At 45.4% G+C, this 144179-nt stretch overlaps 1 protein-coding gene and 1 pseudogene across 1 annotated transcript; one reads left to right on the forward strand and one right to left on the reverse strand.

Moving 5' to 3' along the window:
* Positions 1-532: 532 nt before the first annotated feature.
* On the reverse strand, positions 533-80201 carry RCAN3 (RCAN family member 3). Its single transcript, XM_063954289.1, has 5 exons — positions 80034-80201; positions 73036-73278; positions 50370-50543; positions 14244-14415; positions 533-13768 (listed from the first exon to the last, which is right to left on the reverse strand). The coding sequence occupies exons 2-5, from the start codon at positions 73234-73236 to the stop codon at positions 13608-13610; spliced, it is 708 nt and encodes a 235-aa protein (XP_063810359.1). The 5' UTR covers positions 73237-73278; positions 80034-80201; the 3' UTR covers positions 533-13607.
* LOC135051495 (5S ribosomal RNA) lies at positions 27984-28102 on the forward strand (annotated as a pseudogene).
* Positions 80202-144179: the final 63978 nt, after the last annotated feature.

The following is a 144179-nucleotide window of genomic DNA, read 5'->3' on the forward strand; positions in this document are numbered from 1 at the left end:
CTGAAAAAGTCATAAAGTGCCCATGGCTCCTGCAGAACCGTTTGTACCCCATGATACTGAAGTGGACCCCAGCATCCTCTACGGACTAGGAGAAAAGGATTTACCGGTAGGTATTAAAATCCTGTTTTTACCCATGACCACAACGAGTGATGTGTGCAGACTGCCTATTGCACACCTTATATACCCACCAAGCCAGTGCACGACACGTGATGTACTTTCATGGGCTACACGTTGCCGACATCAAATGTAGGAGGTGGTCATAATAATGTGACTCTACTGTGTATATAGCAATGCTGGGTACAGTATGAGTTGCTTAAATGACTTTCAAGAACACAATACATGGAAAATAGATACAAGTGCACTGACAGGCATAGAAGAATAGGACATGGTTTATCCAGTGCTATTTAATATGCAGTTTGAGCAGGTATGAGTGTGGCTGACGTATAATTAGATAAAGAACTTAGGTTGTATTTAACAGTTTTAAGTACAACAACTCTTTCTTTCTCTTATAAAATAGAGACAACGACAAGAATTAGGACACTGGATAGACTTTATTGTAGACAAGTACACATTGCAACAAAATGAACAATGAACATGTACTATTCGGTTACATTTTTATTGGGATGCCAAAAACTTTTGGATATACAAAATGTTGGCATTGCTGAAAGTTTATTTGACACTTACAAAAAGCATACGGTTGAGCACTAGTGATTTACAGTATTAAAACTTTGATTCCAAAATTAAAGGAAAATATAATTTCAGCTTGGGAGGGGGAAAATAAAATAAAAACCTTCTGTTATTCATATATAATACCTTGTCATTCCACCTGGCTATTTTATGGTAACTTGGATGCTTAAAATGCATAGTCTATACATTATAAAATACAGTTTTGACAACAAATTGTGGTGCAAATATAGGGAGGATCAAAACTACAACATTTTGGGAGACACATAAAATTCAAAATCCAAGTTTCTTTAAAACAAGCTTTAAATAAGTGCAGAAGGCTTTGTAAAATCTCTATATACGACTATATATATTACTGTCGGTGGGGGAGGGGGGAGGGGGGGATAATAATTATAGTTTGGTCTCAAAACCAATACTGTAATTAAAAGGCATAGGATCTTGAGGGGATGGAAAGATGTCAAAGTAAATCACAAATGAAATTGCTTTCCACTTTCTTTTTTGGAAGAGTAAACAATAATAATAATAAATAATAATAATAATGATTTGTTCTTCTCACCTTAAGAATTTTTTTTAACTTAGGGGCATTTACTATCAGTCGGGTTCACAACGCTGCCACCAATTGGCGGCTTTGACTGATTTCAGAGAGCAATAATGATTAATGATAAATCAGCCTTGTTTAGCATTAATTACTATTGTCTTTTGAAATCCAATTGTCAAAGCCGCAAATCATGGGCAGATAGTAACTCTACCCCCTTAATCTTTTGTGACACTGCATACCTATCTTTAAACAAATGCAGCTGTTTTCACACATAAGGGCACAGATCTTCTGCCAATATGGTAGTACCTGCACGGGTGTAAAAGTCTGTTCTGATCAATGAGAGGAGTTGGGTGGACCTGCTGCGTTCCTGCACTATTTAGTTGACAAATGAACCTAAGTTTGCTGGGTGGGATCAGTTAAATGTGCAGACAGTGGTAGCGAAGGAGTATATAAATAGGTGCACAGGGCTTGAAGTATTTAGCTAGACAGTGATGCTGGAAACTCAACTTTTACACTATAATGTCAATAAAACACATTTTGCATTCTCCAGTTACACTTTTGTAGCACAGCAATTTTAGACGCACTTCAATAGAATACAAATCAGAAAACCAACAAAAGTGACACATGTAATAAAATTAGTTCTGATGTCCTCTTGCTCGTGGTAGATTTATTATACACCAAACCGTGCATTATGAGAAAAAGCAAGCTTGACCTTGTAGGGACATTCTTACTGCGCCATATACATTTTCCAGAGGCTCTAGATACCATCCGATGTATGAGCGTCTAAAAGACCAGGAAGTAGGGACAGAGGTAATGAGAGCCCACATTTTAGCTAAAGGATCCCAGTAAAGGTAGTACCAGTGTTAATTCCCAATGAACCTGCACAAGTTACAGTTAATAAGTTGAAGGAAACAAAGAATATATGGGACATTCAATTTGTTGTGGGGTTTACCCAGTGGCTAAATTTCAACCCTGAGCTATTGAAACAGGTGTCCCTACCCCACGCACCAAGCCCCAGTGGGTGCACTGCGTATTTTCTCTTGCAATTTTAGTAGCTGCAAGGAAAAATCTGCGTTAAATGCATGCTGTGGGGCTTAACCTGGAATTTATGGGTCACCACACGTTAGCAGTGGGGAAATGACCTAATAATCAAACCGTTCAAGGCCCGTGAGACTCTGCTGCTAGTGTGGGGCGTCTTTTTTGCTAAAAATGCATCATAGTGGCAACGCGATGCAGCTAGGATGCACCAGGTGACTGTGGATTAATTTGATATGTGACACTTGTATACCTGTGCGCGTCTGAGTCTTTGAATCTCCTTATCTATACAAAAAAGTGCTACAAAGTAGCAGCTGCAGCTTTTTTCGAGTATAAATTATGTTGTGCTTCGTATACCAACTCAGATACACACAACAAACAAATGTCGCATGTCAAATTAATCAGCACCCTCTCCTAGGTGCATTTATTGCATTGTATTATCAGCAACAAAAAAAAAAAAAGAAAGGCCCATGCTGGCGGAACTGCACGGGACCTGGCAGCTCACTTGCACCAGGCACCTCATGCTGAATATTGAGGCTAGATGTAGGAGGACACAACTGTATATGTAATGCAGGCAGGTTCCTCCTCCCTTATCACCAGTGATCCACTACATTGTCTCTTTATCCTCTTCAGTAACTCTGACTGCTTGCCCATACTCTCTGTACAGGAAAATGGGAGAACTAAATGACTGCCACCCATGACTCCTTCTAGCTTCAGCAAGTTGTCCTACCTATGATCATACTACAGTTATTGGTCCTAGTCAGGGTGCAATATTTAGGTTTGGTACTTATGCTGCGGCATGTTGTTGTATATTGGCCCTCATTCCGAGTTGATCGGTCGCAAGGCGAATTTAGCAGAGTTACACACGCTTAGTCTACGCCTACTGGGAGTGTATCTTAGCATCTTAAAAGTGCGAACGAAGTTTACGCAATATTGCGAACAAAAAAAACTTAGCAGTTTTAGAGTAGCTCCAGACTTACTCTGCCTGTGCGATCAGTTCAGTGCTTGTCGTTCCTGGTTTGACGTCACAAACACTCCCAGCGTTCGCCCAGACACTCCCCCGTTTCTCCGGCCACTCCTGCGTTTTTTCCGGAAACGGTAGCGTTTTCAGCCACACGCCCATAAAACGCCGTGTTTCCGCCCAGTAACACCCATTTCCTGTCAATCACACTACGTTCGCCGGTGCGAACAAAAAGCCGTGAGTAAAAATACTTTCTTCATAGCAGAATTACTTAGCGCAGTCGCAGTGCGAACATTGCGCATGCGCTCTAAGCTGATTTTCACTGCGATGCGAAAAAAAAGAACGAGCGAACGACTCGGAATGAGGGCCCTTGTGCATATGCTCTGATAGCATGTTACTGTAAAATGCTGTCTATGTTTACTTTGTGGCGCCTTATAGATAAAAGTCAATTATACTCTGGTGGGCAAGAAGAGCAGTGGAAGACTTTCCTGAACAGGTAAATAGTACTCCTTTTAAGAGTTCATCATACTGACAGTTTAATACTATTAACAGCAATTCAAGTCTGAACCCTGCCTACTCCTGTTCCCATAATACTTAGCATAATCATTCTTTCTTAGTCTGACGCAATCCAAATGGTAAAACTGGTAATCACTATGGGAGCACTTATCGGTAGCAATCCTACCGGCACACTTCTTTCCAGACAGGGCTATTAACTTTTTTTGTCATATTGGTGCAATATATTTAGTTCTGTATTACAGGGGAACTACTACCACAATGGTGTAAATACAAGTGACGGTATGCACTGGTACCTACTGTATGCCCATTCATGTACTTGTAGTTCTAAAAATCCCAGCATACACAAACACTTATGTACTCTCTGTGCATGCTTATACTTGCAGGGCCAGATGCACTTGCATTCAATTTTAATGGTTTCGCCCTAACAATAAATGGTGAGGGATATCAGGAGGGGTCCAGTGCTACTCAACAATGGACCAGTACTCTTAATGTGCCGGTAAACCATTTAGTGGGCTGGTGGGCCCCTAAAGGACCAGGCCTTCTGGCGAGATTGCTAGGGAATATAAAGGATTTTACATTGGATAGTTTGTGTTATAAGCCTCCAAACTGCAGGATGCTGAACCCCAATATTTGGACCTGAAAACAGAATAGATTTGCTAACACAAGAAACCAACCCATAGTAAATTAACCTCTTAATGATGCAGTCCCAAAATTTGCATAGTTGTTTGCATCTACAGAGATGACTTAAAGAAACTTCAAAAGTATTAATAAACCAAAAAGTGATCACTGAATTCACTAAATTGAGTTCACTAAACTTATTAATATGTGGTGATGAATGTGAAAATATACACCATAAAAACAAAAATCTGTTTCATAGCACATTGGATATACACCATTATGAATTTATCAAACAGCCAAAATCAATGGAAATTTGCTTTATAGCAGCCACTTTCAAGCCCAACATGCCACAAAAAGCCATCCTAGAGACAATGACCAATACATATTAAAGAAATGCTACTTACAATACCATCAAACAAAAGCAAAAATCACAGCTTTTCCCTTCAACACGGCAGAAGGTTTGGAGGGTTTTGAACCGGCAACTTGAGGTGTAACCATGCAAACCGCTACATAATAAGTCCAGTGATAGGTGGGTAATGTACAGCAGATATGAACCCAGACAAAATCCACTCCTGAAAAGCTGCTTGATAAATTTACCCCATAGACTACTATGTTTTGTACACGGACATAACAAAAATATGTAAATGAGAATATAGGAATTTAACGCCTACCGGTAATTCATTTTCTCGTAGTCCGTAGGGGATAGTGGGAAACGTAGTTACCCGATCTATACCCCCATGGTATACCGGTAGGTATTAAATTCCTATTTTCTCTAACGTCCTAGGGAATACTGGGAAACGTAGTTATCATGGGGGTATAGATCGGGTCCATTGGAGCCTGGCACTTTAAGAAATCATTAGTGTGCTGGCTCCTCCACTCTATGCCCCTCCTGCAGACTCAGTTTAAGAAAACTGTGCCAGAGGAGACGGACATACTTTGAGAGAAGGATATAACATATACAGCGGTGACGTAACGAACCAACATACAATATCAACAAAAGGTAGCAGTGCTACCCAAAACGAAGGATAGCAACACTAACAAAACAAGGAACAGGGATAGCAACAGCTACGAGAAAAGGAATTAACGGTAGGTATTAAATTCCTATTTTCTCTAACGTCCTAGGGTATACTGGGAAACGTAGTTACCATGGGGAAGTCCCAAAGCTCCCAGAACGGGTGGTAGAGTACTGAGACCCCTGTAAAACCGAGCGACCAACTAAAGGTCCTCAGTAGTCAACTTGTAGAATTTGACAAAAAAAGTGTTCAAACCCGCCCAAGTAGCAGCTCAGCACAACTGCAAGGCCGAGACGCCACGGGCAACCGCCCAATAAGAACCCACTGACCTAGAGGAGTGAGCCTGAATAGAACTCGGCAGCGGCAATGCTGTTGAAGAATAGGCCTGTTAAATAGTCAACCTGAGCCTACGAGCAATGGACCGCTTAGAAGCAGGACATCCTCATAAAGGACAAAGAGGGAGTCAGACTTCCTATGACGAGCCGTGCTCTTGACGTAAATCTTCAAAGCCCGAACCACATCCAAGGACTTTGGAGCAACTGTTGTGTCCGACATCACAGGAACCACTATCGGTTGATTAATGTGAAAAGCCGAAACCACCTTCGGCAAAAACTGTGGGCGAGTCCTGAGCTCCGCCCTATCCTCATGAAATAACAAATAAGGGCTCTTACAGGCTAAGGGCCCCAATTCAGACACACGCCTCACAGAGGCCAATGCCAGCAACATCTTCCAAGTAAGATATTTCAAGCCCACCCTGTGAAGAAGTTCAAACCAGTCTGACAGGAGAAAGGTCAGCACCACAACGAGATCCCACAGGGCCGTGGGAGGAACAAAGGGCGGTTGAATGCGAAGAACGCCCTTCAAGAATGCCAGTACTTCAGGAAGTACAGCCAGCTGTTTCTGAAAGAAGATGGAGAGAGCAGATATCTGAACCTTGATGGAGCCTAACCGTAGGCCCAAATCCACACTTGCTTGCAGGAAAAGCAGAAAGCGGCCCAGTCGAAATTCCACAGCAGAATAACCTCTACCTTTACACCGAGAAATATTTCTACCAGATACGATGTAATGCTTAGACGTGACCACCTTACGGGCCTGTACCATAGTTGAAATAACCCTGGAGGGAAGACCCTTTCTGCCTAGAATCTCCCTCTCAACTTCCAAGCCGTCAAACGTAACCATGGTAAGTCTGGAAAGACGAACGGACCTTGCTGAAGAAGATCCTTGAGAAGAGGTAGAGGCCAGGGCTCTTCGAGTGACTTGGTCAGGAGGTCCGCATACCAGGCTCAGCGAGGCCAAACCGGGAAATTAGAATTACCTGAATGTTTTCACCTTTTAAGTCTTTTTAGAAATCTGGGAATGAGAGGAATCGGAGGAAACAGATACACGAACTGGCAAGTCTGCGGTGCCGTCAGAGCGTCCACCGCTGCAGCCTGCGGATCCCTCGTCCTGGAACAGTAGCGATGCAGCTTCTTATTGAGACGAGAAGCCATCATGTCTATGTGTGGACAGCCCCAACGGTGAACTAGCTGTTGAAACCCCTGAGGGTGAAGGCCCCATTCCCCCAGATGGAGGACGTGCCTGCTGAGGAGTGAAGGCCCCATTCCCCCAGATGGAGGACGTGCCTGCTGAGGAAGTCTGCTTCCCAGTTGTCTACTCCCGGAATGAACACAGTCGAAATGACCCTTACGTTGGCTTCCACCCAGAGGAGTATCCTTGACACTGGCATTGTGGCCCTGAAACAGAGGAGGGAGTACATGAAATTCCAACCGGTAACACTGGGAAACGAGGTCCCTCTCCCAAGGATCCCGGCAGGTATTTTCCCATACCTGGGCAAAATATTGTAGTTGAGCACCCACCTGAAAGTCCCCCTGCAGCTAGGGCCAAGCGTCACACGGAGGTCTTAATGGAGGAGGATCTGGAGGCCTGGTCCAGAGTCCCAGCAGCTGCAGGTTTTCAAGATGTCCCTCTAGTACCTCTGGTTGCATCCGAGCGCCTCTGGCCCTGCCCCTAAACCTTGCCACACGAAAGGACTGTAGAGAGGGGCCGGGGTAGGGACGTCTAGTCGGAGTCACAGCAGATGGCAGTTAAGTAGACTTACCTGCCGTTGCTTTAGAAATCCACTTGTTTAGTTTGTCCCCAAACAAGGAATCCCCTGTAAAAGGAAGATTTACCACTCCTTACTTGGAATCATCATCCGCTCCATTGTCACAGTCACAGAGCTATGCAAGCCGAGACTGCCATAGCCTTGGAACGAGCATTAAGGAGGCCTATCTCCTTGAGCGCCTCACTCATGTTGCAGTAACGTCAGGATATCCTCCTCAGACATGGTGTGAAACCCTTCAAATTATATTACCAGACTACTTAGCCATGGCGGGCCTCTGTGCGATGCCCACAGCTGTGTAAATGGATTCGAGTGTGATCTCAATTTTACGGCCAGCTGAGTCTTTCAGGGTGACAGGTAATATACAATGTAACATGACAGCCTGGACACTGAGGTGTCCACAATCGGAGGGTTTTCGCATACCTTCCTATCGTCAGGGAAAACGGGAAGTAATGCAGTAACCGCTTTGGGGTTTAAAAATGTAATTTAAAAAAAAATGTTTTTTTATAGGATTAACCCATACTTCCTGAAAAAGTGTGTTCAATTCCCTGGAGACAGGAAAAGTGGCCATAGATTTGTTTTTACATTCACCTCAGCCCGCAGCTGAGTGACCGCCGTGCCCTCATGCCGCCATTTCCACCGGGGACCCGCTAACCAGGACCCCCGGTGCCTGTACTCACCGCATCACATCTGTTTGGGGTGGCGGCATGCTACCGGCGTGTGCACACACCCTGGGGGTATGTGAAACAGCGCCTCAGGAGCTTAATGCCCTGTCAGCGGGGATACAAACCATTAATTGTATAAGAAGTTGTTTCGTCCCCCCCCCCCCCCCCCCCCCTCCTAAGTCCCACGATGCAGGCAGACTGGTGCCAGCCAGTGCTGCCTGAAAATAACAAAGTAAAATACATTTCTGAAGAAGACTCTCTGGAGCTCCAGAGGAATGCACCCGGCTCCTTGGGCACAGTTTTCTAAACAGAGTCTGCAGGAGGGGTATAGAGGGCAGGAGCCAGCTCACACTAATGATTTCTTAAAGTGCCAAGCTCCAATGGACCCGATCTATACCCCCATGGTAACTACGTTTCCCAGTATCCCCTAGGACGATCGAGAAAATAGGAATTTAATACCTACCAGTAAGTCCGTAGGGGATACTGGACAACGTATTTACCATGGGGGTTAGATCGGGTAACTAAGTTTCCCAGTATCCCCTAGGACGTTAGAGAAAGGCCTTACAAAAAGGACAGCTAGATTGACAGTCAGACATTATGTCAGTAACTTGTAATGGACAGTGTCAAAAATAAATAATAAAGCCCTAACCGACAGTTTGAAAAGACTGTATAGCTTTGAAAAGCATTACAGTAGACGTACAAACACTTCCTGCAGTAAAATATGGTGCCATTTTAATATAAACACTAATGCCTGCTCACTTCAGTGGAAACCATAATCTGTTCCCACAGGTTTTTATTTTTCTACTTTCACAGATAATTTACCACATACGGATGTGTCACTATAGAATAGATCCTGTTCACCTCTCGGCTGAATGCAACTTGCCCCAGCACTAGATTCAGGGGTGCCTAATTCATGTTTGTACTCCATGGCTGATGTTCGCGCAAGTGAACGATCAGCAGACTACACATGTGCTGCAAACGCACTGTGCATGCATCAAGAGGTCGCTGCGATCACAATGAGGATTCATGGGAGAGTGATTGACAGGATGTGACCATTTGGAGGTGGTAACAAGGAGTGGTAGCAAAAATGCAAACGTGTCATTACCATTTTCAGGGCCTCTATCTGCCATCAGCAGCGGGCTCATATGTACAAAAACATGGTTCCTGCATCGCTACCTCCATGTCCAGTCTGCATATTGGTTGTGTGTATGCACATTTTTGCATATTGGCTGTGTGTACGCAAATTCTGAATGAGTTTGCAATAGCTCCCATGGGCGTCTCTTTCCATTCCTGGTCGGCAGCTTCAATTATTAATAAGAGCAGCTGCGAAACTGAGAAAATGGCACATGCTAAAGCATGTGCGTACAAATAGGAATTAGGCCCAGGGTCAAGTATGGATGGTCAGAGGCTGTGGGAGGTTGAATGAGAGTGCAGTCAGCAGCCACCTCTAGAACTTCAGGGCCCAATGTAGAGGTTTTAAATCTGCACATGCCTCCCAATGGTTACCGCCAGGGACACAGATTGGAAGTGCAGGGAGAGCCATGCAGTTCTGACAGGCGTTCATGGGCAGTGACTGAGAGGTGGTTTACATTAACAGGTTCGATCTACTGACACATTTTGTGTCTAGCGTTAAGAATCTTAAATGCATGGTAAAATTAAAGGGTGTTGTGAACCTTTACATGCATAGGACACTATGATGCAGGATGCTATGAGACTTTAATGCTTACGTTCTCACCGCTCCTCACTTACCTATTCTCTCACTCCATTTATTGTCAGCAAGACATCCACTTGCTTGTGTTCTTTCCAGTGTGCCAATCTATTCCTTCTTTCCATTTCCTCCCTTTTAATCTCACCATCATCTGAGTCTATTTCCTATCCACCAATTACCTGGGGGTTTGTTTTTTTTCGCCACTCCGGTGATTGCCTATTCAAAATTCTGTTTTCTTTTATCTCCTTACCTTTGGTTGCTTTTACTTACTTCCTACCTAACTCACTGGCATATGCTGGAGATATGCCTGATGATAAACGCTTGTGTAATCTGATTGATCGGCTCATTATCTGACCTGCAAATTGGGACACTGATCCAATAGACTATCTTATGTTCTTTGCGACCCCTCCCAAAAAGTGATGCACCATACTCAGTTGTGGCACCCAGGCAGGAATGTTTTTGAAAACTGGTGATGAGGAGAAACATTAAAAAAGAAAGAATTAAAAAAAAAAAAAAGAGTAAACACCATACTATAATTAATAAACAAAAAAGGTACTAAAATCTGGTTCCACCTTCTAGTTTTCATTACTGTGCAAAGTATAACCAAGACATAACATAACATACAACACAGTGATACTACAGTCTAATGTGAGTAACCAGCATGAATCTGTTACAAAGGGAATGCATTAACTGTTCCTTTAGAACATCCCCATAGGGGCTTTAGGACCACCATATAATAAGGGTAAGAAACCCATTCTAATGGCTTTCCATCAATAGAGTGATTTTCTATAGAACTGCAAATATAGATTGTCGCTATATAAAACTAGAAAATATATTTCTATTTGACTACTCACAGTAATTTAAAAACAGACCATTTCTATTCAAACAGTATATGCAAAAAGGTCAAGCTCTAGCATTAAGTGTCAACTGTAAATTGAATTTATAAGAAAACTATAGCACCCAATATTAAAGAGTATTTTGAAATATTCTCCAAACAAACAGTAACATTTCCATATAAGGAACAGAACAGATCAGGACATAAATTTGATGTGTTGCTTTCAGAATTTGGAGAAGTAGTTTTTCCCTGTACTTTGTTTCCTCTGGTTCAGAAATACTGTAAGAATGGACTTATAAAATACGCTTTAGTTCTGCAATTTGTCATTTCATTCATCTCACACAAACCCTTTATTTACTCACTGTATAGTGAAATTAAGCAAATAGTGATTTTTACTACCGCCACATCTGTACTTAACAGTCCACTTAATACAAGACATTTTTAACATTCAGCAAATATAGCATATTTATAAAATCTAACACACAGTTACACCATTGGCATTTGCTAATACTTATATAATGCTGAAAAAAAAAAATTAAGTGTATTTTTTTTTTTTTTTACCTACATCAGTCTATAAAATACATTCACAGTTATGGGAAAGGTTTGCCAAATTATTTCTTTCCATTTATGCACCTCTTTTACAATATACCACACATCTCAGATAACCAACATATTGGGTACAATCAGCAGCTAAACAACAAGTCAGACAGAATTTTAAAACTTTGGAATTTACATGTTAACAAACAACAGATTTACTTACCAGGGGTGTGGCGTTACACAGTCTGGAAGCCCCCGAAGCCTCAGACAGTGTCACACTACCACCACTTGTCTCTGTCAGAGAGAGAACATTTTTGCCATTTCACTCTACTGTGAACTTCCTATTCATGAAAATGGAAGGCTCGCATAGAAGAGGAATGACCGTTCCTATTGCCTCCCTGACATGCTCAATCCTAAAGCAGTGTAGCCAAGGCGGTATCCGGTCTCTAGGTCGACATGCATAAGGTCGACATGACAAAAGGTCGACATGAGTTTTTCAATTTTTTTAACTATCATACTTTATGATCCACGTGGACTACAATTGGAAATGGTAACCTGTGCTGAGCGCAGCAGTAGTGGAGCGAGGCACCTTGCCCGAAGCATGGCGAGCGAAGCTTCAGGTGCTCATCGATAATAAACTTTGTAGCAGTACGCAATGTCAAAATGCAGCAACAAAAGCAAATAAGGTGTTAGCATGCATAAAACAGGGAATGGAGATAAGGGATGAGAGTGTAATCCTGCCACTGTATAAATCATTGGTGCGGCCACACCTGGAATATTGTGTACAGTTCTGGGTACCTCACTATAAAAAAAAAGATATCTTGGAACTCGAAAGGGTTCAGAGGTTAGCCACCAAACTGGTTAAGGGGTTAGAGGCATTGAATTATGAGGAAAGATTTAAAAGGTTAGATATGTTTACACTGGAAAAGAGGCGATTGAGAGGGGACCGTATCAATATTTATAAATATATAAAGGGACAATACAAGGATTTATCAAACGATTTGTTTATCAAAAAACTCGCTATATAGGACACCCCCTGAGGTTAGAAGAAAAAAAAAAAAATTCATACACAACGGAGAAAAGTGTTCTTCACAGTAAGAGCTGTAAGGATATGGAATTCTCTGCCAGAGAAGGTAGTATTGGTGGATTCAATCAATAAGTTTAAAAATGGATTAGATAGATTCCTAGCTGAAAAAAATATCCAAGGATACAGCATTTAATTATTATAAAATTATAATACAGGTTGAACTCGATGGACATTTGTCTTTTTTCAACCTCAACAACTATGTTACTAATTGGGGTTCCCGGTCACTGGGGGTCACTCAGAGTTGTTCGCTCGTTGCCGATTTTCGCAACGGAGCGATTAAGGCAAAAATGCGCATGCGCATGGTTCGCAGTGCGCATGCGGTTAGTATTTTAACACAAAACTTAGTAGATTTACTCACGCCCGAACGAAGATTTTTCATCGTTGAAGTGATCGTAGTGTGATTGACAGGAAGTGGGTGTTTCTGGGCGGAAACTGGCCGTTTTCTGGGAGTGTGCGGAAAAACGCAGGCGTGCCAGGGAAAAACGCGGGAGTTTCTGGAGAAACGGGGGAGTGGCTGGCCGAACGCTGGGCGTGTGTGTGACGTCAAACCAGGAACGAAACTGACTGAACTGATCGCTATTTGTGATTAAGTCTCGAGCTACTCAGAAACTGCTAAGAATTTTCTATTCGGAATTCTGCTAATCTTTCGTTCGCAATTCTGCTAAGCTAAGATACACTCCCAGAGGGCGGCGGCTTAGCATGTGCAATGCTGCTAAAAGCAGCTAGCGAGCGAACAACTCGGAATCACCCCCACTGTACGAAGAAAAAAAAAATTAACCTCATGTCGACCTTTTATCATGTCGACCTATTTCAGGTGTCAACCTAGACACTTTCGACCTAAGTATGGTCAACCCTATGATCCACACCCGCCAGAGCAACACTGCAAGTATCAGGTGACATGTGGGAACAGGGGGACACCATGCTCAAGGTAAGTAAATAATCCTTATTTAAATGTAACAATCGTGTGCTCCATCCAGAACTAGGTTTCATTTTGTGTAATTCTTGTTTAAGTGACAACAACATTCTTGTCCCTATAAAACAGTGCTATGGGAGACAATACATTTTACTGCAGTCAACCATTTTGGTTTTAGCAAAATGGTTAAAACAGTTGATACACTGTAGAACATACATAATAGCAAATAAAATATATATATAACACACAAAAATAAATACAGCATTTATACCACTTCTCATAATAGGACCTAGATTGTCTTTAGCTATATACATAAAGTGAATAGTACAATCTACATTTCCCTTTAAAGATATGTTTTCTGGTTTTCTTTTCTTTTTAAAGATAAAAGCATCAAAACTAGTTTATAATGGCAGAGGAATGCGCAGGGCACTTAGTCTGAACGATCTTTTGTTTTGGTCTTTTTACATCATCCTCTTCTTCTTCATTTTCACTCTCACATACGTGAACCACCACACTAGGAGTGGACTCTGTCCCTGCATGGAGTTCATACTTCTCCCCTAAGAGCAAACAAAAGCAGTTAGTACAGGAATAGGTATCTGACCTCACTAGCAATATCGCTAGAATGAGCTGCATGCAGGTTCGACGGGCAATGTCGCTGATGACCCGTGGGAGTGTGCATCGTCAGCAACAGTGGGTACACACTGGACGATTTTAACAATTTGTCGTTCTGATCCATCGGAATCAGGTAAATTGTTTTTTTTTTTTTAAATATCATCTTTCAAGTACAAATGAAGCAGAATACACAATCATCAAGAGAGATATTATAGAACTATTATTGTATTAATTTCTATTGGAAAATAAACAGAATTGACAAGATTGCATGCCTATGGAAGAATATATATTGTGGTAAGGCTGGGTTGAACTAGGTCCACAAAATATGAATATATTACTTTATTATTTATTTTGCTTCTATGAGGTATATTATATACCTATTTAATATTACAGTCTATCATTTTATTATACACAACGTACCTGGGCCAAGTTTTGAAACCGCACACAGCAGATCATAGTTGAGAACCGGTGTTGGGTCTTCACTTTGTTTCCATCCTACAGGTGGAGATGCTGGAGGAGAGATTAGGAACTGCTTTGTAGGCTGGGGAGGCAACAGAAAGGATTTTTCTCCTTCCTCATTAGACATTTGAACCTGGAGAAAGAATTAGAATCATTTAGGAAAAATAAACAAACAAGGAACTACCTCATCATTAGCATAGCATCTCTCAAGCAAGTACTTAATAAAAGGCACTTAAAAAAACCCAAAAACGATAAAGAGTCTTTTATTTTAATGAAAGCTTCAACTGTCCGTCACCATTCTCTTCTTCTCCTAAATATATTTTCATAAATAAACTAAATTACAGAAACATATTAAAACCCAATTCTTCACAGGGCAATAAACTATCAGCATAAATAATTAAGGAATAAATACACTTTGACTTTTTCTCTGTATTCCTCCATTAGCCGTTACACAGATGTTGTAAGTTACCCGACAGCATGAATCGGAATAAGTCGCTGGGTTGATAAAATGCCATCCAGTATTAAGTGGCTATGAAACTCAAAGCATACAGTATGTCCTAATAAGAGTGGAGATCTGTTTTGGTGGATTGATTACAAAAGCTATTATAGGATTCTTGTATTTGGTATTAATGCAGTTGTAGTCATTACTCACTGATAAAAGTTTAAAAGATCCACAGGTGAAGCTAATTATTTCACTGTTTGTGGTCCTAAGGATAGAGTTTGAAAACCAATAGGTTATAGGATTCCTACATTTGATGGAGTAGAACAGTCAAATATATATATATATATATATATATATATATATATATATATATATATATATATATATATATATATTATTCAGTTTGAATCTTGGTCCATTAACAATGCACTGAAGTACTGATGGGTGTTACAAAATATGACATTGGGGGTCATTCTGACCTGATACGATCACTTACACTGACATGCAGGGGGACGCCCAGCACAGGGCTAGTCCGCCCCGCATGTCAGACAGCCCCCCCACAAGTATAAAAGCATCGCACAGCGGCGATGCTTTTGTACTTGAAGAGTAACTCTCGGCCAGCGCAGCTCCTGTGGCTGGCCGGGAGTTACTCATCGCTGCCCTGGGGTCGCATCGGCTGCGTGTGATGTCACACAGCTGCTGCGGCCTGCCCCCAGCACGGTCCGGCCACACCTGCATTGGGCGGACCGCGCCCACAAAACGCAGCTGTGCCGCCCCCTTCCGCCCAGCGACTGCCTCTGCCTGTCAATCAGGCAGAGGCGATCGCTAGGCAATGACAGCCGTCGGCTGTCAGCCATGCGCAGTTCTGACCTGATCGCTGCGCTGCGAGGAACTACAGCGAGCGATCAGATCAGAATGACCCCCCATGTTGGCTACAGAAGGAACAGGAGGAATATGGATGAGTTCCCCAACCAGTACATCTTCTCAAGTAAAATCCAGGCGTTTGTGAAATAATCCCTAATTTGTATACTATTGAAATAATGCAAGCTTCATGTTGGAGAAGTTTACTAGCAAAAGGTGACTATTGACACAATTTGACTGAATTATAAATATGGTCTTGCTGCTCTGCCCTAATACAGATCTGTGGCTACATATCGCTCTTGGTACACATTAGACAACTGGTTGCAGACTATAGGTTGACAGTCAATAGGTCAGCACTCAAAAGGTCGACAGGTTCAAAAGTTCAACACGTTTCCCCCCCCCCCCAACTTTTGCTTAAATTTACTATCCATGTCACCATCTATTACCTGTTGTAACCTTACCTGAAGCGTGGCGGGTGAAGCGAGCCCGCAATGGTACACATTTCTTTATACTAATTTGGGTCATATGTGGTTAACCATAGAAAATGACACAAAAAAACAGACAAACAAACTTGTGTTGACCTTTTTTGTGTCGACCATGCTCATGTCTATTTTTGTAGCAGTCGACCATTTTTCAGGTCTACCTTTTGTACCTGTCGACATGGTCAATCTATTAATCCATATAGTGTGACGATATTGTTTGATATATCGTTCCGATGCAGATCAGAAACGATATATCGGGCACAGTCTGTGTGTACCCCCAGTTGCATGCTCTCGTGGGTCGCTTGCCACGTCATTCTGTCAGGCATGCTGCACACTCGACGGGACAAACCTGGAAACGACAGGATGCATGAAAATGCGGTCATGTGCGATAGTTTAGTGTATGGGACAACTGATACAGTTACATTGGTGGGAACCAAGTCTTTGTGTGTATTAAGTAGTCAAGGATTTTAACTATGGGCTGCAGGAGTGCAGACACCCCCCACGTAAAATCCGCCACTCAGCTCAGTGTTAGTGAAGCCAGATGCAGTCCATGACGTGTTTCCTCCCTCCAAGTCTGCCACTTCCTGCCTTTTACGCAGCCCAATCCGGCTTCTATGTGCTTCAGTCAATGCAGACCGTAGAAGCTGGGGATTCGCGCATGCGACATCTGCACTGGTTCCGGCACCTCCCGGGGCTCCATGCTTCCTCCCCTCTCTGGGCGGCAGCCCCCCTACTTAAACCCCACTTCCTACTCAAGTAGGAAGTAGATACTTTATTCAATAAAAGGTCAAGTATGAACACATTTTAGAATACATATAAATGCCTACAAAAAGGTAAGAAATGTTCTTCCATAGTGAAGGGAATTTCTATCTGTAATGCAATAATTAATTTTAGAAATATTTATCCTCAATTATTGCATTGCATTCTGTCAATGTTCGACTGAAAAGTATACACTACTCAAACCCCTTTGTTTTGCCAGAACGCCAGATTATTCTTCTTTGTAGTCAATAGCAAAATACCTTTATTGATTAAAACATGTTAGGAAATGAATGCAGTAAATTTATTAGACTATAACATTTACTAGCTGTAGCATTGTTTGTTTTGTGCTCTTATAAATAAGAATTTACTTACCGATAATTCTATTTCTCGGAGTCCGTAGTGGATGCTGGGGTTCCTGAAAGGACCATGGGGAATAGCGGCTCCGCAGGAGACAGGGCACAAAAAGTAAAGCTTTAGGATCAGGTGGTGTGCACTGGCTCCTCCCCCTATGACCCTCCTCCAAGCCTCAGTTAGGTACTGTGCCCGGACGAGCGTACACAATAAGGAAGGATTTATGAATCCCGGGTAAGACTCATACCAGCCACACCAATCACACTGTACAACCTGTGATCTGAACCCAGTTAACAGTATGATAACAGCGGAGCCTCTGAAAAGATGGCTCACAACAATAATAACCCGATTTTTGTAACTATGTACAAGTAATGCAGTTAATCCGCACTTGGGATGGGCGCCCAGCATCCACTACGGACTCCGAGAAATAGAATTATCGGTAAGTAAATTCTTATTTTCTCTATCGTCCTAGTGGATGCTGGGGTTCCTGAAAGGACCATGGGGATTATACCAAAGCTCCCAAACGGGCGGGAGAGTGCGGATGACTCTGCAGCACCGAATGAGAGAACTCCAGGTCCTCCTTAGCCAGGGTATCAAATTTGTAGGATTTTACAAACGTGTTTGCCCCTGACTAAATAGCCGCTCGGCAAAGTTTTAAAGCCGAGACCCCTCGGGCAGCCGCCCAAGATGAGCCCACCTTCCTTGTGGAATGGGCATTTACATATTTTGGCTGTGGCAGGCCTGCCACAGAATGTGCAAGCTGAATTGTATTACACATCCAACTAGCAAAAGTCTGCTTAAAAGCAAGAGCACCCAGTTTGTTGGGTGCATACAGGATAACAGCAAGTCAGTTTTCCTGACTCCAGCCGTCCTGGAACCTATATTTTCAGGGCCCTGACCACATCTAGCAACTTGGAGTCCTCCAAGCCCCTAGTAGGCGCACGACACCACAATAAGCTGGTTCAGGTGAAACACTGACACCACCTTAGGGAGAGAACTGGGGACGAGTCCGCAGCTCTGCCCTGTCCGAATGGACAAACAGATATGGGCTTTTTTGAGAAAAAAACCACCAAATTGACACTCGCCTGGTCCAGGCCAGGTCCAAGAGCATGTTCACTTTTCATGTGAGATGCTTCAAATCCACAGATTTGACTGGTTTTAAACCAATGTGTTTTGAGGAATCCCAGAACTACGTTGAGATCCCACAGTGCCACTGGAGGCACAAAAGGGGGTTGTATATGCAATACTCCCTTGACAAACTTCTGGACTTCAGTAACTGAAGCCAATTCTTTCTGGAAGAAAAATCGACAGGGCCGAAATTTGAACCTTAATGGACCCCAATTTGAGGCCCATAGACACTCCTGTTTGCAGGAAATGCAGGAATCGACCGAGTTGAAATTTCTTCGTGGGGCCTTCCTGGCCTCACACCACGCAACATATTTTCGCCACATGTGGTGATAATGTTGTGCGGTCACCTCCTTTCTGGCTTTGACCAGGGTAGGAATGACCTCTTCCTGAATGCCTTTTCCCTTAGGATCCGGCGTTCCACTGCCATGCCGTCAAACGCAGCTGCGGTAAGTCTTGGAACAGACATGGTACTTGCTGGAACAAGTCCCTTCTTAGCGGCAAAGGCCATAAGTCCTCTGTGAGCATCTCTTGAAGTTCCGGGTACCAAGTCCTTCTTGGCCAATCCGGAGCCATGAGTATAGTTCTTACTCCTCTACGTCTTATAATTTTCAGTACCTTAGGTATGAAAAGCAGAGGATGGAACACATACACCGACTGGTACACCCACGGTGTTACCAGACCGTCCACAGCTATTGCCTGAGGGTCTCTTAACCTGGCGCAATACCTGTCCCGTTTTTTGTTCAGACGGGACGCCATCATGTCCACCTTTGGTAATTCCCAACGGTTTACAATTATGTGGAAAACTTCCCCATGAAGTTCCCACTCTGCCGGGTGGAGGTCGTGCCTACTGAGGTAGTCTGCTTCCCAGTTTCCATTCCCGGAATGAAACACTGCTGACAGTGCTATCACATGATTTTCCGCCCAGCGAAAAGTCCTTGCAGTTTTTGCCACTGCCCTCCTGCTTCTTGTGCCGCCCTGTCTATTTACGTGGGCGACTGCCGTGATGTTTTATCCCACTGGATCAATACCGGCTGAGCTTGAAGCAGAGGTCTTGCTAAGCTTAGAGCATTATAAATTTACCCTTAGCTATATTTATGTGGAGAAAAATCTCCAGACTTGATCACACTCCCTGGAAATTTTTTCCTTGTGTGACTGCTCCCCAGCCTCTCGGGCTGGCCTCCGTGGTCACCAACATCCAAAACTGAATGCCGAATCTGCGGCCCTCTAGAAGATGAGCACTCTGTAACCACCACAGGAGAGAGACACCCTTGTCCTTGGATATAGGGTTATCCGCTGATGCATCTGAAGATGCGATCCGGACCATTTGTCCAGCAGATCCCACTGAAAAGTTCTTGCATGAAATCTGCCGACTGGAATTGCTTCGAAGGAAGTCACCATTTTTTTTTTTTTTTTTTTTTTTTTTTACCATGGCCCTTGTGCAATGATGCACTGATTTTAGGAGGTTCCTGACTAGCTCGGATAACTCCCTGGCTTTCTCTTCCGGGAGAAACACCTTTTTCTGGACTGTGTCCAGAATCATCCCTAAGCACAGGAGACTTGTTGTCGGGATCAGCTGCGATTTTGGAATATTTAGAATCCACCCCTGCTGTTGTAACAGTATCCGAGATAGTGCTACTCCGACCTCCAACTGTTCCCTGGACTTTGCCCTTATCAGGAGATCGTCCAAGTAAGGGATAATTAAGACGCCTTTTCTTCGAAGAAGAACCATCATTTCGGCCATTACCTTGGTAAAGACCCGGGGTGCCGTAGACAATCCAAACGGCAGCGTCTGAAACGGATAGTGACAGTTCTGTACCACGAACCTGAGGTACCCTTAGTGATAAGGGCAAATTTGGGACATGGATCCCGGTTCGTTATCACTGCTCTGAGTGACTCCATCTTGATTTGAACCTTTGTAAGTGTTCAAATTTTTTTAGATTTAGAATAAGTCTCACCTAGCCTTCTGGCTTCAGTACCACAATATAGTGTGGAATAATACCCCTTTTCTTGTTGTAGAAGGGGTAATTTAATTATCACCTGCTGGGAATACAGCTCGTGAATTTTTTTCCATACTGCCTCCTTGTCGGAGGGAGACCTTGGTAAAGCAGACTTCAGGAGCCTGCGCAGGGGAAACGTCTCGACATTCCAAACTGTACCCCTGGGATACTACTTGTAGGATCCAGGGGTCCTGTACGGTCTCAGCGTCATGCTGAGAGCTTGTCAGAAGCGGTGGAACGCTTCTGTTCCTGGGAATGGGCTGCCTGCTGCAGTCTTCTTCCCTTTCCTCTATCCCTGGGCAGATATGACTCTTATAGGGACGAAAGGACTGAAGCTGAAAAGACGGTGTCTTTTTCTGCAGAGATGTGACTTAGGGTAAAAACGGTGGATTTTCCAGCAGTTGCCGTGGCCACCAGGTCCGATGGACCGACCCCAAATAACTCCTTTTCCTTTATACGGCACTACACCTTTGTGCCGTTTGGAATCTGCATCACCTGACCACTGTCGTGTCCATAAACATCTTCTGGCAGATATGGACATCGCACTTACTCTTGATGCCAGAGTGCAAATATCCCTCTGTGCATCTCGCATATATAGAAATACATCCTTTAAATGCTCTATAGTCAATAAAATACTGTCCCTGTCAAGGGTATCAATATTTTTAGTCAGGGAATCCGACCAAGCCACCCCAGCTCTGCACATCCAGGCTGAGGCGATCGCTGGTCGCAGTATAACACCAGTATGTGTGTATATACTTTTTATGATATTTTTCCAGCCTCCTGTCAGCTGGCTCCTTGAGGACGGCCCTATCTATAGACGGTACCGCCACTTGTTCTGATAAGCGTGTGAGCGCCTTATCCACCCTAAGGGGTGTTTCCCAACGCGCCCTAACTTCTGGCGGGAAAGGGTATACCGCCCATATTTTCTATCGGGGGGAACCCACGCATCATCACACACTTCATTTAATTTATCTGATTCAGGAAAAACTACGGTAGTTTTTTCACATCCCACATAATACCCTCTTTTGTGGTACTTGTAGTATCAGAAATATGTAACACCTCCTTCATTGCCCTTAACGTGTGGCCCTAATAAGGAATACGTTTGTTTATTCACCATCGACACTGGATTCAGTGTCCCTGTCTGTGTCTACCGACTAAAGTAAACGGGCGTTTTAAAAACCCCTGACGGTGTTTTTGAGACGTCTGGACCGGTACTAATTGTTTGTCGGCCGTCTCATGTCGTCAACCGACCTTGGCGCGTGTTGACATTATCACGTAATTAATCAAAGATAAGACAGCGCTGACTGAAATGAATTGTAAAATTAAAATATATTTAATAAATCTTTAAAAAACATATATCAAAAATTATTAATATCTCACTGCTTTGATACATTCATAGTCACCATGCATGGATTGTGATTTGTAGGTTGCTTATTGGAATGTCCCTGTAGGATCCGCACATTTCAAATGTCCCTTATCCTGGGGTTGTAGCACAGTCCCCTGGCCGAATTTTAAGTTGAAGACAACGCTGGAGGATTATCTGTCCCAGTGATATAAGCAGTACAACGGGGAAGTCCTCACCAGTATTGCGTAGCCGTCTTTCGGGTTCGGTCCTTGTTCGTGGATTTAGGGTGTAAATAGCGCTATTTTCCAGTGTCCATAGGGTACCAGTCCCTGCTGTTTTATCAAAGACCTTTGATAAAACAGCAGGGAGCTGTGAAACGCGTCAGGTGTTAGCCTAAATCATGGGTCTTCAACCTGTGGCCCTCCAGCTGCTGCGGAACTACACATCCCACTATGCCCTGCCACAGTTTTGCTATTAAGGCATGGTAAAACTGAGGCAGGGCATGCTGGGATGTGTAGTTCCGCAGCAGCTGGAGGGCCACAGGTTGAAGACCTATGGCCTAAATCACCTGCATTGGATATTTTTCTACACTTGCTCCGCCTCCTCACCAACATCGTCCTCATAAATGTCGACACACACGTACCGACACACAGCACACACACAGGGAATGCTCTGATAGAGGACAGGACCTACTAGCCCTTTGGAGAGACAGAGGGAGAGTTTGCCAGCACACACCAAAAACGCTATAATTATATAGGGACAACCTTATATAAGTGTTTTCCCTTATAGCATCTTTTTTATATATTTCTAACGCCAAATTAGTGCCCCCCCTCTCTGTTTTAACCCTGTTTCTGTAGTGCAGTGCAGGGGAGAGCCTGGGAGCCTTCCCTCCAGCCTTTCTGTGAGGGAAAATGGCGCTGTGTGCTGAGGAGATAGGCCCCGCCCCTTTTTCGGCGGCCTCGTCTCCCGCTCTTAACGGATTCTGGCAGGGGTTAAATATCTCCATATAGCCCCCGGAGGCTATATGTGAGGTATTTTTAGCCAAAAAAGGTTTTCATTTGCCTCCCAGGGCGCCCCCCTCCCAGCGCCCTGCACCCTCAGTGACTGCCGTGTGAAGTGTGCTGAGAGGAAAATGGCGCACAGCTGCAGTGCTGTGCGCTACCTTAAGAAGACTGAGGAGTCTTCTGCCGCCGATTCTGGACCTCTTCTCGTTTCAGCATCTGCAAGGGGGCCGGCGGCGAGGCTCCGGTGACCATCCAGGCTGTACCTGTGATCGTCCCTCTGGAGCTAATGTCCAGTAGCCAAGAAGCCAATCCATCCTGCACGCAGGTGAGTTCACTTCTTCTCCCCTAAGTCCCTCGTTGCAGTGATCCTGTTGCCAGCAGGACTCACTGTAAAATAAAAAACCTAAGCTAAACTTTTCTAAGCAGCTCTTTAGGAGAGCCACCTAGATTGCACCCTTCTCGGCCGGGCACAAAAATCTAACTGAGGCTTGGAGGAGGGTCATAGGGGGAGGAGCCAGTGCACACCACCTGATCCTAAAGCTTTACTTTTTGTGCCCTGTCTCCTGCGGAGCCGCTATTCCCCATGGTCCTTTCAGGAACCCCAGCATCCACTAGGACGATAGAGAAAAGTAATCTACAAGATCAACCTTTATATACAGTATCACCATATTTTGTAAAACTGTAAAATTCACTGGAGAATAGACTGGTGTGTACAAAGGGTCTAATTCAGATCTGATTGCAGCAGCAAATTTGTTAGCAAATGGGCAAAACCATGTGCACTGTAGAGGGGGGACAGATATAACATGTGCAGAGTTATTGGGATCCCGACGTTTGGGATTACGGCAGTCAGAATACAGACAGCGGCATCCCGACGCGCAGAACCCAGCCCCCTGCTAGGTAACCATTCTAATTCTCCTCATATACCCTTAACCCTCCCTACCCGCAGCTTGACCCTAACCTTGCCTGCTTAGTGCCTAACCCTAACTCCCTGCAGCCTATCCCTTACGCATCCCCTCCCCCCAAAAAAACACCATCTCTCTAGTGCTTAAACCAAACCTCTGCCCACCGCAGGTCAATATCCATCCAAAATCCCAAATCAGCACACAATACGCCAGCCCGTCCCTACAACTCCATCTTCTTACACAACTTTCACCCTTTGTATCATCTCATTTCCTTCTTTCTATATCCCTGACGAAGCTGCCTGTTAGTGCAGTGAAACACGCGTGTAGGGTACAGCGTGCCCGCGTGTAGTTTACACATGATGTTATAAAACAAAATGTATATTTATTTGTAGGGAAATGGCTGTTACTAGTGAAGCTGTATGTGGCTGCTTACAATTGAGAAGAGGATATGAAGCATGATAAACTGTAACAAATGTATCTAATGCCACCTGCTGATAGCTGCTGATTCTAACAACATGTACTTAAAATTAGGATACTTATCATCAGAGTCTGCAACAAATGTTTCAAGTTTTATATGCTGACAGCAGTTGATGTTGTGAGCTGTTGGCAGCAGAACTTCTAATACTTTAAGCACAGCAGCCGAGGTCCTAGATAGTATATAGTGACATTAGCTGAGTCCTGTTGATGGGAATAATCCTATTGAATGGGAGACAGGCGACCCCATATATAGGACGATATAGCTACTACCATATATATCAGCTACAATATTTGCGATACATTGTATGTGTGTTAAAATGACACAGTTAAGTATTCCCAGAAATCAAGGGATAGTGAAAAGTTATAACACTTACACATTACACTGTAATGCACTACATTATAGCAAATAACGTGGCAAACATCTGAAACTATAAGGTGGCCACATGTTTTAATAGATTAATTTATTCACCATTACTGGGAAGGTATAATAAATGTGGGACTTATAAAGTCTATTAATGGAATACCAGCAAGGGATATGATATGTGAGATTGATATATAATTTTAAAAGGAGTATGGTCTTCTAGAAACGTTACAGCTTTACATCTCTAAATAAAACATCTTAATAGAGAAGTGATCTAAGCGGGTCTGATAGAACAAAATACAGACTACCGCATGAGGTTGGAAATATATGTGGTGGATATTAGAAATAGGGACTGCTATATCCCTTAATGATCCATACCATAGTTTGGACTGCTATATCCCCTAAATAAAATCCCCTCTCACTTTATTTTCCTCTACACATACCCTTGTAAAATCTGTGGTGGATATTAGAAATAGGGACTGCTATATCCCTTAATGATCCATACCATAATTGGGACTGCCGTATCCCCTAAATCAAACCCCTTCTATTCTTCTCTACACATACCCTTGAAAAATCTGTATCTGTGTACTAACATAGACAGTGAGTGCAAATTAATACTTACCTTCCCGGAGAATAATTTGGAGATAGAGATATTCATCTTGCAGCTGATTCCGGCCCAGCATCGCAATATTGAGATGTAGTAGTATTAATTGACTATATATAATTTTTATATTCGTTCATTGGTAGTCAATCTGCATCTATATAATCTGGTGATATTTATAGTCCCTAAATTGGGATTTATCCCCAGAAGATTTTCCTGAATAAATAGACATTATAGATAGCCGGTTAACAATATTAAAGTAACAGCCATCGCATTGTAAGAATTATATTGTCAATGGATCAGATAATGGCAATATTTAAATAGATACAATAATCCCACGAATATTACACGTATCAAATACACGCGGACACGCCTTTTAAATTCTTTTCTTCACAATTTCCTATCTTATAGGTGTCACATATATGTTAGTTTGTCTGATTTTAACTCTTATGTTTCACTGTTGTCTGGGTAATAATTTATAATTTAATAAAGGTTAAGTTTTAAGATAAAGTCAACTTTTTTTCTAGTGCGTCAACCATACAGTTCCCTCTTATTTTTCCTCTCAACCTGATCGCTTATACACTGTAATTGACAGCACCCCCTTACCATATTAAGCATTGTCTGATATAAAGGGAAAAGGGGTTCAAACAAGTGATGATGTGATGATGGTTCACATACATTCACAATATTGTTAATATATATTGAGTGTGCAGATACCCAACTCTTTTATATATCTAGGGACATGCCCTATTCCGCTCTATTTCAACACTTCCATCTACTGATCTTTTTCTTTTTTTTTTTACTTACATTTTTATTTGCTTCTTAAAATATATCTTTTAATTTATCTTCAGTTTTATATTTATTTTGAATTTTATAAATTTTCTTTTTCTATATATATTTGCGTTACCTTATTCCACTTCATTATAATACACATATCACTGCATATTGGTACATCCACATTTTTATGGCAGCCCTGACTGTGTATGGTTAAAGAAATCCACAAAACATGACCTGTTGGTACCCGAGGACTGGAGTTTGGATACTTGCACTATACTATAACAATTCTCACTCATAATTACTGGATTGAAAACATGTTGCATGATTTGAAAGATCTAGATTATTGCTGTTGGTGGGGTATGGCAAAGCAACATACTTCCAAAGATCCATCCTGCCTTGATTCAAAAGGTTCAGGCTGGTGGTAAAGAATTCTTAACCAAAAGATATAAATCCGCACAGGATATAACAATTATGAAAACGGGTTTCACCACCCAGCCTCATTCTTTTTTCCCCCTTTTCAGCCACAGCATTCCCCACATACTTTCCAGTTAGTAGGGATGTGGTGAAGGCTTCTAATAATATTGATGCATCTATACTATTTATGATTTTGCTTGATTAAAACTGTTATCAATATATGATTATATTTACAAGGGTGGACAAAGAGGAATCTGTATGCAAGGGTCAGATGAAATTATGTAATCAATCTCAGAATTTATAATACTGGGTTATATACTGAATTACATCATTTTTTGACATTTATATATTACTTTACCTCTTACTTTTTGTTTCAAATTATCTCCAGTGACATACATTGCTTGTGGTAATTTTGTTAGGGATTTTCAGCACCTGAATTACATAGGATTGTCAAATATCGTTTTACTTCCAATAATTGTATTGATTTAAATTATCTCCAGTGACCTACATTGCCTGTGGTAATTTTGTTTATAATTAGGGATTTTCAACACCTGAATTACATAGGATTGTCAAATATTGTTTTGCTTCCAACAATTGTAACTATCACTGGCCTCTTTTCTGGTATTACTATTTATTATTTTTATTTTTTATCAAAATGTTGCTTTCATTCTGACAGTCTGATTTTTGACTACTCAAAACCTCAGAGGTAAAAGAATTACCGTATATACTCGAGTATAAGTCGACCCGAATATAAGCCGAGATACCTAATTTTACCACAAAAAACTGGGAAAAATTACTGACTCGAGTATAAGCCTAGGGTGGGAAATGTACGGTGCCAGGGGTTTTCATGCTCAGGGTGTCATGCTCGTTGCCAGGGGTTTCATGCGGTAGGTGTTATGCTTGTTGCCAGGGGGTAATGCTTGCTGCTAGGGTTGTGCCCCCAGTGCCACATATACCCCCAGTAACAGATATCCCCCCACAGTGCCAGATAAAAACATGCCGCCGTTGCTTTGCCCCCAGTAGTTATGCCCCTTCTTTGCCCCCAGTAGTTGTGCCCCCTCTTTCATTGCCCCCAGTAGTTATGCCCTCTCTTTCTTTGCCCCCAGTAGTTGTGCCCCCTTTCATTGCCCCCAGTTGTGCCCCCTTTCATTGCCCCCAGTAGTTGTGCCCCCTTTCATTGCCCCCAGTAGTTGTGCCTCCTTCTTTCTTTGCCCCCTGTTGCAGTGCCCCCTTCTTTCTTTGCCCCCTGTTGCAGTGCCCCCTTCTTTCTTTGCCCCCTGTTGCAGTGCCCCCTTCTTTCTTTGCCCCCTGTTGCAGTGCCCCCGTCGCCGCTTACAAACACACAAAAAAACAATACTTACCACTGCCCCGCTCCTGCTTCCCGACCGCTTCTTCTGCTGCTGCGCTGCGCTGCTCCGCTCCGTCCGTCCGTCCGCTCGCTCCATCCGTCCGCCCGCTCCGTCCGGCCGCCGCTCTGTCCGGCCGCCCGCTCCCCGGCACCCGATCATCTCTATGGGAGAGACGTCATGACGTCTCTCCCATAGCAACGCGCACAGACACTAGAGGTCAATAATGACCTCTAGTGTCTGTCCTGGAGCCGGCTGCAGCGGACGCCCACACAGCCCACGGCGTCTGCTGCAGCCATTGACTCGAGTATAAGCCGAGGGGGGCTTTTTCAGCATAGAAAAATGTGCTGAAAAAGTCGGCTTATACTCGAGTATATACGGTATATATATTTTCTGTTATTCACATCCTGGGTCCCAATACAATCGGAAAACAGTGCGCCTAGAAGATAAATCTACCTACGGTCAGACCGCACTGAGTATGCCCAAACTCGTCTGATCTTGGAAGCCAAGCACTGCAGGGCCTGGTCAGTACCTGGATAGGAAACTACCAGGGAATACTAGGTACCGTAGGTATTTTATTCTGCAATATTTAATACAATCCTGGGATCCACGACAGGAACTTGATCACAGGTTCCTGGCACCAATTGATTACATTAGACCTGAGGGAGTGACCTCATTCTATGTATTCCTATTATAGAGGACATAAGTGTAAGATATCATTATTTTGAATGAGGGACCACTTATTTTCGCTCATGCCGCCCACATTTTAGTACATCAGTACTTGTGAATTTTGATGTTCCTTGAATATGGACGCTTGCTCTCGCTTCTCTCTCTTAAGTATACACTAATAAAAGTTATGTTTTAATAAATTCATCATTACAAATTTTCAAGTGTGCCCTGGAAAAGGCCTATAGTTGCTTTTTTGTCCTTTCTTTAAAGGACCATACATGTTTCTTTGGTGGTAAAGAATACAAGAAATGTTTTTTTTTGTTAGCACAAATTAGGCCCTTTAACACCAAATGAGCCTAATTTAAATGCCACAGCCTACCTGAGTACTGTTGCTACCCATATATAGCCCTTATTCTGCTAGAAGTAACCATTAGATTATGAATAGACTTTTTATTCCATTTATTTACTTAGTTATTTATACAGTGCACACATTTTGCAGTGTTTTTTAGAGAATGTTCATTCACATTAGTCCCTGCCAACTGGAACAACCTACATCCCCTACCACATGTACACAGGTTTAATTTTTTATTAGGAGTCAATTAACCCACCAGTACGTTTTTGAATTATGGGAGATAAGCCATGCAAATTCAAGGATAACATACAAACCACACACCAATAGGGTTCTGTTTGGAATCAAATCCATGACCTCAGTGCTGTGAAGTTACAAAAGGTAACATTGAATGACTAAATAATCTCTGTATAGCGCTGCATAATATTATATATAAATTACTATTAACAAGTTAAATATATACTGTAGTCTAACAATCTTCTAATGGCTACTTGAAGCAGGATAATGCGCCATGTCACAAAGCACACATCAGCTCAAACTGGTTCCACGAACATGGCAAAGTTCAGTGTACTACAATGGCCTCCAGTCATTAGACCTCAATCCAATAGAACACCTTCAGGTGGTGGAATAGGAGATGCGCAGCATGAATGTCCACCTGAAAAATCTGCAGCAACTGTGTGATACCGCCATGTGACCACAGACCAGAATCACTAATAAATGTTTCCAGCACCTTGCTGAATCCGTGACACAAGAAAAAAAAAAAGGGAGTTAGGTTAGACTTATCTTTGTTAACTCGCTTTCTTGAGGTTCATAGGGTCCACAGGGAGATAATGGGGTGTAAGTGGTGGTAAAGGGCCGGGCACCAAACTCAGGCTATTCAGTTTTGACAAAAAAAGCCCAAGGCAGGAGCAGGATAGGAGAGAAGGAAGATGTGGAACACACACACACACACACACACACACACACACACACACACATACACCCTGTGTAACCTATGGACCTCGAAGAAAGAGTTAACAAAAAAGGTAAGTCTACCATAGCTCTACTTTTCTTCTTCCGGTTTCACAGGGCTCCACAGGGATACAATAAGTATGTCCCAAAGCAGTTGTTCGAGAGGGGACGCTCCTGAGCGGATAGGAGAATCCAGCGTCCAAATGAAGCATCCTATGAGGCGAATGTATCAAAGGCATAGAACCTGAAGACCACGTGGCCGCCATGCAGAGTTGTTCAAAAGACACGCCACTGCGGGCTACCCATGAAGGTCCCACAGAGCGAATAGAATGAGCAGAGACTGTAGCCGGCACAGGGAGACCAGCCTGCGTGATTCTGGCCAGAATCCGTTTGTCAGCAGAACAACCCGCCTGTGGAAGCTGTAGAGAACAAAAGAGGTAATCCAATTTCCGTAGGGAACTGGTAAGATCCACGTAGATCTGGAGAGCACGGACCACATCCAGGGAGGCCTCCCCCGCCATGAGCTCCGGGGAGACGAAGGCAGATACCAGGCCCGGCGCTACCCGGTCAGCAAAGGGATACAGAGCAGGTAGGCGCCAGGCTGGACTGGCGCGCTCCCTGCTCTGCATCCCTGTGCTGCGCCCGGCCCCCTGCTGCTGCTGGCTGCTGTGCCTGTCACACCATTTGACAGGCAGCAGCGCCGGCAGCTTGAAGCTTCCCCCTACCCCCCTGCAGTGTCCGTCTGTGTCCTGGACGGAAAGGAGGCGGGGCTACATGGTGCCGAAGGGCAGCACTACATGACGCAGAGGGGCGGAGCTACACGGAACCAGGCTGCAGAAGGAGGACAGAAACTGCTGCAGATCCAGCCAGCCAAATGGTACAGTTGTGCACATAGGTTTACATACCCTAGCAGAATTTGTGATTTTCTGGCCATTTGTCAGAGAATATGAATGATAACTCACAAACTTTTCTTTCACTTATGGTTAGTGGTTGGGTGAAGCCATTTATTGTCAAACAACTGTGTTTACTCTTTTTAAATCATAATGACAACAGAAACTACCCAAATAACCCTGATCAAAAGTTTACATACCCCAGTTCTTAATACCGTGTATTGCCCCCTTTAACATCAATGACAGCTTGAAGTCTTTTGTGGTAGTTGTGGATGAGGCTCTTTATTTTCTCAGATGGTAACGCTGCCCATTCTTCTTGGCAAAAAGCCTCCAGTTCCTGTAAATTCTTGGGCCGCCTTGCATGAACTGCACTTTTGAGATCTCCCCAGAGTGGCTCAATGATATTGAGGTCAGGAGACTGAAATGGCCACTCCAGAACCTTCACTTTATTCTGCTGTAGCCAATGACAGGTCGACTTGGCCTTGTGTTTTGGATCATTGTCATGTTGGAACGTCCAAGTACGTCCCATGCGCAGCTTCCGAGCTGATGAGTGCAAATTTTTCTCCAGTATTTTCTGATACAGGTTGAGTATCCCTTATCCAAAATGCTTGGGACCAGAGGTATTTTGGATATCGGATTTTTCCGTATTTTGGAATAATTGCATACCATAATGAGATATCATGGTGATAGGACCTAAATCTAAGCACAGAATGCATTTTTGTTACATATACACCTTATACACATAGCCGGAAGGTAATTTTAGCCAATATTTTTTGTAACTTTGTGCATTGAACAAAGTGTGTGTACATTCACACAATTAATTTATGTTTCATATACACCTTATACACCCAGCCTGAAGGTCATTTAATACAATAGTTTTAATAACTGTATTAAACAAAGTTTGTGTACATTGAGCCATCAAAAAACAAAGGTTTCACTATCTCACTCTCACTCAAAAAAGTCCGTATTTCGGAATATTCCGTATTTCGAAATATTTGGATATGGGATACTCAACCTGTAACATGCTGCATTCATCTTGCCATCAATTTTGACCAAAGTTTCCAGTGCCTTTATAGCTCACACATCCCCAAAACATCAGCGATCCACCTCCGTGTTTCACAGTAGGAATGGTGTACCTTTCATCATAGGCCTTGTTGACTCCTCTCCAAATGTAACGTTTATGGTTGTGGCCAAAAAGTTCAATTTTGGTCTCATCACTCCAAATGACTTTGTTCCAGAAGTTTTGAGGCTGGTCTCTGTGCTGTTTGGAGTATTGTAATTGGGATGCTTTGTGGCATTTGCGTAGTAATGGCTTTCTTCTGGCGACTCGACCATGCAGCCCATTTTTCTTCAAATGCTTCCATATTGTGCATCTTGAAACAACCACACCACTTTTTTTTCCAGAGTCCTGTATTTCAGCTGAAGTTATTTGTGGATTTTTCTTTGCATCCCGAACAATTTTCCTGGCAGTTGTGGCTGAAATTTTTGTTGGTCTACCTGACCATGATTTGGTTTCCACAGAATCCCTCATTTTCCACTTCTTAATTAGAGTTTGAACACTGCTGATTGGCATTCTCAATTGCTTGGATATCTTTTTATATCCCTTTCCTGTTTTATACAGTTCAATTACCTTTTCCCACAGATCCTTTGACAATTCTTTTACTTTCCCCATGACTCAGAATCCAGACACGTCAGTGCAGCACTGGATGAAAGATGCAAGGGTCTTTCAGGAGTCCAGAAACTCACTGACCTTTTATACACACACACTGATTACAAGCAAACAGATCACAGGTGAGGATGGTTACCTTTAGTAGCCAATCAAATCCGTTTGTGTCAACTTGTGTGCATGTTATCAGGCCAAAATCTCCAGGGTATGTAAACTTTTGATCAGGGTCATTTGGGTAGTTTGTTGTCATTATGATTTAAAAAGAGTAAACACAGTTGTTTGACAATAAATGGCTTCACCCAACCACTAACCATGAGTGAAAGAAAAGTTTGTGAGTGATCATTCATATTCTCTGACAAATGGCCAGAAAAATCAAATTCTGCTAGGGCATGTAAACTTATGAGCACAACTGTATGTTGAAGGAGAGTGAGTGAGAAAGCGTGTGTGTGTGTGTGTGTGTGTGTGTGTGTATCTATCTATCTACAGTGTGTGTGTATGCGTGTGTGTGTGTGTGTGTGTGTGTGTGTGTGTGTGTGTGTGTGAGGTGGGGCATAATTTGTAAAAAAAATGGCACCTGAGTGCATTATATATAACCGGCGCTACTACAGGGGCTATTATGCGTATAACCTGCGCTACTACAGTGGCTATTATGCGTATAACCGGCGCCACTACTGGGGACGTGTATAAACAGCACTATTATGTGCAGGGTAATGTGGAATAAGATTGTGCTACTGTGTAGCGTAATTTGAAATGGGGATACTATTGTGTGGCCTCGTCCCTTCCTTGTGAGACCACACCCCTTTTTTGCAGCACACGGTCCCTTTGTAAAATATGGGAGGGCACAAATTTATAGTTTGCAGGGGGGGCGCTGAACACCCTAGCACCGGCCCTGGCCGATACCACGGTTTCCTTGTTAAGGTGGAAACGGGATACTACCTTGGTATGGTAACCAGTCTGAGTTCAGAACAGCCCTGTCCCAATGAAAAATCAGAAAAGGAAAGCGCCCCCAAATCAGAAACACTTCGGGCAGATGCAATAGTCAGAAGGAACAGAGTCTTCGCTGTTAGCCACTTGAGATCCACTGATTCCAGGGGTTCAAACGGAGGCTCCTGAAGTGCTTAGAGAACCCCTGACAAATCCCCCGAAGCCACTGGTAGGACAAAAGGCAGGTTGAACACGGAAGGCACCCAGAAGAAAGGTGCGGAAATCCAGCAGTGGACCGATTCTGCACTGAAATCATATGGAAAGAGCAGAGACATACACTTTCAGGGAGGCCTGACGGAGTCCTAGGCTGAAGAAAGTCAAGGATTCAGGTAACGCTAAAAAACAGAAGTTCATAGCATCTGGCAGCGCACCACTGGAACTATGTATGCCACACCCGGTAAAAGATATGGGCAGAGGCTGGCTTCTGCGCTCTGAGCATGGCCTGAACTACAGAGCGAGAGAAAGCTTTGGACCTTAGGATGTAGGACTCAAGAGCCATGCCATCAAACACAGACGGGCCGGGTCCGGGTGGAGACAGGGATCCTGAGACAACAAGTCTGGTCGTAGCAAGAGTGGAAAGGGAGTGTCTATGGAGAGACTGTGGAGATCTGAGAACCAATGGCGCCTGGACCAGGCTGGGTCTACCAACAGGACGATGCCTCTTTCTTGCTTGAACTTCCAAAGAACTTGCGGAATAAGGGAGACTGGAGGGAAGATGTCCATCTCAGGGCGTCCATGCAGGCTGCTTCGGGATCTCTTGTCCTGGACCCGTACACGGGAACCTTGTGGTTGGGTCGTGAGGCCATGAAGTCCATGTCCGGTGGGCCCCATTTGTCCACCAGAAGCTGGAAGATCTCTGGGTGTAAAGACTGGAGTGTACGTCGTGAGGGCTGAGGAAGTCTGCCTCTCAGTTGAGGACCCCTGGGATGAACCCCGCCAATATGGCTGGGAGATGGCATTCGACCCATCTCAGAATATGAGCCACTTCCTGCATTGCCAACCGACAGAGTGCCCCCATGATGGTTGAGGTAGGCCACAGCAGTGGCGTTGTCAGACTGGATCTGGACTGGTCTGCCCCAAAGCAGGTGCTACGCTAGAGTGAGAGCTCTGTAGACAGCTCGTAACTCCAGAACGTTGATTGGTAAGCAACTTTCTGCGGGAGTTCAACAACCCTGAAAGGAGTTCAGTCACTGCGCACCATCCACGGAAACTGGCATCCGTGTTCAGAAGTACCCAATCTGGAACCTGGAATGGTCGGACCTTGTCCAACAGGGCCGTCTGAAGCCACCAAGTTAGACAGTCGTACCTTCGAAGAGAGAACCATTGTCTGGGACCTGATCAGCTGTGGGTGTCCATCTCACTTGGACAGGATCAGGTGCTGCAGGGGCCTGGAGTGGAATTGGGCGTACTCCACCATGTCGAAGGTGGACACCATGGATCCTAGCACTTCCATGGCCAAGAGGATGGACGCTCTGCAGCTGTGCAGCAATTTGCGCCCCGTTGCTGTAATGCTGACATTTTGTCTGCAGGTAGGAACAGCCTCTGGACTTGAGACTGTAGGAGGGCTCCCAGATTTAACATCCGTTGTGAAGGGGTGAGGGATGAATTTTTCCAGTTGATTAGATAGCTGTGTTGTTGCAGAAAGGCAATAGTCAGCTGGAGAGGTTGGCGCAGAACCTCCGGAGAGTGTGCGAGAATTGGGATCCGGATTGAAAGTCGACAGTAACTAGGTCGACAATGTCTAGGTCGACCACTATTGGTCGACAGTAACTAGGTCGACAGGGTCTTTAGGTCGACATGTTCTAGGTCGACATGAGTTTTTCACAATTTTTTTCTTTTTTTGAACCTTTTCATACTTAACGATCCACGTGGACTACGATTGGAACGGTAATCTGTGCCGAGCGAAGCGGTAGAGGAGCGAAGGCACCATGCCCGAAGCATGGTGAGCGAAGCAAGCCATGCGAGGGTACGCGGTGCACTAATTGGGGTTCCCGGTCACTCTACGAACAAAACGACACCAAAATAACATTAAAAACTCATGTCGACCTTTTGACCTGTCGACCAAGAACATGTCGACCTAAAGACCCTGTCGACCTAGACACCCTGTCGACCTAGTTACTGTTGACCAATAGTGGTCGACCTAGACATTGTCGACCTAGTTACTGTCGACTTTCAATACCACACCCGCGAGAATTACCAGGTCGTCCATGTAAGGGAGTATTCTGACTCCCTGACGACGTAGCTGTGCTGCCATACTGGCCATTATCTTGGTAAAGACCCTGGGAGTAGTAGAAAGACCAAAAGGGTAGTGACAGAAATTGGAAATGTTTTTGAAGGATAGCAAAATGCAGGAATTGCTGGTGAGAGGGTGCTATAGGGACATGCAGATAAGCATCCATGTGCAGGGACACCATAAAGTCCCCAGGCTCCATAGCTAGGACAACAAAGTGGAGGGGTTTTATACAAAACCTGGGTTCCCTGACAAACTTGTTGAGAGATTTGAGAATGAGTATAGGTTGATGAGACCCACTGAGTTTCTGAACCGTACAGTACAGTAGAAACCAGTCCTGCATTATGACCAAGGGACTGGCACCATCACTCCTGATTGCAGAAAGGACTGAATTACCTTCTGGAGAGAGAGAGCATTGCGTGGGTCTGATGGGGGACTGTGCAAAAGAATCGTTGAGGGGGGTTGTCTCCAGAATGAGACAGAGTACCTGTGAGAGACCATATCTTGTACCCATGCATGTGTGGTGGTCTGGCCCTTCAAGCTGAAGGCTTGTCATCAGTCTTAGTAGTTGGACATCTTGCAGCCCAGTCCTGCTACTGTCTGGGTTTGGGGGCCTTTGTGGAAGTCAATTGTCTAGGGAAGGACTGACCTTAAGCTTTACCTTGTGGACGAAAGGAACGAAAGGTGGATGTCCGAGCCTATGGGGTAGAGGCAGAGGGCAGGAAAGCAGTCTTGGCGGCTGCCAGTGTAGCCACAATTTTGTCTAACTCCACCCCAAACAGTGTAAGGTAAGAATTACAAGGCCTTCTTGAAATCCAGGACCGCTTTCCACGAGCGGCGTCAGATGATGTGGCGGGCGACCATTGAGGTATCAGATGCACAGGAAACCAGCATCCAGAACTGCTTCCCCTAGTAAGAGGCAGTCTCTCTGATATGAAAGAGGTGAGACAGATACTCCTGTGAAACGTCTAAGGGAAGACCTTCCTCCAGAGCCTCTACCCAGCTCATAATGGCCTTTGCCACCCAAGCAGTAGCCATGGTAAGTCTAGTAATAGCACCTGTAAGGGAATAAACAGACTTGAGAAAAGCTTCAATGCACCTATCGATGGTCTCCTTTAAGGAAGAAAGGAAAAGAGTTTCATGAGAATCCACCGCTGGGGGAGTCTCCCACTTAGTACAATCAGCTGCTGGAACAGGGTAGAATTAAGCTAGTCGCTTAGGGAGCGGAAACTTTTAACCAGAAATATTCAAAGCTACACGCAGGAGCTCCATAAGATGCTCAGACTGAGGAAATTCAGCTTTAACTACCTTTTGGCGCTTTAATAGCGGAGACTTTGACTCAGGAGCAGACTCCTCCTCTATTTGAAGGATAGATTTGACAGCTTTTAAAAGTGCAGATATGCCCAATGTAGACTTATGCTCCTCCCTTCCTGAGGGGGACTCTATGAGAGAGACATTAGCCTCCTCTTCCTCACCAGATGATGCGTCTGAATCTGAAAGCTGCGTAGACTGAGTAGAGGTCACAGCCTTAGTAGCCTTAGTGAGTAACGGCTTATCGCCCTGTAACATCTGTTGTAAGCAGTGGAGGTATGTGCCAGGTTCTGTACAGAGGTAGAGAGCACGAGCATCTAAGAGGAAGGCATGGCTGGGACTGGTATAGCAGGATGTACTTGCTGAGGAAATCCCATAGGGGGAGCAACCGCAGGATTTGCAAGTTGGTAAGCTATCAGACATAGTAATTCTGAAAAGGAAGCCCAGGGGGGTCCTGCAAAAGGGTCTGGAGACGCTGTCTGGTTAGGTGGGATATAGCACGATGCACATAAAACATCCTGTACAATGTCCTTAGAGGATAAACCTGCATGGGATCAACAGAGGTGCATCAGCCTCTTTGCGACCCTTGCCTTTGCAAGACATAGTTGCAAGAGTAGAAGAGAACACAATATGGCACTAGGCAGTGTGCAACAATAACTGTACTGTGACCAGTTTCCCAAGCCCCGATAGCTGTGAAGTATTTAGAAACCCTTAAACATCTGTTCTATAGAGTAAAGGGGGGAGGAAAAAAGGGAAAGGTAGATACTGATAGTAGAAAAAAAAAAACAGACAACAGGGCTAGCACAAGTCACAGACAATGCAGAATACAATCAAAAACACTGCAATGAGCACTAAATCAACTACACAGCCGCAGTGGCTGGTACGATATAGAGCTGTATAACCTGGCTCCTTGGAGAGGTATACAGGGAGACTTGACCCAGCATTCCCGGAGTCCTGTAGCTGCAACTGAAAATGGCTGCCGTGGCTGATGGGGACCCGCCTTACCCGAGTGCCGGTGCAGGCTTGCAGTGCTGGGGTCCCCCGTAAAAGCTGTGCTAGCGGCGCTCCCTGCTGCAAGTACCTGGCCTAGGCCAGAGTTTTGGTGCCGGCAGGGGGTGATGGAGCAGCAGAGCTGGCATCCAGAGGCCTGCCTAGCACTGCTCTGTTCAGACAAAAATAAATAAAATAAAAGCATAAAAAAGCTTGGGACTGCTTAGAAGCAGCCCCCCTGTTAAACGGTCCATGCGGCTCTTGCCGGCACCAAAGCAAAACTGAGGAGCCTGAGCTGTGGGCGGGGTATACGGGGAAGTACCGGACCATCTTGGGATACTGAAAAGCTTAACTGTTTGGTGCCCGGTCCTTTACCACCACCTACACCCCATTGTCTCCCTGTGGAGCCCTATGGAACCCGAAGAATAAAATACAAGATTTTCCGTAGACAAAAGGGAGGGTCTTACCCAGTATTAGAAAGATGAACCTTATATAGTAGCCACTGAGTGTGTATATATCACCAGGCACAGATCCAAGCCCCCCATCTCATAGATTTGGTGAAAGTTGTAGAAAATCATGCAGAATGTATGTGAACTATTTTCAAACGGCTATTTCCTAAATGTCCCACAGCAATATATGACTGACATTGCCAATTAGGTGTGACGACTTTAATTACCACTCTTTAGTAAAGAGAAAATGAGAAATCTAAATATTTGCATACAAAAAGCAAAAAAAAATAATATATATATAAATGAAGCAAGGTCTTCTACAAATATATGAGGCATGTGAGCAACATCCCAGCATGCTTAGGGTAAGGTAGGACATGCTGGACAAACCTGTTTAAGCAAAATTATGGCTAATAAAGTCATTGATGACTATAGTTGGGTGTGATTTGCAGCAGACAGCTCAATTTACTGCAATTTGAGAGTCCATATTTCAAGAAATGGCGATGATGAACTGTAAAGATATCATTGCATCAGCAGGTCATCAATCACACCCAAAAATTGGGACAGCCATGCATAACTTTGAAGTTTAAAGAAATTATAGGAGAGCAACTGCATATCAGCTGATTGCAATATACTCACCTGGAGTGAAAACAGTCACTTCCTGTGTGGAAGTCTCTCCTTGCATATACTTACAGTGGTACTTCGTGGCAATATTCTACAATTACACACAAACAAACACAGTGATACACCATTCTATACTGATGTCACATTGTACTAAAAATTAAGATTTTTTTTATTTATTTTTTAAAGTTACAGTACATCTGGGCCAGCAAGCTGTCAAAGGGAACACATCAGTTTTGAACAAGATCACATGGACAGTCATTATTTACACTTAGTGTATTCCCACAAGTTTCTTTGTGAAACAGAACACTGGCGTTTTTTTTACTACTGTACATGATAATGTTTTATAGAACCAGCTTACAGCACATTGTGCATCAGTCCTTAGTACAGAATGAAATAGTGAATACCCAACAATGCAGCTATTACCTTTACATTCATAATAAACTTGGGCACGTAGGATATTGCATTGGCAAACATTATATCCTAAATACCTTAGCTGTGCACAGACCCCTATTGTTTTCAAATGTGCCGGTCAGACTGTTAATCAGTAATAGAGTAAGAAATAATTGTAAGAAATAATAATTAAATAAAAATCAAAACATACATTTCTGATAATAAGCGATGATGAAACATTGTTCCTCTCTCTATCTGGGGGTGTGGTATGCGTGACCGGCGGTCAAGAGACCGCTGGTCAGCATACCGATGCCGGGATCCCGGCAGAGGGTGGCGAGTGCAGCAAACACCATGCGGGCTTGGTGGCGGCCGGTTTCTATTCGTACTCTATGGGTGTCGTGGACACCCACGAATGGGAATAGTCCCTGTTGGTCGGCATGCCGACCGTCAGGATTGTGAGGGGGTGAGATGTAGGGGGAGGTTACGTGACCGTCGGTCTCCTGGATCCTGGATGCACTAGCCATTTGTTGGGGATACTGGGGATCTGTACTTTAGTACCACGGGGTATAGATCGGGTCCACTGGAGCCTGGCACTTTAAAAACTTTTATAGTGTGTGTACGTGTGTGCTGGCTCCTCCTACCAGACTCAGTCTAGGATACTGTGCCCGAGGAGACGGACATACCACGAGATAAGAAAACAGGTACAACAGCGGTGAGGCACTAAGCCAACACACAACCATAACCGAAAGGAGGGCGCTAACCAGAACAGAGGACAGCAACCCCAACCAGGGTAGCACAGCCATCCCAACAACAAAATGGGACCGCAACGGCAGGCCAACCAAACATTTCCGCAGGTAAGCAGGAAATCGAAGCACTGAGGCGGGCGCCCTGTATCCACTACGGACTAGGAGAAAAGGAATTACAGATAGGTATTAAATTCCTATTTTCTCTTACGTCCTAGTGGATACTGGGGATCTGTACTTTAGTAAAATGGGGAAGTCCCAAAGCTCCCTAATAGGTGGGAGAGTGCCGGGACCCCTGTAAAACCACCTGACCAAAGTGAAAGTCATCCTTCGCCAAGGTGTCGAACCAATAGAACTTAACAAAAGTGTTCGAACCAGATCAAGTAGCAGCTCGGCACAATTGCAAGGCCGAGACACCCAGGAAGAGCCCACAGACCTCATTGAGTGGGCCTCAATAGACGTCGGCAAAGGCAGAGACGCGAAGTATAGGCTTGCTGAATGGTCAACCTGAGCCAACAAGCAATTGATTGGTCGTCCGGCCCCTACACAATCTTGGTGGCTCCATAAAAGGACAAACAGCGAATCAGATTTCCGATGACGAACGGTCTGTTTGACATAAATCTTCAGAGCCCTCACCACATCCAAGGACTCTGGACCAATGGAAGCGTCAGAGAACACCGGAGCCACAATTTTTATGCACATGAAAAGCTGAAACCACTTTTGGCAAAAACTAAGTTCAGGTCCTGAGTTCCGCACTGTCTTCATGATCTTACAGGATAATGCCCTTAATTCAGAGACACGTCTGGCAGACGCCAACGCTAGCAGCATCACCGTCTTCCAGGTCAGAAATTTAAATTCCACCCTATGTAAGCGTTCAAACCAGTCCGATTGAAGAAAGGACAGAAGCACATTGAGATCCCACCTAGTCGTGGGAGGTACGAAGGGCGGTTGCATATGAAGAACTCCTTTTTAGGAAAGTTTGTACTTCCGGCAACATGGCAAGTTGTTTCTGAAAGAAAATAGAGAGCGCCAAAATCTGTACTTTGATGGAGCCTAAACGTAAACCCATATCCACTCCCGCTTGTAGAAAAAGTAGAAAACTTCCAATTCTAAATTCCATGGGAGGAACCTTTCTACTGTCACACCAGGAAACATACTTTTTCCAGATACGATGATGTTTAGACGTAACCATCTTCATGGCCTGGACTATGGTGGAAATAACCTGGGAGGGAAGACCTTTCTTTGCTAGAATCTCCCTCTCAACTTCCAAGCCGTCAAACGTAGCCGCTGTAAGTCTGGATAGACGAACGGACCTTGTTGAAGAAGATCCTTTTGAAGCGGCAGAGGCCAGGGATCCTCCAGAGCCATGGTTAGGTGGTCCGAGTACTAGGCGCGTCGAGGGCTAATCCGGGGTAATTAGAATTGCTTGAACGCTTTCCCTTCTTAGTCTTTTTAGAACCCTTGGGATTAGTGGTAGAGGAGGGAACAGGTACACAAACTGGTACGTCCATGGGGTCGTCAACGCGTCCACTGCTACAGCCTGCAGACCCCTCATTCTGGAACAGTAATGGCATAGCTTCTTGTTGAGACGAGCCATCAGATCTATCTGCGGACAGCCCCACCGGTGAATTAACTGTTGAAACACCTGGGGATGTAGGCCCCATTCCCCCGGATGGAGGTCGTGTCTGCTAAAGAAGTCCGCTTCCCAGTTGTCCACTCCTGGAATGAATATGGCCGAGATGGTCCTTACGTTGGCCTCCGCCCAGAAGAGTATTTTTGACACTTCTCACATCCCCGCTCTGTTTTTTGTTCCTCCTTGTTGGTTTATGTACGCCACCGCCATGGCGTTGTCCGATTGAACCTGGATCGCCTGATCCCTCAGTAGATGGGAAGCTTGCAGAAGAGCACTGTAAATTGTCCTGAGTTCCAGGATGTTTATCGGCAGAGCAGATTCCTGAACTGACCATATCCCCTGGAACTGTGCCCCTTGGGTCACAGCTCCCCAACCCCGGAGGGTGGCATCCGTTGTCAGTAGAATCCACGAGTGGATACTGAAAATTCTGACTTCTACTACGTGAGGAACTTGTAGCCACCATAATAGAGAAATCCGGGCTTTTGGAGAGAAGGTCACTTCCTGATGCACGTGAAGGTGAGACCCTAACCATTTGCCCAGTAGATCCAGCTGAAATGGCCGGGCATGAAATCTGCCATATTGGATTACCTCGTAAACAGCAACCATCCTGCCAAGCAAGCGTATACAAAGATATATGAATACCTTGCGAGGACAAAGCACTGAGTAGAACACAGCCTGGATAGCCAGGGCCTTGTCCATCGGAAGAAACACTTTGAGACACGTATCCAGTATCATTCCCAGGAACTGAAGACCTTGGGTCGGTTCCAGGTGAGATTTCTGGAAATTTAGGATCCACCCATGATCCGTAAGCAGGCGAGTTGTCAGATCGATGCTGTGCAAGAGACGCTCCCTCGACATAGCCTTTATCAGGAGATCGCCTAAGTAGGGGACTATGTTGACTCCAATCATGCGCAGTCGCAGCATCATCTCAGCTATGACTTTGGAGCTGTGGACAGGCCAAAGGGCAAGGCCTGAAACTGGAAATGGTCGTCCAAGATGGCGCACCTGAGGGGGCCACATGGGAATGTGTGGGAATGTGTAGGTAAGCATCCTTGACATCTAGGGAGACCAGGAATTCCCCCTCCTCCAGACCGGACACCACTGCCTGCAGGGATTCCATCTTGAATTTGGACACCTGCAGATAAGGGTTTAGAGACTTCAGGTTTAAAACGTGTCGCACCGAACCATCTGGTTTTGGAACGACAAAAAGACTGGAGTAAAAACCCCTGTTGTGTAACGGAGGAGGTACCGGAACCACCACCCCTATCCGCAAAAGTTTTTGAATAGGCTCTTGCAAGGTAACTTTTGCTGTGGGCAAAACTGGTAAGCCCGATTTGAAAACCTGTGAGGAGGAAGTGCTTGAAATTCCAGCCGGTATCCGTGGGAAATGAGGTCTCTCACCCAAGGATCCCGGCAGGACTTCGCCCACACGTGGACGAAGTGCTGAAGGTGATCGCCTCGCTGCTGGGGCCAACCGTCACGCGGAAGGCTTAGCGGCAGGGGATCCAGTGGTCTGGTCCAGGGAAGCTGCATTTGCCGGTTTACGGGACTTACCACGAGATTCTCTCGTAAGTGGTGGAGACCCCTCGGCCCCTGCCTCTGGGTCTTCTGTAAGAACGTCTAGCAGGTTTCGCAGCCGCCGGCAAATAGGTAGACTTACCCGCCGTTGCCTGGGGATCCATTTATTTAATTTGTCCCCAAACAATGCATCACCTGTAAAGGTAAGATTTTTCTACACCCTTTTTGGAATCAGCGTCCGCTGACCATTGACGTAACCGCAGAGCTCTGCGTGCCGAAACTGCCATAGAAGTAGTGCGGCCATTTATCTTACACAATTCCTTTATAGCCTTGCTAATAAAATTAGCAGCATCCCGTATGTGTTGCAGCAGAGTAATGACCTCATCCTGGGGCACAGTGTCTAATCCATTAATAATATTATCGGACCACTTAACTACTGCCCTGGAAATCCACCCACAAACTATTATGGGGCGCCAAGCTATGCCTGCTGCCGTATATATTGCCTTGAGAGTGGTCTCAATTTTACGGTCATCAGGGTCTTTAAGGGATATAGCCCCTGGCACCCGCATTTACACTCCCCGCAGGCCAGTCACGTTTGTGGAAACCAAACAGTACAAAGAGGGTATCTGACCTCCTGATAGAGGCAGTCCTCTCCACATATATACGGAGAACCCATACCACATCCAAAGACCGTTCTTTGGAGGACTATTCGGAAGAGATGAAGGCTGGAACCACAATCTCTTGATAAAAGGTGAAAAGATGACACCACCTTAGGTAAATAACCAGGGCGAGTTCTAAGAACTGCTCGGTCATGATGAAATATCAAAAAGGGTGGATGACAGGACAAAGCGCCGAAGTCTGACACCCTTCTAGCAGAGGCAATATCCAGCAGAAACAGGACCTTGGCTGTTAGCCATTTAAGGTCCACTGACTCAAGAGGTTCAAATGTAGACTCTTGCAGGGCATTCAGGACAACAGACAAATCCCATGGAGCCACAGGAGGGACATAGGGAGGTTGAATCCACAGTACGACCTGAGTGAATGTATGAACGTCAGGTATAGACGCAATTTTTCTCTGAAACTACACCGACAAGGCAGATATGTGAACCTTGAGGAGGGCCAGACGAAGTCCTAAATCCAGGCCTTGTTGCAAAAAAGCCAGAAGTCTGGAAGTACTGAATTTGTAAGCATCGTAATTCTTAGCAGCACACCAGGTGTAGTAATAAGCCTAGACACAATAATCAATCCGCGCAGGCCTTCACCATAGTTTGGATGACCGCCTCGGAGAATCCCTTGGCCCTCAGGAGTGAAGCTACAAGAGCCACACTGTCAAAGCCAGTCTGGCCAGTGTCTGGATAGACACAAGGGCCCTGAACGAGGAGGTCTGGGCGTTGAGGAAGTAGAAGAGGATGTTCTATCGAGAGACCCTGCAGGTCTGAGAACCAATGCCGTCTGGGCCACACTGGAGCGACTAGAAGTAGTATTCCTCCTTCTTGTTTAAACTTCCGTAGTACCCTGGGCAGGAGTGACACTGGAGGTAACACGTAGGACAGCCGAAAGCTCCATGGAATTGCCATAGCATCCACGAACTCTGCTTGAGGATCCCCGATTCTTGATCTGAAGACCGGAACTGTGTGATAGTGTCGAGACGCCATCAGGTCTACATCTGGTGGGCCCCACTTGTTTACTAGGAGTTGAAAGACTTCCTGATGAAGACTCCACTCTCCGGCGTGCACGTCCTGAAGACTGAGGAAACCACCTTCCCAGTTGAGGAATCCTGGAATGAACCTTGCCGATATTGCCGGCAGAAGGCGTTCCGCCCAACGAAGGATTTTTGACACTTCCATCATTGCCATGCTTCTTCTATTGTCGCCCTGATGGTTTATGTACGCCACCGTGATGGCGTGGTCTGGCCGTACTTGAACAGTCCTGTTCTGTATCAGAGGCAGGGCGAGAGACAAAGTATTGGACACTGCCCGCAATTCCAGAATGTTTATCGGGAGGAGTGATTCCTCCATGGTCCACCGACCCTGGAAAGAGTGTTGATCCAACACCGTGCCCGCAACCCTTCAGTCTGGCGTCCGTAGTCAGTAGGACCCAGTTGGGGGTCTAAAAGGGACGGTCCCTGCTCAACTGCTGATCCTGTAGCCACCAGGTCAGCAACAGGCAAACCTCTGGAGTCAAGGAGATCATGTGAGACCTGATCCAATGAGGCTGGCTGTCCCGCTTGGAAAGGAGTAACCTCTGTAGAGGGCGGGAATGGAGCGTACTCTACCATGTCGAAAGCGGACATGAGGCCTAGTACTTGCATCACAGAGTGTACCGACACTCTTGGGCGAGAAAGGAAGTATCTAATCCTGCCCTGAAGTTTCAGGACCTTCTCTTGAGACAGAAACAGCCGTTGACTGTGTATGTCCGGTAGTGCCCCCAGGTGCACCATGCTCTGAGCAGGGACCAGCGAGGATTTCTTCCAGTTGATGAGCCACCCGTGGGCTTGTAGGACGTTTACCATCAGTTGTAGATGACTGAGGAGGACATCGTGGTAGTTTGCCAGAATCAGCAAATTGGCCAGATACGGCAGGAACCTGACTTCTTGGTGAGGGAGATGAGCCGTCATCACGGCCATGACCTTGGTGAAGACCTGAGGGGCTGTGGCCAGTCCAAAAGGCAGAGCCAGGAATTGATAGTGAAGGTAGCCAATAGCAAACCGCAGACATTGCTGATGCGATATGGCAATAGGCATATGCAGGTAAGCATCTGGTATAACCAGGGATACCATATAGTCTCCGGGTCCATGGCCAGTACAATTGAGCGCAGTGTTTCCATACGGAACTTGGACACTCTCACAAACTTGTTCAGTGATTTGAGGTTGAGAATAAGCCAGAAAGACCCATCAAGTTTCAGGACTAGAAACAAGGTCGAGTAGTATCCTTTGCCTCTCTGGGACAGAGGTACCGGCACTACCACTCCTGTACCCAGGAGGAAACGCACAACCATCAGCAGAGCTTGCTCCTTGAACGGATCCAAAGGGATAACCAATGTGCAGAACTGGCGAGGGGGGACATCTCTGGGAAGAGACTGCGTAGCCGTGAGAAACAACTTCTCGCACCCATGCGTCTGAAGTGGTCATTAACCAGACCTGGATGAATCGTAGGAGTCGGCCCCCCCACCCTGGGATCCTCCAGGGGGAGGCCTGTCCTGTCATGCAGCAGGCTTGTCATTAGAAGCAGGCTGACGAGCAGCCCAGGAATGTTAGGCCTTGGGCTTAGTGGTTGTTGGGAGCACGAGACAATCTCTGGTATGCCTGACCTTCACTTTCCCTTAAGACCGAAAGCAGAGAAAAGTGGTACCTTTTGCCTTCTGTGCAGAAGAAGTAGCATTTGGGAGAAAGGCAGTCATAGTAGCTGCCGATTTAGACCCCATTTTTATTTAGGTCTTCCCCAAATAAGAGGTCCCCAGTAAAAGGGGAATACCTCCAAGGACTTTTGGAGTCCAGGTCCACCATCCACGACCTCAACAACAGAATACAGCGAGCCAGGACAGACGCATTCGACGCCTTGGCAGCCAACACACCCGCCTCAGGGGACGCCTCCTGGTGAAGAAAAAGGTGGCGGTGGTATTGTGAGACAGGGAATGTCTGGCATTGTCAGATATATCCTCGGGCAGCTCTTCCTCTAATGCCTGATCTAGTCATCAATCTACTTTGCAGCCCCGACAGGACGCAATTGTGGTCTATGTACAACACCCGTAAGGGAGTAATAGACTTCAGGCATCCCTCCACACGCATACCTGTCGGTTCCTACAGTGAAGGGACAGTAGTGAGAGGCAGAGTGGACAACACCCGATGGATTACACATGAGTTTCACTAGCAGTGAATTACCTACTCGTTATATAACTCTGCAGGGGGAGGATATTGAGCGAATGCCCGTTGTAGACAGGGGGAATGTCTTTCCTGGATTAGACCAGGAGTCTTGTCTGATGTACACTTAAAAGGTCAGATTGTGGTAACAGAGTTTTAATTACCCTCTGACGTGTGAACATATCAGTTTGCTTAACCACAGTAGGGGAATTCTCTTATCAGTGATTTGTAGGATTTGTTACCCAGTAACCACAAGGGCAGTGGTATCATTTAGTAATGGAAAATCCTTGTCAGGAACACATAATATAGGGACTGACAGGAGAGCATGATCCCCCTCTCTTCAGATAAAATATCAGAGAGATTATTGGATAGGGAGGAAGCAGCCCACTCAGATGACCCAGAGACACGAGTGTGACCTGGAATAGGGTTTTGCCTGACCAGGGAATGAGTCATACGCTACAATCCGTGAGGCAACATTTTCCCACCCAAAGCGGAGTAACCATGGGGACATCAGAGACTGTAACGTTACAGGTGGTGCCAATAGGGGGCATAAAGCATTCAACTAGGGAACCCAGTAGGTTTGAGAATGCAGCTCAGGTTGGCTCCTGATTGATTACAGGAGCTGCGGACTGACTTGGAGATGTATGAGACATAGCACACAGACCATCACACAAAACTTCCCCCTCAGGTAAATCCGTTGTGCATGCTCTACAGGATGCAGGAGCGCCCCCAGATTTACTGCCCTACATGTTAAACATTATACACAAATGCAACAGAGAGCGGTTTAATACGATGAAGCCAGAGTACAATACCTGCAAATAAATCCGTTAGCATGTGACTGAGTACCCAGTACACAACACCTGCGAATAAATCCGGTATTATGTGTGACTGAGTACACAGTAAAATACACGTAATAGGTAAATACTGTGACGCACTATATATGGACCCAGACGCACCTAGTCCCCAGGGTACAGTATACAGTGATGGATATATATGGAATACACCGCAGTGAAATCACATAGCAGATACAGGCACACACAGTCACGTTTGCAATGCAGATAATTATTTTCATGGCAATTGAACTGCATTGGATTATTATATGAACACACATACATACATACATACATATATATATATATATATATCAATGTGCGGTCTGAGAGCAGATGTATATATCAGAATACTCATACAATATATTCTGGCACAGGTACACTTGTTCTTAACTAACGCTGTCTTATTATCGACATGTAGAATACTTAAGCGTTTGTAAAACCACGGCGCTGATGTACAGGTGGGTTTACAAAGGAGACCTTGCCCTGCAGTCCCGGAGACCAGTCGCATCTATTTTAGAAAATCGCGTCCAGCGTCTCAGTCAGGGAGTGAGAGAGAGTGTGAGGCAGCTCCAGGGCGGGAACACCCCAGCAGTAGATGGCGCCCGGAGCTGGGGAAAAGGGCTACAGGTCAAGCGCCTTTTCCCCTATGCTGGTCCTCACCACCGGGTACTATGGAGCCTTATTAAAGTGGATATTTTACTATCCAACCTGTGCTCCCATGCCCTGGTGGATATAGTGGGGTCATCGCCAGCGTTGCAGTTCGTCTCCTTAAACCGCGACCGGAACGCGATTTAATGGCGGGTCCCGCCTGGGGGACCCTCTTACCTCCTCCCTTAGTAGCAGCCATGCGAACCAGGAGAGCGTCTGCGGTGGTGTGCCTAGGAACCGGAGCACCTCTGCCACAAGTACCCAGGAACAGAGCCAGCGTGAGTATGCGACGCCGCTGGGAAGGTGATGGAGCCGCAGCACAGTATGTCACAATGACATATGAAGTGCTGCAGCCCTTTAAGTCTTCTAAAAAGCTTTAACAGGGCTGCCTAGCGCAGCCCCCCTGTTAAGTGCAGGCACCAACTCTAAAACTGAGCTCACAGTGCCTGGAGGCGGGTTATAGAGGAGGCCCCGCAATGCATTCTGGGACAGTCTAAAGCTTTAGCCTGTTGGTGCCTCTGGATCAAGATCCATCTCAAGATCCATCTCTACACCCCGATGTATTCCCTGTGGAACACAGTGTACCCCGCTGCAGAAAGCATAAATCATGTTGTGTATAATTTAGGGATCATATATGCCGACAAAGGGGGATATCCAATCATCCCCGTTAAAACATCGGGTCCGAAAAACGGCCTGTGTGTTTTCGTGTGAAACAGCCCCGTTTTTCGCTGTTTCCGGGGATTCTGTTTTGCCTGTCGGAGGCAGGTGAAACAAATCCCAGATAAGCCGTGGCACGCGCCGACTTATCGGGGCTAATTAGATAGCCCCCTGCGGGACAATTAGCCTCTGTAAATTACCGGGGCTAATTGGCTATCCCCCCAAGTGGTAAACTTTTTAAAACTGACCAGTATGCTAATAAGAAGTCACTGACAAGTTTCCAAATTATCTGGTAGAGTTAAGGTTCTGGGTTAGGTTTCTAAAACGGAACCGCGCAATCATGTGTGACCGTACTTTTTATGCCGACTTTTGACAGCATGTGGATGAATAATCATCAAGCTTATTCAATCCATTATACAGCTTGTTAGCAATCTCATACTCACCTTCCCAGATGATAACTTCTTGTTCATCATGCAAGGAAATGAGCTATTTTTCTTTTACTAACCAATTCAATACATTCTTTAACATCTTCACAAAATATGAAATTTATAATCGTCATAATACGGAAGCCAAACTTTCTATGAATAATGGATATTTGCCAGTCAATAAGCACGCACCACTGCAGGAGATACAACCATATAACAAAATTAGGCTATAGGTAGGAGGGACTAGGACAAACCATATGTGGATCGTAACTACCCTGCAATTAATGAGAATATATTCTACATAAACTAGACTCAACAGTAGTTGTGAATATTATTTACAGTGAATTATAAAAAAAAAATCTGAACCTGGCACATCTGCGCTAATGTGGCGTATATCTAGAGTTTGGAAATTCTATGGGTGACACGGCACAAGCAAACTCAAAGACCATACAAACAGCTCCAGCACTCCTTTAACAAGTCTTTAAAACAGGATACAATTTCATTCGTTCAGCATTAGAAAGAGAAGCAGATCTACAAGAACCTGGTGACCTGACAAACAGGAGACACAACGTCACAATCTCCCAAACCAATCAATTAGCAGCAATGTGCCATTGCAACGATATGGAAACTCCAGCAACAGCACACCAACACACCTTCATTATGTCCCCATTGTGCCCGAAATCATAGATTTTTGTACGTAGCAATCTTGGGGCTACCATAAGTGCGGCATATGTGCGCACTTACACGGCAAGCCCTCTCATGGCTAACTAAATTAACCCCATAGCATTTTTGTTTCCGCTTCCCATGTTGAGGTAATGAATGAGGTTTATAAACACATATCCTTGTTACAGGACCATATGACAGTTAAATCTGGCCCAAATTACACAAATTTAGCATAGTTCTAAAGGCCAAGAGAGTTTGCTTTGATATTGCTTGCTTTTTTATCATGACCGTTAAAGTATCAAGATGGAGTAAATTCAACATTGTTTCCACTTACACTTTAAAAGACACACTTATTCGTTACCTGTGCAAAATACAATTTTAACTTCTTTCCATTAAAGTCAGACTCATGAAGCTCAATTCTCGCTCTTGCTGCTGCTTCTGGGTTACTGAAGTTAATTCTCACTCGTCTAAAGCTTTTGAACAATTGGAACGAAACCTGGTCATCATATATTGTGAATAGAGCTTTGAATCTTTCCTGTAAGAAAACAGAAACTAGTATGATTTATTACCAACAATTATAAAACAGCTGTTGAACTAACAATTATGTGGAGAACACACCAATTCACCAGCAAACCTAAATAGGCTGAACTCATTTGACAAATTGTCTTTTTTCAACCTCAGAAACTACAATATGTTACTAAAGTTACGAAGTGTAACCTGCAGCTCGTCTACTTATTGTTTCCAAGCCAATTTCATGTTTCATTATTCTAATTTTGTACTTTTTGAGTAACTTTAGAAGAAGTGTAATAATCTAACCAATTAATAGAAAGTTTTGGTGAAAAGACTACCGGTAATTAATTTGGCAGGCTAACGCGGATCCAGGTGTTATTTGTATATATATATATATGTGTGTTATATATATGTATGTATATATGAATGAGAGAGAGAGAGAGAGAGAGAGAGAGAGAGAGAGAGAGAGAGAGAGAGAGAGAGAGAGAGAGAGAGAGAGAGAGAGAGAGAGAGAGAGAGAACACTTCTACATGATTTCCTAAAGCTTTAAATCTATAGCTTTTTATTTCTATTTTTTTTAACACTGTATTTACATACATCATGAAAGCGGTTTATTTGTACTGCTCCCGAGAAATATGTATCCTGAAACAACTAATATAACCAGCTCTTTTCAGACCGGTCTGAAAAACAAAGAAAAAAGCTAAACTAAATGTGTATGCAATATACTAAGTGACAAATGTATTGGGACATGTAAAATGCAATAAACTAACTGGGCAATACAAATATCCATGATGCGTTGTAGTAACACATATCACAGACAGTAATGGCAGAGCAACACTAAACCTACTAAGCACCTTTATAGGGCTGTGAAGTAAAAGGAATGATGTTGAGTTATCATTACCAACCTATCCTCAGCATCCTGATGGTGCATAGCAGGCTTCACTGTTAATTGAATTGTGTCATAAAAGTTATAAATGAGAACAACCATTTTAATTTTTAATGTTCTGCTGAAAACTTTGTTACTAATATGATTTTTTTTTATATATGTTTAATAAAATAAGATTTTACTCACCGGTAAATCTATTTCTCGTAGTCCGTAGTGGATGCTGGGGACTCCGTAAGGACCATGGGGAATAGCGGCTCCGCAGGAGACTGGGCACAGCTAAGAAAGATTAAGGACTACCTGGTGTGCACTGGCTCCTCCCACTATGAACCTCCTCCAGACTTCAGTAAGGATACTGTGCCCGGAAGAGCTGACACAATAAGGAAGGATTTTGAATCCTGGGTAAGACTCATACCAGCCACACCAATCACACCGTATAACTCGTGATAATATACCCAGTTAACAGTATGAACACAACAGAGCCTCTCAAAGGATGGCTCAACAATAACCCTTGTAGTTAACAATAACTATATACAAGTATCGCAGACAATCCGCACTTGGGATGGGCGCCCAGCATCCACTACGGACTACGAGAAATAGATTTACCGGTGAATAAAATCTTATTTTCTCTGACGTCCTAGTGGATGCTGGGGACTCCGTAAGGACCATGGGGATTATACCAAAGCTCCCAAACGGGTGGGAGAGTGCGGATGACTCTGCAGCACCGAATGAGAGAACTCAAGGTCCTCCTCAGCCAGGGTATCAAATTTGTAGAATTTTGCAAACGTGTTTGCCCCTGACCAAGTAGCAGCTCGGCAAAGTTGTAAAGCCGAGACCCCTCGGGCAGCCGCCCAAGAAGAGCCCACTTTCCTCGTGGAATGGGCTTTTACAGATTTAGGCTGCGGCAGGCCAGCCACCGAATGCGCAAGCTGAATTGTGCTACAAATCCAGCGAGCAATAGTCTGCTTTGAAGCAGGAGCACCCATCTTGTTTGGTGCATACAGGATAAATAGCGAGTCAGTCTTCCTGACTCCAGCCGTCCTGGAAACATAAATTTTTAAGGCCCTGACTACGTCCAGTAACTTGGAGTCCTCCAAGTCCCTAGTAGCCGCAGGCACCACGATAGGTTGGTTCAAGTGAAAAGCCGATACCACCTTAGGAAGAAACTGGGGACGAGTCCTCAATTCTGCCCTATCCATATGGAAAATCAAATAGGGGCTTTTACATGACAAAGCCGCCAATTCTGACACACGCCTTGCCGAAGCCAAGGCCAAAAGCATGACCACTTTCCACGCGAGATATTTTAAATCCACGGTTTTGAGTGGCTCAAACCAATGTGACTTTAGGAAACCCAACACCACGTTGAGGTCCCACGGTGCCACTGGAGGCACAAAAGGAGGCTGAATATGCAGCACTCCCTTGACAAATGTCTGAACTTCAGGCAGTGAAGCCAGTTCTTTTTGGAAGAAAATCGACAGAGCCGAAATCTGGACCTTAATGGAACCCAGTTTTAGGCCCATAGTCACCCCTGACTGTAGGAAGTGCAGAAATCGACCTAGCTGGAATTCCTCCGTTGGGGCCTTCCTGGAATCACACCACGCAACATATTTTCGCCATATGCGGTGATAATGTTGTACGGTTACATCTTTTCTAGCTTTAATAAGCGTAGGAATGACTTCCTCCGGAATACCCTTTTCTTTTAGGATCCGGTGTTTTATTATCCTCAGTACCTTGGGTATGAGAGGAAGAGGAGGGAACACATAAACCGACCGGTACACCCACGGTGTCACTAGAGCGTCCACAGCTATCGCCTGAGGGTCTCTTGACCTGGCGCAATATTCTAGCTTTTTGTTTAAGCGGGACGCCATCATGTCCACCTGTGGCTTTTCCCAACGGTTTACAATCAGTTGGAAGACTTCTGGATGAAGTCCCCACTCTCCCGGGTGGAGGTCGTGCCTGCTGAGGAAGTCTGCTTCCCAGTTGTCCACTCCCGGAATGAACACTGCTGACAGTGCTAACACGTGATTTTCCGCCCATCGGAGAATCCTTGTGGCTTCTACCATCGCCGTCCTGCTTCTTGTGCCGCCCTGTCGATTTACATGGGCGACTGCCGTGATGTTGTCTGACTGGATCAGAACCAGCTGGTTTTGAAGCAGGGGCTTTGCTCGACTTAGGGCATTGTAAATGGCCCTCAGTTCCAGAACATTTATGTGTAGGGAAGTCTCCTGACTTGACCAAAGTCCTTGGAAGTTTCTTCCCCGTGTGACTGCACCCCAGCCCCGAAGGCTGGCATCCGTGGTCACCAGGACCCAGTCCTGTATGCCGAATCTGCGGCCCTCTCTGAGATGAGCACTCTGCAGCCACCACAGCAGAGACACCCTGGTCCTTGGAGACAGGGTTATCAACCGATGCATTTGAAGATGCGATCCGGACCATTGGTCCAACAGGTCCCACTGAAAGATTCTGGCATGGAACCTGCCAAATGGAATCGCTTCGTAGGAAGCTACCATCTTTCCCAGGACTCGCGTGCAATGATGCACCGACACCTGTTTTGGTTTCAGGAGGCCTTTCACTAGAGATGACAGCTCCTTGGCTTTCTCCTCTGGGAGAAACACTTTTTTGTGGACTGTGTCCAGAATCATCCCCAGGAACAGTAGACGTGTCGCCGGAACCAGCTGAGACTTTGGAATATTCAGAATCCAACCGTGCTGGTGTAGCCCTCCTGAGATAATGCTACGCCGACCAACAACTGCTCTCTGGACCTCGCCCTTATCAGGAGATCGTCCAAGTATGGGATAATTATAACTCCCTTTTTCCGAAGGAGTATCATCATTTCGGCCATTACCTTGGTAAAATACCTTCGGTGCCGTGGACAGGCCGAACGGCAACGTCTGGAATTGGTAATGACAATCCTGTACCACAAATCTGAGGTACTCCTGGTGAGGATGGTAAATGGGGACATGCAGGTAAGCATCCTTGATGTCCAGAGATACCATGTAATCTCCCTCTTCCAGGCTTGCAATAACCGCCCTGAGCGATTCCATCTTGAACTTGAATTTTCTTAAATATGTGTTCAAGGATTTCAAATTTAAAATGGGTCTCACCGAACCGTCCGGTTTCGGTACCACAAACATTGTGGAATAGTAACCCCGTCCCTGTTGAAGTAGGGGCACCTTGACTATCACCTGCTGGGAATACAGCTTGTGAATTGCCTCTAACACAGCCTCCCTTTCTGAAGGAGTCGTTGGTAAGGCAGATTTGAGGAAACGGCGGGGGGGGGGGGGGGGGGGGGGGGGGGGGGGGGGAATGTCTCGAATTCCAGCCTGTACCCCTGAGATACCACTTGAAGGATCCAGGGATCTACCTGTGAGCGAGCCCACTGATTGCTGAAGTTTTTGAGACGGCCCCCCACCGTACCTGGCTCCGCCTGCTGAGCCCCAGCGTCATGCGTCGGACTTAGCAGAAGAAGCGGGGGAGGACTTTTGTTCCTGGGAAGTGGCTGTATGCTGCAGCTTTTTTCCCCTACCTCTGCCTCTGGGCAGAAAGGACGCGCCTCTACCCCGTCTGCTCTTTTGGGGGCGAAAGGACTGCACCTGATAATACGGTGCTCTCTTTGGTTGTGAGGGGACATGTGGCAAAAATGCTGACTTCCCAGCTGTTGCTGTGGACACTAAGTCTGAAAGTCCATCCCCGAACAACTCCTCACCCTTATAAGGCAAAACTTCCATGTGCCTTTTAGAATCTGCATCACCTGTCCACTGCCAGGTCCATAACCCTCTCCTGGCACAAATGGACAGTGCACTTATTTTTGATGCCAGCCGGCAAATATCCCTCTGTGCATCTCTTATGTAAAAGACAGCGTCTTTAATATGCTCTACGTTTAGCAATATAGTGTCCCTGTCTAGGGTGTCAATGTTTTCTGACAGGGAGTCTGACCATGCAGCTGCAGCACTGCACATCCATGCTGAGGCAATAGCTGGTCTCCGTATAATACCAGTGTGTGTATATATAGCTTTCTGGAGAGCCTCCTGTTTTCTGTCAGCAGGTTCCTTTAGGGCGGCCGTATCCTGGGACGGCAGTGCCACCTTTTTTGATAAGCGCGTAAGTGCTTTTTCCACCCTAGGGGGTGTTTTCCAACGTGACCTATCCTCTGGCGGGAAAGGGTACGCCATTAGTAATTTTTTTTAAATTACCAATTTTTTATCGGGGGAAGCCCACGCTAGTTCACACACTTCATTCAATTCTTCAGAAGGGGGAAAAACTACTGGTAGTTTTTTCTCCCCAAACATAATACCCTTTTTTGTGGTACCTGGGGTCACCTCAGAAATGTGTAAAACATTTTTCATTGCCTCAATCATATAACGAGTGGCCCTATTGGACATTACATTAGTCTCTTCGTCGTCGACACTGGTATCAGTATCCGTGTCGACATCTGTGTCTGCCATCTGAGGTAGCGGGCGTTTTAGAGCCCCTGATGACTTTTGAGACGTCTGGGCAGGCACGGGCTGAGAAGCCGGCTGCCCCGCATTTGGCATGTCGTCAAATTTTTTATGTAAGGAGTCGACACTTTCGCGTAATTCCTTCCACAAGTCCATCCACTCCGGTGTCTGCCCCGCAGGGGGTGACAACACATTTATAGGCACCTGCTCCTCCTCCACATAAGTCTCCTCATCAAACATGTCGACACAGCCGTACCGACACACCGCACACACACAGGGAATGCTCTGACAGAAGACAGGACCCCACAAAGCCCTTTGGGGAGACAGAGAGAGAGTATGCCAGTACACAACAGAGCGCTATATAAATCAGGGATTAACTAAATTATATCCCCTTATAGCTGCTATATGTATATTGCGCCTAAATTTAGTGCCCCACCTCTCTTTTTTACCCTTTTCTGTAGTGTAGACTGCAGGGGAGAGCCAGGGAGCTTCCTTCCAGCGGAGCTGTGAGGGAGAAATGGCGCCAGTGTGCTGAGGGAGATAGCTCCGCCCCTTTTTCGGCTGACTTTTCTCCCGCTTTTTTATGGATTCTGGCAGGGGTATTTATCACATATATAGCCTCTGGGGCTATATATTGTGATATATTTGCCAGCCAAGGTGTATTTATTGCTTCTCAGGGCGCCCCCCCCCCCCCCAGCGCCCTGCACCCTCAGTGACCGGAGTGTGAAGTGTGTATGAGGAGCAATGGCGCACAGCTGCAGTGCTGTGCGCTACCTTGGTGAAGACTGATGTCTTCTGCCGCCAATTTTCCGGATTCTTCTTGCTTCTGGCTCTGTAAGGGGGCCGGCGGCGCGGCTCTGGGACCGAACACCAATGGCCGGTTCCATGCGGTCGATCCCTCTGGAGCTAATGGTGTCCAGTAGCCTAAGAAGCCCAAGCTACCACCAGTAAGGTAGGTTCGCTTCTTCTCCCCTTAGTCCCTCGCTGCAGTGAGTCTGTTGCCAGCAGATCTCACTGTAAAATAAAAAACCTAAAATATACTTTCTCACTAGGATCTCAGGAGAGCCCCTAGTGTGCATCCAGCTCAGCCGGGCACAGGATTCTAACTGAAGTCTGGAGGAGGGTCATAGTGGGAGGAGCCAGTGCACACCAGGTAGTCCTAAATCTTTCTTAGCTGTGCCCAGTCTCCTGCGGAGCCGCTATTCCCCATGGTCCTTATGGAGTCCCCAGCATCCACTAGGACGTCAGAGAAATATGAAATTATACACTAGTGGTTCTTTACAAATGCAGATCTGATAAAATCCTCTCCCTTGGTAATAATAGTAATTTGCCGTGGGAACCCCACCATTTTCTATATGGCACTCACATATAGCTGCAACCTCTACTGGTCAATTTTGTCTCTTTCCAAATCGATAGAACAGATACAACATAGAAGTTGCAATACAAAGCTTCAGAGTTGTTCTATCGAATGTCTGCTGCTATGGAAAGACCTGTGCTGCACCAAATGGGACCTTGCATAATAAAGCAAACGGTGGGACTCCATAGTATATTATTATTCCTGGGTAGTGAGGCAATTTAAGTTTATTTTTAAACTATCCTTGAATAAATAAGAATTTACTTACCGATAATTCTATTTCTCGTAGTCCGTAGTGGATGCTGGGGACTCCGTAAGGACCATGGGGAATAGCGGCTCCGCAGGAGACTGGGCACAAAAGTAAAGCTTTAGGACTACCTGGTGTGCACTGGCTCCTCCCCCTATGACCCTCCTCCAAGCCTCAGTTAGGATACTGTGCCCGGACGAGCGTACACAATAAGGAAGGATTTTGAATCCCGGGTAAGACTCATACCAGCCACACCAATCACACCGTATAACTTGTGATCTAAACCCAGTTAACAGCATGATAACAGAGGAGCCTCTAGAAAAGATGGCTCACTACAGCAATAACCCGATTTTTGGTAACAATAACTATGTACAAGTATTGCAGACAATCCGCACTTGGGATGGGCGCCCAGCATCCACTACGGACTACGAGAAATAGAATTATCGGTAAGTAAATTCTTATTTTCTCTGACGTCCTAGTGGATGCTGGGGACTCCGTAAGGACCATGGGGATTATACCAAAGCTCCCAAACGGGCGGGAGAGTGCGGATGACTCTGCAGCACCAAATGAGAGAACTCCAGGTCCTCCTCAGCCAGGGTATCAAATTTGTAGAATTTTACAAACGTATTTGCTCCTGACCAAGTAGCTGCTCGGCAAAGTTGTAAAGCCGAGACCCCTCGGGCAGCCGCCCAAGATGAGCCCACCTTCCTTGTGGAGTGGGCATTTACAGATTTTTGGCTGTGGCAGGCCTGCCACAGAATGTGCAAGCTGAATTGTACTACAAATCCAACGAGCAATAGTCTGCTTAGAAGCAGGAGCACCCAACTTGTTGGGTGCATACAGGATAAACAGCGAGTCAGATTTTCTGACTCCAGCCGTCCTGGAAACATATATTTTCAGGGCCCTGACAACGTCTAGCAACTTGGAGTCCTCCAAGTCCCTAGTAGCCGCAGGCACCACAATAGGTTGGTTCAGGTGAAACGCTGAAACCACCTTAGGGAGAAACTGAGGACGAGTCCTCAATTCCGCCCTGTCCGAATGGAAAATCAGATAAGGGCTTTTACAGGATAAAGCCGCCAATTCTGACACGCGCCTGGCCCAGGCCAGGGCCAACAGCATGACCACTTTCCATGTGAGATATTTTAACTCCACAGATTTAAGTGGTTCAAACCAATGTGACTTTTGGAACCCAAAAACTACATTGAGATCCCAAGGTGCCACTGGAGGCACAAAAGGAGGCTGTATATGCAGTACCCCTTTTACAAACGTCTGAACTTCAGGGACTGAAGCTAGTTCTTTTTGGAAGAAAATTGACAGGGCCGAAATTTGAACCTTAATGGACCCTAATTTCAGGCCCATAGACACTCCTGTTTGCAGGAAATGTAGGAATCGACCCAGTTGAATTTCCTCCGTCGGGCCTTACTGGCCTCGCACCACGCAACATATTTTCGCCAAATGCGGTGATAATGTTTTGCGGTTACATCCTTCCTGGCTTTGATCAGGATAGGGATGACTTCATCCGGAATGCCTTTTTCCTTCAGGATCCGGCGTTCAACCGCCATGCCGTCAAACGCAGCCGCAGTAAGTCTTGGAACAGACAGGGTCCTTGCTGGAGCAGGTCCCTTCTTAGAGGTAGAGGCCACGGATCCTCCGTGAGCATCTCTTGAAGTTCCGGTTACCAAGTCCTTCTTGGCCAATCCGGAGCCACGAATATAGTGCTTACTCCTCTCCATCTTATAATTCTCAGTACCTTGGGTATGAGAGGCAGAGGAGGGAACACATACACTGACTGGTACACCCACGGTGTTACCAGAGCATCTACAGCTATTGCCTGAGGGTCCCTTGACCTGGCGCAATACCTGTCGAGTTTTTCCCAACGGTTTATAATCATGTGGAAGACTTCTGGGTGAAGTCTCCACTCTCCCGGGTGGAGGTCGTGTCTGCTGAGGAATTCTGCTTCCCAGTTGTCCACTCCCGGAATGAATACTGCTGACAGTGCTATCACATGATTTTCCGCCCAGCGAAGAATCCTTGCAGCTTCTGCCATTGCCCTCCTGCTTCTTGTGCCACCCTGTCTGTTTACGTGGGTGAATGCCGTGATGTTGTCCGACTGGATCAACACCGGCTGACCTTGAAGCAGAGGTCTTGCTAAGCTTAGAGCATTGTACATGGCCCTTAGCTTCAGGATATTTATGTGAAGTGATGTCTCCAGGCTTGACCATAAGCCCTGGAAATTCCTTCCCTGTGTGACTGCTCCCCAGCCTCGCAGGCTGGCATCTGTGGTCACCAGGACCCAGTCCTGAATGCCGAATCTGCGGCCCTCTAGAAGATGAGCACTCTGCAACCACCACAGGAGGGACACCCTTGTCCTTGGTGACAGGGTTATCCGCTGATGCATCTGAAGATGCGACCCGGACCATTTGTCCAGCAGGTCCCACTGGAAAGTTCTTGCGTGGAATCTTCCGAATGGGATTGCTTCGTAGGAAGCCACCATTTTTCCCAGAACCCTTGTGCATTGATGCACTGAGACTTGGCTCGGTTTTAGGAGGTTCCTGACTAGCTCGGATAACTCCCTGGCTTTCTCCTCCGGGAGAAACACCTTTTTCTGGACTGTGTCCAGGATCATCCCTAGGAACAGAAGACGAGTCGTCGGAACCAGCTGCGATTTTGGAATATTGAGAATCCAACCGTGCTGCCGCAACACTACCTGAGATAGTGCTACACCGACCTCCAACTGTTCTCTGGATCTTACCCTTATCAGGAGATCGTCCAAGTAAGGGATAACTAAAACTCCCTTCCTTCGAAGGAGTATCATCATTTCGGCCATTACCTTGGTAAAGACCCGGGGTGCCGTGGACCATCCAAACGGCAGCGTCTGAAACTGATAGTGACAGTTCTGTACCACAAACCTGAGGTACCCTTGGTGAGAAGGGTAAATTGGGACATGAAGGTAAGCATCCTTGATGTCCAGAGACACCATGTAGTCCCCTTCTTCCAGGTTCGCAATCACTGCTCTGAGTGACTCCATCTTGAATTTGAACTTCTGTATGTAAGTGTTCAAAGATTTTAGATTTAAAATCGGTCTCACCGAGCCGTCCGGCTTCGGTACCACAACAGTGTGGAATAATACCCCTCTCCCTGTTGCAGGAGGGGTACCTTGATTATCACCTGCTGGGAATACAGCTTGTGAATGGCTTTCAAAACTGCCTCCCTGTCGGAGGGAGACGTCGGTAAAGCCGACTTTAGGAAACGGCGAGGGGGAGACGTCTCGAATTCCAATTTGTACCCCTGAGATACCACCTGAAGGATCCAGGGGTCTACTTGCGAGTGAGCCCACTGCGCGCTGAAATTATTGAGACGGGCCCCCACCGTGCCTGAGTCCGCTTGTAAAGCCCCAGCGTCATGCTGAGGGCTTGGCAGAGGCGGGAGAGGGCTTCTGTTCCTGGGAACTGGCTGATTTCTGCAGCCTTTTTCCTCTCCCTCTGTCACGGGGCAGAAATGAGGAACCTTTTGCCCGCTTGTCCTTAAGGGAACGAAAGGACTGCGCCTGATAATACGGCGTCTTCTTATGTTGAGAGGCGACCTGGGGTAAAAACGTGGATTTCCCAGCTGTTGCCGTGGCCACCAGGTCTGAAAGACCGACCCCAAATAACTCCTCCCCTTTATAAGGCAATACTTCCATATGCCGTTTGGAATCCGCATCACCTGACCACTGTCGTGTCCATAACCCTCTTCTGGCAGAAATGGACAACGCACTTACTCTTGATGCCAGTCGGCAAATATTCCGCTGTGCATCACGCATATATAGAAATGCATCTTTTAAATGCTCTATAGGCAATAATATATTGTCCCTATCTAGGGTATCAATATTTTCAGTCAGGGAATCCGACCACGCCAACCCAGCACTGCACATCCAGGCTGAGGCGATTGCTGGTCGCAGTATAACACCAGTATGTGTGTAAATACATTTTAGGATACCCTCCTGCTTTCTATCAGCAGGATCCTTAAGGACGGCCATCTCAGGAGAGGGTAGAGCCCTTGTTTTGACAAGCGTGTGAGCGCTTTATCCACCCTAGGGGGTGTTTCCCAACGCACCCTAACCTCTGGCGGGAAAGGATATAATGCCAATAACTTTTTAGAAATTATCAGTTTTTATCGGGGGAAACCCACGCTTCATCACACACCTCATTTAATTTCTCAGATTCAGGAAAACTACAGGTAGTTTTTCCTCACCGAACATAATACCCCTTTTGGTGGTACTCGTATTATCAGAAATGTGTAAAACATTTTTCATTGCCTCAATCATGTAACGTGTGGCCCTACTGGAAGTCACATTTGTCTCTTCACCGTCGACACTGGAGTCAGTATCCGTGTCGGCGTCTGTATCTGCCATCTGAGGTAACGGGCGCTTTAGAGCCCCTGACGGCCTATGAGACGTCTGGACAGGCACAAGCTGAGTAGCCGGCTGTCTCATGTCAACCACTGTCTTTTGTAAAGAGCTGACACTGTTAATTCCTTCCAACAGTTCACCCACTCCGGTGTCGACCCCCTAGGGGGTGACATCCCTATTACAGGCAATTTGCTCCGCCTCCACATCATTTTCCTCCTCATACATGTCGACACAAACGTACCGACACACAGCACACACACAGGGAATGCTCTGATAGAGGACAGGACCCCACTAGCCCTTTGGGGAGACAGAGGGAGAGTTTGCCAGCACACACCAGAGCGCTATATATATATATATATATATACACACAGGGATAACCTTATATAAGTGTTTTTCCCCTTATAGCTGCTGTATTGTTAATACTGCGCCTAATTAGTGCCCCCCTCTCTTTTTTAACCCTTTCTGTAGTGTAGTGACTGCAGGGGAGAGCCAGGGGAGCTTCCCTCCAACGGAGCTGTGAGGGAAAATGGCGCCAGTGTGCTGAGGAGATAGGCTCCGCCCCTTTTTCGCGGACTTTTCTCCTGCTTTTTTATGGATTCTGGCAGGGGTTAAAATTCATCCATATAGCCCTGGGGGTTATATGTGATGTATTTTCGCCAGCCAAGGTGTTTTTATTGCTGCTCAGTGCGCCCCCCCCTAGCGCCCTGCACCCTCAGTGACCGAAGTGTGAAGTGTGCTGAGGAGCAATGGCGCACAGCTGCAGTGCTGTGCGCTACCTTGGTGAAGACAGGATGTCTTCTGCCGCCGATTTTCCGGACCTCTTCTTGCTTCTGGCTCTGTAAGGGGGCCAGCGGCGCGGCTCTGGGACTGGACTCCATGGCTGGGCCTGTGTTCGATCCCTCTGGAGCTAATGGTGTCCAGTAGCCTAAGAAGCCCAATCCACTCTGCACGCAGGTGAGTTCGCTTCTTCTCCCCTTAGTCCCTCGATGCAGTGAGCCTGTTGCCAGCAGGTCTCACTGAAAATAAAAAACCTAAAACTAAACTTTTCACTAAGCAGCTCAGGAGAGCCACCTAGTGTGCACCCTTCTCGTTCGGGCACAAAAATCTAACTGAGGCTTGGAGGAGGGTCATAGGGGGAGGAGCCAGTGCACACCAGGTAGTCCTAAAGCTTTACTTTTGTGCCCAGTCTCCTGCGGAGCCGCTATTCCCCATGGTCCTTACGGAGTCCCCAGCATCCACTAGGACGTCAGAGAAATAAAGGATTTTCCCATGGTAATGCATGGTTACATTTAAATGCATTCCTTTTATATTAACAGATTTCAGATTTTCAGAGAATGCAAGAAATTTCTACACACTGTGCATGCAGGAAGAGTGAATAATCAGGTACTGGCGAGTTATATTCTCTCTATATATCACAGAAGTGGGTACAAACAATCTTTCCAGGGTAGCAGAGAAAGCACAAAGACTCAAACTTCACTTAATAGATTTCTATAAAACAAATCTGGCGCTTCAAATAATGAGACCATATGAACAGTAGTATTGGTATAATGTTGGGAACACGCTAGACGAAACGCACAGTGTTTCCGCTTGACATCCCGGGTAAACAAGGTAGTATTGTACATAAACACTGAACGATATCGCTAACGATATCATTCAGTGACATCATCCTGCCTCCATCCTGTACATGCATCATCAGCAACATAGTCAAAATTGACCTGCATGTACAGACGACAGAAGCCCTCGTTAAGGACCCCTTGGGAGCACACATCGTTAACGACATTGTGCGTACACACTGGACGATATTACAAACGATATCACTCAAAAGGGTGAAAATGAGAGATACAAAAAATATCGCCTAGTGTGTAAACAGCTTAACAAACATCGGTGTTATATAAATAATTGGTTATGTTTAATATTTTATGAACAATTTTGTAAGCATTGCTAGGTAGCATTTGGGAAATGTACACGTACCGTCATTCAACAAAAAGCTGTGAATTAAGTGCATTTCTGGCTTCTGGAGAAACAGGTTTTCAAGTAAAAACAACAGAAGCTAAGGGGAAATTCAATTAGCCCTGTAATTCAGAGTTTTTGCCTTCAGGTTTTGGTGTATGCAGAGGCCTCCCTGGTTAATTTATTGTCACTTGCACCTGATTGGGCTGTATTTGGGATTATCCCTAGTTATCCCCAGATCACCCCTGGGGGTAGACAACTGTTGATGGTGTCGAAGTCATAAATATTACATAGAAAGAACATACAGACTCCACACATATAAGTAGCTATGCTTGCAAATACTCGCAGCGAGCACAGCAATATATGGTAACATACGCATTTACACGGACATGCCACAGAGATGGATTCGACACATATTTCATACAGCACATAATTATAACATATCAAGCGCCAGACATCATGATGATTTAAAATTATAAAATGGAGTAACGTCATGTATGTGTATTATTGGAGCAGAGCAAGATAGACATGTCATTTGGTATTAAAGCAACCAGATTAATGTGTAGATTCATTTGATACAGGTTGAGTATCCCTTATCCAAAATGCTTGGGACCAGAGATATTTTGGATATGGGATTTTTCCGTATTTTGGAATAATTGCATACCATAGTGAGATATCATGGTGATGGGACCTAAATCTAAGCACAGAATGCATTTATGTTACATATACACCTTATACACACAGCCTGAAGGTAATTTTAGCTAATATTTTTTATAACTTTGTGTATTAAACAAAGTGTGTGTACATTCACACAATTCATTTATGTTTCATATACACCTTATATACACAGCCTGAAGGTCATTTAATACAATATTTTTAATAACTTTGTGTATTAAACAAAGTTTGTGTACATTGAGCCATCAAAAAACAAAGGTTTCACTATCTCACTCTCACTCAAAAAAGTCCGTATTTCGGAATATTCCGTATTTCGGAATATTTGGATATGGGATACTCAACCTGTACTTGTTATTAAGTTGTAGGACATTGCAACAAGTAGTTATGATTAAATGTATGAAAGCTAAAGTCACTGTTATTAGGACAATAGACATTCCAAGCAGTTGGTGGACAGGAAACTCAGCCAGCCCTTTTGATGTCTTCAAGGCTGAACCTGGTTAGCATACGAACAGACCAGTGACTCATCATGAATGAGAAAGTTCCCTCCCTTAGACTAGATTTGTGCACTCCCCCAAACTAGATAACACATTGCTGATCAGACACACAGGAGTTAGTTGCTGTTTTGTCCCAGACGATGGTGGAGATGTTGCCAGACCAGTTCCTGTATTTATTTGCTGAGAGAGAGAGATATATTAAGAGGAGGATGCATTGAGGGAATGGTATTGTATGCTGGCCTGTAACTGTATGTATTTTGTATTAACTGCTTACTGTATAAATTGTAACCATGTAACTATATGTATACTGTACATTGTGATATATTGAATTCATATCCTTTTAATAACAAATATATACATCAATGAGCTTTGGAACTCAGATAATGTGTGGGTGTATTCTTTTCTCTTAAGGGATGTAGTGTTTTGAGATGTACAGCGCACTTTTATCGTACATGGTAATAAGATGCGCCTGGCGTCTGCAGTATATATTAGAGCGGGCATTTTAAATATTTGTTAGAAAGCAATTTGGTATTTACAATGGTGGTGGGTGCAGCAGCTCCTAAGGCCATCCTTCAAACATGGAACCATTCAGTTGGCCCTGCTTTATAGTTTTTTTAAAAATAAATATTTTTAGAATGATTTTGAGTTGGTCTTGGATAAAGATCTTAGACCGAAAAGTTTTTTGTTATGTGGGAAAGCTTTTTAGACAATGGGGGGGTATACAGTTAGTTCCAATCATTTCAGAGCTAATGAATTCGCCCCTCATGAGTATTCAATTAGGGCTGTTTTGAAGGCATTTTCACTAATGCCTTTTCATCTTTTTTATTAAGTGAAAAGGCATTGGCGAAAAATGCCTCAAAATCAGCTAAAATGGCCCGCATTTTCGACAGAACACAGGTGGATTCGCCGATCCACATGTTTTCCACCCAACACATTTTTCGCCTAGGCGAAAATCAGGCCCTGCTATTGCAAAGGGCAAATCTCCATTCACACTAAGAATAGCGAAAAAGCTCAGTTTTTTCGCCTAGGCGAATCTACCTGTTTTCCGTCGAAAATTACAAATTGCATACCCCCCCAATATCTCCCAAAATAAAAAGTCAAATTCATAGAAGCTTATGATATACCTCTTGGCATTTTACTCAAGAGGTGGCTGGCGACCCTCCTATACTGACGTGATGGGGGTTTTCGGTTGTTTTTGTTTTACTAGTGTGAGAGACATTCCCCCTGGGTGTGTGGGGGAGGGAATGGAATAGAACTTTTATTTTCTGTTTGAAATTAAGTAATTTTAATATATTGTCATTTTTCCTTTCGGAGACATGCTGTTCCACCTGTGAGCTTACTGGTCATTGTCCATACATGTTTGCTGTAATAATTAATTGTTTAAACTATAATTGACATTCCTTTTGTTTTTACGGCCTTTTGGCAAAATTATTCATTGCTATGGTATATTGGAATTGTATCTTTTATTACACATGTGATGCTTCAATAAAAGACACGTTTAAAAATAAAAAAACAGATGTGTGATGTGATAATGCTCCAAATGGACCAAAGGAAGGATACATACGTAATCCTGGCGGGCAGGATGTCGACTGTAAGTATCCTGACAGGGGCATCCGGCCCGGCAGCGGGGTGAGCGGTGCGAGCCTCCTTGCTGGCACGCTGCACTTGCTACGCTGCGGGCTCGGTGGCGAGACTCCCACTCTATGGGCATCGTGGACAACCACGAGTAGAAATAGCCCCTGTGCACCGGTATTCCGGCTGGTGGCATTGCCGGCTGGCGGGATTCTGGCGTCGACATCCTGACTGCCAGGATCCCGACAGCCGGCAAATTGAACGGATCCCCAAAGGAATCCTCAGCACTGCATTACCATCAATACACCCTTTGCATTGCTTCTCAACTGGGATACAAGAGCACTGTCCACTGTATAGAAGAGCCATGTTACTAGCACTTGAGATATAGGACCATTTAAAAACAATAGATGCTATATACATCAAAATAAATATGTACGCTACACATAAGGACTGCATGCAGACACAGATGGCTAATGATTAGTGATGTGCACCGGAAATTTTTCGCGTTTTGGTTTTGGGTTCGGTTCCGCGGCCGTGTTTTGGATTCGGACGCGTTTTGGCAAAACCTCACCGAAAAATTTGTCGGATTCGGGTGTGTTTTGGATTCGGGTGTTTTTTTCAAAAAACCCTAAAAAACAGCTTAAATCATAGAATTTGGGGGTCATTTTGATCCCATAGTATTATTAACCTCAATAACCATAATTTACACTCATTTCCAGTCTATTATGAACACCTCACACCTCACAATATTATTTTTAGTCCTAAAATTTGCACCGAGGTCGCTGGATGGCTAAGCTAAGCGACACAAGTGGCCGACACAAACACCTGGCCCATCTAGGAGTGGCACTGCAGTGTCAGGCAGGATGGCCCTTCCAAAAAATTGTCCCCAAACAGCACATGATGCAAAGAAAAAAAGAGGCGCACCAAGGTGGCTGTGTGACTAATCTAAGCGACACAAGTGGCCGACACAAACACCTGGCCCATCTAGGAGTGGCACTGCAGTGTCAGGCAGGATGGCCCTTCCAAAAAATTGTCCCCAAACAGCACATGATGCAAAGAAAAATTAAAAGAAAAAAGAGGTGCAAGATGGAATTGCCCTTGGGCCCTCCCACCCACCCTTATGTTGTATAAACAGGACATGCACACTTTAACGAACCCATCATTTCAGCGACAGGGTCTGCCACACGACTGTGACTGAAATGACTGGTTGGTTTGGGCCCCCACCAAAAAAGAAGCAATCAATCTCTCCTTGCACAAACTGGCTCTACAGAGGTAAGATGTCCACCTCATCATCATCCTCCGATTCCTCACCCCTTTCACTGTGTACATACCCCTCCTCACAGATTATTAATTCGTCCCCACTGGAATCCACCATCTCAGGTCCCCGTGTACTTTCTGGAGGCAATTGCTGATGGTGAATGTCTCCACGGAGGAATTGATTATAATTCATTTTGATGAACATCATCTTCTCCACATTTTCTGGAAGTAACCTCGTACGCAGATTGCTGACAAGGTGAGCGGCTGCACTAAACACTCTTTCGGAATACACACTGGAGGGAGGGCAACTTAGGTAGAATAAAGCCAGTTTGTGCAAGGGCCTCCAAATTGCCTCTTTTTCCTGCCAGTATACGTACGGACTGTCTGACGTGCCTACTTGGATGAGGTCACTCATATAATCCTGCACCATTCTTTCCATGGTGAGAGAATCATATGCAGTGACAGTAGACGACATGTCAGTAATCATTGGCAGGTCCTTCAGTCCGGACCAGATGTCAGCACTCGCTCCAGACTGCCCTGCATCACCGCCAGCGGGTGGGCTAGGAATTCTTAGCTTTTTCCTCGCACCCCCAGTTGCGGGAGAATGTGAAGGAGGAGATGTTGACTGGTCACGTTCCGCTTGACTTGACAATTTTCTCACCAGCAGGTCTTTGAACCTCTGCAGACTTGTGTCTGCCGGAAAGAGAGATACAACGTAGGTTTTAAATCTAGGATCGAGCACGGTGGCCAAAATGTAGTGCTCTGATTTCAACAGATTGACCACCCGTGAATCCTGGTTAAGCGAATTAAGGGCTCCATCCACAAGTCCCACATGCCTAGCGGAATCGCTCTGTTTTAGCTCCTCCTTCAATGTCTCCAGCTTCTTCTGCAAAAGCCTGATGAGGGGAATGACCTGACTCAGGCTGGCAGTGTCTGAACTGACTTCACGTGTGGCAAGTTCAAAGGGTTGCAGAACCTTGCACAACGTTGAAATCATTCTCCACTGCGCTTGAGTCAGGTGCATTCCCCCTCCTTTGCCTATATCGTGGGCAGATGTATAGGCTTGAATGGCCTTTTGCTGCTCCTCCATCCCCTGAAGCATATAGAGGGTTGAATTCCACCTCGTTACCACCTCTTGCTTCAGATGATGGCAGGGCAGGTTCAGGAATGTTTGGTGGTGCTCCAGTCTTCTGTACGCGGTGCCTGAATGCCGAAAGTGGCCCGCAATTCTTCGGGCCACCGACAGCAGCTCTTGCACGCCCCTGTCGTTTTTTAAATAATTCTGCACCACCAAATTCAATGTATGTGCAAAACATGGGACGTGCTGGAATTTGCCCAGATGTAATGCAAGCACAATATTGCTGGCGTTGTCCGATGTCACAAATCCCCAGGAGAGTCCAATTGGGGTAAGCCATTCTGCGATGATCTTCCTCAGTTGCCGTAAGAGGTTGTCAGCTGTGTGCCTATTCTGGAAAGCGGTAATACAAAGCGTAGCCTGCCTAGGAACGAGTTGGCGTTTGCGAGATACTGTTACTGGTGCCGCCGCTGCTGTTCTTGCTGCGGGAGGCAATACATCTACCCAGTGGGCTGTCACAGTCATATAGTCCTGAGTCTGCCCTGCTCCACTTGTCCACATGTCCGTGGTTAAGTGGACATTGGGTACAACTGCATTTTTTAGGACACTGGTGACTCTTTTTCTGAGGTCTGTGTACATTTTCGGTATCGCCTGCCTAGAGAAATGGAACCTAGATGGTATTTGGTACCGAGGACACAGTACCTCAATCAAGTCTATAGTTGCCTCTGAATTAACGATGGATACCGTAAACCACGTTTCTCACCGCCCAGGCCTGAGTTATCTGCTTTGCAGCAGGATGACTGCTGTGATATTTCATCTTCCTCGCAAAGGACTGTTGGACAGTCAATTGCTTACTGGAAGTAGTACAAGTGGTCTTCCGACTTCCCCTCTTGGATGACGATCGACTCCCAGCAGCAACAGCAGCGCCAGCAGCAGTAGGCATTACACTCCAAGGATGCATCGGAGGAATCCCAGGCAGGAGAGGACTCGTCAGACTTGACAGTGACATGGCCTGCAGGACTATTGGCTTTCCTGGGTAAGGAGGAAATTGACACTGAGGGAGTTGGTGTGGTTTGCAGGAGCTTGGTTACAAGAGGAAGGGATTTAGTGGTCAGTGGACTGCTTCCGCTGTCACCCAAAGTTTTTGAACTTGTCACTGACTTATGATGAATGTGCTGCAGGTGACGTATAAGGGAGGATGTTCCGAGGTGGTTAACGTCCTTACCCCTACTTATTACAGCTTGACAAAGGCAACACACGGCTTGACACCTGTTGTCCGCATTTGTGTTGAAATAATTCCACACCGAAGAGCTGATTTTTTTTGTATTTTGACCAGGCATGTCAATGGCCATATTCCTCCCACGGACAACAGGTGTCTCCCCGGGTGCCTGACTTAAACAAACCACCTCACCATCAGAATCCTCCTTGTCAATTTCGTCCCCAGCGCCAGCAACACCCATATCCTCATCCTGGTGTACTTCAACAGTGACATCTTCAATTTGACTATCAGGAACTGGACTGCGGGTGCTCCTTCCAGCACTTGCAGGGGGCGTGCAAATGGTGGAAGGCGCAAGCTCTTCCCGTCCAGTGTTGGGAAGGTCAGGCATCGCAACCGACACAATTGGACTCTCCTTGGGGATTTGTTATTTTGAAGAACGCACAGTTCTTTGCTGTGCTTTTGCCAGCTTAAGTCTTTTCTTTTTTCTAGCGAGAGGATGAGTGCTTCCATCCTCATGTGAAGCTGAACCACTAGCCATGAACATAGGCCAGGGCCTCAGCCGTTCCTTGCCACTCCGTGTCGTAAATGGCATATTGGCAAGTTTACGCTTCTCCTCAGACGCTTTTAATTTTGATTTTTGGGTCATTTTACTGAACTTTTGCGTTTTGGATTTTACATGCTCTCTACTATGACATTGGCATCAGCCTTGGCAGACGACGTTGATGGCATTTCATCGTCTCGGCCATGACTAGTGGCAGCAGCTTCAGCACGAGGTGGAAGTGGATCTTGATCTTTCCCTTTAACCTCCACATTTTTGTTCTCCATTTTTTAATGTGTGGAATTATATGCCAGTATCAATAGCAATGGCCTACTACTATATTTACTGCGCAAAACTAAAATGCACCACAGGTATAGAATGTAGATGGATAGTATACTTAATGGATGATGAGTGACGACACAGAGGTAGGTACAGCAGTGGCCTACCGTACTGCTATAAATATATATATATATAGTATACTGGTGGACACTGTCAGCAAACTGCAAAACTGTCTAAAATGCACCACAGGTATAGAATGTAGATGGATAGTATACTTAATGGATGACGAGTGACGACAGAGGTAGGTACAGCAGTGGCCTACCGTACTGCTATATATAGTATACTGGTGGACACTGTCAGCAAACTGCAAAACTAAAATGCACCACAGGTATAGAATGTAGATGGATAGTATACTTAATGGATGACGACACAGAGGTAGGTACAGCAGTACACTCTGCACTGTACTCCTCCTATATAATATTAATTATACTGGTGGTCCCCAGTCCCCACAATAAAGCAGCACACTGAGCACAGATATGGAGTGTTTTTCTTCAGGCAGACAACGTATACTGGTGGTCACTGTCAGCAAAACTCTGCACTGTACTCCTGCTATAGCTGCTCCTTAATCCCCACAATTAAGCAGTGTGAGCACTCAGCACAGATATATTATGCAGCACACTGAGCACAGATATGGTATGGAGCGTTTTTTTCAGGCAGAGAACGGATAAAAACTGGTGGTCACTTATCAGCAAAACTCTGCACTGTACTCCTCCTAACAGCTGCTCCCCAATCCTCCCCACAATTAAGCAAAAGCAATAAACCAATCAACTTCTAGTTCTACAATAAATGGAGAGGACGCCAGCCACGTCCTCTCCCTATCATCTCCAATGCACGAGTGAGAAAATGGCGGCGACGCGCGGCTGCTTATATAGAATCCGAATCTCGCGAGAATCCGACAGCGGGATGATGACGTTCGGGCGCGCTCGGGTTAGCCGAGCAAGGCGGGAAGGTTCTAAACTGCCTCGGACCCGTGTAAACAAGGTGAAGTTCGGGGGGGTTCGGTTTCCGAGAAACCGAACCCGCTCATCACTACTAATGATGATATAAATGTACTTCTGAGCTTAATTTTCGGGGGTAATTTCTGCAGATCTTAATGGATTCCAGCTCTTACTTTTCCATTGGCAATATTTGTAAGATTTTATACTTCAATTAATGTTGGGGACAGTAGCAATGAAAGAAGATGGGACCCTCCGGCACCCAGACACTTGCAAAATTTTATAAACGGTTATCTGAAATCACAAAATCCTCAATATTACCAAGATCTAGGAACTTCATCACTACACTACCCATGTAAATTACTGCTCACAAGGCAGCTATGCCTGGATAGTCCATCCACAGTACATGGGAAATGGATGATGAAAGGCTGCACTTAACTGGGTGGAAAGTTATTCTGCCTCAATACCATGGATGGACATTCAATCAACCACTGCCAAATAAGCAGAGCTAAGGTGGGACTGGATCACACTAAAATATAGATCCCATGCAAGGGATCTCAGTCCAGTTACTAAAACAGCAGATTAGTAACTATGCCAACCCCTTGTATATTGTAGTTGTATAAATCAGAGGTTCTCAAACGTGATCATCATTGCAAAAGTGTTCATCGTGGCCACATCTAGGCGTGAATGCGCCCTGTTTACCACAACCACGTGCATACCTTGGTGTGTATGTGTATCTTAGTTGTGCCTATTTAGTATGTATTGAGCAGCAATTGTTGCAGCTAGTGGCGACTGGGCACGACAACGTGCCCCCAGCATGCACGTATTGCGGCGGCGAAGCCCTGATGATCGAGGCTACATCTGTATATCCATGGCTCAGCACAGATGGTTAAATCAAATTGACGAGATGCTAATTAGGACACCTGTGGAAAAGAATGGATAAACTTAAACCTGGACCGTGGGGGTTCCTTGAGGACTGCGTTTGCGAGACTCTGGTATAAATGTATTTATTAAAAAAAATGATTTGACTTGTCTAGAATATAATTTTAAAATTGCAGTAATGTTACTAAAAGGGTTTTCCAAAGCTCTCTGGCAAAATATATTTCCAATACTGAATATTTAGTAATAAATAGGTCATATTAGTGCTAACCTTCTGTTCCTCCATCTCAAAGACAGACTCATGTACGCTACATGCAAACAGGGACGTTGGTAGGTCACTAAAATCCATCAGTTCTTCAAGGTCATCATCATTTTCACCAAAGATCATCTCCTCTTCTTCCTCTTCCTCTTCCTGGTCACTGCTGTATATGTCAGCGCTTTCATTCCAAGACTTCATTGTGTCTCTCAACATTGTTCCGTTTCCTAATCTCTTGGACTCAGTAGTCAAGAAAACCTGTAGAATATGTACAATTAACAGAAGATACTTTCTAACCTTACAACATTTTAAAATTATGGAACAGAGCTTTTCTAGCTGATCCCATATCTGAATGGCATCAACATCTGTTTGTAGACAATGCATTGCTGTCTCTCATTTGCTCAGTTACGTAGCAAAATGAATGCCCCTTCACAGGACTTTTACAAACTCAACAATGAATTTACACTAAAAATATGCCAGCATATTCCTTAAAACCTCTCCCTCTATTCGGTAGCCTTTGGCTCTCTGAGTCTACCCATAGAGGAGCAATTTCCTCCTAATACCTTGCTCTAAGGTCTACTTGTGAAAGTAAAAATTCCAGATCTAGGTTAAATGGGAATTAGACTTGTAAATTTACATGATGAGTATAAAGAAAATCTTTTTGGAATATAAAAATGCATAAATTGTTCCAAAATACCGCCATTTTTCCATAAATTGTATCCGACAAATTATGGCCTAACAGTTTGAAGTTTTGCTGGAGGCTGCTGACCTAAATCACAGGTCCTCAAACTCGATCCTCAGAAGCCCAGACAGTTCATGTTTTCCAGGTCACCTTTGGATTTTTAAAATGTGATGGTGATACACTGTGCACCTGCAGGGGGGCCTGGAAAACTTGAAGTGTTTGGGGTCCTGACTCCTGAGGGACGAGTTTGAGAACCCCTGGCCTAATTCATGCATTTGTAGGTTTCCTGTCCAATTTAACCTTTGGAACGTGAAGCTGTGAATATTTTATTTCAGGCCTCGTACCTTATCCCTGGCATTAGTGCTGCTTCATCTGCATACTTTACAGATATATACGTCTAATGGATATGTTCTAGTTCACATCCTAATAGCTACAATTTTGGAAAATTCCTTCTACTCCAACTTTATTATTATTGCTTCAGTTCAAAGAAGCTATTGGCTTCCAGTATTCTGTCATGTCCCCTATAAGGAAATGCAGCAAAAATACACTCCCCCTGTAGGCGGCAACTATCTGATCGCAGGACAGCAAACATCGCTGCCTAGCGATCAGATCTGAATTACCCCTCATCTGTATTGTACTCTGCTAGAGTGCATTCAGGTTCCTTTATACCACACCACTATTTCTCTCCCTGTTAAATTATTTTATGCATCTATATTATACTGTTTTGTAACAACATAAAACAAACCACACACATCAAATTGATTAGTGTAATCTAACAATGTTGTTTGGTTGCTCCCAGGTTTTATGTAAAAAAACATGCATATTTTGAGCAAGAAAGACGCTTGATCTGGCTGAGTCAGCCGGGATCTGGCACGCCAAGGGAGGCTACACGGTGCGAATGGAGCCATGGTGTATAAGAACACATCTGTAGCTAAGTATGGAATGGCGTGGATGGATGATTTATTTTTTGTATATGTGGATTTAGTTATTTTTTGGTAAATTGTTTACGGAGGTTGGGATGGATGCTTTGTCATTTCTCTAATATTACATTTGGTGATGTAGGTGTAACTCCCATTAGGCTTACATAATAGGAACACATACATGTATTTAATTTTTTGGAAAAAGAAACAAATTCACAGTATGTACTAAAGATTCTCAAGTGCTATAAAAACAAATTATGAAAGCTATTATAAAAGGTTAAGAACTACTGATTTAGAGACGATGCTGAAGTTAGCTTCTTATTCGGCCAGCTTCTTATTCACTTCTTATTCGAGCTCCAGCTTCTTATTCAGAAAATTTAGTTTTGCAAGGGTTAACTAGTCTTGGGCCACAAATTTGACACATGAAATCAGAGGGTGGTCACTTACATATGACCCATTTGTATTTTGCCTGGCCCAACGCTGTTTTGTGCATGAAATACACTGGCAAAGTGGGCACACACACCGTATTTTACCATTTTGAATAAGTAGCTGTAGTTTTGCAAGGGTTAACTAGTCTTGGGCCACAAATTTGACCCCCGAAAACAACAGAGGGTGGTCACTTGCATGTGACCCACTTGTATTTTGCCTGGCCCAACGCTGGTTTGGGCATGAAATACACTGGCAAAGTGGGCACACATACCATATTTTGCCATTTTGAATAAGTAGCTGTAGTTTTGCAAGGGTTAACTAGTTTTTTGTTTGTACATTCTTCCTACCTTATATCTGTCTGTTTTTATCCAGTTTTGTTTTTTCACAGTTGTTTACAATTGTAAAGTTCAACGGAATTTGCTGCGCTATATAAGAATCTGATAATAAGGAGATTTATTTTCAGAACTTAACTTTGTTAAATCTCTTTCTGCGAGGTACACTGGATTCCGCAGGGAATAACATCAGGGTGTAGAGTTGGATATTGATCAGAGGCACCAACAGGCTAAAGCTTTGACTGTTCCCAGGGTGCCTTGCACCGCCTCCTCTATAACCCCGCCTGCATGTACAGGAGCTCAGTTTTGTTAACCAGTCCAATGCAGTAGCAGGTAAAAGATACGACAACAGTTAGTAGCCACACAGACCCACATTCTCACAACAGGAGAAGGTACAGGTGGCTAATGCCATACAAACCCAAAGAAGCTAAGTGCGTCAGGGTGGGTGCCCTGTGGAATCCAGTGTACCTCGCCTAAAGAGATTTAACAAAGGATAGGTTCTTTCCATAAATCTCCTTTTCTGCAGCTGGGTACACTAGTATTCCACAGGGAATAACATCGGGGATGTCCTAAAGCAGTTCCTCATGGGTGGGGATGCAGTGTAGCGGGCACAAGAAACCCGCGTCCATAGGAAGCATCCAGGGAGGCGGAAGTATCAAAGGCATAGAACCTAATGAACGTGTTCACTTATGACCACGTAGCCGCCTTGCACAATTTTTCGAGGGAGGCGCCACGGCAGGCCGCCCAAGAAGGTCCAACAGCCCGAGTAGAATGGACCTTGATAGTTGCAGGAGCTGGAAGACCAGCCTGTACATAAGCTTGTGCAATCCCCATTCTAATCCATCTGGCCATGTTCTGCTTATTAGCAGGCCAGCCACGTTTATGAAAACCAAAAAGAACAAATAGAGAATCCGATCTCCTAAGGGAAGCGGTTCTCTTCACGTAGATACGGAGAGCCCGTACCACATCCAAATACCGCTCTTTGGAGGACAAATCAGGAGAAATAAAGGCCAGAACCACAATCTCTTGGCTAAGGTGGAAAGATGACACTACCTTAGGTAAATAACCAGGGCGAGTTTTAAGAACCGCACGGTCACAGTGAAAAATCAGAAAGTGTGACCGACATGACAAGGCACCCAAGCCCGAAACCCGTCTAGCAGAGGCAATAGCCAGCAAAAACAAGACCTTATGCGTAAGCCACTTAAGGTCCACAGACTCAAGAGGTTCAAACGCAGCCTCATGCAGGGCATCTAGAACAACAGACAAATCCCAAGGAGCCACCGAAGGGACATAGGGAGGTTGAATCCTTAGAACACCCTGAGTGAAAGTATGAACATCAGGCAGAGACGCAATTTTTGAGGGAGGCCAGATGAAGGCCTAAGTCCAGGCCCTGTTGCAGGAATGCCAAAAGTTTTGCAGTACTGAACTTGTATGCATCATAATTCTTAGCCGCAGACCAGGTGAAGTAAGAATTCCAGACTCTATAATAAATCCGAGCCGAAGCTGGTTTACAGGCTTTCAACATCGTTTGAATGACCGCCTCAGAAAAAACTCTGGCACTCAGGACGGAAGCTTCAAGAGCCACGCTGTCAAAGCCAGACGAGACAAATCCTAGTAGACACAGGGGCCCCGAACTAGGAGGTCCCGGCATTGTGGAAGTAGAAGAGGACGCTCTATCGAGAGACCCTGTAGGTCTGAGAAGCAATGTACTCTGGGACATGCTGGAGCGAGTAGAAGTAGGATTCCTCCTTCTTGCTTGAACTTCCTTATTACCCTGGGCAGGAGTGACACCGGAGGGAACACGTACGGCAGCCAAAAGTTCCATGGAATTGCCAGTGTGTCCACGAACGCTGCTTGAGGATCCCTTATTCTTGCTCCGAAGACCGTAACCTTGTCATTGTGTCGAGACGCAATCAGGTATACATCTGGTAAACCCCACTTGTCTGTAGGAGTTGAAATACTTCAGGAAGGAGGCTCCACTCTCTGGCATGTATGTCCTGACGACTGAGGAAGTCCGCTTTCCAGTTGAGGACCCCCAGAATGAACACTGCCAATTATGGCTGGCAGATGGCGTTCCGCCCAGTGAAGGATCTTTGACACTTCCAACATTGCCATGCGGCTACGAGTGCCGCCTTGATGGTTTATGTACGCCACCGTGGTAGCATTGTCCAATTGTACTTGAAAAGGCCTGTTCTGTACCAGAGTCAGGGCAAGTTTCAGAGCATTGAACACTGCCCGCAACTCCAGAATATTTATCGGGAGGAGAGATTCCTCCCTGGTCCACCGACCCTGAAGAGAATGTAGTTCCAACTCTGCACCCCAACCCCGCAGACTGGCATCCGTCGTCAGAAGGACCCAGTTGGAGATCCAGAAGGGACGACCACTGCTTAATTGTTGGTCCTGTAGCCACCAGGTCAGTGACAGACGAACCTCTGGAGTCAAGGATATCATGTGAGATCTGATCCGGTGAGGCAGGCCGTCCCACTTGGCAAGGATTAGCTTCTGCAGAGGGCGAGAGTGAAACTGAGCATACTCCACCATGTCCAAAGCCGACACCATGAGGCCTAGTACTTGCATCGCCGAGTGTATCGACACTCATGGGCGAGAAAGGAAGTATTGTATACTGTCCTGACGCTTCAGGACCTTCTCCTGAGACCAGAACAACCGTTGGTTGAGTGGGTCCAACAATGCCCCCAGGTGCACCATGCTCTGAGCAGGGACCAGGGAGGATTTCTTCCAGTTGATGAGCCACCCGTGGGCTTGCAGAAATTGGACCGTCAGTTCCAGATGACGGAGGAGAACCTCTGGGTAGTTTCCCAGGATAAACAAATCGTCCAGACCTGGTGGGATCCTGATACCCTAACGGCGGAGTAGGGCAGTCATAACCGCCATGACCTTGTTGAAGATTTGCGGAGCCGTGGTCAGGCAAAAAGGTAAGGCCTGGAATTGATAATGTAGGTTGCCAATAGCAAACCGCAGGTTTTGTTGATGCGATATGGCAATAGGTATATGTAGGTAAGTTTCCTGTGTGTCCATAGATACCATATAGTCCATGGGCTCCAAAGCCAGAACAACAGAGTGAAGGGTTTCCATACGGAACTTGGAAACCGTCACAAAATTGTTCAAAGACTTGAGGTTTAGAATGGGCCGGGAGGATCCATTCGGTTTCGGAACTAGGAACAAAACATGGTATGTGTGCCCACTTTGCCAGTGTATTTCATGCCCAAAACAGTGTTGGGCCAAGCAAAGTACAAGTGGGTCATATGTAAGTTACCACGCTTTGTTGATTTCAGGTGTCAAATTTGTGGCCGAAGACTAGTTAACCCTTGCAAAACTACAGCTACTTATTCAAAATGGCAATTTACAAAATGGTGTGTGTGCCCACTTTGCCAGTGTATTTCATGCCCAAAACAGCGTTGGGCCAAGCAAAATACAAGTGGGTCATATGTAAGTGACCACCCTCTGTTGATTTCAGGTGTCAAATTTGTGGCCCAAGACTGGTTAACCCTTGCAAAACTACAGCTACTTATTCAAATTGGTAAATTATGGTGTTTGTGCCCACTTGGCAAGTGTATTTCATGCCCAAAACAGCGTTGGGCCAAGCAAAATACAAGTGGGTCATATGTAAGTGACCACCCTCTGTTGATTTCAGGTGTCAAATTTGTGGCCCAAGACTGGTTAACCCTTGCAAAACTACAGCTACTTATTCAAATTGGTAAATTATGGTGTTTGTGCCCACTTGGTAAGTGTATTTCATGCCCAAAACAGCATTGGGCCAGGCAAAATACAAGTGGGTCACATGCAAGTGACCACCCTCTGTTGTTTATGGGGGTCAAATTTGTGGCCCAAGACTAGTTAACCCTTGCAAAACTACAGCTACTTATTGAAAATGGCAAATATGGTGTGTGTGCCCACTTTGCCAGTGTATTTCATGCCCAAAACAGCATTGGGCCAGGCAAAATACAAGTGGGTCATATGTAAGGGAACCTACTCTGTTGATTTCAGGTGTCAAATTTGTGACCCAAGACTCATTAACCCTTGCAAAACTGAATGATCTGAATAAGAAGCTGGAGTTCGAATAAGAAGTGAATAAGAAGCTAGAGCTTGAATAAGAAGTGAATAAGAAGCTGGCCGAATAAGAAGCTAACTTCAGCCTCGTGATTTAGAGACCAAGATTTCCAAACCACAGAGCTACTTTGTGACCAAGAAAACAGCTACAGTTGACAATTAATTCATCACTCATTTAATCATGTTTCTACGTTTGACAGTGACACCATCTGAATGATAAAAACAAAACAACACACAACAGCCACACTTCCGTCTTCGGGCTTGTGCTGAATGGTGGGATGATGCTACAGCAACAAGCTTATTTAGGGTTACAAGCCACAGATTGGGAATCTCTGATCTACAACATATGTGGTTCTTATGTGCCCAATGTAAAATAGTTGCTCCAGTATTCTTACACCAGAGAGACCATGTGGTAAGTGATAATAGTGACAGAGTGACCTCAATACTGACAGGGCCTGTGCTGCAGGAGACCGGGGCAATACAGTGTGTACACAGGGGGGAAGTTATCCACAGAGCAGCTACCCCGCCATTACCACCAGCACAGTGACAGTCCTGAACCCACCGCCCAACCCGTATACTTACCTGGTGACAGCCCAGCACCTGCCGCACCGCCCCTCTCGCCTCATACCCCGGCGTCTGCCTCGTCCCCCGGCTCCTGCTCGCTGACAGTTACCAGGTGATGGGGAGACCGAGAGACTGACAGAGCCATCAACCAAGGAGGAGAGCGTCAGCTGCACACCCCAGCCAAGCAGTGAAGGCGTTAGGTAATGTGGGCGGGGCCAATCGCTACAGCCAGTTACTGTCATAACATTCCTTGCTGCCTGTGAGCCAGCCTGCTATTGGCTTCTCCTCTTGCTGAGACTTATTAGACCATTTTTATTGCTCTCTCATTGGTTGCTGTGGAACAATCTGCTGCATCTATTCTATACTATAGGCTGCCTGTGCTAGCGATTTGCTGTAATGCATCTGCCTGCATTCCTGGCCTGCTGCTGTGCTGTCAGTCAGTGTCCAGTGTGACGACACTTGCAGCGGCCGCCTTGCTACTGTAGGCATGAGGGAATGTATGTGCCAGTTGCTGGGACTCTGTATCCCTCATACTGGCCGGTAACTCATCCCTGCCCCCTCCGCCTTCTCCTGGTGACCAGTACAGGATCCTGTGACCCGAACGCATTATTTCCTGCCAAAAAAGACATGCTATAAAGCTGCACTCTGCTGTCTCCTGCATTCAGTTTGCTTGCACAGCACACCACACCACAGCTCTCATAATTCTCCATGGCGGCTGTGTAAGCTAAGAAAAGCTAATGGACGGATTTCGACCGCATCTGTGAGCTAAATCGCATGATTGTATGCACATTTTATGTACCATGCGATGCGCGGGCACGTCGGTCGAATTTCGCGTCTCGAGATATTATGTGCTGCACTTTATATTTCTCGCGTCGCACGTGCGATCGCATGCTGTTTTTACCAAATTCGATTTATCAAACTGCGAGGTGCGATCTGTGAAGATATGAGCTGCCTTCCTGACCACTCCTCTTCCACCCACTGTGCACATGACTGGAGAGAAAGTGGTAGCGCCTAAAGGTGTATTCATCATCTGTTGTTATGACTGGAGAGGAGGCTGGAAGCACGCTGCTGAGCTCCCAATCATCCCCATAGTGGAAATATTGCACATTATTTCTGCTGCGGGGTACACTGGGCTCCACAAGGATTAACATCGGGGTGTAGAGTAGGATCTTGATCCGAGGCACCAACAGGCTCAAAGCTTTAACCTTCCCAAGATGCATGGCGCCGCCTCCTATATCACCCCGCCTCCGTGCACAGGAGCCCAGTTTGTAAGTTGGTGCCTTGCAGTATGTAGGCACTTTACAGGTGGCTGTCTTAAGCAGCGTTTTTCAAAGTAATTTTAAAGACTGAACAGAAGTTTCTGTTTGGAGACTTCAAGGGCTGCTGCTGGAAAAGACTTAGAGACTTTTCAGCGTGCAGCTCCATCACCCCCAGCGGCGCTGTATACTCCCGTGCCGGGGGTTGCCGGGTCACTGCAGCAGAGACGAAGGCTTCTTCCTAACTGTGAGTCACACACACGCCGCCGTCTCCTGGATCGCGGGGCCGCAGACAAGGGGGAGGTAAGGGGCTCCTGTGCCGCACTTTACCGCGATCCAACGCGGCCGTGGGAGGCGGGCCGCATGCCCGCTGGCGTGGGTACTGATTACTGGGCAGCTTGCTCCACTAGCGACCAGGGTATTATTTGGGGCATAGGTCAGGGGGATTTAGTACAATTCCCCCGTTTTATGTTCTGCCCGTACACCCGGTGGGGATGCCAGCAGGTGGAGCAGGCTGGACCTGAGGCCCCAGCCCCAGGGCACCATTTCTACAATGTTCCCGCCCTGGAGCTGTCTCCTTCACTCCTGGTCAGCGGCCATTACAGTTTGAGCCTTGCCATTCCTGGGACTGCTGGGGCAAATCCTCCTCTGTGGAACCGCCTGACTGCCAGTGCTGTGCTTCCTACAGGACACTTGAGTATTCTACCTGTCACTGGGACTGTGTTAGTTAAGAAAAAATGCATACTTTCAGGGTGATGTGGTACAAACACACTGTGATATACATCCAGTGCTCACTGTGTTTGTTATATCTATAGTTATCACATATAGCCATACTGAGTATTACTTTGTATTGCTAGTCCAGTGCAGTTTATGGTACATCATTTCTGCATAGGTTTAAACGTAAGAAGGTGGTTAAACAAGTTTTACCTCATTCTCACCTCCTTGCTGACTTTCGTCAGGACTCTTGGAATAATCCGGGTACGGAATCCACACCGCATAAGAGACTGTTGGCTTGCTACCCTATCTCTGCGGAGCTATGTAAAAAATTGGGAAACTCCTCCCCCTATAGATTATCATGTGGCGCGTATGGTAGTTTCCTCTGCTCTGCCAGTTACTACCATCACCTCTCTGAAAGAACTGATGGATAGTCGTGTGGAGGGTTGTTTGAAAGCCATTTACACCCTACCGGGGGCTGTGCATAGGCCAACCATTGCAGCAACTTGGGCTGCTGAAGCTGTTGAGGTGTGGGCTCAGAAGTTAGAGGCGGAGCAGCCTTCCGCCGCATCTGAGCATGCTCGACAATGTCTTTCATATATTACCACGGCTTCTCTGTACCTTAAGACTCCGATGCCGAGGTGCTGACGGCCAAGCTACTGTTATGTCAGTCTTGGCCAGACATATCCTTTGGTTGAGATCCTGGTCGGTGGATATGGATTCCAAGAAAACCCTGGAGGTGCTTCCTTTCACTGGAGACATTCTCTTTGGAGAAGACCTCAGGAAGATTGTGGCTGATCTGGCTACTGCTAAAACAGCTTGCCTACTTAGTACGGCTCCTTCTGCACAGAAGGCTAAAAGTTCTTTCCCTCTGCCCTTTCATCCTCCAGGAAAAGCAAAAGGTCAGGCGTACCAAAAGCAAACTCGTGCTTCCAGACCTGCCAAGCCCAGACCAAAGCGGCCTAGGCTGCCCGTCAGCCTGCTTCCAAAACTGACAAGCCTGTCGAATGACGGGGAGGGCCTCCCTCTGGGGAATCCCAGGGTGGGGGGCCGACTTCTAGGTTTTGCCAAGGAATGGTTGCAGACCACTTCTGATGCCTGGGCAAGGGAAGTCGTCGCTTGAGGTTACGCTGTACCTTTCAAGAATCGTCCCCCTCATCAATATTGCCTGTCAGATGTTACTCTTGACCTGGCAAAGGCAAACACTCTGCTTTCGGTGGTACGTTCCCTCCTGACCACAGGAGTGGTAGTACAGGTGCCTCTGATTCAGAGAGGCAAGGGGTACTATTCACTGCTGTTTCTAGTCCCGAAACCGAACGGCTCCTCGCGGCCCATTCTCAATCTGAAGTCCTTGAACAAGTATGTGCGGGTCTCCAAGTTCCGTATGGTAACTCTGCGCTCTATTGTTCTGGCCATGCAGCCTGGGGACTATATGGTCTCCCTGGACATACAGGATGCCTACCTGCTTATTCCTATTGCAGTGTATCATCAGCAGTACCTGAGGTTTGCGGTGGGCACCCTACATTACCAATTTCGGGCGTTACCCTTTGGTTTGACAACGGCTCCCCGAGTTTTCACCAAAGTAATGGCGGTCATGACAGCTACACTCCGCCGTCAAGGGGTCAGGATCCTACCGTACTTGGATGATTTGTTGATCCTGGCAAATTCCCCAGAACTTCTCCTGTGTCATCTAGATCTGACAGCCCAGTTCATAAAACCCCACGGGTGGCCAATTAACTGGATGAAATTCCCCCTGGTTCCTGCTCGGAGCATGGTATACCTGGGTGCGTTATTGGACACTCACAACCAACAGTTGTTCTTGTCTCAGGAGAAAGTCCTGAAGCTTCAGGACAGTATTCAATGCTTCATATCTCGTCCGCAAGTGTCGATACATTCGGCAATGCCAGTGCTAGGTCTCATGGTGTCGGCTTTCGACATGGTGGAGTACGATCAATTCCATTCTCGCCCTCTGCAGAAGTTAATTCTGACCAAGTGGGACGGCCTGCCTCACCGGATCAGATCTCACATTATCTCCTTGTCTCCGGAGGTCCGCCTGTCACTGAGTTGGTGGCTTCAGGACCAACGATTGAGCAGGGGCCGTACCTTCTGGATATCCAATTGGGTCCTGCTGACCACGGATGCCAGTCTGAGAGGTTGGGGCACGGTGTTGGAACAACACTTTCTTCGGGGTCGGTGGACCAAGGAGGAGTCTCTACTCCTGATAAATATTCTGGAACTGCGGGCAGTGTTCAATGCGTTGACAATGGCAGAACAGAACTGTTCAAGTGCTATTGGACAATGCCACCATGGTGGCGTACATCAATCATCAAGGTGGTGCTCGAGGCCGCATGGCAATGAGGGAAGTATCACGGATTCTTCAGTGGGCAGAACGCCATCTGCCGGCCATATCCGCAGTGTTCATTCTGGGGGTCCTACACTGGGAGGCAGACTTTCTCAGTCATCAGGACGTACACGCCGGAGAATGGAGCCTACATCCAGAGGTAGATAACAATAATACAAATATCCTCAATCAAAAAGGAAAAAATCAAGCGCTCCTAATTGTGCAATATTACTATATAAGTATACACACACCTTTAAATGTGCAACAGCTGCTCTCAAAAGGTGCTCTGAACACCTAATAAAACAAAACTAATATTGTCTGAAATTTATCAACAATAAAAGAGAGCGCATAAATAATACAATGACAATTTATTGTTAAATATAACACTTAAAATGCAATATTGCTAATCATTAAAAAATGAATGAAACCGCACTATTAGAAACCACTGAACTGATCAATCATATATATTTGTGTTTTCCAAATGATTATGGGAAGAAAAGAAACAGTTCTCAATTGCGCTGAGGAATGTAAATGTTCAATGTCCCACCAAAAGGATTAAAGACGGTAAAAAGAACACTAGAACCATGGCAGGTCCACTTGATCCTCTTATGAAAGTTGCAACATTTGTATAGATGAAGTATGATGCAGTAGATTCCTCCCACAGCACGTAGGTAAGGCTACAACCCCCCACCGCAGTCCGACAGTATAGTATCTCACCGCTGCAGATGTAAGAAGAGACCCGCTTCCAGAGCTCCTGGGCAGTGCGGTGCTCGTCGGTGCGGCAGTCAGAAGCGGAAGACGTCCCAGCAAGGGAGAGGGGGGGAAACCACACACCACGGCTGTATATAGCAGCTTGAAATGATGATCAAAATGCTGGATCAGCGCTGTGGCTGTAAAGTGCAGTGGTCAGGATTCACAATAATGCGGTTAAAGTCCCTTATCCTTAACGCGTTTCTCCGACATAGGGCAAGTCGGTTTCATACAATAAATTGTCATTGTATTATTTATGCACTCTCTTTTATTGTTGATAAATTTCAGACAATATTAGTTTTGTTTTTACATCCAGAGGTGTTTCAACTTCTCGTGGACAAGTGGGGCCTTCCAGATGTGGACCTGATGACGTCTCGACACAATCACAAGGTTCCGGTCTTCGGAGCAAGGACAAGGGATCCTCAAGCAGCGTTAGTGGATGCTCTGTCAATCCCATGGATCTATCGGCTGCCGTATGTGTTCCCTCCGGTGTCACTCCTGCCCAGAGTAAAACGGAAGTTCAAGCAAGAAGGAGGAAACCTACTTCTGGTCGCTCCAGCGTGGCCCAGGCGGCACCGGTTCTCCGATCTACGGGCCTCTCGTTGGATCGTCACCTTCTACTTCCACAACGACCAGATCTCCTTGTTCAGGGCCCTTGTGTTTACCAGGACTTGGCCCGTCTGGCTTTGACGGCATGGCTCTTGAAGCTTCCGTCCTGAGGGCCAAGAGTTTTTGTGAGGTGGTCGTTCAAACTATGTTGAAGGCCCGTAAGCCGGCTTCGGCTCGGATTTACCATAGGGTCTGGAATGCTTACTTTATTTGGTGTGCGTCTCTCAATCATGACGTTTTCAAGTTTATCGCGGCCAAACTGTTGGCCTTCCTGCAACTGGGCCTGGACTTAGGCATTCGTCTGGCCTCCCTCAAGGTTCACATTTCTGCCTTGTTGGTTTGGTTTCAGAGGATAATTGCTGCCCTACCCCATGTTCATACTTTCACTCAGGGCGTAGTGCGGATTCAGCCTTCTTATGTACTCCCTGTGGCCCATTGGGATTTGTCGGTGGTACCGGAGGCCTTGCAAGAGTCTCCATTTGAACCTCTTGCCTCTGCTGTCCTTAAGTGGCTGTCCCTTAAGGTGCTATTTCTGCTGGCTATTGCTTCAGCGAGAGGCGGTTCTTAGAACGCGGCCAGGTTATTTACCCAAGGTGGTGTCTTCCTTCCACCTTAACCAGGAGATTGTGGTTCCAGCCTTTAATTCTCCTGAGTTGTCTTCCAAAGAGCGGTCTTTGGATGTGGTACGGGCTCTCCGTATCTATGTGAAGAGAACTTCCTCTATTAGGAAATCTGATTCTCTTTTTGTATTGTTTGGTTTTCACAAACGTGACTGGCCTGCTTCCAAGCAGACTGTGGCCAGATGGATTAGAATGGTGATTGCACATGCTTAGGTACGAGCTGGTCGTCCGGTTCCTGCTACCATTAATGCCCATTTCACTCGGTCGGTTGGACCTTCTTGGGCGACCCACCGTGGTGCGACCCTTGAACAATTGTGCAAGGTGGCAACGTGGTCCTCAGGGAACACGTTTATAAGGTTCTATGCCTTCGATACCGCCGCTTCCCAGGATGCTTCCTTTGGACGCCGGGTTCTTGTGCCCGCTACAGTGCGTCCCCTCCCATGAGGAACTGCTTTAGGACATCCCCGATGTTAATCCTTGTGGAGCCCAGTGTACCCCGCAGCAGAAAACGAGATTTATGGTAAGAACTTACCGTTGTTAAATCTCTTTCTGCGAGGTACACTGGGCTCCACAAGGTGCCCACCCTGACGCACTTAGCTTCTTTAGGTTGGTATTGGCATAGCCGCTGACACCCTCTCCTGTGGTGAGTGGGTGGTGTAATTGGCTACAAGCGATTGTCGTCTCTGGTACCTGCTACTGCATTGTGCTGGTTAACGAAACTGGGCTCCTGTGCACGGAGGCGGGGTGATATAGGAGTAGGCACTATGCATCTTGGGAAGAAGGTCAAAGCTTTGAGCCTGTTGGTGCCTCGGATCAAGATCCTACTCTACACCCTGATGTTAATCCTTGTGGTGCCCAGTGTACCTTACAGAAAGAGATTTAACAACAGTAAGTTCTTACCATAAATCTCGTTTTTTTCTAGTTGTGTCATTTATATAATAATAATAATAATAATAATAATTTTGGGTGTAAGGAAAATGCTATATGAAGAATGTCCATTTTTTGTGTACAGTATGTCCCATATTTCTTCACCTCCTCCCAAAAACTCTCAGTCTTGATCCATGTGATTGTCTCCTCATTATACAATGGCTACTGTGTCCTAGTGACAGGAGTGGGCAGGGGCGGATTGGCCCACAAGGACACCATGACAGATTCCGATGGACCGATCCCATACTCCCCTCAGCCAGGCTGATTCACACTCAGGCTGGGCTGGCTCACACTGCTTCCAGTATTTGCAGTTCATTGGAATGCAATCCGGAAGTTAGGCTAGCGGGCACATCCAGGTGCCGCTAGCCATGAAAAGTGGTGAAGCTGTTCTACCAATGGGGGACCTGGAGAAAGTTAAGCATCCTCTCTCTGGCCCCTGCCAAAGGTCTCTTCAACGAGCCCGGCCTGGGAGCAGCAGCATTGCAATGGTCGGAGCCAGGTTCCTACACCCACCGCCCTCCTTAGCTCCCACACTCTCACTGAACTGGCCAGAGCGGCAACTGAGCACTGAAGGGGACCCAGCAGAGAGGTTATTTTTAATTACATTATTTGCATTATCATGTTAGTGTAAGGGTTAGGGCGTCCCCGGTCACAGTGTATGGTTTGGGGACTGGACAGGAGCAGGATGTACTTTGTTCTCAGGATGCCAGCTGATCAGGTTGCACTCACACCCAGCCCTGGAACAATCTCTAATGCAAAGTCCTCCAGCCCTATAGCTGCCCAATGTCTGTCCATGATGATGGGCCTATTTATGTAATGTGGTGGCTACGTATGTAATGCTGTGGCTACATATGTAAAGCGGTGGTTACGTATGTAATGTGGTGCTATTTATGTAATGTAGTGCTAGTCATATAATGTGGTGCTATATGTGTAGTGCCGTGCTATGGGGGTGATTCCGAGTTGTTCGCTCGCTAGCTGCCTTTAGCAGCATTGCACACGCTAAGCCGCCGCCCTCTGGGAGTGTATCTTAGCTTAGCAGAATTGCGAACGAAAGATTTGCAGAATAGCGAAAAGAAATTTCTTAGCAGTTTCTGAGTAGCTCCAGACCTACTCACGATTAGCGATCAGTTCAGTCAGTTTCGTTCCTGGGGGGTCATTCCGAGTTGTTCGCTCGTTATTTTTTTTCCGCTATGGAGCGATTAGTCGCAAACTGCGCATGCGCAATGTATGCAGTGCGCCTGCGCCAAGTAAATTAGCACAAAAGTTTGGTATTTTACTCACGGCGTAACAAAGTTTTTTCATCGTTCTGATCGGAGTGTGATTGACAGGAAGTGGGTGTTTCTGGGCGGAAACTGGCCGTTTTCTGGGAGTGTGCGGAAAAACGCAGGTGTTTCAGGGAAAAACGCGGGATTGGCTGGAGAAACGGGGGAGTGGCTGGGCGAACACTGGGTGTGTTTGTGACGTTCTATGCGGTTCTATACATGTATACATGTAATGTGGTACTATTCGTGTAATATGGTGCTATTCATGTAATAATGTGGTGACTATGTATGTAATCAGGGGCAGATTGGCCACTGGGACAGATTCCGCTGTGCTGGTCCCCTGTGTTTGTGTTTCACTACTTGTGTGCTCCCCCCCCCTGTACTGTGCTGTATGTAGTGTGTGCCCCCCCCCCTGTACTGTGTACTGTATGTAGTGTGTGCTCCCTCCCTGTACTGTACTGTACTGTATGTAGTGTGTGTGCTCCCCCTCCTTGTACTTTGAAACATATAAAGTAAAAAAAAAATGAGTTTGTAGAATGAAAAAGCAATAAAATTAGAAGTAGATTAAAGGCATGACAGGAGTAGACACTGAAAGTGGGCATATCAGTCCATGTATATTCAGACGTACAGATGTACGCCAGGGAAGGGCATTGTAGCAGCATATGCATAGTCGCAGGTAAACATTAGCATAACGTAAAGCAAAGGAGGCCCCAACTGTGTCTATCTCACAATCAGGACCTCTGAGGAGTGAGCCCCGCCCTCCTCATAGGCCCCTCCCCTCAACAGACTCCGCCCCCATTAGGGATGCTTCCAAAAATTTCCCGGGCTGGTGTTCGATCCCAATCCACCCCTGGGAGTGGGTGTAATATTATTAGGCGCTCCTCACACCTAATAATGTTAAACCCACTCCTGCCACTAGGACACAGCCAGCAGCTGGTGGATAAATGTTGAACGAAGACAAAGGGTATAAATCCATGTGCACGTATATCCTGTATCATTAACAACCAATCCTCTTACAGATTGATATACAGGAATACTATTTATATAGTAACCTGTATAGATAACGGACATAGGCATACAAATAAAGCATAATAGCACCTTCAGGGCTAGGTGCAGGTTACTAATTACAGTATTGCATACCTCCCAACTGTCCCGATTTCAGCGGGACAGTCCCGCTATTCAGACACTGTCCCGCTGTCCCTCCCGCGGGTCACAGTGTCCCGCGGGTGGGGGGGCAGTTGGGGAGGCTTTGATCACCCGCTGCTCTGCTCTGCAAAGCAGCGAGTGATCTCTAAATAGATGCTGTGCGCACGCGCACAGCATCTATTCAGTGCAGGGAGTGAGCCGGGGGCTGCCCAGCTGCTCAGGGAGCGCTGGGCACGCCCCCAAAATGACTAAAACGGACCCACGGCGCGTGGCCACGCCCACTCGATTGTAACCACGCCCCTCCCATATGAGGCCACGCCCCCTTTTCGGGGCGTAGAGTGTCCCGATTTAGGAACATTCAAAGTTGGGAGGTATGGTATTGATCCACACATGTGAGTGAGCAGATAGCAGAGTAGACAGCCTGACCACAGGGTTATGTGAGGGTCACAAGCATGGGACACAGGATGAAGAGGACGCTGTCTGTGAGAGCTTATAGCAGCAGCCGATGCTGTTTAATTGACTGGTCGCATCCTGTGTGACCAGGTCAGATAAAGCACTTGCTGGTGTCAGAGCCGGCCCTAGCCAATATGATGCCCTAGGCAAGATTTTGGCTGGTGCCCCCTAGCACCACCGCTGGTTCCGCCTCTGACCTTGCACCTCTTTCCCAGCACCATCACCCCTCATCCATAGCAGTCCTTATTTTGGGGTTTGTACCCCCTATATTTTAAATAGGAACAATTCGCACATTTGGCGCACAGCCCAAAAAGGGGTGTGTTTTTGCTGGCAAGGGGCATGGACACACAATAGTAACCCCAATTCCAATTACACCACTCAGTACTGCAACTTTATTCACATTTGATCATGCGATAGTGTCCATAATTCATATTACTTCCCACAGTAGTATCACTTTACCTTATAAACGTTACTCCTCACAGTAGAGCCCCTTATTCACATTACATCACACTGAATTGCTCCTTATTCACATTACACCACACCCTATTGCTCTTTATTCACATTCGATGACACAGTAGTGCCCTTTCTATACGCAACGCCATATAGTAGAGCACCTTATACACATAATGCCACACAGTAATGCCCCTTACACATATGAGACACATTTTTAATGTCCTTATAAACATAATGCACCTTACACATTATGACAACCTTTATAAATGTCCTTTTACACGTAATGTCCCTTACACATATGCCGCACATTATTAATGCCCTTATACACATAATGACACACATAGTGCCTCCTACACATTATTAGTGCCCACATTATTTTCACATTATTAGTGCCCCTATACACATAATGACACACATACAGTAGTACCCTGTTACACATATGCCGCACATTATTAATGCCATTATACACATAATGACACACATAGTGCCCCTTACACATATGTTGCACATTATTAATGCATTTTTACATGACACACATAATGCTGCTTACACATATTCCGAACACTACAGCACAACCAACCTACTCACATGCACACAACACTCACACTAACACTGTGACCTCTGCCTCTGCTTGAATTCAGATGTGTCCTCATAAATCTTGCCTCAATGCTAAAGTCGGGCACATTCGTTTTAATGAAAATGCATCTTATTTGCATTGCTATGTCGCTAGGATGCACAATCAGCTTCTGCTGATTAAAATGATATGCAACATGCATATATACTGCGTGAGACTGTGGTTGTATCTGCATATGACATGCTACACACAGAATATAGGCATGCCGCATATCATTTTAATCAACAGAAGCTGCTGATGCCCCTAGGCATATCAAATGCCATAGGCAATTGCCTAGTTTGCCTATGCCTATGGCCGGCTCTGGCTGGTGTGGTTGCATCTGATGTGCCCATGCCAGGCAAGTGGTTAATTAGAGGTATCTAAGTGCCATAAACAGTGGTTTGTCCTTAATTGAGGTTATCCCTGATATATAATGCAAGAGTGAAAAACAACGTAACAACAGTGGAAGTTTGGTTCATACAAAGCCTTACATAGCCAAAGATAAATAGGGGAACCTCGCAGTTAAAATCTATACATATAATAAAACTGTAAGGGTTGTGTCTGTACATAGAATATTTTCTCTGACGTCCTAGTGGATGCTGGGACTCCGTAAGGACCATGGGGAATAGCGGCTCCGCAGGAGACAGGGCACAAGAATAAAAGCTTTAGGATCAGGTGGTGTGCACTGGCTCCTCCCCCTATGACCCTCCTCCAAGCCTCAGTTAGATTTTTGTGCCCGAACGAGAAGGGTGCAGGCTAGGTGGCTCTCCTGAGCTGCTTAGAATAAAAGTATATTTTAGGTTTTTTATTTTCAGTGAGTCCTGCTGGCAACAGGCTCACTGCATCGTGGGACTAAGGGGAGAAGAAACGGACTCACCTGCGTGCAGAGTGGATCGGGTTTCTTAGGCTACTGGACATTAGCTCCAGAGGGACGATCACAGGTTCAGCCTGGATGGGTCCCGGAGCCGCGCCGCCGGCCCCCTTACAGAGCCAGAAGAGCGAAGAGGTCCGGTGAAATCGGCGGCAGAAGACGATCCTGTCTTCAGACTAAGGTAGCGCACAGCACCGCAGCTGTGCGCCATTGCTCTCAGCACACTTCACACTCCGGTCACTGAGGGTGCAGGGCGCTGGGGGGGAGCGCCCTGAGACGCAATATAACATGATATACCTTAGATTGGCTAAAGAATACATCACATATAGCTCTGGGGCTATATGGATGTATTTTAACCCCTGCCATTTTTTACAGAAAAAGCGGGAGATAAGGACGTCGTGAAGGGGCGGAGCCTATCTCCTCAGCACACAAGCGCCATTTTCCCTCACAGCTCCGCTGGAAGGACGGCTCCCTGACTCTCCCCTGCAGACTTGCTACTGAATCAGGGTAAAAAAGAGAAGGGGGGGCACTATTGGCAGCTAAAAAATATAAACAGCAGCTATAAGGGATTAACACTTATATAAGGTTATCCCTGTATATATATATATAGCGCTTGGTGTGTGCTGGCAGACTCTCCCTCTGTCTCTCCAAAAGGCTTGTGGGGTCCTGTCCTCTATCAGAGCATTCCCGGTGTGTGTGCTGTGTGTCGGTACGTGTGTGTCGACATGTATGAGGAGGAAAATGATGTGGAGGCGGAGCAATTGCCTGGGTTAGTGATGTCACCCCCTAGGGAGTCGACACCTGACTGGATGATCGTATTTAAAGAATTAAGTGATAATGTCAGCACTTTGCAAAGAACGGTTGATGACATGAGACAGCCGGCAAATCAATTAGTGCCTGTCCAGGCGTCTCAGACACCGTCAGGGGCCCTAAAACGCCCGTTACCTCAGTGGGTCGACACAGATCCAGACACAGATACTGAGTCTAGTGTCGACGGTGAGGAGACAAACGTAATGTCCAGTAGGGCCACACGTTACATGATCACGGCAATGAAGGAAGCATTGAACATTTCTGACACTACAAGTACCACAAAGAAGGGTATTATGTGGGGTGTGAAAAAACTACCAATAGTTTTCCCTGAGTCAGATGAGTTAAATGAGGTGTGTGATAAAGCGTGGGTTTCCCCCGACAAAAAACTGCTAATTTCTAAAAAATTATTGGCACTATATCCTTTCCCGTTAGAGGTTAGGACACGTTGGGAAACACCCCCTAGGGTAGATAAGGCGCTCACACGTTTATCTAAACAAGTAGCGTTACCGTCTCCTGATACGGCCACCCTCAAAGAACCAGCAGATAGAAGGCTGGAAAATATTCTTAAAAGTATATACACACATACTGGTGTTATACTGCGACCAGCAATCGCTTCAGCCTGTATGTGCAGTGCTGGCGTCGCGTGGTCGGATTCCCTGACTGAAAATATTGATACCCTGGATAGGGACAATATACTGTTAACTATAGAGCATTTGAAGGATGCATTACTATAAATGCGTGATGCACAGAGGGATATTTGCACCCTGGCATCAAGAGTAAGTGCTATGTCCATTTCTGCCAGAAGAGCGTTATGGACGCGACAGTGGTCAGGCGATGCGGATTCCAAACGACATATGGAAGTATTGCCATATAAAGGGGAGGAGTTATTTGGGGCTGGTCTATCGGACCTGGTGGCCACGGCAACGGCTGGAAAATCCACCTTTTTACCCCAGGTCACTTCACATCAGCAGAAAAAGACACCGTCTTTTCAAACTCAGTCCTTTCGTTCCCATAAGTACAAGCGAGCTAAAGGCCATTCCTTCCTGCCCCGGGGCAGAGGAAGGGGAAAAAGACTGCACCATGCAGCCGCTTCCCAGGAGCAGAAGCCATCCCCTGCTTCTGCCAAGTCTTCAGCATGACGCTGGGGCTTTACAAGCAGACTCAGACATGGTGGGGGCCCGTCTCAAGAATTTCAATGCGCAGTGGGCTCACTCGCAAGTGGACCCCTGGATTCTACAGGTGGTATCGCAGGGGTACAAACTGGAATTCGAGGCGTTTCCCCCTCGCCGGTTCCTGAAGTCTGCTCTACCAAGTCTCCCTCCGACAGGGAGGCAGTTTTGGAAGCCATTCACAAGCTGTATTCCCAGCAGGTGATAATCAAGGTACCCCTCCTACAACAGGGAAAGGGGTATTATTCCACGCTGTTTGTGGTACCGAAGCCGGACGGCTCGGTGAGACCAATTTTAAATCTAAAATCCCTGAACACTTACATAAAGAGGTTCAAATTCAAGATGGAATCACTCAGAGCGGTGATAGCAAACCTGGAAGAAGGGGACTATATGGTGTCTCTGGACATCAAGGATGCTTATCTCCACGTCCCAATCTACCCGTCTCACCAAGGGTACCTCAGGTTTGTAGTACAAAACTGTCATTATCAGTTTCAGACGCTGCCGTTTGGGTTGTCCACGGCACCTCGGGTCTTTACCAAGGTAATGGCCGAAATGATGATTCTTCTTCGAAGAAAAGGCATCTTAATTATCCCTTACTTGGACGATCTCCTGATAAGGGCAAGGTCCAGGGAACAGTTAGAAGTCGGAGTAGCACTATCTCAGGTAGTGTTAAGTCAGCACGGGTGGATCCTAAATATTCCAAAATCGCAGCTGATTCCAACGACACGTCTACTGTTCCTAGGAATGATTCTGGACACAGTCCAGAAAAAGGTGTTTCTCCCGGAGGAGAAGGCCAGGGAGTTATCCGAGCTAGTCAGGAACCTCCTAAAACCAGACCAGGTGTCAGTGCATCAGTGCACGAGGGTCCTGGGAAAAATGGTGGCTTCTTACGAAGCGATTCCATTCGGAAGATTCCATGCAAGAACGTTTCAGTGGGATCTACTGGACAAATGGTCCGGATCGCATCTTCAGATGCATCAGCGGATAACCCTGTCAACAAGGACAAGGGTGTCTCTTCTGTGGTGGCTGCAGAGTGCTCATCTACTAGAGGGCCGCAGATTTGGCATTCAGGATTGGGTCCTGGTGACCACGGACGCCAGCCTGAGAGGCTGGGGGGCAGTCACACAGGGAAAAAATTTCCAGGGCTTGTGGTCAAGCATGGAAACATCTCTTCATATAAACATTCTGGAACTAAGGGCCATTTACAATGCCCTAAGTCAAGCGAAACCCCTGCTTCAGGGTCAGGCGGTATTGATCCAATCGGACAACATCACGTCAGTCGCCCACGTAAACAGACAGGGCGGCACGAGAAGCAGGAGGGCAATGGCAGAAGCTGCAAGGATTCTTCGCTGGGCGGAAAATCATGTGATAGCTCTGTCAGCAGTGTTCATTCCGGGAGTGGACAACTGGGAAGCAGACTTCCTCAGCAGACACGACCTTCACCCGGGAGAGTGGGGACTTCACCCAGAAGTCTTCCACCTGATTGTAAACCGTTGGGAAAAACCAAAGGTGGACATGATGGCGTCACGTCTAAACAAAAAACTAGACAGATATTGCGCCAGGTCAAGGGACCCTCAGGCAATAGCGGTGGACGCTCTGGTGACACCGTGGGTGTACCAGTCAGTGTATGTGTTCCCTCCTCTGCCTCTCATACCAAAAGTACTGAGAATCATAAGAAGGAGAGGAGTAAGAACGATACTCGTGGTTCCGGATTGGCCAAGAAGGACTTGGTACCCGGAACTTCAAGAGATGCTCACGGAAGACCCGTGGCCTCTACCTCTAAGAAAGGACCTGCTCCAACAGGGGCCTTGTCTGTTCCAAGACTTACCACGGCTGCGTTTGACGGCATGGCGGTTGAACGCCGGATCCTGAAGGAAAAAGGCATTCCAGATGAAGTCATCCCTACCCTGGTCAAAGCCAGGAAGGATGTAACCGCAAAACATTATCACCGCATTTGGCGAAAATATGTTGCGTGGTGTGAGGCCAAGAAGGCCCCTACAGAGGAATTTCAACTGGGTCGTTTCCTCCATTTCCTGCAAACAGGACTGTCTATGGGCCTAAAATTAGGGTCCATTAAGGTTCAAATTTCGGCCCTGTCGATTTTCTTCCAGAAAGAACTGGCTTCAGTACCTGAAGTTCAGACATTTGTAAAAGGGGTACTGCATATACAACCTCCTTTTGTGCCTCCAGTGGCACCTTGGGATCTCAATGTTGTTTTGAGGTTCCTTAAGTCACATTGGTTTGAACCACTCACCACTGTGGACTTAAAATATCTCACATGGAAGGTGACGATGCTGTTAGCCCTGGCTTCAGCCAGGCGTGTGTCAGAATTGGCGGCTTTATCATATAAAAGCCCTTACTTAATTTTTCATTCTGACAGGGCAGAATTGAGGACTCGTCCTCAATTTCTCCCTAAGGTGGTTTCTGCTTTTCACATGAACCAACCTATTGTGGTGCCTGCGGCTACTAGGGACTTGGAGGACTCCAAGTTACTTGACGTTGTCAGGGCCCTGAAAATATATTTTTCCAGGACGGCGGGAGTCAGAAAGTCTGACTCGCTGTTTATCCTGTATGCACCCAACAAGCTGGGTGCTCCTGCTTCTAAGCAGACTATTGCTCGTTGGATTTGTAGTACAATTCAACTTGCACATTCTGTGGCAGGCCTGCCACAGCCAAAATCTGTGAAAGCCCATTCCACAAGGAAAGTGGGCTCATCTTGGGCGGCTGCCCGAGGGGTCTCGGCTTTACAACTTTGCCGAGCAGCTACTTGGTCAGGGGCAAACACGTTTGCTAAATTCTACAAATTTGATACCCTGGCTGAGGAGGACCTGGAGTTCTCTCATTCGGTGCTGCAGAGTCATCCGCACTCTCCCGCCCGTTTGGGAGCTTTGGTATAATCCCCATGGTCCTTACGGAATCCCAGCATCCACTAGGACGTCAGAGAAAATAAGATTTTACTTACCGATAAATCTATTTCTCGTAGTCCGTAGTGGATGCTGGGCGCCCATCCCAAGTGCGGATTGTCTGCAATACTTGTACATAGTTATTGTTACAAAAATCGGGTTATTATTGTTGTGAGCCATCTTTTCAGAGGCTCCGCTGTTATCATGCTGTTAACTGGGTTCAGATCACAGGTTGTACAGTGTGATTGGTGTGGCTGGTATGAGTCTTACCCGGGATTCAATATCCTTCCTTATTATGTACGCTCGTCCGGGCACAGTATCCTAACTGAGGCTTGGAGGAGGGTCATAGGGGGAGGAGCCAGTGCACACCACCTGATCCTAAAGCTTTTATTCTTGTGCCCTGTCTCCTGCGGAGCCGCTATTCCCCATGGTCCTTACGGAGTCCCAGCATCCACTACGGACTACGAGAAATAGATTTATCGGTAAGTAAAATCTTATTTTTTTTGGAACTATACTACTAGGGACTGTTTCTGGACTATCAAGATGAAAAAACCACTTCTGTATGAATTTGGATTGCACCTTCACTACTGTATAGCTTAGTGACCTAGAAAGAAACTGAAGTATGTACTATATGATCTTGATGTGACATCAGGGAGAGGAGCAATAAAGGAAAAACCAGACACTTTACATTTGGCTCATGAAGTGTGCAGGCTCCTCCAAAATAACTATACAGTATGTGTGGAAGTTTTGAACTCTCTTAGTCCAGCTGGACTTCCAGCATACAGCACTGCACTGAAAGTTGATGTTCCTTTCATGCTTCTGCGGAACTTGACTCTGCCCAAGTTATGCAACAGAACCCGACGTAAAGTGACTGCTCTGCAGAGGAACCTAATTGAGTCAGAGATTCTAACGGGATGTGGTGCAGACCAGACTGTGTTTATACCACATATACTCCTTATCCCCAGCAACTTTTATTTTCGATCCAAGCCCGCTGTTTCCTGTAAGCATCTGATTCGCTATGACGATCAACACTCAGGCCTGCAGGTGTAGGTCTTAGGACCAGCTGCTACCCCCATGGGCAGCTTTACATTGGCTTGCTCATGTGTTAGTAGCCCCAAAAATATTTTTGTGTTAGTCCCTGAAGGAAAACAAACTGCAGACATTGTTTACAATGAAATTTTGTGATCAATGTGTACAATGTAAAATATTCACCACAATATTAAATTGCACTACTGTCTTTGTAAAATTATTTCCTCTGAGCAATAACAGAATGCGTCTGAAGTCGCGGACAATCACTGGTAATTATATTCTGATGTGAGTGTAATAGTTTTAAACAATAAGTGAAATCACACTTCCCTAAGGTCAGTCATGCAAAAGACAACAGGGGCCTCAAACCAGAAATAACCAGTCTTGGCCAGTCTGGTGGGCTGTGTGAGGTCATGCTGTGATGTCATAATGCCAACTGCCTATATCAAGCTGTGCTATTGCTGTCTCTTGCCATTACCTCCAGAGGCCTGGCACAGGACAGCTTACTGGCAGAAGAAGATACTTGCATAAGGTTAGTGACTGGACAAAGTTAAAGGCAGCTTAATTCAAAGCTTCGGCAGAATTTTAGCATGACTACTAATATATGACTTATGACCTCGGGGACAGCAAAGTATTGGATAAAAACAAAATCTCACACCTACTGGGACAGTGCCATTACTTAACAACCACAAGCGGCTGCAACTGGGTAATTGGAGATATTTGAAGAGCGCTGTCTAGATGGGCCTATAATGTACCTAATTAATCCTTTTTGTGTGTCTGCACCTATGACATCTTCTTGGAGTTGTTTGGTGAGCCTGTAATGTTGCAAATTAAATCCTGTATGCTCTCTCTGTCTGCCTAAATCCCAGTATGCCAGTATTGCAGGCTGTTCCATTTTACCTAATGTGCAGAGGTGTAAGGGAATTATATTGTGCTTTAGTCATTATGTTTGTTTTTATCCAATACTATATATAGCTTGCAGTTGTAACCCCTACACGCATCGGAAATAAGTGATAAAGTGGTTTTGACTTTTTCTTAAATAGAGTTCTAAATACTGACAGAATGCTAGGGCTTTGCCTCTTTTACCTCCCTCTTCCCCTTTTCCCTATTTTGTCTCTCTTTCTCTCTCTCTCTCTCTCTCTCTCTGAGCCCCTTCCCCACCCGACCTCAACCTGTCTCTTGCTTTTGTTTTCTCTCTCTCTCACCATCGACATGTAGGTGCAGTTTTCACCAGCCGAGGCTTCCGACATCTTGTTCCTCTTTTAGGACAAGTTTGTAAGAATTCTGGACCAATCTTGGTCCAGAATTCCCTATTTTTTTAATGCAGAGTAAATAATACTACTAATAATAATTTAAAATATAATAATAATAAGAAAAAGACAGAAGGGGTGACTGGGGAAGCAAAGTTAGTGGGTGGATTGATTATCTGGGCAAACTCTGCATAATCTCTTAATGCCTAGAGGGACGGGCAGTCCTTCAGCCATGGGTCCCCAGAGGTTTCCTTCACAAGGGGTTTTTCCTCTCCTTAGTGTTGAAGGATGACTCTTAGTGAGTCATAAGGCTTAAACCATCTTGTTCCTCTTATAGGACAAGTTTTTAAGAATTCTGGACCAATCTTGGACCGGAATTCCCTATTTTTTAATGCAGAGATTTATAATACTACTACTACTACTAATAATAATAATAATAATAATAATAATAATTAATTATTTAAAATATAAGAAAAAGAACGTGAAGAAGAAGACAGAAGGGATGACTGGGTATGTGGGTGGGTGGAATGTCTGGGCAAAATCTGCATAGTCTCTTAATGCCTTGAGGGACAGGCAGTCCTTCAGCCATGGGTCCCCAGAGGTTTCCTCCACAAGGGTTTTTTTCCTCTCCTTAGTGACTCATCGTGAGTCAAGAGGCTTCCGCCATCTTGTTCCTCTTATAGGACAAGTTTTTAAGAAATGTGGACCAATCTTGGTCCGGAATTCCCTATTTTTTTTACTGCAGAGTAAATAAATAAGAATTTACTTACCGATAATTCTATTTCTCATAGTCCGTAGTGGATGCTGGGACTCCGTCAGGACCATGGGGAATAGCGGGCTCCGCAGGAGACAGGGCACATCTAAAAAAGCTTTTAGGTCACATGGTGCGTACTGGCTCCTCCCCCTATGACCCTCCTCCAAGCCTCAGTTAGGTACTGTGCCCGGACGAGCGTACACAATAAGGAAGGATCTTGAATCCCGGGTAAGACTCATACCAGCCACACCAATCACACCGTACAACTTGTGATCTGAACCCAGTTAACAGTATGATAACACAAACGAAGTAGCCTCTGAACAGATGGCTCACAACAACAGTAATAACCCGATTTTTGTAACAATAACTATGTACAAGCATTGCAGACAATCCGCACTTGGGATGGGCGCCCAGCATCCACTACGGACTATGAGAAATAGAATTATCGGTAAGTAAATTCTTATTTTCTCTAACGTCCTAGTGGATGCTGGGACTCCGTCAGGACCATGGGGATTATACCAAAGCTCCCAAACGGGCGGGAGAGTGCGGATGACTCTGCAGCACCGAATGAGAGAACTCCAGGTCCTCTTTAGCCAGAGTATCAAATTTGTAAAATTTTACAAACGTGTTCTCCCCTGACCACGTAGCTGCTCGGCAAAGTTGTAATGCCGAGACTCCTCGGGCAGCCGCCCAGGATGAGCCCACTTTCCTTGTGGAATGGGCCTTTACAGATTTAGGCTGTGGCAGGCCTGCCACAGAATGTGCAAGTTGGATTGTACTACATATCCAACGTGCAATCGTCTGTTTAGACGCAGGAGCACCCAACTTGTTGGGTGCATACAATGTAAACAACGAGTCAGATTTTCTGACTCCAGCTGTCCTTGAAATATATATTTTTAATGCTCTGACAACGTCCAGTAACTTGGAGTCCTCCAAGTCGCTAGTAGCCGCAGGCACCACAATAGGCTGGTTCAAGTGAAATGCCGAAACCACCTTAGGGAGAAATTGAGGACGTGTCCTCAATTCTGCCCTGTCCGAATGGAATATCAGATATGGGCTTTTGTATGACAAAGCTGCCAACTCCGAAACTCTCCTGGCTGAAGCCAGGGCCAACAGCATGGTTACCTTCCATGTAAGGTATTTTAAATCTACCGATTTTAAAGGCTCAAACCAATGAGATTTGAGAAAATTTAGAACCACGTTCAAATCCCACGGTGCCACTGGAGGCACTATTGGGGGTTGTATATGTAGTACACCTTTGACAAAAGTTTGTACTTCAGGCACTGACGCCAATTCCTTCTGGAAGAAAATTGATAAGGCCGAAATTTGAACTTTAATGGACCCCAATTTGAGGCCCATAGACAATCCTGCTTGCAGGAAATGTAAGAATCGACCCAATTGAAATTCTTCCGTTGGAGCCTTCTTGGCCTCACACCACGCAACATATTTTCTCCAAATGCGGTGATAATGTTGTGCGGTCACTTCTTTCCTGGCTTTAATTAAAGTAGGAATAACTTCCTCAGGAATGCCCTTCTCTTTTAGAATCCGGCGTTCAACCGCCATGCCGTCAAACGCAGCCGCGGTAAGTCTTGGAACATACAAGGTCCCTGCTGAAGCAGATCCCTTCTTAGAGGTAGAGGCCACGGATCCTCCGTGAGCATCTCTTGAAGTTCCGGATACCAAGTTCTTCTTGGCCAGTCCGGAGCTACCAGTATTGTTCTTACTCCTCTTTTCCGTATAATTCTCAGTACCTTTGGTATGAGAGGCAGAGGAGGGAACACATACACTGACTGGTACACCCACGGTGTTACCAGAGCGTCCACAGCTATTGCCTGAGGGTCTCTTGACCTGGCGCAATACCTGTCCAATTTTTTGTTGAGGCGAGACGCCATCATGTCCACCTTTGGTTTTTCCCAACGGTTCACAATCATGTGGAAAACTTCTGGATGAAGTCCCCACTCTCCCGGGTGAAGGTCGTGTCTGCTGAGGAAATCTGCTTCCCAGTTGTCCACTCCCGGGATGAACACTGCTGACAGTGCTACGACATGATTCTCCGCCCAGCGCAGAATCCTTGCAGCTTCTGCCATTGCACTCCTGCTTCTCGTGCCGCCTTGTCGGTTTACGTGGGCGACCGCCGTGATGTTGTCGGACTGGATCAACACCGGCTGACCCTGAAGCAGCGATTTTGCCAGGCTTAGAGCATTGTAGATCGCTCTTAGCTCCAGTATATTTATGTGAAGAGACATCTCCAGGTTTGACCACACGCCCTGGAAGTTTCTTCCCTTTGTGACTGCTCCCCAACCTCGTAGGCTGGCATCCGTAGTCACCAGGACCCAGTCCTGTATGCCGAATCTGCGGCCCACTAACAGATGGGCAGTCTGCAACCACCACAGGAGAGACAACCTTGTTCTCGGTGACAGTGTTATCCGCTGATGCATGTGCAGATGCGATCCGGACCATTTGTCCAGCAGATCCCACTGAAAAGTTCGTGCATGGAATCTGCCGAATGGAATCGCTTCGTACGAAGCCACCATCTTTCCCAGGACTCTTGTGCATTGATGTACTGACACAGTTCCTGGTTTTAGGAGGTTCTTGACAAGTTCGGATAACTCCCTTGCTTTCTCTTCCGGGAGAAATACCTTTTTCTGAACCGTGTCCAGAATCATGCCCAGGAACAGCAGATGTGTTGTCGGGGTCAATTGAGATTTTGGAAGATTTAGAATCCACCCGTGTTGCTGAAGCACTACTTGTGTTAGCGCTACACCGACTTCCAGCTGTTCTCTGGACTTTGCCCTTATCAGGAGATCGTCCAAGTAAGGGATAATTAATACGCCTTTTCTTCGTAGAAGAACCATCATTTCGGTCATTACCTTGGTAAAGACCCGAGGGGCCGTGGACAACCCAAACGGCAGCGTTTGAAACTGATAATGACAGTCTTGTATCACGAACCTGAGATACCCTTGGTGTGAGGGGTAAATCGGGACATGTAGATAAGCATCTTTTATGTCCAAGGACACCATGAAGTCTCCTTCTTCCAGATTCGCTATCACTGCTCTGAGTGACTCCATCTTGAACTTGAATTTCTTTATGTACAGGTTCAAGGATTTCAGATTTAGAATAGGCCTTACCGAACCGTCCGGTTTCGGTACCACAAATAGTGTGGAATAATACCCCTTTCCCTGTTGTAGGAGGGGTACCTTGACTATCACCTGCTGAGAATACAGCTTGTGAATGGCTTCCAAAACCGACGTCCTTTCTGAGGGAGACGTTGGTAAAGCAGACTTTAGGAACCGGCGAGGGGGAGACCTTTCGAACTCCAGCATGTAACCCTGAGATACTATCTGCAGGACCCACGGGTCCACTTGTGAGTGAACCCATTGATTGCTGAAAATCTTGAGTCGACCCCCCACCGTTCCTGAGTCCGCTTGTAAAGCCCCAGCGTCATGCTGATGGCTTTGTAGAAGCCGGGGCGGGCTTCTGTTCCTGGGCAGGGGCTGCTTGCTGCCCTTTCTTACCCTTTCCTCTGCCTCGCGGCAGATAAGACTGTCCTTTTGGTCGCTTTTTATAGGAGCGAAAGGACTGCGGCTGAAAAGACGGTGTCTTTTTCTGTTGGGAGGGGGTCTGAGGTAAAAAAGTGGATTTGCCGGCAGTTGCCGTGGCCACCAGGTCCGAAAGACCGACCCCAAACAATTCCTCTCCTTTATATGGCAATACTTCCATATGCCTCTTGGAATCCGCATCACCTGACCACTGTCGCGTCCATAAACTTCTTCTGGCAGATATGGACATCGCGCTTACTCTTGATGCTAGAGTACAAACATCCCTCTGAGCATCTCGCATATAAAGGAAAGCATCCTTTAATTGCTCTAGAGTCAATAAAATACTGTCCCTATCCAGGGTATCAATAGTTTCAGTCAGAGAATCCAACCACACTACCCCAGCACTGCACATCCAGGCTGAGGCTATTGCCGGTCGCAGTATAACACCAGTATGTGTGTATATACTCTTCAGTGTAGTTTCCAGCCTCCTATCTGCTGGATCCTTGAGGGCGGCCGTATCAGGAGACGGCAACGCCACTTGCTTTGATAAACGTGTGAGCGCCTTATCCACCCTAGGGGGTGTTTCCCAGCGCGCCCTAACCTCTGGTGGGAAAGGGTATAATGCCAATAACTTCTTGGAAATTAGCAGTTTTCTATCGGGGTTAACCCACGCTTCATCACACACGTCATTCAATTCCTCTGATTCTGGAAAAAATACAGGTAGTTTTTTCACCCCCCACATAATACCCCTTTTTGAGGTACCAGCAGTATCAGAGATCTGCAAAGCCTCCTTCATTGCCGTGATCATATAACGTGTGGCCCTATTGGAAAATACGTTTGTTTCTTCACCGTCGACACTAGATTCATCTGTGTCGGTACCCGTGTCGACTGACTGAGGTAAAGGACGTTTTACAGCCCCTGACGGTGTCTGAGACGCCTGAACCGGTACTAACTGGTTTGCCGGGCGTCTTATTTCGTCAACTGACTTTTGTAATGTGCTGACATTATCACGTAATTCCATAACTAAAGCCATCCATTCCGGTGTCGACTCCCTAGGGGGTGACATTACCATCATCGGCAATTGCTCTGCCTCCACACCAACATCGTCCTCATACATGTCGACACACACGTACCGACACATAGCAGCCACACAGGGAATGCTCTAATCGAAGACAGGACCCCCTAGCCCTTTGGGGAGACAGAGGGAGAGTTTGCCAGCACACACCAAAAGCGCTATAAATGTATATAAACAACCCTAGAAGGTGTTGTTTACTATATATGCGCTCTTAATATATAAATATCGCCAATTTATGCCCCCCTTCTCTTTGTTACCCTGTTTCTGTAGTGCAGTGCAGGGGAGAGACCTGGGAGCCTTCCTCACCAGCGGAGCTGAGCAGGAAAATGGCGCTGAGTGCTGAGGAGAATAAGCTCCGCCCCTTTTTCGGCGGGCTTTTCCCCGGTTTTTAAGAAACTGGCCTGGGTTAAAATACATACATATAGCCTTAATGGCTATATGTGATGTATTTATTTTGCCACTAAAGGTAATTATATTGCTGCCCAGGGCGCCCCCAGCAGCGCCCTGCACCCTCCGTGACTGAGTCAGTGAGCCGTGTGACAACAATGGCGCACAGCTGCCGTGCTGTGCGCTACCTTCAAGAAGACTGAGGAGTCTTCTGCCGCCTGCTTTCCGGACCTCCGTTCTGCCGTCTCTTCAGCGTCTGTAAGGGGGATCGGCGGCGCGGCTCCGGGACGAACCCCAGGCTGACCTGTGTTCCGACTCCCTCTGGAGCTAAGTGTCCAGTAGCCTAAGACTCCAATCCATCCTGCACGCAGGTGAGTTGGAAATCTCTCCCCTAAGTCCCTCGATGCAGTGATCCTGTTGCCAGCAGGAATCACTGAGATTGAAACCTAAAAAAAAACTTTTCTAAACAGCTCTTTAGGAGAGCCACCTAGATTGCACCCTCTCGGACGGGCACAAAAACCTAACTGAGGCTTGGAGGAGGGTCATAGGGGGAGGAGCCAGTACGCACCATGTGACCTAAAAGCTTTTTTAGATGTGCCCTGTCTCCTGCGGAGCCCGCTATTCCCCATGGTCCTGACGGAGTCCCAGCATCCACTAGGACGTTAGAGAAATACTAATAATAATTATTATTTATTTATTATTTATTACCAGTTATTTATATAGCGCACACATATTCCGCAGCGCTGTACAGAGAATATTTGCCCATTCACATCAGTCCCTGCCCCAGTGGAGCTTACATTCTATATTCCCTACCACATGTACACAGACACATTCATACTAGTGTTAATTTTGTTGGGAGCCAATTAACCTACCAGTATATTTTTTGATTGTGGGAGGAAACCGGAGTACCCGGAGGAAACCCACGCAAGTACGGGGAGAATATACAAACTCCGCACAGTTAGGGCCATGGTGGGAATCGAACCCATGACCTCAGTGCTGTGAGGCAGTAATGCTAACCATTACACCATTCGTACTGCCCTAATTAAAAAAAATAAGATAAAATAGAAGACAGAAGGGATGACTGGGTTATGCAAAGTTAGTGAATGGGTGGTCTAGGGAAACTCTGCAGAGTCTCTTAATGCCTAGAGGGATGGGCAATCCTTCAGTCATGGGTCCCCATAGGTTTCTTCCCCGAGGGGGTGTTCCTCTCCTCAGTGCTGAATGATGACTAACTCTTAATGAGTCATGAGGCTTCCGCCATCTTGTTCCTCTTATAGGACAAGTTTTTAAGATTTCTGGACCAATCTTGGTCTGGAATTCCCTATTTTTTAATGCAGAGTAAATAATACTAATAATAATAATAATAATAAAAAAGAAAATAGAAGACAGCAGGGATGACTGGGTTATGCAAAGTTAGTGAGTGGGTGGTCTGGGGAAACTCTGCAGAGTCTCTTAATGTCTAGAGCAGGCAATCCCAACCGCGGTCCTCAAGGCACACCACCAGGGCAGGTTTTACTGATATCCAGGCTTCAGCACAGATGGTTAAATCAAAATAAGTGAGGTACTAATTAAGTCACCTGCGTTCATTCCTGGATATCACTGAAACCAGGACTGTTAGTGTGCCTTGAGGACCGTGGTTGGGAAACACTGGTCTAGAGGGATGGGTAATCCTTAAGCCATGGGTCCCCATAGGTTTCGTCCCCGAGGGGGTGTTTCCTCTCCTCAGTGCTGAATGATGACTAACTCTTCTTGAGTCATGAGGCTTCCGCCATCTTGTTCCTCTTATAGGACAAGTTTTTAAGAATTCTGGACCAATCTTGTTCCGGAATTCCCTATTTCTGCAGCAGTGTACACTGATATTCCACAGGGAATACCATCGGGGTGTAGAATTGGATCTTGATCCGAGGCACCAACAGGCTAAAAACTTTGACTGTTCCCAGGATGCACCACACCGCCTCCTCTATATAACTCCACCTCCATGCACAGGAGCTCAGTTTTAAAGTTGGTGCCTGCATAGCAGGTCACTAACAAGCGAGGGCTGCGTTAGGCAGCCCTGAAGAATTGAAGAAGAAAGCTTTTTGAAGACTGAGCAGAAGCACTTTTATGTCCTTAGGACATGCTGTGCTGCGGCTTCATCACCTCCCCTCTGTGGCGCTGTATACTCCCGTGGCCTGGTTCCTGGGTACCTACAACGGAGACACACCGGTATCTTGGCCCACCACCGCTGCTCATCTCCAGGATCGCGTGGCTGCAGGACATGGGGAGGAGGTAAGAGGGTCCCCCAGGTAAGACCCGCCTTGTTGAAATCGCAATCCCGCGTAGTCTCTAGGAGATGGAGCGTGCAGCTGGCGTGGACATTGTACAGCTCAGGGACCCCACTATATCCACCAGGGCTATTGGAGCACATGTTACTTTTTACACAGGCTCCGATTATACCGGTGGTGAAGTCCAGCAAAAGGGGGATAGAGCGCAAACCTGTAGCCCCTCCCCCCAGCTACGGGCGCCATCTCCCGCAGATGTTCCCACCCTGGAGCTGCTTTCACTTTCTCCCTCAACTCCCTGCTGAGACCAGGCACCATTTCTACTTCAGGGCTGCTCTCCACGGGGTTGCTGGGTGCTGTCTCCTCTGTATAGCCGCCTGTCACAGCGCCTTGCTTATACAGACACTTGAGTATTCTACATGTCATATAGACAGCGTTAGTTAAGAAATAAGTGTGCTTCTAACGGAATAGGTGGTACAATTATTCTGTGATATACATCCATACATATTGCTGTGCATTGTTATATCTCTCTGCATATACATATCTGCTATTATATTTAAATTGCCTGTCCAGTGCAATATTATTGCTGTGTACACTACTCCTGCATTGTGTTTGTGACTGAGTGTGCCATATAGCTACTGTGTGTGCTCTCCTTTTAAGCGTATCACACCTTTGCTATCACTATATTCTGAGCCCTGTTAGGATAAGTGCGTCAGGGTCCACATTTATTTGTACATATATATATATATATAGCAGCGCAGACGTACGGCACTCACAACCACTTGTGGAAATGACAACAGCTTGTTTGCTTATAACAACGTTTCAAACTCTATTTTGAGTTTTTCTTCAGGTTAACATACAGAACATAGAGACAACTCACCTTAAATCCCCTCTAACAAACATACTGCAGCCCAGTGATTGGTGGCGCTCCCGGGCGCGGGAGTCCCTGCCCGAGTCTCTGGCGCCGACAAGTGATGTCACCGCGTATGAACGCGGCGCACGCCGTACATGCAGCCCATCGTCCCAACTCTGTCATAGAATCAAAGCATAATGTTACCATAGCAACCTTGTGATACAAGGCGCCGTGGTGATAGTATTACTGACATCTCAGCATAACATACACATTGATAGATTAACAATTGTGAAAACACATACATTTTGCATCAGAAGATATATACAGGTGTATCCAAATATCAATTATCTTCCAAAACATAGACTAATGCAAATATACATTATGAATAAATAAACAGGATGAATCCTAATAAACAATTAGAGACTGATCACAGCCTGGTCATAAACTGATTCAATACTCACAGGCCATCTGATACTATTATCCAAGCCAAAACAAGTAGAGCCAAATTAACAGTCTTACTGAACCCTAGAGAACCCTCAACATCAAGATCTAGATTTTGCCAGAACACCCATTGATTAGGAGAAGCTTGCAACTGTTAAACATCATGAAGCCTGTATTAATAAAAAAATAGGAAGATCCCCCAAAGACAGGCTACTACTATACTTAAATGAAGTTGAAAAAAACTAACAAACCGATCCCCACTAGTATAAATGAAGGATATCACACAAACTAGCTTTACATGAAGCTGGAAAATGAATTAATCTCATTGAGGCCCCTTGGATGAACCACATCAAGCCTGTGGATCCACTCTGTCTCACGTTTAAGGAGTCTTAAATTACGATCCCCACCTCTACGATCAGCGGGGATGTGATCGATCATTCTATATTTGAGACTGTTAAGAGGGTGACGTGCTTCTACAAAATGACGTGCCACCGGTTGCTCACTGGTACCTTTACTGAGGGCTAACCGGATAGACGAGCGGTGTGCTGTCATCCGCTCCTTAAATTTGCGTTGGGTCTTCCCTATATATGATAACCCACAGGGGCAAATAAGTTGATAAATCATGTGTGCTCTCACATGTGAGATGATGTCTGATTTTATATTGAGTGCCCAAATGAGGGTGACATAAAAAACTATTTTTTAGAAGAAACCGATTGCAGAAATCCAATTTTGAGACGGACTCCTCACAAGAAGGTAGCAGTGCAACAAGTGATAGTGAGAGGATCAATACCACTCGCAGAAACAAGGCGGTCATCTCTTTAGTGGTGGAGACGCGGAACCGCGTCAGACAAGATCTAGAAGGTTCAACAGAAGAGGTGGCCAAAACAGGAGACAAAAATACGTCCAAAAAACCACCGATTCAGAAAGAAATCAAATAATTTTCAATTTGTCTTCTCAAGTGAAACCAGTCTTCTTTCTAAAGGTCTCTCCTTCATTCCAAGCACACACTTTGATAATTTTCAATGGCAAATTGAAAAGCATTGCCTGCATAGGCAATTGAAAATCAAGGAATTTTTTTGCAAGTCTGAGTCCAGTGTGACCAATATGGATGTCATGGCAATACCACCACAATTAAAAAAGATCCAGGAAAAATCGCTGTTTGATCCACCTTCAATCAATGCATCAATCAAAACGTTCATGCGCATGATTGAGTCTGAAACACAGTCAAGTGTCAAAAGGCTTCCACGTCAACATTCAAATATGACTGCTCTTGAAAAAGAGGCCATCAAATCTTTGTCACAAAATGATCAATTGATCATCCGCCCGGCGGATAAAGGTGGCGGTATTGTGTTGCAGGATCTCTGTGATTATCACTATGAAATTGCACGTCAATTAAGTGACACGTCAGTGTACCAACTATTTAGTGGGGATCCCACTGCTCAAGTCCAAAAGAAACTACGAGATGCATTGCTTTTAGCATTGGACGCCCACATTATTGATGAAAAGATTCTCTCTATCTTGCTACCTAAACACCCCATTTTACCTATTCTATATACACTCCCGAAAGTGCACAAAGGGGTGTCACCACCACCGGGACGCCCAATTGTGTCTGTACGGGGGTCCCTTTTACAACCAACGTCAATTTTTTGGGACTCCATCCTGCAACCACTGGTACAGAGACATAAAAACTTTTTGCTAGATACTACTGCTCTACTTAATAAATTGATAATATTAGGTACTATTCCTAAGGGTGCATGGCTGGTTACAGCAGATGTGTCTAGTCTATACACAATAATCCCTCATGATGAGGGGGTGAGTGCTGTTAGAAGGCTTTTGATATCTCAAGGGGAATATGACATCTCCCATATTGAGATCTTGCAAGAGATTAAAGAAGGAGAGTATAGGCCCTTTAAAAGACAAGTTGGGAGTCTTAAGCAAAAATGATAATGACATAGCGGACACACTAAATGAGTTTTTTTCAACAGTATTTACTAGAGAGGACCCAATTCAGGGACTAACATATAATCTCAATAATGAGAATATCCCACTCATAGGTACTTATTTAAGCGAGGAAGTAGTCTGTGACCGATTAAAACATTTAAAGATTAATAAGTCACCAGGTCCCGATGGTATTCATTCACCCAAGGGTTCTAATGGAGCTTCATTCTGAACTTGCAAAACCGCTATTTTTGATCTTTAAGGATTCAGTAATATCAGGTATGGTTCCCAAAGACTGGCGTATAGCGGAAGTAGTGCCTATATTCAAAAAGGGAAGTAAAGCTGAACCAGGTAATTATAGACCATAGAAACATAGAAACATAGAATTTGACGGCAGATAAGAACCACTTGGCCCATCTAGTCTGCCCCTTTTTTATTTTATCCTTTAGGCAATCTCAACCCTTTTTTAACCTTAATTCTTTGTAAGGATAAGACCAGTTAGTCTTACATCTATAGTGGGGAAAGTATTGGAAGGTATTCTAAGAGATAGTATTCAGAAGTTCCTTGAAGTCAATAAGGTCATTCAAAGGAATCAACATGGGTTTATGAAGGACAGATCCTGTCAAACCAACTTACTTGGCTTTTATGAAACAGTAAGCGCAAACCTAGATCAGCGTAAAGAGGTGGATGTGATCTTTTTAGATTTTGCCAAAGCGTTCGATACTGTACCACACATGAGACTTATCTACAAGCTACAAGAATCAGGGCTAGGAAGCACAATATGCACTTGGGTCAAAACCTGGTTAGATAATAGGGAGCAGCGCGTTGTGGTTAATTGATCTTTTTCAACTTGGACTGAAGTGCTAAGTGCTGTGCTGCAAGGCTCGGTATTAGGACCGCTATTGTTCAATATTTTTATTAACGACCTAACAGAAGGTCTAGAGAGCATGGTGTCAATTTTTGCAGATGATACCAAATTGTGTAAAGTTATAAATGCGGAGGGGGATGCTGAGTCGCTTCAGAATGACTTAGTTAAATTAGAAGCTTGGGCAGCGAAATGGAGAATGCGCTTCAATACAGACAAGTGTAAGGTAATGATCTGTAGTAACAAGAACAAAAATAACACCTACCTACTAAATGGGGTAAAATTAGGGGATTCTGTACTGGAAAAGGACGTAGGTGTCCTCATAGATAGCAAACTAAGCAGTAGTCCCCAAAGTAGGACTGCAGCAAAGAAGGCTAATAGGATATTAGCATGCATAAAAAGGGGAATTGATGCTAGGGACGAGAGTATTATATTCCCGTTATAAAAATCACTTGTGAGGCCACACCTTGATTACTGTGTACAATTCTGGGCACCTTACTACAAAAAGGATATCCTGGAGCTAGAAAAGGTTCAAAGGCGGGTGACCAAACTAATTAAGGATATGGAGACGCTGGAATACGAGGAAAGGCTTGCAAGACTAGGCATGTTTACACTGGAAAAGAGGAGATTAAGAGGGGACATGATCAACATTTACAAATATATAAGGGGACAATATACAGATCTTGCGCATGACCTGGTTTTGGTTAGATCAACACAGAGAACTCGTGGACACTCGCTCAGGTTAGAGGAGAGGAGATTCCACACAATACGGCGTAAAGGCTTTTTTACGGTAAGGACGATACGTGTTTGGAATTCCCTGCCTGAGGGAGTTGTAATGGCCAACTCAGTCAACACCTTTAAGAATGGGTTAGATAAATTCCTAATGGATAAAGATATCCAGGGTTACGGGGCATAGTCACGCACTATGGTTATTTAAAAAAGAGGGGTTAATCGGAACGGCAGTCAGCAACTTCAGTCAAAATTTATACAAAATAATCGTGCATAGGAGACCACAAATAGGTTGAACCCGATGGACAATTGTCTTTTTTCAACCTTAGATACTATGTTACTATGTTACAACCTGTTGGAAATTGTGTTGACATGTAACTTTTTTTTGTTCGACAACAAAAAATATTTACAGTCCATGGGCTGTGCTATAGGGTCCTCTGTGGCCCCTAGCGATGCTAATTCATTTATGTTTGGTGTCGAACAAAAATTATTTTTTGATGATCCGGTTATTTCGTCTAAGGTCTTGTTTTACACTAGATTTATAGACGATTTGTTTTTGATTTGGATTGGGTCAAAAGTTGAGTTGGAAGAATTGATGTCGTCACATAATTGCTCTGATTCTCCGGTGAAGTTGACATTTATGATGAATCAGCATGAGATTCCGTTCCTTGATGTAAAAATTATCAATGATAAGGGTAATATATCTACTACTTTATACACGAAGGAGACAGACAGGAATACGATTTTACATTTCCAGAGTTGTCACCCGGTACATGTTAAAAAGAGTCTTTCATTCTCACAGATGTTATGGATTAGAAGGATTAATAGTAACGATAATGTTGTTTCAGTGCAAATTGATAACATTATAAAAAAAAATCTACAAAGGGGTTATTTTTTGCGTGATTTAATCAGTGCAAAAGATAGAGCAATGTCCTTGAATAGAGCCTCATTATTACAAAAACAAGTATCCAAAACAAATCAAAGTAAATTTAATTGGGTTAATCGGTATAACACGGCTTCTCCAGTGATTAATTCAGTGTCTAAGAAATTGTGGCCGGTTATTTCCTCTGATGCTTTGGTTGGCCTTAAAGATAGCACTCTTAGAACCTGTTATTCCCGATCTAAAAATTTGCGGGATTTATTAGTCAAAACTGATATCTCTACTGTTGATGTAAACACTAAACAACACTTTTTATCCTCTATCCGAAAAGGTTGCTTTAAATGTCCGTGCACGACATGCAACTTTATGATATTAGGAGACACTTTTTGTCACCCTCATTTGGGCACTTAATATAAAATCAGACATCATCTCACATGTGAGAGCACACATGTGATTTATCAACTTATTTGCCCCTGTGGGTTATCATATATAGGGAAGACCCAATGCAAATTTAAGGAGCGGATGACAGCACACCGCTCGTCTATCCAGTTAGCCCTCAGTAAAGGTACCAGTGAGCAACCGGTGGCACGTCATTTTGTAGAAGCACGTCACCCTCTTAACAGTCTCAAATATAGAATGATCGATCACATCCCCGCTGATCGTAGAGGTGGGGATCGTAATTTAAGACTCCTTAAACGTGAGACAGAGTGGATCCACAGGCTTGATGTGGTTCATCCAAGGGGCCTCAATGAGATTAATTCATTTTCCAGCTTCATGTAAAGCTAGTTTGTGTGATAGCCTTAATTTATACTAGTGGGGATCGGTTAGTTTTTTTCAACTTCATTTAAGTATAGTAGTAGCCTGTCTTTGGGGGATCTTCCTATTTTTATTAATACAGGCTTCATGATGTTTAACAGTTGCAAGCTTCTCCTAATCAATGGGTGTTCTGGCAAAATCTAGATCTTGATGTTGAGGGTTCTCTAGGGTTCAGTAAGACTGTTAATTTGGCTCTACTTGTTTTGGCTTGGATAATAGTATCAGATGGCCTGTGAGTATTGAATAAGTTTATGACCAGGCTGTGATCAGTCTCTAATTGTTTATTAGGATTCATCCTGTTTATTTATTCATAATGTTTATTTGCATTAGTCTATGTTTTGGAAGATAATTGATATTTGAATACACCTGTATATATCACCTGATGCAAAATGTATGTGTTTTCACCATTGTTAATCTATCAATGTGATACAAGTATATGTTATGCTGAGATGTCAGTAATACTATCGCCACGGCGCCTTGTATCACAAGGTTGCTATGGTAACATTATGCTTTGATTCTATTACAGAGTTGGCATGATGGGCTGCGTGTACGGCGTGCGCCGCGTTCATACGCGGTGACGTCACTTGTCGGCGCCTGAGACTCGGACCGGGACTTCAGTGCCCGCGAGCGCCACCAATCACTGGGCTGCAGTATGTTTGTTAGAGGGGATTTAAGGTGAGTTGTCTCTATGTTCTGTATGTTAACCTGAAGAAAAACTCAAAATAGAGTTTGAAACATTGTTATAAGCAAACAAGCTGTTGTCATTTTTACAAGTGGTTGTGAGTGCCGTACATCTGCGCTGCTATACCTTTCTTGTGTAAGGGCACCAAACCGAGCTGCTGTTACCTCGTGCAGTGCCGGGCCTTCTGCAATCTACATATATATATATATATATATATATATATATATATATATATATATATATAGCCTTTCCATGGTGCGGCACTCTTGCTTGTTTCAGAAATAAACGGACTATAGTCCTTCTTGCTTCAACGTTTCAATTTTATTAAATTGTCTTCAGGAAGTAATACTACAATACATACAACACATTTATATAGACATACCACTTAAGGAGAATGAGTACCTCATGTGAAACAAATCATCCCAAACACAGGTGTGTGAATAATTCTGACATCATCAGCCTCAGACAGGAGTCAATCACTATGACCTCAGTGTGAACGGTTGTCATGGTAACAACCCAGGTGGGTAAATCAACCAACACATATAAATGTAAATCACTAACATTACTAAAAACAAAATAAACCTAATCACAACACCTATTGTGTAGAACATATTTTTGTTAAAAAGGGGAATGGTTGTACAGATTTAAGATGCAACACTGCCTTACTATATGCACTAAAATAATTAACATTTCAATGTCTGAATACAAAGTCAGTATGCTGTGACCAATTTATCAATTAATGTTAACAGATTAATAGGTATCCTAATACTAAACCTATTATAACTTAATTTGGATTATCACACCACTGCTTAATACTATTTATCTGAATATCACTTCTGATTAACCACCTTGTAAATGTTATAATAACAATTTTCAAACAGATGTTTTATCAATAATCACAATTGATTATAAAATCTTTTATAAGCGGGTGCAGCGATGTTGTACTAACACAAGTATTTACTGAATACCAAAATTATCACCATGCCAATATGAAATGCTATGTTTTCCTATCGTAAATTAGAGTAAGTGATACATTCATTTAACCCCTTTGGAGATAATACATTTAGTCGGTGTATCCATCTAGCCTCCAAACGTAATAATTTCAAAGATCTATTACCACCACGTATATTAGGTAAAACAGTATCGATCATGCGGTATCTCAGGCTCGACAGTGTATGCTTTTTTTCTGCAAAATGACGAGCTACTGGTTGTTCACCAGTGCCCGATGCAATTGCTGCTCGAATAGCTGCCCTGTGATTACCCATGCGCTCTTTAAACTTTGACTCTGTCTTACCAATATAACTGAGCCCGCATGGGCAAATAATCTGGTAAATCACGAAACTGGAATTACAGGTGAAGTGGTGCCAGATCTTAAAGGGTGCGCCCGTATGTGGATGGTGAAACACGTCCCCTGTCAATAAAAATTGACAGGTCACGCATGTGCATTTAAAGCAACCGGTCTTCTTATGGCCAAAAATGCCTGCCTGGCCCTTTATGCATGTCGTGTCTGTCTTCACCAATATATCTTTTAAGCTTCTGCCTCGTTTATAACAAGGCATTAACCTGTGTTCCTGCAGACCCAAATTTAAATCAGTCTGAATAATCGGCCAATTCCTTTTAGCTGTTTTAATGATGTTTTCCGAAGAGGTATTATATGTGCTCACCCATGGAAGATTTTTTAAACTTTGTCTTTTATCTGTTGTTTTGTTTAATAAAGATAATCTATCCATGGACAGCACCCGTTGTTTATCTTTTAATAAAGATATTTTATTATAACCACGGAGAATAAACTTCTGTATTAACGAATCAATTTCACTTTCCGCAATATTAAAATTGCTATTGATCTTATGAATACGGATCATCTGGGAATAAGGTAAGCTGTTAACCATTGCTCTAGGGTGGCAACTTTGTGCTTTCAAAAATGTGTTTCTGTCAGTTGGTTTTACGTATAAACTCGTGTTTATACTGGCATCAATGATTGTAACTTTCACATCCAAAAAATTTATAGTGTCTTGTGACACTGTATGTGTAAATTTAATTGGGCTGGGTGATGAATTATGTGTCTCAATTAATGATAATAAAATAGTCACATCCCCTTGCCAGATCAGAAATAAGTCATCTATAAATCTTGAATATTGTATGATATGACTACTTATATTGCTGTCAGAAAAGAATAATGCATTTTCAATCATAAACATAACTATATTGGCATATAAAAAATCTTTATTAAAAGATAAACAACGGGTGCTGTCCATGGATAGATTATCTTTATTAAACAAAACAACAGATAAAAGACAAAGTTTAAAAAATCTTCCATGGGTGAGCACATATAATACCTCTTCGGAAAACATCATTAAAACAGCTAAAAGGAATTGGCCGATTATTCAGACTGATTTAAATTTGGGTCTGCAGGAACACAGGTTAATGCCTTGTTATAAACGAGGCAGAAGCTTAAAAGATATATTGGTGAAGACAGACACGACATGCATAAAGGGCCAGGCAGGCATTTTTGGCCATAAGAAGACCGGTTGCTTTAAATGCACATGCGTGACCTGTCAATTTTTATTGACAGGGGACGTGTTTCACCATCCACATACGGGTGCACCCTTTAAGATCTGGCACCACTTCACCTGTAATTCCAGTTTCGTGATTTACCAGATTATTTGCCCATGCGGGCTCAGTTATATTGGTAAGACAGAGTCAAAGTTTAAAGAGCGCATGGGTAATCACAGGGCAGCTATTCGAGCAGCAATTGCATCGGGCACTGGTGAACAACCAGTAGCTCGTCATTTTGCAGAAAAAAAGCATACACTGTCGAGCCTGAGATACCGCATGATCGATACTGTTTTACCTAATATACGTGGTGGTAATAGATCTTTGAAATTATTACGTTTGGAGGCTAGATGGATACACCGACTAAATGTATTATCTCCAAAGGGGTTAAATGAATGTATCACTTACTCTAATTTACGATAGGAAAACATAGCATTTCATATTGGCATGGTGATAATTTTGGTATTCAGTAAATACTTGTGTTAGTACAACATCGCTGCACCCGCTTATAAAAGATTTTATAATCAATTGTGATTATTGATAAAACATCTGTTTGAAAATTGTTATTATAACATTTACAAGGTGGTTAATCAGAAGTGATATTCAGATAAATAGTATTAAGCAGTGGTGTGATAATCCAAATTAAGTTATAATAGGTTTAGTATTAGGATACCTATTAATCTGTTAACATTAATTGATAAATTGGTCACAGCATACTGACTTTGTATTCAGACATTGAAATGTTAATTATTTTAGTGCATATAGTAAGGCAGTGTTGCATCTTAAATCTGTACAACCATTCCCCTTTTTAACAAAAATATGTTCTACACAATAGGTGTTGTGATTAGGTTTATTTTGTTTTTAGTAATGTTAGTGATTTACATTTATATGTGTTGGTTGATTTACCCACCTGGGTTGTTACCATGACAACCGTTCACACTGAGGTCATAGTGATTGACTCCTGTCTGAGGCTGATGATGTCAGAATTATTCACACACCTGTGTTTGGGATGATTTGTTTCACATGAGGTACTCATTCTCCTTAAGTGGTATGTCTATATAAATGTGTTGTATGTATTGTAGTATTACTTCCTGAAGACAATTTAATAAAAATTGAAACGTTGAAGCAAGAAGGACTATAGTCCGTTTATTTCTGAAACAAGCAAGAGTGCCGCACCATGGAAAGGCTATTTGATTCATTTTTGTGAGGGCACCAGCGACAGATATTTCTAAGGCTAACACGGAGTGCCGGACCGCAGCAATTTATATATATATATAATATATATATACAAGCTAGCAACCGGCACTCTCACTTCCAGCATCACCTGCCGCGGTGCCTATTACAAGTATGAACAGTTCAGCCGAATTATGGCACTCTGCGGTTTCATTTAGTCAATAAAGCACAGCTCCAGAAAGCTTGTAGCAACGTTTCGGCTTTAATAGCCTTTGTCAAGCCTAATAACCAACACAGATTAACAATAAAAGTGCACAATTTAAATACCCTTACCTCTCTCCACGACGCCACGGACTCCCTCCCGTATCCGGTCACATCACTCCGACTTCCGGGTGCACCGCTCCGCTTACACCGCCTCCAATCGCTGCGCGTTGTCATGGTGACACACCAGCGTTGCCGGAAACGCTGGCTCTCCTGTACTGTCCACAGCGATCGTGTCCAGGTGTCACGGTGCAGCATCCCAGAAACGGCAGACGTCCCACTCATCAACAGGATCAGGAGATCCATGGAGTCTGAAAAGGGGCATACAACACCCATAAGTGATGTGTACAAAAAACAAACATGTTAAAAACATAATAGAACATAAAAAACTCGACTCGGTCATTGGTTACAATCAGTTATTGATCAGAACCCTAACAGGTAAACAGAGCCAATTAGTATATATTACCATCCTATATAAAAGATCTATCAGAGAAACACAATTAAGTTTAATTGATCGTTAAGCCCACTTGGTTTCACTGTGTCAAGAAGGTGAATCCACTTCGTTTCACATTGCAGTAATTTTCTGTGTCTGTCACCCTGTCTACCATCATCTGGAACATGATCAATGATCATGTGTCGAAGATTGGCCATATTATGTTTGGCCTCTTTGAAGTGTCTGGCGATGGGTTGATCAGATCCCTTGCCACTAAGTGCCGCTCTGATGGCAGACCTGCGCAAGGCCATATGTTCACGACCTGTACGTATAGTCTTCCCCACGTAACATAACCCGCAGGGACATTTAATCAGATAAATAATATAAGAGCTGGTACATGTAAGAGCGTGTCTAATTTCGTATCTGCGGCCAGTATGGGGATGAAAAAAATATTTTCCCGCTGTCATATGTCCACAAGTCGTGCATCCAGTGCACTTGTGGCAACCATTGCTACGTCTGCTAACACCATCTAAGGATTGTAATTGTTTAGTGATGTCGGCATGTACCGTCCAATCACAAATATTCTTCCCTCTTTGATAACAGTGTCTAATGGTGGAATGTTTCAGACTCTTGATGTCAGTTTGGACTATAGGCCACACATTAGTACTAGACTCTCTGATCTGTTTATGTGCTACCGTATATCTATGTACCCAATTTAGCCTTTTCTCGGAATTATCCTTAATTTTTTTCTTCAAAGTACTTTCCCTCGACTGTAACCTGGCTTTAGTTCTAGCAGCCCTGATGGTCTCATCTCTGTACCCTCATTCTCTAAATTTGGTGGTCATCATCTCAAGGTTCTGTTCAAACACAGTTTCATCACTGGTGATTCTTCTGGCTCTCAAAAATTGAGAGTATGGCAGGCTATTGATGGTAGCTTGAGGGTGAAAGCTGTCAGCTCTCAATAATGTATTTCTATCTGTTTCTTTCGAAAACATACTCGTGTGGATATTATTATCTATGTCTAATTTAATTTTAACATCAAGATATGTGATCTCTTCACGACTAATGGTGTAGGTAAATTTGATGGGACAATCTAAACCATTGATGTGCTCAATCAATTTCAATAATTGTGCATACGTACCCTTCCAAAAGAGAATCACATCATCTATATAGCGTTTGTAAAACACTATCAAATCTCTCACCTCTCGGTTGAAAAACAACGATTTCTCCAATACTGACATATAAGCATTGGCATATACCGGGGCCACAGGAAACCCCATAGAACATCCAGAACATTGATAATAATATCGACCATTGAAATAGAAATAATTTTGTGTCAGAACTAATTCTAATAATTCAAGAAAATTTTTTAAATCCGGACCCTCATACAGTGGATTATCCCTCAACAACACTTTCACTGCCTCAAGACCTCCAGAATGAGGGATGTTTGTATACAAACTATTGATGTTCCCTAGATCTAATGACGTTAGTAGTTGAGGAATCAGCCCGTGAACTACAAGTAGTGAGAAGTAAAATCCAAGATGTGGAGAAAGATTATAAGGAACAAGTAACGCAAGATCAGGCTTGTAACTGGCTGGACAAACTTAACTCGCAGGTCGCTACGTACAAAAAGGAATTGGTAGCCTTTAAAAAACGAAAATTTGAAAGAGTCAACCAAGACTACACTGAAATGAGTGTATACAGATGGCTGTCAGGAAGCCAAGAAGGAAACTACACTGGAAAAAGATGGTTTAATAATAGAAGAGGACAAGGTTACAGAGAGCACACTACCTTCAGTGACATGCCTTCCTCTCAGGTGATGACTCTACTGATTTTGATGGGCCGACAACATCTGGTGGGAAGCCCCCTTTAGGAGTGAAAACCCGTGCCGGGCACGGGGGAAGAGGAAATACACGAGGAGGGGGGGGCCAATGTAGGCGGAAAAGGAAAGAAGTACAACAAGTCGAAGAAGTAGTCTTCAACCTCTCGAGGCATGCATTATCTGAAGCAGAGAAATCTGTATTGAGCAAGGGATTGGGCTTTGTGCCCACAACTCCGTTTGATTCACTTGAATGGAAGGTGGAACAATTTAGACTGGGTAGACAATTAAGATTGAGGGAATTCTTCAATGATAAGGACGATCCAGGAGATGCTGAGAGGGGATCCACATTCAAGAGGAAATCTCAGTTTGATCCTACATCTAATAACATTGCTATACAAAGCTTTATGAAATCTTTGGACTCATCAGTGGTGAATGATCAGAAAACGCCCAAACCCCACAGAAATAACCTGACCAAAGAAGAGTGGTCAGCACTGAAGGGACTTAGCAGCAATAACAACATTGTCATCAGAGCTGCAGATAAGGGGGGAGGGGTGGTATTGATGGATGTTGACAAATATTGTAAGGAGATCTATAGGCAGTTATCTGTAGAAAGTGTTTATCTTCCATTAACTGTGGATCCTACTAACCAATATAAAGCGGAGATTGATACCATTTTGGAGGGGGCAAATAGGGACGGCATCATTGATGCGGACACTCACAAATTTTTGAGAGTGGAGGCACCGAGGGTGCCGCTCCTTTATACGCTCCCCAAGATCCACAAGAGTATGTGTGACCCACCTGGACGACCCATTGTGTCTGCAAGGGATTCATTATATAACAATATATCAAAATACTTAGACCATTTTCTGCAGCCTTGTGTCCAGGCGGGGAACACATACTTAAGAGATACCACGGATTTATTGCTCAAATTGGGAGAGTTAGGAGAACTACCTCATAATACATGGATGTGTACCTTAGATATCAATAGTTTGTATACAAACATCCCTCATTCTGGAGGTCTTGAGGCAGTGAAAGTGTTGTTGAGGGATAATCCACTGTATGAGGGTCCGGATTTAATTTTTTTTCTTGAATTATTAGAATTAGTTCTGACACTAAATTATTTCTATTTCAATGGTCGACATTATTATCAATGTTCTGAATGTTCTATGGGGTCTCCTGTGGCCCCGGTATATGCCAATGCTTATATGTCAGTATTGGAGAAATCGTTGTTTTTCAACCGAGAGGTGAGAGATTTGATAGTGTTTTACAAACGCTATATAGATGATGTGATTCTCTTTTGGAAGGGTACGTATGCACAATTATTGAAATTGATTGAGCACATCAATGGTTTAGATTGTCCCATCAAATTTACCTACACCATTAGTCGTGAAGAGATCACATATCTTGATGTTAAAGTTAAATAAGACATAGATAATAATATCCACACGAGTATTTTTTCGAAAGAAACAGATAGAAATACATTATTGAGAGCTGACAGCTTTCACCCTCAAGCTACCATCAATAGCCTGCCATACTCTCAATTTTTGAGAGCCAGAAGAATCACCAGTGATGAAACTGTGTTTGAACAGAACCTTGAGATGATGACAACCAAATTTAGAGAATGAGGGTACAGAGATGAGACCATCAGGGCTCCTAGAACTAAAGCCAGGTTACAGTCGAGGGAAAGTACTTTGAAGAAAAAAATTAAGGATAATTCCGAGAAAAGGCTAAATTGGGTACATAGATATACGGTAGCACATAAACAGATCAGAGAGTCTAGTACTAATTTGTGGCCTATAGTCCAAAGTGACATCAAGAGTCTGAAACATTCCACCATTAGACACTGTTATCAAAGAGGGAAGAATATTCGTGATTGGACGGTACATGCCGACATCACTAAACAATTACAATCCTTAGATGGTGTTAGCAGACGTAGCAATGGTTGCCACAAGTGCACTGGATGCACGACTTGTGGACATATGACAGCGGGAAAATATTTTTTTCATCCCCATACTGGCCGCAGATACGAAATTAGACACGCTCTTACATGTACCAGCTCTTATATTATTTATCTGATTAAATGTCCCTGCGGGTTATGTTACGTGGGGAAGACTATACGTACATGTCGTGAACGTATGGCCTTGCACAAGTCTGCCATCAGAGCGGCACTTAGTGGCAAGGGATCTGATCAACCCATCGCCAGACACTTCAAAGAGGCCAAACATAATATGACCAATCTTCGACACATGATCATTGATCATGTTCCAGATGATGGTAGACAGGGTGACAGACACAGAAAATTACTGCAATGTGAAACGAAGTGGATTCACCTTCTTGACACAGTGAAACCAAGAGGGCTTAACGATCAATTAAACTTAAGTGTGTTTCTCTGATAGATCTTTTATATAGGATGGTAATATATACTAATTGGTTCTGTTTACCTGTTAGGGTTCTGATCAATAACTGATTGTAACCAATGACCGAGTCGAGTTTTTTATGTTCTATTATGTTTTTAACATGTTTGTTTTTTGTACACATCACTTATGGGTGTTGTATGCCCCTTTTCAGACTCCATGGATCTCCTGATCCTGTTGATGAGTGGGACGTCTGCCGTTTCTGGGATACTGCACTGTGACACCTGGACATGATCGCTGTGGACAGTACAGGAGAGCCAGCGTTTCCGGCAACGCTGGTGTGTCACCATGACAACGCGCAGCGATTGGAGGCGGTGTAAGCGGAGCGGTGCACCCGGAAGTCGGATTGACGTGACCGGATACAGGAGGGAGTCCGTTGCGTCGTGGAGAGAGGTAAGGGTATTTAAATTGTGCACTTTTATTGTTAATCTGTGTTGGTTATTAGGCTTGACAAAGGCTATTAAAGCCGAAACGTTGCTACAAGCTTTCTGGAGCTGTGCTTTATTGACTGAATGAGACTGCAGAGTGCCATAATTTGGCTGAACTATATATATATATATATATATATATATATATATATAGTGCTACACAGCCTATACATCTTAGTGTATTTTTCTGTGTATTTCAGTCACCCCATACTGATTCATTTCTCTGTTTGTGTCCTGCTTTTATTGGCACATAAATCAGGGGATTACGGTATTCCTATTGTTTGGCTATATTGTACTGTGTGCCCCACGGTTACATTCCTCATAATGTCTGCCACACAGGGCGGGAATTCCGCGGACGCTCCTGCATCAGGCAGTGCTGCTCCCATAGATTTACCAGGGGGGAAAGCTGCTGCTGGGGATGTGGGTGCTGGGTCCCTTACCTCTCCCACTCCACCTGTGGCCCTCGTGGCCAACTAAGAGCCACCCTGGGCTGCCTTCTCTTGTACAGTATGTTAAATACTTTGGTAACACGTCTTGCGCCCCCTGTGTTGTGGCTGCAATGGCAAATTGTGCCATTGCAGCCACAACTTGTCCCTTGGGCGGACACACTATCTAACCAGATACAGATTTTGAATAAATGCTTGGTTAAACAGAAGTCTACACCTCAGCCCTCTGGGGCTAAGGGGCCCTCTAAGCGTGTGGTTTCCTCCTCTCAATCCACTCATGTTTCAGATACTTCTGATGAAGATGGGGCCTATAATGATCCGACTGATTCTGACTCAGCGGCCTCCGATGGGGAGCATGTACCTCAGGTTTATGTCCCTGAATTAGTGGAAGCTATCAAAATGGTTCTCCAGATTGATGATGCAGCTGATCCCACTACTGCATCAAAAAAGCCTGATAAATTTAAGCATCAGAAAGTTGCAAAAGTAGTTTTTCCTCACTCTGACCTTTTAATTGACATACGTCAAGAGGCTTGGGTCTCCCCAGGAAAGAAGTTTGCCCTATCCAAGAAGATGTTGGCACGTTTTCCTATCCCTGCGGAGTTGACTAACAAGTGGGAAACTCCACCGCCAGTCGACACTCATGTCGCCCGGATTGTGGTTTCCTCTTTGCCTGTCACCACTGTACCCTTCCTGAAGGAACCGATAAGTGCGTGGAGGGATGCCTGAAGTGTATTTATTCCCTAACTGGGGCAATTCACAGGCCCTCTATTGCGGCCTCCTGGGCTGCAAAAGCTATTGATGCGTGCGTTCAGGTATTGGAGGAGGAGCTACCTCAGGATATTTCTGACAATGCCAAACAGTGTCTGTCTCATATTACCACCGCCTCCCATTATATTGAAGAGGCGTCCCCTGAGGCAGGTATTCTGGCGTCCAAAGCATCGACTACGTCTATTTTGGTTTGCCGGATTCTATGGTTGCAGTCCTGGAAGGTGGATCTAGACTCCAAGAAGACTCTGGAGGTGCTCCCTTTTAAGGATGACATCCTATTTGGAGAAGACCTTAATAAGATCGTGACTGACTTAGCCTCTGCTAAGTCTGCGTGCCTCCCTAATACTATTCCTTCTGCTTCGAAAGCTAAAAGTACTACTTTTCGTTCCTTTCGGACTTCAGGTAAATCAAAGGGTCATGGGTACTCGAGCAAGCCTCGTACTTCCAAGGCCGGTAAGCCCAAATCTAAACAATCCTGGGCTGCCCGTCAGCCTGCTTCCAAACATGACAAGCCTGCAGCATGACGGGGCGGGCCTCCCCTTGGGGGACACCAGGGTGGGAGGCCGACTCCTATAGTTCAACCAGGTCTGGTTAAGGACCACTTCAGACGCGTGGGTGCAGGACGTTGTCTCTCACGGGTACGCGGTCCCCCTCGCCAGTTCTGCGCAACAGTCATCCCATCGGACCCGTTGAAGGCGCAAATTCTACACTTGGTTGTCCAATCCCTCCTGGAGACAGGAGTGGTGGTGCCAGTGCCTCTCAAAAAGGGAAGGGCTACTACCCAACCATGTTTCTAGTACCGAAACCCAATAGGTCTTTCCGGCCTATTCTCAACCTCAAGTCACTGAACAAGTTTGTGAGAGTTTCCAAGTTCCGTATGGAAACACTGCGCTCCATTGTACTGGCCATGGAACCTGGGGACTACATGGTTTCCCTGGATATACAGGATGCTTACCTGCATATTCCTATTGCCATTTCACATCCGCAATATCTGCGGTTTGCTATTGGCAACCTCCATTATCAATTCAGGGCCGTTTGGACTGACCACGGCCCCTCAGATTTTCACCAAGGTCATGGCCGTGATGACAGATCATCTCCGTCAACAGGGAATCAGGATCCTGCCATATCTAGATGACCTGCTGATCCTAGCAAGCTCCCAAGATGTCCTCCTGAGCCATCTCCAGCTGATGGTGCAATTCCTCACAGCACACAGGTGGCTGGTCAATTGGAAAAAGTCTCTCTGGTCCCTGCGCGGCGCGTGGTGCACCTGGGGGCTCTACTGGATACGCACAGCCAGAGGCTGGCGATACACGTACTAGGCCTGATGGTGTCGACTTTCGACATGGTGGAGTATGCTCAATTCCATTCTCGTCCTCTCCAACAGTTAATCCTATCCAAGTGGGATGGTCTGCCTCAGTGGATCAGGTCTTATATGATATTCCTGACTCCGGAGGTCCGCTTTCTCTGTCCTGGTGGCGCCAGGATCAACAGTTGTGCAGGGGCCATCCCTTCTGGATTCCCAACTGGGTCCTCTTGACAACGGACGCCAGTCTGAGGGGCTGGGGCGCGGTGTTCGAGCAACACTCTCTCCAGGGTCAATGGACCAAGGAGGAGTCTCTCCTCCCCATCAACATTCTGGAACTGTGGGCAGTGTTCAATGCGTTGACACTAGCCCTGCCTCTATTAAGGAACAGGCCTCTTCAAGTACAGATGGACAACAACACCGTGGTGGCGTTCATAAATCATCAAGGCGGCACTCGAAGCCAACAAGCAATGAGGGAAGTGTCCAGAATTTTTCAATGGGCGGAAGGCCAGCTGCCAGCAATATCGGCAGTGTTCATTCTGGGTGTCCTCAACTGGGAAGCGGATTTCCTCAATCGTCAGGATGTACATGCCGGAGAGTGGAGTCTTCATCCGGAGGTTTTTCAACTCCTAGTGGACAAGTGGGGCCTACCAGATGTAGACCTGATGGCGTCTCCACACAATCACAAAGTTCCGGTCTTTGGATCACGGACAAGAGATCCTCAAGCAGAGTTCGTGGACGCACTAGTGATTCCATGGAATTTTCGTCTGCCATACGTGTTCCCTCTGGTGTCACTCCTGCCCAGGGTTCTGCGGAAGTTCAAGCAAGAAGGAGGAATACTACTTCTAGTCGCTCCAACGTGGCCCTGCAGGGTCTCTCGATGGAACGTCCTCTACTACTTCCTCAATGCCCAGACCTCCTCGTTCAGGGCCCTTGTGTCTATCCAGACCTGGCCAGACTGGCTTTGACTGCATGGCTCTTGAAGCGTCACTCCTAAGTACCAAAGGATTCTCTGAGGCGGTCATCCAAACTATGCTGAAGGCCCATAAACCGGCTTCTGCTCAGATTTACTACAGGGTCTGGAACTCTTACGTCACCTGGTGTGCTGCTAAGAAATACGATATTTACAAGTTCAGAACCTCATGGCTTCTGGCTTTTCTGCAACAGGGCCTGGACTTAGGCCTTCATCTGACCTCCCTCAAGGTTCATATTACTGCCTTGTCGGAGTGGTTTCAGAGAAAAATTGCATCTATTCCTGACGTTCATACATTCACTCAGGGTGTTTTGCGGATACAACCTCCCTATGTCCCTCCTATGGCTCCATGGGATCTGTCCGTTGTCCTTGACACCCTGCAAGGGTCTCCCTTTGAGCCTCTTGATTCTATGGACCTGAAATGGCTTACTATTAAGGTCCTGTTCCTGTTGGCTATTGCCTCTGCTAGGAGGGTGTCGGACTTAGGCGCTTTGTCCTGTCGTCCGCCCTTCCTGATATTTCATCGTGACGGGCAGTTCTCTGTACTCGCCCTGGTTATCTGCCTAAGGTGGTGTCATCGTTCCACCTTAACCAAGAGATTGTGGTTCCGGCCTTTATCTCTCCTGGTTTGTCTTCCAAAGAAAGGTCTTTGGATGTGGTATGGGTTCTCCGTATATATGTGGAGAGAACTGCCTCTGTTCGGAGGTCTGATTCCCTCTTCGTACTGTTTGGTTTTCACAAACGTGGCTGGCCTGCAAACAAGCAAACCTTGGCCAGATGGATTAGAATGGTAATTGCACAAGCTTATGCGCAGGCTGGTCTCCCAGCTCCTGCTGCTATCGAGGCCCATTCTACTCGATCTGTTGGACCTTCTTGGGCGGCCCCGCCGTGGCGCGCCCGCAGAACAATTGTGCAAGGCGGCTATGTGGTCCTCAGTGAACACGTTCATCAGGTTCTATGCCTTTGATACTTCCGCCTCCCAGGATGCCTCCTTTGGACGCCGGGTTCTTGTGCCCGCTACAGTGCGTCCCGTCCATGAGGAACTGCTTTAGGACTTCCCCGATGTTATTCCCTGTGGAATACCAGTGTACCCCGCTGCAGAAAAGGAGATTTATGGTAGACTTACCATTGTTAAATCTCTTTCTGCGAGGTACACTGGATTCCACAGGGCGCCCACCCTGACGCAGTTAGCTTCTTTGAGTTTGTATGGCATTAGCCGCTGGTCCCTTCTCTTGTCGTGAGAATGTGGTTCTATGTGACTAACATCTACCGTCTCTTTACCTGCTACTGCTTTGGACTGGTTAACAAAACTGAGCTCCTGTGCATAGAGGAAGGGTTATATAGAGGAGGCGGTGCGGTGCATCCTGGGAACAGTCAAAGTTTTTAGCCTGTTGGTGCTCCGGATCAAGATCCAATTCTACACCCCGATGTTAATCCTAGTGTACCTCGCAGAAAGAGGTTTAACAACGGTAAGTTCTTACCATAAATCTCGTTTTTTTTCTAGTTGTGTCATTTATATAATAATAATTATGGGTGTAAGGAAAATGCTATATGTAGAATGTCCATTTTTTGTGTACAGTATGTCCCATATTTCTTCACCTCCCAAAAACTCTCAGTCTTGGTCCATGTGATTGTCTTCGCATTATACAATGGCTACTGTGTCCTAGTGACAGGAGTGGGCAGGGGCGGATTGGCCCACCAGGACACCATGACAGATTCCGATGGGCCGATCCCATACTCCCCTCAGCCAGGCTGATTCACACTCAGGCTGGGCTGGCACACTCATGACGCCCCGATGTTATTTCCTGTGGAATACAATGTACCTCGCAGAAAGAGATTAAACAATGGTAAGTTTAACATAAATTTCCTTTTTTAATGCAGAGTAAATAATACTAATAATAATTGAAAAAAAGAAGACAGAAGGAATGACTGGGTTATGCAAAGTTAGTGAATGGGTGGTCTAGGGAAACTCTGCAGAGTTTCTTTATGCCTAGAGGGACGGGCAATCCTTCATCCATGGGTCCCCTTAGGTTTCTTCCCCGAGGGGGTGTTTACTCTCCTCAGTGCTGAATGATGACTAACTCTTAATGAGTCATGAGGCTTCTGCCATCTTGTTCCTCTTATAGGATAAGTTTTTAAGAAGTCTGGACCAATCTTGGTCTGGAATTCCCTATTTTTCAATGCAGAGTAAATAATAATTTAAAAATATAAGGCAAAAAAGAAGACAGAAGGGATGACTGGGTTATGCAAAGTTAGTGGGTGGGTGGTCTGGGAAAACTATGCAGAGTCTCTTAATGACTAGAGGGACGGGTAATCCTTCAGCCATGGGTCCCCAGAGGTTTACTCCCTGAGGGTGTGTTTCCTCTCCTCAGTGCTGAATGATGACTAACTCTTAATGAGTCACGAGGCTTCCACCATCTCACCCCGATGTTATTCCCTGTGGAATCCAGTGTACCTCGCAGAAAGAGATTTAACAATGGTAAGTTTACCATAAATTTCCTTTTTTAATGCAGAGTAAATAATACTAATAATAATTTTAAAAAATAAGAAAAAAAGAAGACAGAAGGGATGACTGTGTTATGCAAAGTTAGCGAGTGGGTGGTCTGGGGAAACTCTGCAGAGTCTCTTAATGCCTAGAGCAGTGATTTTCAACCTTTTTTAACTCGCGGCACACTGAATAGTATTTTAAAATTGCCAAGGCACACCATCAGTTCTCCACGCAAAAAAAAAAACCACACACACATTGGCCCTCACAGTAAAAAAAATCCACACATACACTGGCCTACGCAGGAAAATATATCATATTGCTCCCCACATAAATCCTATTAAATTATTCACATTGTTCCCCCCATAAATCCTTTTGCTCCCCACATAAATCCTATTGTTCCCCACAGGAGAAATAAGATAACTAATATTAGCCCCTTTCTGTCATCTGTCCTCCTCTCTGTCCCTCAGTGGCGGGGGTTGTTCATAGTGGGGTGCTGCGAATACTGAGCAGCGGGCGGTCGGGTAGGAGTGGATGTGGTGGGCAGGGAAAGTTTTGTATGCGGGTGGGAACTGGAAGATGTGAATGCAGGCGGGTGGGCTGGCAGGGTGGTGAGACGTGGTGGCTGTGACCTATGATGTCACACTGACGCATCTTCAAGGCATAGGTCACGACCGAGGCACGACTGATCCTCTAAGAAGAGCCCGGGCCAACAGATCGCTCTGAAGGTGCAGGAAGCGGCTCTGACTCCGCGGCACACTAGTGTGCCACGGCACACTGGTTGAAAAAGCCTGGCCTAGAGGGACGGGCGATCCTTTAACCATGGGTCCCCAGAGGTTTCCTCGAGGGGGTGTTTCCTCTCCTCAGTGCTGAATGATGACTAACTCTTAATGAGTCATGAGGCTTCCACCATCTTGTTCCTCTTATAGGACAAGTTTTTAAGAATTCTGGACCAATCTTGGTCTGGAATTTCCTATTTTGTAATGCAGAGTAAATAATATGAATTTTAAAAAAAGAAGACAAAAAAGAAGACAGAAGGGATGACTGGGTTATGCAAAGCTAGTGGGTGGGTAGTCTGGGAAAACTCTGCAGAGTCTCTTAATGTCTAGAGGGACGGGTAATCATTCAGCCATGGGTCCCCAGAGGTTTCTTCCCTGAGGGGGTGTTTCCTCTCCTTAGTGCTGAACGATGACTCTTCATGAGTCATGAGTCTTTCACCATCTTGTTCCTCTTACAGGACAAGTTTGTTAGATTTCTGGATCAATCTTGGTCCGGAATTCCCTATTTTTTTAATGCAGAGTAAATACTACTACTACTACTACTACTACCAGGGCCGAAACTAGGGAGGGGCTAGGGGGGCATGTGACCCGGGCGCGGGACTGGATAGGGCGCTGGGATCCGTCTGCGTCTGATACAGCAGAGAAGTGGAGTCACATGGGATTTGTAGTCATGTCTCTTACTGGTTACACTTGGAGCTGTAACAGAGAGACTACAAATCCCATGAGGCATTCCACCCTGCAGAGAGCTGGCCGCCGCTGGAGCTGCAGAAGTCGGATATCCTGAGCGGCAAGCCACCCGCCCTGTGACTTGCTGAGCTTTCTCCAGCCCCACGCAGCCCTACATTCAGCCCCGCTGCTGAGTCGCTGACACCAGCAGTGATTGATCAAAGCAGACCAGCACCCTTCACCTCAGTCTGATTAGTGAGAGGACTGGAGAGGTAAAACACACAGGCACACACACTCCCTCACCCTGACTGGTGTTAACCCCTGCAGCTCATTAAAAGTAGTTTATTTAAGTATATATATATATATATATATATATATATATATACATATACACACACACACACACACACACACACACACACACACACACACTGAATATATCATGCTGAGACTGTTTATTTCTACCACTGTGACAGCTACAGATTTTATATATATATATATATATATTTATTTAAAATGTGTTTTATATATATATATATATATATATGTGTGTGTATATATATAAATATATATATGTAGTATATGTGTGTGTGTGTATATATATACATACACATACATACACACACTTATATATATATATATACACTGTGTGTGTTTTACTGGGGTCTGCCTGTCTGAGGGTTATTATGAAGCATATTCTCTCTCCTTCTCCTTTCTTCCATATCTCTCCACCTCTCCTCTGTTAATGAGGGGTATTGCTATGCTTGGTAATGAGAACAAGGTTGCATTGGGTGGCATAGTTTTGAATTTTGTCGGTCTTTTTAATTTTCTATTTTATTGTATTTTTTTTATCTATTTTTTTTAAATTATTTTATTTATTTATTCATTATTATTTATTGTTTTGTATTATTATTTTTTCGGGAGGGGGGGGGGCGCTAAATTCCTGCCTTGCCCCGGGTGCCGTAAATCCTAGTTTCGGCCCTGCTACTACTACCACCAATAATAATAATAAAAATAAGAAGAACACAAAGAAGAATTAGAAGAAGCAGTAAAAGAAGAAGATGAATAAAAAAAACAGGCTGCATTTAATGTGAAATAACAATGTACATTTTTAAATACATTTTACTTGAAATTGTCTTAATGTTTGTCAATAAATCCTCTCAAAATGTGAGCGTTTAGAACCATGCATTGTTTATTTTGCACAAGAGAGTACCAGACGAGGCAACCATGTTGGGCACACTACATTGTGGCCCTCATTCCGAGTTGATCGCTCGCTAGCTACTTTTAGCAGCCGTGCAAACGCGTAGTCGCTGCCCACGGGGGAGTGTATTTTCGCTTTACAAGTGTGCGATTGCATGTGCAGCCGAGCGGTACAAAAACATTTTGTGCAAAACAAGACCAGCCGTGTAGTTACTTATCCTGTGCGATGATTCCAGCAACGGAGGTCCCGGAATTGACGTCAGATACCCGCCCTGCAAATGCCCGGTCACGCCTGCGTTTTCCCTGCCACTCCCAGAAAACGGTCAGTTGACATCCATAAATGCCCTCTTCCTGTCAATCTCCTTGCGATCGGCTGTGCAAATGGAATCGTCGCTAGTAGTAGTGTAAAGCAACAATGCTCTTTGTACCCGTACGATGCGCATTGCGGTGCATACGCATGTGCAGTTTTGCCATTTTTTTATCTGATCGCTGCGCTGTGAAAATCAGCAGCGAGCGATCAACTCGGAATGACCCCCTTTGTACACTGTGCAATTAGCAAAACATGGCAGTAAAGCATACAAGGGTAAAATACAGTTCCCCAACTTACACAATAAGGAATATGGTATTACTAGAGATGAGCGGGTTCGGTTTCTCTGAATCCGAACCCGCCAGAACTTCATGTTTTTTTTCACGGGTCCGAGCGACTCGGATCTTCCCGCCTTGCTCGGTTAACCCGAGCGCGCCCGAACGTCATCATGACGCTGTCGGATTCTCGCGAGGCTCGGATTCTATCGCGAGACTCGGATTCTATATAAGGAGCCGCGCGTCGCCGCCATTTTCACACGTGCATTGAGATTGATAGGGAGAGGACGTGGCTGGCGTCCTCTCCGTTTAGAATTAGAATAGATTAGAGAGACACTTGATTTACTAATTTTGGGGAGCATTAGGAGTACTCAGTAGTGTACAGTGCAGAGTTTTGCTGATAGTGACCAGTGACCACCACTTTTATTTATAATCCGTTCTCTGCCTGAAAAAAGCGATACACAGCACACAGTGACTCAGTCACATACCATATCTGTGTGCACTGCTCAGGCTCAGGCCAGTGTGCTGCATCATCTATTATCTATATATAATATTATATATATCTGTCTGACTGCTCAGCTCACACAGCTTATAATTGTGGGGGAGACTGGGGAGCACTACTGCAGTGCCAGTTATAGGTTATAGCAGGAGCCAGGAGTACATAATATATTATATAGTGAGTGACCACCAGACACACAGTGCAGTTTATTTAATATATCCGTTCTCTGCCTGAAAAAAGCGATACACACAGTGACTCAGTCAGTCACATACCATATCTGTGTGCACTGCTCAGGCTCAGGCCAGTGTGCTGCATCATCTATATATATATTATATATCTGTCTGACTGCTCAGCTCACACAGCTTATAATTGTGGGGGAGACTGGGGAGCACTACTGCAGTGCCAGTTATAGGTTATAGCAGGAGCCAGGAGTACATAATATTATATTAAAATTAAACAGTGCACACTTTTGCTGCAGGAGTGCCACTGCCAGTGTGACTAGTGACCAGTGACCTGACCACCAGTATATAATATTAGTAGTATACTATCTCTTTATCAACCAGTCTATATTAGCAGCAGACACAGTACAGTGCAGTAGTTCACGGCTGTGGCTACCTCTGTGTCGGCACTCGGCAGCCCGTCCATAATTGTATATACCACCTAACCGTGGTTTTTTTTTCTTTCTTTATACATACATACTAGTTACGAGTATACTATCTCTTTATCAACCAGTCTATATATTAGCAGCAGACACAGTACAGTGCGGTAGTTCACGGCTGTGGCTACCTCTGTGTCGGCACTCGGCAGCCCGTCCATAATTGTATATACCACCTAACCGTGGTTTTTTTTTCTTTCTTTATACATACATACTAGTTACGAGTATACTATCTCTTTATCAACCAGTCTATATTAGCAGCAGACACAGTACAGTGCGGTAGTTCACGGCTGTGGCTACCTCTGTGTCGGCACTCGGCAGCCCGTCCATAATTGTATATACCACCTAACCGTGGTTTTTTTTTCTTTCTTTATACATACATACTAGTTACGAGTATACTATCTCTTTATCAACCAGTCTATATATTAGCAGCAGACACAGTACAGTGCGGTAGTTCACGGCTGTGGCTACCTCTGTGTCGGCACTCGGCAGCCCGTCCATAATTGTATATACCACCTAACCGTGGTTTTTTTTTCTTTCTTTATACATACATACTAGTTACGAGTATACTATCTCTTTATCAACCAGTCTATATGTTAGCAGCAGACACAGTACAGTGCGGTAGTTCACGGCTGTGGCTACCTCTGTGTCGGCACTCGGCAGCCCGTCCATAATTGTATATACCACCTAACCGTGGTTTTTTTTTCTTTCTTTATACATACATACTAGTTACGAGTATACTATCTCTTTATCAACCAGTCTATATATTAGCAGCAGACACAGTACAGTGCGGTAGTTCACGGCTGTGGCTACCTCTGTGTCGGCACTCGGCAGCCCGTCCATAATTGTATATACCACCTAACCGTGGTTTTTTTTTTCTTTCTTTATACATACATACTAGTTACGAGTATACTATCTCTTTATCAACCAGTCTATATATTAGCAGCAGACACAGTACAGTGCGGTAGTTCACGGCTGTGGCTACCTCTGTGTCGGCACTCGGCAGCCCGTCCATAATTGTATATACCACCTAACCGTGGTTTTTTTTTCTTTCTTTATACATACATACTAGTTACGAGTATACTATCTCTTTATCAACCAGTCTATATATTAGCAGCAGACACAGTACAGTGCGGTAGTTCACGGCTGTGGCTACCTCTGTGTCGGCACTCGGCAGCCCGTCCATAATTGTATATACCACCTAACCGTGGTTTTTTTTTCTTTCTTTATACATACATACTAGTTACGAGTATACTATCTCTTTATCAACCAGTCTATATATTAGCAGCAGACACAGTACAGTGCGGTAGTTCACGGCTGTGGCTACCTCTGTGTCGGCACTCGGCAGCCCGTCCATAATTGTATATACCACCTAACCGTGGTTTTTTTTTCTTTCTTTATACATACATACTAGTTACGAGTATACTATCTCTTTATCAACCAGTCTATATATTAGCAGCAGACACAGTACAGTGCGGTAGTTCACGGCTGTGGCTACCTCTGTGTCGACACTCGGCAGCCCGTCCATAATTGTATATACCACCTAACCGTGGTTTTTTTTTCTTTCTTTATACATACATACTAGTTACGAGTATACTATCTCTTTATCAACCAGTCTATATATTAGCAGCAGACACAGTACAGTGCGGTAGTTCACGGCTGTGGCTACCTCTGTGTCGGCACTCGGCAGCCCGTCCATAATTGTATATACCACCTAACCGTGGTTTTTTTTTCTTTCTTTATACATACATACTAGTTACGAGTATACTATCTCTTTATCAACCAGTCTATATATTAGCAGCAGACACAGTACAGTGCGGTAGTTCACGGCTGTGGCTACCTCTGTGTCGGCACTCGGCAGCCCGTCCATAATTGTATACCACCTAACCTTTTTCTTTGCATCATGTGCTGATTGGGGAGGGTTTTTTGGAAGGGACATCCTGCGTGACACTGCAGTGCCACTCCTAAATGGGCCCGGTGTTTGTGTCGGCCACTAGGGTCGCTAATCTTACTCACACAGCTACCTCATTGCGCCTCTTTTTTTCTTTGCGTCATGTGCTGTTTGGGGAGGGTTTTTTGGAAGGGACATCCTGCGTGACACTGCAGTGCCACTCCTAGATGGGCCCGGTGTTTGTGTCGGCCACTAGGGTCGCTAATCTTACTCACACAGCTACCTCATTGCGCCTCTTTTTTTCTTTGCGTCATGTGCTGTTTGGGGAGGGTTTTTTGGAAGGGCCATCCTGCGTGACACTGCAGTGCCACTCCTAGATGGGCCCGGTGTTTGTGTCGGCCACTAGGGTCGCTAATCTTACTCACACAGCTACCTCATTGCGCCTCTTTTTTTCTTTGCGTCATGTGCTGTTTGGGGAGGGTTTTTTGGAAGGGCCATCCTGCGTGATACTGCAGTGCCACTCCTAGATGGGCCCGGTGTTTGTGTCGGCCACTAGGGTCGCTAATCTTACTCACACAGCTACCTCATTGCGCCTCTTTTTTTCTTTGCGTCATGTGCTGTTTGGGGAGGGTTTTTTGGAAGGGACATCCTGCGTGACACTGCAGTGCCACTCCTAGATGGGCCCGGTGTTTGTGTCGGCCACTAGGGTCGCTTATCTTACTCACACAGCGACCTCGGTGCAAATTTTAGGACTAAAAATAATATTGTGAGGTGTGAGGTATTCAGAATAGACTGAAAATGAGTGTAAATTATGGTTTTTGAGGTTAATAATACTTTGGGATCAAAATGACCCCCAAATTCTATGATTTAAGCTGTTTTTTAGTGTTTTTTGAAAAAAACACCCGAATCCAAAACACACCCGAATCCGACAAAAAAAAATCGGTGAGGTTTTGCCAAAACGCGGTCGAACCCAAAACACGGCCGCGGAACCGAACCCAAAACCAAAACACAAAACCCGAAAAATTTCAGGCGCTCATCTCTAGGTATTACTCTGTAATTTGCTTTTTTCCACTTTTTTCCTTTATAACAATTTAACGGTGAGCTGAGGAGAAAATAACAAAAGAGGGTCGTGTTAAGGTGGGTACACACTAATAGATATATCTGCAGATCAATTGATCTGCAGATATATCTATGGACGGATCGGGCAGTGTGCTGTGCATACACACTGCCCGATCCGTCGGGGACTGACGTCATGAACTGGGCGGGCGTATACACACGCCCGCCCAGTTCAGCTGTCAATTACCGCCGGCCACCGCAGCATGTGTACGGGCGGTTGGCCGACCGCCCCGTACACACACAGCGACGCGCCAATATATCGGTAGATATATTGGCCGTCGGCTGTGCTGCGCGGCCGACGCGATACATCTGTGAACGACGGAGTTCACAGACGTATCGTCCGTACACACTGGCCGACGGTCCCGCGATATATCAGCCGTTCTCTTGAACGGCCGATTTATCGACCAGTGTGTACGGGCCTTTACAGTTTGAAATAATTTATAAAAAATTATCTGACCAAAATAAATAAATAAATAAAGTTATATTAATTGTCTGACACTCAGAAGATGGTAAACTCATATTGTGAGTTGCATAAAATATTTATATGAAGCTTACATGGATTAGTGACACCTCAGGAGTGATGTGATAACTTTGGGCTGTGGTAAGGGTTCCAATCAAACAGACTTTGTTTCAGTGCAAAATAGACAAATGCAAGTGCTATGAGACCACCTAAATACGTTACTAAAATTCTAAATAACTAGAGTGGAGATAATATCATACAGGTTCAGTGGCGTCATGACGGGGGTGCGGGGGGTGCGGCCGGCACCCGGGTGTCACCCGCACCAAGGTGTCACCCTTCAATGGGGTGACACCAAAACGAGCTGCATACATGGTCCGCGCACCGTGGCTGCGAGCACACCCCCTCCTCCCTTGCACCAAGTGCTGCACACCCGCCGACCCATGCCAGTCCCACCCGCCTGTACAAGCAGCAGAACACCGCTGCGGGAGGGTCCAGACTCCGTAGAACAGCCGGGCTGTTTCACAATGAACTCTCCGGATCCTGCGCGCTGTGACATCACCATGCACTTCAGAGCCGCTTGCAATGCTGGGAGGGAGAAGTGGAGGACACTGCAATCTGTAGCGTTTCCGCTGTGTTAACGGGGAGGATCTGTTCTGCAGTGGCGATTTATTAAAGTCTCCTGCTGCTGTCACTCCCTGGTGGCTGCCAGTCGTTTCACCTGCCAGTTTGGTAAATTTGAACAAGTCATTTAAATATATATTTTTGTATATTATCGGCTTCAATAAATAAAAGCAATAATAACATTTTCAATAGGAGCGCTGAATAGATATGATAGTGCTAATACCTGTGAAAAAAACGGAGGTTAGTAAAGCAATGTTTAACAGCCCTTTTAGGTGCAGGTGTTTTGAGTCCGTCATTGATCCGTTTTTGTGTGTTTAACAGTTGCATATATTGCCGGGGGTCAGGACCACATGTAGGCATGGCTGCCACCAGAAATTGTGGGGCCCGGGACTGATAAAATAGGCAGCCCCCCCCCCCCCCCCCTCCCCGGGATCAGTACTAAATACTAAATCCCACTGGACGGGATCCCGGCGGTCGAAATACCGACGCCGGAATCCTGACCACACAATCCCGACAGGGGTGGCTTCGCTCGCCGCGCTGTGGGCACGGTGCCTCGCCACGCTCGGCACACTATTATATTCTCCCTCTATGGGTGTCGTGGACACCCACGGAGGGAGAATATGTCGGGATTGTGCTGGTCGGGATTCTGGTGTCGGTATTTCGACCGCCGGGATCCCGTCCAGCGAGATCTTGACCGCCCCCCCCCACCCCTACACAAATTACACAATCACATACACATACTTACCCCCTTTGCAAATCCGTCCTAAGAGGTCTCTCTCCCACACTGTCAGCCCTTCAGCACCGCGGCTCCTCTTCACTGACGTGGCGTGACATCATTACGTCACGCCGCGCCACATCCGGGTGTCACAACTGAGGGCCTGAGCTGACGGGAGGCAGCCTCAGTTGTAGGGGCTGAGATGTAACGGAACCTGGGAGGTTGTATCAGACCCCTAGACATGTAAGTAACATGTAGAATAACTGCCCGAAGGTGTGACCACGACAACCAGGATAAAAGTCAATGATGTTTATTATGACAAACTCCGTAACACAGCAGCAGTAAAGGAAACATAAAAGTCAACAGAGGATAAATACAATTCCTGGGTACTACAGGGTGGCAAGGGCCACAGGCACTGGTAGAGTGAGACAGTTCTAATAATCTTCTAGTTGGAAAGTCCTTACCAGGCCTGACTGTAGCAATGGAGAGAACCCAGGATCGTACCAGCTGGTGTTCCAGGAAAGGCTGGGTTGCTGAAGATAAAACGGCTGCTGTGGATACTGGCTGGAACCAGACTGTTGTTGGTACGGAGTGGATACTGGCTGGAACCAGTTAAATAATAAACGAACTTGAGAGCGATGAAATAATAATGAAGTTTGGAGTTTGAGAGCGGTGAAATAATAATACCGGTGGAGAGTGGTAAACTGCAGAAAGGACACCGGCCCTTTAAGAGAAGCTGTACACTGCTGGAAGCTGGGCTGGAAGCAGGTGATTGATGAAGTTTGGAGTTTGAGAGCGGTGAAATAATAATACCGGTGGAGGGTGGTAAACTGCAGAAAGGACACCGGCCCTTTAAGAGAAGCTGTACACTGCTGGAAGCTGGGCTGGAAGCAGGTGATTGTTGTAACTGGAAACAGGTGAGTCCAGAATGGATCGGAGAGTCAGGCTACACCGCAGATGGAATGCTGGTGCGGGTCTCTATAGCAGAAGTCTGGAGACAGGAGCTGGAACCTGGAAGACAACCACAGGAGAGAGACAAACTGGAACTAGGTTAGACAACCAAAGCACTGACGCCTTCCTTGCTCAGGCACAGCTTACTTATACCTGCAGCAAGGAAGGGGTTGGCTAGGCAATTATGCAAATCAACAATACAGACAGCAGATTGGTGGAAATGCTCAGATGACAAAATCCAAGATGGCTGCGCCCATGCAGACACTTGGAGGGAAGTTTGGTTTGTAATCCATGTGAGAATTGAAACAGTAATGGCGACGCCGGCCACAGGAGACAGGAGACGCCAGACTGACAAGCGCACATTTAACCACGCGGGCACAGCGGAGGCCGCGGCTGATGAAATCACCACTCTGACATTCTGCATGTGGAAACTCAGGAACAGCGGGATCCGGTCCTGGAACGCTGAGCCAGCCTTAGGAGGCATCTGAAGGGTAAGTAATGGCGTCCAGATACCCGGATCGTGACAGCACCCCCCCCCCTTTAGGAGTGGCCCCAGGACACTTCTTAGGCTTTAAAGGAAACTTTGCGTGGAAATCTCGGACCAAGGCAGGAGCATGGACGTCTGAGGCATTGGTCCAAGAGCGTTCTTCAGGACCATAGCCCTTCCAGTCAATGAGGTATTGTAACTGACCGTAACGGAAACGTGAGTCCAAAATCTTGGCCACCTCGTACTCGACTCCCCGTTGAGTCTGAACTTTGGGAGCTGGAGGAAGTGCGGAATGAAACCGATTCAGGATCAGCGGTTTCAACAAAGAAACATGAAATGTCCTGGGTATTTTCAAGAAGGATGGTAACTGTAACCTGTAGGCAACAGGATTGATGACTTGTTCAATCTTGAAGGGTCCGATGTAGCGAGGTGCAAATTTCATGCTGGGAACTCTCAACCTCAAATTCTTCGTGGACAGCCACACACGATCACCCACCTTGAGGGCAGGAACCGCTCTACGCTTTCTATCGGCAAACTTCTTATACCTGAATGAGGCTTTAAGCAGGGCTGCGCGGACGTTCCTCCAGTTATTTGAAAACTGACGCAAGGTGACATCCACTGCTGGAACAGAAGTTGCGGGAAGCGGTTGGAATTCTGGGACTTTAGGGTGGAATCCATAATTAATGAAGAATGGTGTAGAAGAAGATGAGGAATGGTATTGATTGTTGTGGCTGAACTCGGCCCAAGGAAGGAGTTGAACCCAGTCATCTTGAGAGGAAGACACATATATACGGAGGAAGGCCTCCAAGTCCTGATTCACCCTCTCGGTTTGACCATTGGTCTGAGGATGGTAAGCCGTGGAAAACTTTAACTTGACTTGGAGGGCTTGACACAAACTTCGCCAAAATTTGGCTACAAATTGTACTCCACGATCCGAGATGATCTCTTCAGGAAGACCGTGAAGTCGGAAGATCTCTTGTATAAACACTTGAGCCAACTTGGAAGCTGACGGAAGACCGGTGAGAGGGATGAAATGTGCCATCTTGGTGAACCGGTCAACTACCACCCAGATGGTATTAAACTTGTTGCAGATAGGTAGATCGGAAACAAAGTCCATCGACAAATGGGTCCAAGGTCGACGGGGAACAGATAATGGAACCAGTTGCCCCGCAGGCGACTGGCGGGAGACTTTGTGTTGGGCACACTTTGGGCAGGAGGCAATAAATTCCATAACGTCCTTCTTCAGAGTTGGCCACCAGTAGGACCTAGAAATAAATTCAAGGGTTTTCTGAATGCCTGTATGTCCAGCAAAACGGGAAGCATGGGCCCAATGCATGAGCTTCTTCCTTAGAACTGGCTTAACAAAACTTTTCCCTGGTGGAGGCGTAGAGTCCATCCCTACCGTGGAGAATGCCAACGGATTAATAATAGGATGCTTGTCTGCAGACTCGGACTCATTTTCTTGCTCCCATGAGCGGGAAAGGGTATCGGCCTTACGATTCTGAGAACCCGGACAGAACTGGAGTTTAAAGTCAAACCTAGAGAAGAAAAGTGCCCATCTGGCCTGACGAGGATTCAGACATTGTGCGCCTTTGAGATATAAAAGATTTTTGTGGTCGGTAAGAATGGTGATTGAGTGGGAAGCTCCCTCCAAGAGGTATCTCCACTCCTCCAGAGCGAGCTTGATGGCTAGCAACTCCTGATCGCCAATGGCATAGTTGCGCTCAGCTGGGGAGAACTTCCGGGAGAAGAAACTGCAAGGATGTAGATGTCCATCTTTGGCCCTCTGGGATAACACTGCTCCTACTCCAACGGAGGAGGCATCTACCTCTAAGATAAAAGGAGAGTCGGTGTCGGGCTGTTTCAGAACTGGTGCAGAGATGAACCGTTGCTTCAGAAGGTGAAAGGCCTGTGTAGCTTCCTCGGACCACTTGGACGGATTAGCACCTTTCTTGGTTAATGCAGTGATAGGCGCCACAATGGTGGAAAAGTCTCGTATAAATTTTCTATAATAATTGGCGAACCCTAAGAACCTCTGGACCCCTTTGAGGCTTAAGGGTATAGGCCAATTCTGGATTGCTTGGAGTTTCTCAGGATCCATCTCTAGTCCGGAACCGGACACAATGTAACCTAGAAACGGAATGGTTTTAACTTCAAACACACACTTCTCCAATTTACAATAGAGGTGATTGACACGGAGACGGGAAAGAACCTCTTTTACCCAGAAACGATGATCTTCGAGATTATTAGCAAAGATGAGGATGTCGTCTAGATAAACCACGACATGGCGGTACAAGATGTCCCTGAAAATCTCATTCACGAAGTGCTGGAAGACTGCTGGAGCATTGCTCAATCCGAAGGGCATGACGAGGTACTCATAATGTCCGTCACGGGTGTTAAAGGCGGTCTTCCACTCGTCACCCTCACGGATTCGGATGAGATTGTAGGCACCCCTCAAGTCCAGCTTTGTGAAAATAGTTGCACCACTAACTCTATCAAAGAGCTCGGTAATCAGGGGTAAAGGGTATCGGTTCTTGACGGTAATGTCGTTCAGACCTCTGTAGTCGATGCACGGACGCAGACCACCGTCTTTCTTCTTAACGAAGAAGAAGCCTGCGCCGGCTGGAGAAGAAGATGGTCGGATGAAACCCTTCGCCAGGTTCTCTTTGATGTACTCTTCCATGGAGTGTGTCTCAGGCAGAGACAACGGATAAGTTCGGCCTCGCGGTGGAACCTTCCCTGGAATGAGGTCGATTGGGCAGTCCCATTCTCTATGAGGAGGAAGGATATCAGCAGAGGCTTTACTGAACACGTCCGTGAAGTCTTGATATGGAGGAGGCGGAACATCAGATGACCTGGGGAAGGAAGAACAAACAGGAAGAACTTTGGCTAAACAAGTCTCAGCACAGGAGGGACCCCATGCCAGTATTTGCGTAGTCGTCCAGTCAATTGATGGGTTGTGGAGACGGAGCCATGGAAGGCCTAAAACCACTGGATGTGTGGCTCTTGGAATCACTAAAAAAGAAATATACTCAGACTGAAGAACTCCCACTCTCAGACGAACTGGAAGAGTCCTTAAGGAAATGACTGCGTCAAAAATCTTGCTGCCATCCACGGCAGTCAAAGAGATGGACGAGGACAGTCTCTCGGTGGGTAGGGACCACCGTTTAACATAAGCTTCGGTTATGAAATTCCCAGCTGCTCCGGAATCAAGGAGGGCAATGACGTTCCTGTAACGTTGAGCAATTTGGAGCGACACTGGGAGGTTACAGTCATGAGGAGATGGAGAGGAGATCATTACTCCTAGCCGGCCCTCTCCTTGGCGAGCTAGGATCTGGAGTTTCCCGGACGTTTGGGACAGGCATTGATAGTGTGCGACGGAGCTGCACAGTAGAGACAGAGAGACTCAGAGAGACGTCTTCGGCGCTCAGCGGGAGATAGACGAGAACGACTAATTTGCATAGGCTCATCCTTGGATGGAGATGGTTGACGAGGAGGAGGAGCAGAAGATTTAGGAGTAGATGATCTTCCTCGCTCAGTTGCTCTCTCTCTGAAACGTAGATCAACCTTCGTGCAAAGAGAAATTAGCTCATCCAACTTAGAGGGCAAGTCTCTGGTAGCTAACTCATCCTTGATGCGTTCTGATAAGCCATGCCAGAATGCAGCATACAGGGCCTCGTCGTTCCATGCCAGTTCGGATGCCAGGATTTTAAACTGTATAAGATACTGTCCCACAGTACGTGTTCCCTGGCGTAAACGGAGAATCTCAGATGAAGCAGATGTTATCCGGCCTGGCTCGTCGAAGATGCGCCTGAATGTAGCTACAAAGTCAGTATAGGAGGATAGCAGGGGATCAGACTTCTCCCATAAAGGTGATGCCCAGTCAAGGGCTGAGCCACTGAGAAGGGAGATGATATAGGCAATTTTGGTACGGTCACTGAAGAAATTGCCAGGTAGAAGCTCAAAGTGGATTTCACATTGATTGAGAAATCCCCTGCAGAACCTTGGAGATCCATCAAATTTTGCTGGCGTTGGAAGATGAAGATGTGGACTGGAAATGGGTAAGGTGGGTGGGGTTACAGCTGGTGTC

This window comes from Pseudophryne corroboree, chromosome 2, assembly GCF_028390025.1.
Source record: "Pseudophryne corroboree isolate aPseCor3 chromosome 2, aPseCor3.hap2, whole genome shotgun sequence".
Lineage (NCBI taxonomy): Eukaryota > Metazoa > Chordata > Amphibia > Anura > Myobatrachidae > Pseudophryne > Pseudophryne corroboree.

Bases quoted from the DNA above. Each gene is read 5' to 3' on its own strand.
- RCAN3 (XM_063954289.1), bottom strand. From the start codon at position 73,236: ATGTTGAGAGACACAATGAAGTCTTGGAATGAAAGCGCTGACATATAC. The intron at 50,544-73,035 runs GTTAGCACTAAT...GTTTTCTTACAG, and splicing joins TTGAGATGGAGGAACAGAAG to GAAAGATTCAAAGCTCTATT. The intron at 13,769-14,243 runs GTACGTTGTGTA...GTTTGCTCTTAG, and splicing joins GGTTTCAAAACTTGGCCCAG to GGGAGAAGTATGAACTCCAT.